The sequence below is a fragment of the Juglans regia genome, chromosome 4 (assembly GCF_001411555.2).
Source record: "Juglans regia cultivar Chandler chromosome 4, Walnut 2.0, whole genome shotgun sequence".
NCBI lineage: Eukaryota > Viridiplantae > Streptophyta > Magnoliopsida > Fagales > Juglandaceae > Juglans > Juglans regia.
In genome coordinates, this window is record NC_049904.1 from 27,916,668 (window position 1) to 28,060,846 (window position 144,179).

The 144,179-nt window shown below is 34.2% G+C and overlaps 13 protein-coding genes, 1 long non-coding RNA gene and 2 pseudogenes across 26 annotated transcripts; 8 read left to right on the forward strand and 8 right to left on the reverse strand.

Moving 5' to 3' along the window:
• Positions 1 to 12,051: 12,051 nt before the first annotated feature.
• Positions 12,052 to 12,627, reverse strand: LOC108985113. The gene has a single exon (XM_018957277.1). The coding sequence runs from the start codon at positions 12,625 to 12,627 to the stop codon at positions 12,052 to 12,054; it is 576 nt and encodes a 191-aa protein (XP_018812822.1).
• A 6,999-nt stretch (positions 12,628 to 19,626) lies between these two features.
• On the reverse strand, positions 19,627 to 22,536 carry LOC108983232 (CRIB domain-containing protein RIC10-like). The gene is made up of 5 exons (XM_018954802.2): positions 22,111 to 22,536; positions 21,813 to 21,934; positions 21,454 to 21,551; positions 21,217 to 21,322; positions 19,627 to 20,099 (listed from the first exon to the last, which is right to left on the reverse strand). The coding sequence occupies exons 2-5, from the start codon at positions 21,868 to 21,870 to the stop codon at positions 19,900 to 19,902; spliced, it is 462 nt and encodes a 153-aa protein (XP_018810347.1). The 5' UTR covers positions 21,871 to 21,934; positions 22,111 to 22,536; the 3' UTR covers positions 19,627 to 19,899.
• Positions 22,537 to 26,613: 4,077 nt separating this feature from the next.
• On the reverse strand, positions 26,614 to 27,680 carry LOC108983238 (nuclear transport factor 2B-like). Its single transcript, XM_035689628.1, has 2 exons — positions 27,042 to 27,680; positions 26,614 to 26,820 (listed from the first exon to the last, which is right to left on the reverse strand). The coding sequence occupies exons 1-2, from the start codon at positions 27,438 to 27,440 to the stop codon at positions 26,746 to 26,748; spliced, it is 474 nt and encodes a 157-aa protein (XP_035545521.1). The 5' UTR covers positions 27,441 to 27,680; the 3' UTR covers positions 26,614 to 26,745.
• A 7,284-nt stretch (positions 27,681 to 34,964) lies between these two features.
• LOC108983237 (gibberellin 2-beta-dioxygenase 8-like) lies at positions 34,965 to 40,749 on the reverse strand. Of its 4 annotated transcripts, none has more exons than XM_035689629.1 (5): positions 40,496 to 40,749; positions 40,171 to 40,253; positions 38,734 to 39,235; positions 36,391 to 36,718; positions 34,965 to 36,284 (listed from the first exon to the last, which is right to left on the reverse strand). In XM_035689629.1, exons 3-5 carry the CDS (start codon positions 39,201 to 39,203, stop codon positions 36,054 to 36,056), a joined length of 1,029 nt encoding a protein of 342 aa, XP_035545522.1. In that variant the 5' UTR covers positions 39,204 to 39,235; positions 40,171 to 40,253; positions 40,496 to 40,749; the 3' UTR covers positions 34,965 to 36,053. The 4 variants fall into 4 exon arrangements, with proteins under 4 accessions (XP_035545522.1, XP_018810357.1, XP_018810359.1 ...); XM_018954812.2 differs by having other exon boundaries at positions 34,966 to 36,284; positions 38,734 to 39,232; XM_018954814.2 differs by having other exon boundaries at positions 34,966 to 36,284; positions 38,734 to 39,232; positions 40,171 to 40,237; positions 40,343 to 40,749.
• Positions 40,750 to 49,814: 9,065 nt separating this feature from the next.
• Positions 49,815 to 52,981, forward strand: LOC108983234 (probable pyruvate, phosphate dikinase regulatory protein, chloroplastic). Its single transcript, XM_018954805.2, has 3 exons — positions 49,815 to 50,269; positions 51,756 to 52,395; positions 52,621 to 52,981. The coding sequence occupies exons 1-3, from the start codon at positions 49,844 to 49,846 to the stop codon at positions 52,722 to 52,724; spliced, it is 1,170 nt and encodes a 389-aa protein (XP_018810350.1). The 5' UTR covers positions 49,815 to 49,843; the 3' UTR covers positions 52,725 to 52,981.
• Positions 52,982 to 53,762: 781 nt separating this feature from the next.
• On the reverse strand, positions 53,763 to 57,136 carry LOC108983235. Of its 7 annotated transcripts, none has more exons than XM_035689632.1 (7): positions 56,882 to 57,136; positions 56,648 to 56,792; positions 56,373 to 56,518; positions 55,985 to 56,149; positions 55,359 to 55,491; positions 54,465 to 54,675; positions 53,763 to 54,366 (listed from the first exon to the last, which is right to left on the reverse strand). In XM_035689632.1, the coding sequence occupies exons 3-7, from the start codon at positions 56,391 to 56,393 to the stop codon at positions 54,282 to 54,284; spliced, it is 615 nt and encodes a 204-aa protein (XP_035545525.1). In that variant the 5' UTR covers positions 56,394 to 56,518; positions 56,648 to 56,792; positions 56,882 to 57,136; the 3' UTR covers positions 53,763 to 54,281. The 7 variants fall into 7 exon arrangements, with proteins under 7 accessions (XP_035545525.1, XP_035545524.1, XP_035545527.1 ...); XM_035689631.1 differs by having other exon boundaries at positions 55,359 to 55,497; positions 56,882 to 57,135; XM_035689634.1 differs by having other exon boundaries at positions 55,359 to 55,497; positions 55,985 to 56,136; positions 56,878 to 57,134.
• Positions 57,137 to 81,208: 24,072 nt separating this feature from the next.
• On the forward strand, positions 81,209 to 82,819 carry LOC108979327 (peroxidase 27-like). Its single transcript, XM_035689635.1, has 4 exons — positions 81,209 to 81,510; positions 81,668 to 81,853; positions 81,936 to 82,101; positions 82,209 to 82,819. The coding sequence occupies exons 1-4, from the start codon at positions 81,277 to 81,279 to the stop codon at positions 82,616 to 82,618; spliced, it is 996 nt and encodes a 331-aa protein (XP_035545528.1). The 5' UTR covers positions 81,209 to 81,276; the 3' UTR covers positions 82,619 to 82,819.
• Positions 82,820 to 84,587: 1,768 nt separating this feature from the next.
• On the forward strand, positions 84,588 to 85,632 carry LOC108979329 (NDR1/HIN1-like protein 2). The gene has a single exon (XM_018949986.2). It carries the CDS (start codon positions 84,833 to 84,835, stop codon positions 85,487 to 85,489), a length of 657 nt encoding a protein of 218 aa, XP_018805531.1. The 5' UTR covers positions 84,588 to 84,832; the 3' UTR covers positions 85,490 to 85,632.
• Positions 85,633 to 86,980: 1,348 nt separating this feature from the next.
• LOC109007231 (protein NDR1-like) lies at positions 86,981 to 87,634 on the forward strand. Its single transcript, XM_018986820.2, has one exon. The coding sequence runs from the start codon at positions 86,981 to 86,983 to the stop codon at positions 87,632 to 87,634; it is 654 nt and encodes a 217-aa protein (XP_018842365.1).
• Positions 87,635 to 89,786: 2,152 nt separating this feature from the next.
• LOC109015087 lies at positions 89,787 to 92,999 on the reverse strand. 2 transcript variants are annotated; one of them, XR_001999833.2, is made up of 3 exons: positions 92,718 to 92,999; positions 91,821 to 91,925; positions 89,787 to 89,998 (listed from the first exon to the last, which is right to left on the reverse strand). It is a non-coding gene; the product is annotated as an uncharacterized LOC109015087 (long non-coding RNA). The 2 variants fall into 2 exon arrangements; XR_001999834.2 differs by lacking the exon at positions 89,787 to 89,998 and adding an exon at positions 91,167 to 91,494.
• Positions 93,000 to 95,841: 2,842 nt separating this feature from the next.
• LOC109007228 lies at positions 95,842 to 105,697 on the reverse strand (annotated as a pseudogene).
• Positions 105,151 to 108,993, forward strand: LOC109014683 (cysteine-rich receptor-like protein kinase 25). Of its 2 annotated transcripts, XM_035689637.1 has the most exons (8): positions 105,151 to 106,509; positions 106,864 to 106,998; positions 107,097 to 107,218; positions 107,413 to 107,623; positions 107,757 to 107,994; positions 108,259 to 108,409; positions 108,508 to 108,848; positions 108,889 to 108,993. In XM_035689637.1, the coding sequence occupies exons 1-7, from the start codon at positions 105,702 to 105,704 to the stop codon at positions 108,829 to 108,831; spliced, it is 1,989 nt and encodes a 662-aa protein (XP_035545530.1). In that variant the 5' UTR covers positions 105,151 to 105,701; the 3' UTR covers positions 108,832 to 108,848; positions 108,889 to 108,993. The 2 variants fall into 2 exon arrangements, with proteins under 2 accessions (XP_035545530.1, XP_035545529.1); XM_035689636.1 differs by having other exon boundaries at positions 108,508 to 108,993.
• Positions 108,994 to 110,565: 1,572 nt separating this feature from the next.
• LOC109007232 (cysteine-rich receptor-like protein kinase 10) lies at positions 110,566 to 114,745 on the forward strand. Its single transcript, XM_019003087.2, has 7 exons — positions 110,566 to 111,765; positions 112,413 to 112,550; positions 112,675 to 112,796; positions 112,876 to 113,086; positions 113,331 to 113,568; positions 113,844 to 113,994; positions 114,110 to 114,745. The coding sequence occupies exons 1-7, from the start codon at positions 110,955 to 110,957 to the stop codon at positions 114,440 to 114,442; spliced, it is 2,004 nt and encodes a 667-aa protein (XP_018858632.2). The 5' UTR covers positions 110,566 to 110,954; the 3' UTR covers positions 114,443 to 114,745.
• A 4,445-nt stretch (positions 114,746 to 119,190) lies between these two features.
• On the forward strand, positions 119,191 to 123,903 carry LOC108979252 (annotated as a pseudogene).
• An 823-nt stretch (positions 123,904 to 124,726) lies between these two features.
• On the reverse strand, positions 124,727 to 125,849 carry LOC118348227. Its single transcript, XM_035689276.1, has 3 exons — positions 125,390 to 125,849; positions 125,054 to 125,253; positions 124,727 to 125,005 (listed from the first exon to the last, which is right to left on the reverse strand). The coding sequence occupies exons 1-3, from the start codon at positions 125,847 to 125,849 to the stop codon at positions 124,727 to 124,729; spliced, it is 939 nt and encodes a 312-aa protein (XP_035545169.1).
• A 6,753-nt stretch (positions 125,850 to 132,602) lies between these two features.
• On the forward strand, positions 132,603 to 136,659 carry LOC109013197 (putative receptor-like protein kinase At4g00960). Of its 2 annotated transcripts, XM_018995192.2 has the most exons (7): positions 132,603 to 133,469; positions 134,358 to 134,483; positions 134,747 to 134,868; positions 134,983 to 135,193; positions 135,308 to 135,545; positions 135,665 to 135,815; positions 135,919 to 136,645. In XM_018995192.2, the coding sequence occupies exons 1-7, from the start codon at positions 132,614 to 132,616 to the stop codon at positions 136,219 to 136,221; spliced, it is 2,007 nt and encodes a 668-aa protein (XP_018850737.2). In that variant the 5' UTR covers positions 132,603 to 132,613; the 3' UTR covers positions 136,222 to 136,645. The 2 variants fall into 2 exon arrangements, with proteins under 2 accessions (XP_018850737.2, XP_018850736.2); XM_018995191.2 differs by having other exon boundaries at positions 134,983 to 135,545; positions 135,919 to 136,659.
• The last annotated feature ends 7,520 nt before the right edge of the window (positions 136,660 to 144,179 follow it).

Consider the following 144,179-nt stretch of genomic DNA (forward strand, 5'->3'; position numbering starts at 1 on the left):
AAAACATAAACATACATAAGTTGCTTCTATTTCACGACTGATCCAAACACCATCACGATTTTTATGTGTTTTAACATACAATTGTGTTAGACTATAGTCTATAAGACTTTCTTCTTACTGCAAAAGAGAAATCTATATTAGAACTTAAATTAGAAAAATATATATGTTAATATTTAAACAGGACTTGTATATTGTTACAATTTTTTAGATAAACGATGAAAAGGTTAAGAACCCGCATGATGGTGTATCGTTAAATTTGATCTATTTGCTTTGTTCGCAATACTCATTTGCTAAAAACAAATTATGTATATATGTTTAATACATCTATCATATACTATAAAAAAAAAATAGCAACGAAATTACCTGATAAGCAAAATTTTCAAATATATCACAAATATTCTTCAACTCGTTTAGTGGTATTGGTTGAAATGGATTTTGGATGCATACTGAACTTCTGATAGTTTTCATGGAATCGACCTTTGTATCTTCGGAATGCATTGGACATTAGCTCCTCAACCATTAGTCGATCCTTTCGCTGACTAAAATTAAGTTCAAACTCGTCCTTCAAAAAATTATAAACAATTAATATTAAAGTAATATTAAATTAACATGTTATACTAATTTTTTTACTAACTTATTATCGCGCAACGATTTTTAATGTGGTTTTTCACATCTTGAAAATATTTAGCCAAAGAGGATGTAGTCATCGGTGCATACGTGCGAGCAATGGTACCAACATAATAAGAAAGCCAAGCTATCGAATCCCCAGAGCCACCGGTGTGATCATCAAGAATATCAACTTTAATTTTTTCCTATTTCCTTACTTTCTCTATGCAGACACCCTTTATAGTGTCTCGACCTTAGCGCTGAAGTACAACAGCTATATATACGTACAGTAATTAAAGCACATTTTAATTAAATACTAATATCTTGAAAATGTATGTTACTTAAATTGAATGATAAATGTAGTGTTTAATTTGGTAAAATATATTCTTCTGGGTCAAGTGATATTGGCCCGCCATTAACGACAGGTGAACCAATTGGGGTGTGTCGATAATAGATAGAGCTGGCACATGAGTTGTTTTGCGTTTGAGAGGTATATCTGTTTGAAACTGTAATAAATTATTATTAAAAAAAATGTTACAGATATTTATAACAATCATACTTACACAAATATTAATTTCATTTATTATCAATTTTACTGGAGCAGTCGCCCTTATCCTCACTAGACACTTCAATTGATTTATGTTCTTTTGACATCCCACCCTCAATAACTTTTTGTTGAATATATTCTCAACGCAGTGAGACCATGTCATATTGGCTTAGAAAAGCAAATAGATTGATGCCTGATTCATTTTCTTGATATGCTTCTTTATTTGTTGGACTATCAAATTCTTCATATTATTCGTCTGTCTCTAGAATGTAATCATATACATTTCTTGGTGCAAACTTTTCCACTACTCGCCATGGGTTCTCATACTCCGGATCATCTAAATAAAAAACTTGATTTGTTTGGCATGCGAGTACGAAATGATAGTACTCATACTATGTGCGAGATGTATTGACACTTATAAAATATTCATCGTTACGCACTCCCAACTTAGGATTTGATACATCCCACTAATTACATTTAAATAATCATACCATATATCCCTCATGGCTTCTTTTGACTACGACCTACAATTTCAAGTTTTTTATATTGTTCTTTGTCAGCCGTGTGAAATCTATATCCACGCACCAAACATCCTGAGTATTGGATGGCCCGCCGGGACAGACCACATGCCAAAGCATACAGTTCTGGTGATATTTCTTCCGAATTTTTACTATATTTCGATGCAACCTACATCAATATATATTATTCTAGTTATATCAATGTTAGAGAGAAAAAAATGGAGTTTAGTGGTATGAAATTTGTAAACAGTAAGATATTTTTATAGTAATACTGTATGTTCAAACCACGAGGCGAATTCCACTTCGTACTTCCTTTTTACGTCAGTTACACCATTCAGGCGAAGTAGCTGTATTTGTTCGATGCGCATGTTCAAGTTAATTATTAATTTGTATAAAGTTATATTATATTATATTACATAAACTTAAATTTATATTGATACGAAGATTCATCACTAACCTCAAGTAGTGGTCAATCGTTGCGTAGTTATTCATGACATACCATCGAGTTCTATTAAACTCTTGTCCACATAGGTCATAGCCCATTTTGTGCCTATGAGACGTACTGTTCGAAAAAATATGAAAAATGATGATGAGACTCTCATTTGTCCACCTTCATAATTTCGGTCTGGTCTATTAAATCTAGTATCAATCCCAAAGAAATATATTGAACAAAATATATGATATTCATTATCAATGTATGATTCTTCAATCAAATATTTCGGACGAGCTTTATTCCCCACAGGTCGCTAGTTTTCAAAAAATTGTTCGATAGGAGACATCCATCTATACTGAACTGGTCCAGCGACTAAAGCCTCACGAGGTAAGTATACAGCCAAATGAACCATTACATCAAAGAATGTAGGCGGGTATAAACTCTCCAAGTTGCACAATATCACTGCGATATCAGCTTTCATTTTTACTAATACATCGATTTTCAACGTTCTACTATAAATGTCCCATTACAGAAATACATGACAGTCGTGACTTTTAAGACTAGTTATCTTTCAATCATGAGTTCGTACACATCTTGACACGTTCGAAGCATAACCATCGGGTAATTTGATTGACATGAACCAGTCACAAAATTTTTTTCTCTAATCATTTGAAAGTGTATACCATCCAAGGGGCACATAAGCTGATGACCCATTATCTTGCAAATGCAACTCCGGTCTTATTCCCAACTCCATTAAATTTTTACAAGAGTTAGCTGTATCTTTTGTCTTCCCTTTTATTGACATTAGAGTGCTCAATATATTCTCGCATATATTTTTTTCAATGTACATAACATCTAAATTATTGCGTAGTGTCAAGGTATACTAGTATGGCAACTCAAAGAAAATGTTTTTTTTTTGTCCAATTCAACTCCACTACTTATCGTTTCTTCTTTCGAGCTCCTGCATCGTACCCAAATCTGTTTTCTAAGACATCCCCCAATTGTGTGATAATATCAATCTCAGACAACTCTGGCGGTGATGACCTGCACTCAACCCTTCCATCAAACATCACTCTATTTGAATGCCATCTACGATTATGTGGCAAATATCGACAGTGTCCAATGAAATATTATTTCCTACTATTTGTCAACCATTGAGACTGTGTATCTTTATTAAAAATAGGACAAGTCATTTTACCTTTTGTGCTCCACCCAGACAAGTTTTTGTATGCTGAAAAATCATTTATTATCCACAACACTGCAACATGCATTTTGAACTCCTGCGACAATGCTGCATTATATGTACTGACATCCTGATCCCACAACTCTTTCAACTCTGCAATCAGTGGCTGCAGATATACATATATTTCATTTCCTAGTGAACTTGGCCCTAATAACAATAGAGTCATTATAAAATACGGATATTTCATGCACTTCCAAGGTGGCAGATTATATGACATTAAGATGACAGGCCAAGTACTATGAGAAGTGCTCATATTGCCAAGTGGATTAAAATCATCCCTTACTAAACCAAGACGTACATTGCAAGATTTTTTGGCAAACCATGGGTACTCGACATCAAATTTCTTTCATTGCAAAGAATCTGCAGGATGCGAGAAGAAGTTTTCATTTTAGACTATTTATATGTGATGCCAAGACATATCTTTCGCAGTCAACCGGGACGTAAACAATTTTTGAAGTGGAGGAATTAACGGAAAACGTCTTAACACTTTTTGGGATACATTACCCTTATCGGATGTCTATCTTAACTCATGACACACAGGACGTGAATCAAATTTTGTATATTGCTGCAAGAAGAGAACATAGTCATTCATACATGTGTGAATGATATTATAATTAAACCCTAGCCCTTACTTCAATTGCTTCGCTTATAAAAATTATGAGGTATCACGTTATCTTATGAGAGTGCCTCCTTAAATAATTCGAGCAACATGTCGATGACCTTTGTAGAAATATGACATATAGACTTAATATGGAGCAACCTCACCGAGAAAGACAACTTGATATGACAGGTGTACCCCTCATACAGTTCTCATTTTGCATCCTCCCACTGTCTTCCAAAGTTTCCATTTCCCTCAAATGATTGTGTAGATATTCATTCTCCATCCCTCACCCCAAACACTCTTGCACCAAGATCGCCTAATATCTCTGTCATATCCTATCCATTATCATCACTATCATCAGAAACATTCACATTTACGTCATCTATGTTGACGTCGTTACCTTCCTCTATTTGATTGGATTGATTGTTAAATCTAACTCTTTTAGGAAATAGTTCGTCATGTAAGACTTAAGGTAAACATTTAAGATCAATAACATTTACATATAAATGCTCATCCATTACCACCAAGTTATAAGAAAGAAGGTTTTTGCACTTCTTGCACGGACATCTTATAAATCCTCGACTGTCAACACTTCTGCAAGCAAATTCTATAAAAAACTTCACCCCTGTGCATACTCTTGATAGTCTCGACCAAGTCTATCTCTCAACAACATCTATATACGTTTAAAAAAAAAATGCACAAAAAACAATCCTTATCTCAACTACAAAACAATTCCTCTCTCTTTTGAACCTCTCCTCTCTCTCTAGAATCTCTCCTCTCAAGGTGGTCACTGCCCTCTCTATGTGTGCAGTATCTCAACGGCCAAATGAAGGAAATAAAATGCAATCCGCGTGAAATATGACTGACTGTATAGGTTTTCAAGTTTGTAATGTAACGTTCGAACGGGTAATTACCTGTTCGAACACAAAAATTTGACACTGGCACCTATATTAGAAGGGTTCTAATTTAGCTTGTAACCGTTCGAACAAATAAACCAGAATATTCCTCGATATATTCCTTTAATGAAGACAAATAAGAAATTCACTATCGATTCCGTATGTCACATATCCATTCGAATGGATGTATATTCCATGGATTTGGCCCCAAGTTTCCCTATAAACACATTCTACGAGAAAATTTCGTTCGAACAAAGTCTAACGCAATGCACTAACTGTTCGAACAACATATTGCTCCGTTCAAACAAGTACCCTATCTCTTCGAACAAATATATTATACTATACTTATATACTATATATATGTTTATATACTATATTTCTACTATATATATACTATATATATATAAATACTATATAATATTCATACTATACCATACTTAGTGTATATACTAACACTATACTACATAGTCCATTAAACAAGTCTTCACCTTGGAACAATTAATATATTCCACAATATATATATATATATATACTAATATATACTATATTATATATAGTATAACATATATATATATATTATTAACATCGTGTTTCGCATATTGTTGGGCTAAGTTTCGACAACTCAGGCCCATTATCAAAAACTTGAGTTGTCGGAGCTTAGCCCAATGGTGTGCAAAACATGACGTTAATAGTGGCGCTGTCTGTGGGATCATAATAAATCTTGCGTGTCTTTCGTGCACCCGAGACAACCTGTTCTAGGCAACTCAGAGATTTGCTGAAGCTATACGAGACATGAAAATAGACCAAGTAGAGAACCAAGCATGCAGCAGGAATGGAAAGGTCGCGATGGGAGAAGACCATGCATATGTAGATGAAGCACGGCACACAGCAGGGGGTACCAGCGCTCAGCCTCCAGCCCTCGATCGCGTGAAGGTTATAAGTGAAGTTTGAGACAAGCTGCAACTCAGAGATTTGCTGAAGCTATACGAGACATGGAAATAGACCAGGCAGAGAACCAAGCAAGCAAGAATGGAAAGGTCTTAATGGGAGAAGACCATGCATACGCAGATAAAGCACGACACATAGCAAGGGATACCAGTGCTCTACCTCCAGCCCCCGATAGCACGGAGGTTATAAGCGAAGTTCAACACGAGCAGAAGCTCTGGAAGGCCAAGCCAATTCGGCCAGTGGAGCTTGTTACCCTCCACTTAAATCGACCAGAAGCTACGGTGACAATTAGCAGCAAATTGATGTCCAAAGCTTGAGACACCAAGCAGCGACTCCTCACTAAACATCTGGATGTGTTCGCATGGAACCATGGGGACATACCTGGGATAGTGCCTGAAATCATATATCACAACTTGAGTGTCGATCCAAAAGTCAAAGGGGTACGATAGAATTTCCGCAGCGGCAGTGCGGAAAAGAATGCCGCCATAGTCGAGGAGGTAGACCAACTGCTAAGAGCGGGGTTCATCCAAGAAGCTTACTACCCGGAGTGGTTGTCTAATGTAGAGCTAGTGAAGAAGCTGAGCGGCAAATGGAGAATGTACGTCGACTTCACTGACGTCAACAGAGCTTGTTTGAAGGACAGCTTCCCGCTTCCTTGTATCAACCTCATTGTCGACTAGACGAAAAATCATCGCATGCTCCACTTCTTGTCTATTTGAACATAGGTAATGCATACGACATCTGTTTGAACTCTCCATTTTCAGTTCCAACAAAACTGCTCCATACAAATACCAAGTTCGAATATCGAACATCTGAAACTCATCACTTTAACCCAATTCGAACCCAAAAACTCCTCACTTCCAATCCGTTGCTCACCTTCAACTCCACCGTTTAAAGCCCTATCTTCTAAAAGGTATGCCCTTAATCCCTTACTGCTAAGTAAATTTTTAGAACAAACATGTTTGAGATTTGTGAAGGGGGTCAGATTTTGAATCAATCTGACCCCATTTTGGTGTTTTTCGGCTGTCGCATGTGGCAAATAATCGGTAGAAATGATGGAGCTCACTTCTTAATCATTTCTATGATTTAAGTGAAGGATTCTCAAAATTTTTGTAGTTTTCACGTTCGGCGCTGAGTTGACTTAGCCATGGTTATTTGTCAAGTTTTCATTCAAACGGCGTCAAGGTCGTTGGAACGCTTAATTGCCAAACAACCATTGTAGTGTTCGAATATGATAGTATCCATTCAAACGCTTATGATTTACATTAAGAATAGTTCAAACGGATATAATTTTTGTTCAAACTTAGATGTCCTTTTGCCCAAACAGTCAAGATATAGTGCTGTTAGGCCAAAATAGAACATATAATTTTTCTGTTCGAATGAGACTCTATACCGTTTGAACATATGTGTGTTTAGTTTGAACTTAGTGGTTAGCTTTCAGATTGTAATTATGTTCCACAGGTTGTTTATTTAATATAATATAATTACAATTTTATTAGTATTTTATTTATATTCGTTGTGGTTTTATGACCAACAATGAACTAATGGCAACTACTGGAAGAAAACGTGGGAGAGCAGCCATCCAACCTAGCAGAGAAGATAGTGCTCAGCCGCGGAGACCGATATCGGTCGAGTGGGAGATCATTTTAGATGACTTTCGCGATATTGTGTGGGATGGACAGAGCATATACTCCATCATCATCGATCGGGGATGGGCACCGATTTGTCAGTAGACGGGTTTTGCCTATTCGGACATGGTTGGTGAGTTCTAACATACCATGGGTGAGATGGAGGCTGATGTGGATACCTTCACCTTTACCGTTCGGGAAATGAGTATTACTATCTCACCCTCCGTTATTTCTGATTTTAGTGGTATCTCACGCGTGATTGGAGCATACCCTGCACAGCTTGTGCCGGATGCTGGGACATATGGTAAGGGTGATAGTAAGGACGATGCTCCAGTAGATGACAGTCTCACAGAAGATGAGGTTTGTCAGATGATGTTGGACGCTTTGGCTCCTCCATATGATGACAACAAGGTCATTAGGCAGGTAGATTGTACAACATTTTTTTTAGAATGCTAAATTTAATTGTTTCCATTAACATCGATCCAAGGAAACACAAGACAAATTTTGACATCGAGCGAGCAAGATTTGTGTTACGAATAGCTCTAGGAGAACTGTTGATCTGCCATTATATTTCTTCCTTCAAACTCGATCTGAGTCACGCTATTCTAGTGGAGGTAATTTACTATTTACACTAATGATCTCTAACCTTCTAGTTCGATTGGGGTTAATGTGCAAATGACTGAGAGGAGGCAGCCACATATCGGGCCTCTAAACAAGATGACATTCAGTAGGAGCGAGGGTCAGTTGCAGAAACTCGAGCTAATATTCCACTAGCACAAGATAGTGGCACGGCGAGTGATCCAACTTCTACTCTTGTTGGTGTTTAAAGACAGCCTGTTGGAGCTACTTTGGATGAGGTACGATCTCTGCTCAAGGAGCATCGCCGAATTTTGATAAAAGAGATCGTTGAGCCCATCATGGAGAAGCTTCAAGAGATGAAGGGACGCATATCTTCCTTACAGGAGGATTTTGAGCTACTTACCAGATAGATAGTTTTAGTTTTTATTTTATTTTTTTATGATGTATCGAACATTATATTTTTGGGTTGTAATTAGTATATGATTTTTATTTTTGTTGCTTTATAGCTTGTTTATTGTCAAAAATGTTTTTTTTCTTATTTTACTAGTGTAATATTTATTTAACTAAAAATATTATTTAACATAAAAGAACTCATTAAAATATTTTTAAATTAATTACATAAAATTAATTTATGAATATTAAATATTTTAATTCACTATAAATAATACTATATAATATATCCATATTTTTTATATTTTGAAAATGATAACTAATAAATTAAAAAAAATATTTATTTTAAGGTATTTTGGATTCCTTTCAATAAATTATTATAATTAAACAATCTCGCTTGAACGTTTATTTTGGGTTCGAACTAAGTTCATACCGTTTGGAAAGAACACTTCCGTTTGAATAGTATTGAATCAAGTCCCCTCCAATTTGTTTATAATTTCCCATCAAACAAGTCGTTTGAATGATTTGGTGTTCGAATTAGTTCAAACCAAAATTCTTTGAGTTCGAATGTCTTGCAACCATCCTGCCAGATTTCCCCACCAAAAAAGCCTGTTCGAACATAAAATTCCAGTTCAAACGGTTTTTAATTTCCCCTGGCAAAATTATATGTACTTTCCCGCCAAGATTATTATTCGAATAGAGACTAAACCGGTCGAATAGACGTTAACTCTCTGTTTGAACAAAGTTTTATCCATTTGAATGTATTTCTATTTTTGGGACGATATATTTTGTCATAGAAGATCTATTTCGAATGAATATCTATTCGTTCGAACACCTTGAGAATCGCATCCATGTTTTGAGATGAAATTTCATCCCAAATATGTACTTTTAAGGACGAAATTAAATTCGTCCCTAATAAATTTCATCTCTAAAAATGAAATTTGTTGTAGTGTATATATATAAAGTTATATTGGGAAAAGTTAATTTAGTGGATATTATTCAACTTAAATATATATAAAAAAAGAAAAAAAAGAAAAAGGAAGAATGGTAGGAACCTCACATACAATCATTCAAAATATGAGAAATGATATTTATAATTTTAGAGTTTACAAGTCTGATTCATGCGCTTTCTTTAAAAAAAAAAATATTTAATATATAGGCCTGTAGCAGTGAGAGTCAAATAATTGAAGGGTAGTTGGTATAAGAGATTCTATATTATTTAAGAAGGAGAAGTTCTTATTCTAATTTATAATGTTCTAATGAGACTCCAAATGTGTCGACATTAACTAGTGCTTTTTGTGTATACGCTATGTGATTTGGATATTCTATTCTATTGGGGCGTTACAAATAGTATCAGAGCTTATTTCAACCATAAATGTAGAACTTGAGTTGTGCTACTTATGTAAAACCGACTGGCCCGACGAGGACGTTAGGAATATAAGGGGGCGATTGTGATACCCCATTTTAATAATTGTAGGTGGTGTATGAAATCCTACATTACTTGAGAATGAGAAGTTTTTCTCTTTATAATATTCTAATGGATTCTAATTGTATCATTAACTAATCATTTTGAAATATAGGCCATGTGGCTAATTAGACAAAGTCACACCCCCTACCCTTTTCAATATGGGTTTCAAACACTACTACTATATAACTTTATTAAAATGGCCGGGGGTACTAGCTATCACATTATATGCGAAGGATAATTAAACTAAGTTTTAGGTTTTCTAGTGAATAATATTTAACAACAAACTATATTAAACGGTTTTAAGTACCTTATGAATTACATATTGTGTAGCTAGTTACAGGCCAATTAACGTCGGTTTTTTTATTAAATATATTTTATTCAGTTAATTATAAATTCTAAAGGAGAAATAATATAATATTAAATTTATAATTTTTTCAAATTAAACACAATAGGAAAAACATTTACTCGACACCAAGAGCTAATGTAATGATGACAACAAGAGCGTACTGAAAAAATTATTAACAATTATATATACTCCTAAATTTTTTACAAGAGACTTGTGTACTGTATTAATTATAAATTTATTCGAACAAAATTATCAAAAGTATATAAGAAGACATGCATGCAACTTAAGCACACAAGTAAAACTTTTCCTTCGGAACCTTGGAGGCCAAGGCCACCCTCGTCAACTCTGCATGTGTGACATTATTAGAGCATTTTCATCCGGTTTTCGAATTTTTTTTTTTCTAAATTTTAGCTAAAAATGACAATTGATCCCTATAATTTTATCATACATTTTACTTATTTTTTAAAAACCTTCTACATCTCATTCCTTATCATTTCTCTTTTCTACTAAAATAATATTTTTCTATTATTTCTTTATTAATTTTTTGTGTGATCTTCATTTACAAACTTAACTACTTAATATTTTTTCTTATGTTTTGAACTATTACTGTAGTTTATATTTTAAACAAAATTTTAAATTATTTTTTATGGGTATGATAATATTTTTAAAATTAATTTTTTTATATTTTTGTAATTATTTAAATTATTTTTAAAATTATTATTTAAAACTATGATACATATGAGTACGAGAGAAAGTGTAGATGATTGGAAGAATGATTTATTTTATTTATTATAATAAAATATTGATAAATGATGATTTAGGGGATGAATAGTAATTTTTTATATTTAGAAAACTATTGTTTATCTCCTAAATTAAAATCTTAAAATAGGGAATGGAATGAGAGACGGTTTTTCAGCTTTTTCCTAAATAATTCTCTATAATTTAGGAATAACTGTGAAATAGGAGATGTGGTGAGAACGCTCTTAGATTGCCAAACCACCCCGTCACAGCGAACAGGAAAACACTTTGCAATTCTATAAATAAAGCTATCTGCATCACTGTGCACTGGTCATCATGTGCAGGGATGACCGTTGATATGATGCCCCGAATATTGTTACAGCTTCTATAATAATTAATATGGTAGTTGATGATCAACAATATTTTTATCTCGCGCCACGGTCTTCATAAATAAATGACAGACTTTGATCAGCCCTAGCAGCTTGTACGTGTTGTTTGGACTGGGGAAAGAATTTGCAGATATTTCAGTATAACAGCTAGCGATCGATCCGTCTTATACATTCATGCACCCTTTGCTTCCCCAGCTAGAATCCCTGTGCATGGCCCGTACGTGCTTTCACGTAGGATTTAATTGCCATATATCATGGGCCTAGTTACAAGGGCATCGGTTGAGGCCGTACTAGCTTTCTCTAATTTGTATCGCAATTTTGTGCATGGGTTTCTTGCTTGCTCTTAAAGATGTTACAAGATAAGAAAGGAGTCTCGGAGTCTTGTCATCGCAGATGCACGATAAACCAATATCCACCAGGAAAATACATGCAGATCATGCATGCATGGCAGCATTAAAAGAAAAAGGCATGCAAGATAGATAAACATGATTGAATCTTTTTCTGAACTACGAGTACGATTGAATATATATTAATAGGCCAATTAATATTTATCTGCAGGGATGTAACTTTTCTGCAGATTAATGAATCTTATTTTAATAATTTGTAGTAATTAAACAAATAACGTTCAAAATTCAACAAATCATGAGAAATTGGATTACAGATTTCATGCATATTTTTATTAGAATACTACTCAAACAAGCCGGGTCCAATATACGAAACTTTATAGCTTGACCCTCGATTTGCAAACAGAATCAGCTCTCTTGGTTTGAATGAAGATAGAGATGTCACAGGTGGTATAACTGGTAACTTTCGTCTTGAACAGCTTCAATAGGCTGGCCTTCCCATGCAGGGTAGTTGCCGAAGTAAAATTCAGGATCCCAATAGCAAAGTCAGACCAAAAATCAAGATTTGTTAATAACTTATCTGCTGTGATTTCCACGGATGTGCTTATATTGTGTTTCCGACGAGCAGGAATTGTGTCCTCTTCTATCGGAGTTTCAGCCACGACATTCCCACGATAACTCACATAAGCAGTGCTTGCCTCGTGCTTGAAGCTTCCATAGTTACGATTATCAACCGTGACCAATATCCCTAATGTGAGGTTTAGCCCGAAAACTGGCAGTACTTGTAGTTTAAAGTTTTCCAGGCCAACAGGCTGAGCTATTATTTTGGGGTTTTTAGGCTTTAAAACGGTGAAGAACAAGACAACTGCCACCACTAAGACAGTGATGAGGAAAATGGTGGTGACACCACAGCAAATTTTCAGGGTTCTGTAAGAATTTCTTCCACTCCCCATGATTTCTTCTTCAATTAATGGGTTGTAGAAAATATATATAGAGAGAGATTTAGAGATCAGTTGTTTAAGATAGAATGATTAAGACGGAGCAGTCCGACGACGACTGATCAAAGGGTTGTTACGAGGCGATAATTTTACAAGGTGAACATTACAATTTTACATGCAAGGGGATTGTTACGAGGCGTTAATTTTTTGTTTTGAGAATGTGGCCGGCCGGTTGTGAATATAGTAAACGAGGATCAAGATCTGACGTTTGTTGTCGTTTTTCGTGTGCATTGGAGGTGAAAGCAAGGGAGATCACGTAAAGATTATATTATATTAATTTAGCAGAGAATTAGACAGTTGGTCATTTCATGTCATTGTTGTCATCCTTGTTTTCGCAGATATGTGTTTGTGAAAATTGGCATTAGGTTAGCCTTGTCACCTTTGTGTCTGGATGGCTATTCGATCGCCTGCTTTAAGCAAGCATGCAGTCATGATCATCCATCACGGCAATTAGCTAGCTAGATAAATGCCACATGGCCTGCCGACTTGATGCATTGGCCTTTCCATATCATAATGATTGTTGAAGCTGGATCAATGGTCGATATATATATAGATCATATCACTACATGAGTTAACCCATCCGAATGATCTACGTGGCCCGTTGACACTGGGCATTGGACTATCTAGGGTTTAAATTATGAGAAATTTTATTTGTAATTTTGAGTGAGAGATTTCGCTTACATATTCATTGATAAATGAAGGTAAAATGAAAAAAAATTAAAAATGATATTATTGTAATTTTAAAATTTTTTAAAATATAACTGTATGGACTTATATGAACAGTCCTCAAATGGAGACTGTAAAGAGACTAGCTATTAAATTTTGCTCCAAAAAATCCAAAAATGTGCCACTTTTAACTAAGGTTCAAGAAAGTACGTAAATCTAGAATAAAAACATAAAATCAATGCTTATATAATTAAGCAAAGAAAACAACTAGCATTCCTTTTTACACACCAAACACATCTCTGTATGAAAGCCATCCACGATTCCACATCAGTTATGCTAAAAAGTATTCATATTTTAATTTTTTTTAAAATTATTTTATGTAACAAAACTCTTAAAGGGTACGGACTGAGGCTCTGAGCCAGTTGCTTTGTAAACATAGCACGTGTACTGGGCTCTCGACCTTGAGGCTGCCACCAAATCCAACACAGCGAAGTCCATTAACGGCCCATTTTACTAAACGCCGAGCTCTCTCATTTGAAGTATCATGGGCTATTTTAATTGGGCCCAAGGATCGGGTTCAACTTGTGAATTGCACATTCTATTTCATCTGAGCAAGAGCATGCAAATAATAATAATAATTCTCAACTTGTGAATTGCACATTCTATCTTCCGAAAGAATCAGTTACAAAAGAATTTCCTAGTTAACACCAAGCATCCTAAATCAAGGTCTGTTCCAGAACTAGAAAAACAGCATCCCCTAGAATTCTCTGCATTTCCTTGAATTCTGTTTCAAGATCTATATCTAAATTAGCCAAACTTGCAGCAGCAGCAGCAGCAGAACTGAAGGAATTCAACTCTCTGTGATGCTTATTCCTTACAAGGGCAAAAGCTTTCATCTTCAACTGTAACCCTTTGAACATTGATCATCGTTCTTTCTTGCCACCACCTATTTAATTTCCACATTTCGGGAAAAACATGATTTATTTTTTTCCAATTTACATGAGATTTTTCAACCTCCTATGCTGTCCTTCTTGATGACGTTGTCAAAAACCCGAGCTAGAAGAGAAGGGAATTCCACAAAGTCTGATGAGGACATGGACATATTTTTTTTTATAATATTACACCATTGCTAGAGTTGTAGGTTTAATGATGTATTTGTTGGTTTTGGTAACTTTAGTGCAGCAACAGAGTAATGGAATGCAGAGAATAAAAACAATATTGTTGCAGAAAACAATATGCGCTGCTTGTACTGTTGCATTGCTTTTTGTAGAGTGCATGGCACTGCCTATTTATAGTAAGTACAAAAGAATAAAGGGAATAACAATCCTAACCAATTTGTACAGTCTGTGCATAACAGAATTACATCATATTTATTCTAGAAGCTGCTGGAATGCGCTGGAGCATGACTAAGAGGGCTTGCTGTGTGGACTGTGAGTTGGAGCTGCAGTGGCTTGCTGTGTTAATTCTAACAGCCCCCCACAAGATGGAGAGTGTATGTCAATAACTCCCATCTTGCGCAATAATGAATAGAATGTTGGAGAATAGAGTGCTTTTGTGAGGATGTCGGCTAACTGGCAAGAAGAGGGTGTGTATGCAGTTGAGATGAGGCCCTCATGAATTTTATCCCGAATTAGATGACAGTCTAATTCTATATGCTTGGTTCTTTCGTGAAAAACTGGGTTGGAGGCAATGTGGAGAGCAGATCTGCTGTCACAGTGAAGCACGGCTGGTTGAGGGTGTGACACCATGAGATCAACAAGTAAATATTTTAACCAAACAAGTTCACAAGAAGTGGCAGCCATGGAGCGGTACTCTGCCTCTGCTGAACTCCGAGAAATGGTGGTTTGCTTTTTGCATTTCCATGAAATAAGGGACTGCCCAAGGAAGACACAATAACCAGTGGTGGATCTTCTTGTATCTGGACATGATGCCCAATCGGAGTCACAATAAGAGATTAATTGACAAGAAGATGAAGCAGGGAACAACAACCCTTGTCCAGGAGATTTTTTGAGATAGTGCAGCACCTTGTATGCTGCTTGAAGGTGTGGAATCCGAGGGGTACTCATGTATTGACTGAGTAAGTTAACAGAGAAGGATAAATCAGGCCGTGTGATTGTTAAATAGAGAAGTCTCCCAATGAGTCTTCTAAATTCTGAGGGGTCATGTAGCAATTGGCCTTCATCCTTGGTGAGTTTGAGTTTCGGGTCCATGGGAATTGAGCTAGGTTTGCAAGCTGTTAAACCAGCATCAGCAAGTATGTCAAGGCAATACTTCCTTTGGCATAATTGAATGCCAGTTGAGTTGCGAGCCACCTCCATACCAAGAAAGTATTTGAGTGTACCAAGGTCTTTAATTTTGAATTTTGACTCTAAAAAGGCCTTGAGAGCTGAAATACCGTGAGGATCATTGGAAGCTACAACAATGTCATCAACATAAACAAGTAGAGCTAGGAAAGATGAACCACTTCTTTTAGTAAACAGACTGTAATCAGCTCTTGATTGAGTAAATCCAAATTGTAATAAAGAGGAAGAGAATTTTGCATACCATTGCCGAGAGGCTTGTTTGAGTCCATACAAGCTTTTGTTTAATTTGCAAACCTTATTTTTTTCTTGAACTGAATATCCAGGGGGTATTTTCATGTAGACTTCTTCCTCCAATTCTCCATGTAAAAATGCATTATGAACATCGAATTGATGGAGTTTCCAACCTTTAATGGCAGCCACGGCAAGTAAAGTTTTGATTGTAACAAGTTTTGCTACGGGTGAAAAAGTTTCATGGTAATCGAGACCCTCCTCTTGAGTGTAACCCTTGGCAACTAAGCGGGCTTTGTGCCTTTCAATCTTGCCATCCGAATTGTATTTGATTTTGTAAACCCATTTTGAACCAATGGTCTTTTTTCCAATAGGCAAATCAATGACATCCCAAGTTTTGTTTAATTCTAAGGCAGAAATTTCATTATCCATTGCAATACGCCAATCTAAGCTTTTGACAGCTTGTACATAAGTAGAAGGTTCAATGTGATGGAGTATGGAAATGGCAAAAACAGCATGTTTAGGAGATAACTTAGCATGAGATAGGACAGAATGTAATGGATATAGAAGAGGTGTTAGTGAGTTACCTTTGATCCTTGAGCTTGAGAGGGAAGTAGTGGGTGCAATGACTTGTTGACAAGAATAGTCTTGGAGGTAAGCAGGAGGTTTTTTTTGTCTTTTGGATTTACGGGAAGGAGTATTGGTTTTGGGTAGGTGAGAAGAGTGAGAAGGTGTATTTTGGTTAATGAGGTCAGAATGGTTTATGGGAGAGGTGAGATTTGGTAAATCAGGTTCTGTGAGGATATGAGCAAGAAATGAAGCAGTGGCTTGCTGTGGTGGAATATTTGCTGTTGAAGAATCGAGGGGTGATGGTAATTGTGGTGGAGTTGGTTCTGGTGTAGGGTCGAGATGTGATGATAGGGGAGGTGAAGTTGGTTCTGGAGTATGGTCGATATGTGCTAGTGGTTGAGCTGCAGTGAATGCTGGTGTAGGATCTAAGGATTGTGTTGAGGAATGTGCTGAGGGAAGATCTGAGTATGGAAAATGTGTGGTGGTATCTGAATTGGGAGGTAAAAACTGAGATGTGGGAAAGGATTGTGAAGTGTGAGATGTAGTTTTATAGGGAAAGATGTTTTCATAAAAAATGACATCTCTGGAATACAAAATGGATTGATTGAGTAAATCGAATAACTTGTATCCTTTGATGCCAAAAGGATATCCAAGCATGATGCATTTTCTTGCTCGAGAATCAAATTTATGTCTGTTGTGTTTTAGAGTGGATGCATAGCAAAGACAACCGAAAGTTCTCAAGTGTTGGTAGGCTGGTTTGGTTTTGAAAAGCAGTTGGTATGGACTGTTGTTTTGTAAATTAGGTGATGGTGTTCTATTAATGAGATAAGTGGCAGTTAAAATACAATCATTCCAAAAAGATAAAGGAACACCAGATTGGAATTTCAAGGCACGAGCAACATTCAAAATGTGTTGGTGCTTACGTTCTACAACTCCATTTTGTTGGGGACTTTCAACACAAATTGTTTGGTGAACAATTCCTTTTTGCATAAAAAAATCAGTCATTGAAAATTCACTTCCATTATCAGAACGAAGGGCCTTAAGTTTAGTTTGAAATTGTGTTTCAATTAATGAACAAAAGGATTGAAGTAGAGGTCGAGTTTGTGATTTGTTTTTCATTAAATAGACCCAAGTGGATCTAGTAAAGTCATCAATGATTGTTAAAAAATATTTTGAGCCATCATTTGCTAGTTGGGAACAAGGTCCCCAAATGTCACAATGGATGAGATCAAATGGCTTGGAGGCACGGTTGTTACTTAAAGAAAAAGGTAATCTGTGATGTTTTGATAAATGACATGTAGAGCATGGAACAATGGAATTCTTAGAAGAAAGAAGATGTAAATCTTTGTTTAATAAAGATAGACGAGAATCAGATAAGTGTCCCATTCTACAATGCCATAAATTGTGAAGATGTTGTTGAGATGTAATAGCAGCAGAAACAGGTTGATTTTTGAAAGGTAAATTGGATAGGATGGATGATAGGGCTGTGGGAGACACTCCTGCCATCCGAAGGTGATAAAGACCATTGATAACCTCACCCTTCCCAATCGTGCTCCAAGAAGAAAGGTCCTGCACATAACACTCATTAGCAAAGAAAACAAGGCAAGAATTGATGTCCTGAGCTAATTTTTTTGCTGAGATGAGATTGTATTTAAAGGATGGAATGCATAAAACATCCTTGAGAGTGAAAACAGAATTAATGTTAACAATGCCTTTGTGAGTAACCTTGGTATAATTACCATTTGGAAAACTGACTTGAAAATCAACTATTGTGGGTGAGGAAGTATAAAAGGAGGTGCAGCAGATCATGTGATCTGTTGCACCGGTATCAATTATCCAAGGAATGTAAGATGAAGATTTTGTATTAGAAGCTAAGAAGCAGGAAGATATACCAGACATGCTTGAAGGAGAAGGGCAGGCTGGAGATGGATCGACAGATTGAACCTGATTTGCTGCTGGTTGTGTAGCTTGTGACTGGAGCAAGGCAATAAGATGCTGATATTGTTCCTTAGTTAAACTTGTTTGAGACTTCTCATTGATCTGTTCTTGGGATGAGAGACTAGTTTGGTTGATAGAGAGATCAGACCCTTTGGATCGAGGGGCAAGTTTATGGCCAGGGGGGTAGCCATTCAATTTGTAACATCTCTCTGCAGTGTGACCAACGAGATGACAGTGTGTACAGGTTGGTTTCTCAAGGTTTGGATTGGCTTTAAAACACTTTTCCAGAGAATGACCTGAAACTTTGCAAAAAATGCAATATAATTTCTCCCGACGTTGAGAGTTAAAAGGTTTGGGAGTATATCGGTTGGATGAATACTGAGTTTTGGTAGCTAAGGCCAAAGTGTCATGGAGATTGGGAGGGTTAGAGATCTGCTTACGTTTCTCTTCCTGTTGAACAAGAGCATAAACTTCAGCTAATGATGGGGTGGGTTTGAGTAGGATAATTTGAGCTTTGATGTTCCCAAATGAGTCATGGAGTCCCATGAGAAATTTCATCATCCAATCACGCTGTTGATTCTCAAGGATAGGTTTCAAGGCACCACATGAGCATGATGTAATAGACTCAAAATTAAGAAGTTCATCAAACAAACCTTTCAATTTGGAGAAGTAAAGACTGACCGAATCATCACTTTGAGTGAGATTGTGAATGGATTGTTTTAATTCATAAATGCGTGGCCCATTATGTTGGGCAAAACGTTGCTCAAGTTCAAGCCATAAATCATAGGCAGTATCAACATAAACAACACTGTTTTTGATTTCAAGGGACATTGCATTTTGGAGCCAAGTGATAACCATGTCATTGCATTCAAGCCATGGTTCTGACAAGGCATCCGTGGAGGAAGGTTTAAGAAAAGTACCATCAATGAACCCTAGTTTCTTCTTGATTCTTAGGGAACGACGCACAGTGCATGCCCAAGAATGATAGTTTTCAACAGTGAGGGGATGATTAGTGAGTAATGTTGCTGGACCATCATTGTGGTTAAGAAAATAGGGACTAGAGGGATCTTTTGGATTGCAGTTGATTTTGGTGGTATTTTCAGTAGTCATCGAAAAACAGAGAAAGGGAGTAAGGAGAGAAAAAAAAATGGGGAAGATGACGAGATTTCAGTAGGCTCTTGATACCATGTTGGTTTTGGTAACTTTAGTGCAGCAACAGAGTAATGGAATGCAGAGAATAAAAACAATATTGTTGCAGAAAACAATATGCGCTGCTTGTACTGTTGCATTGCTTTTTGTAGAGTGCATGGCACTGCCTATTTATAGTAAGTACAAAAGAATAAAGGGAATAACAATCCTAACCAATTTGTACAGTCTGTGCATAACAGAATTACATCATATTTATTCTAGAAGCTGCTGGAATGCGCTGGAGCATGACTAAGAGGGCTTGCTGTGTGGACTGTGAGTTGGAGCTGCAGTGGCTTGCTGTGTTAATTCTAACACCATTGGTCATGCTCCATTGCTAGAGTTGTAGGTTTAATGATGTATCCATATCAGACTTCGACTTTGTTGGTCGTGAGGATCTAGACAAAGAAGACTTGGAAGAAGAAGTTGATCTGGACTTTTTTCGCTTCTGCTTCTTTTGAACATTATGAAGTTCAGTGGGTGGAACGTCTTTGAACGTGTCGCATGCTGGTCGGTGTCTCATGGAATGCTCAAAATCTGTTATACATGGTCAAAACATAATTTAAATCACCACATAAACTAGAATGAATGGGCAACACCACCAGAATACAGAAAATCACATTGTTCATTCAAATATATATTTTTTAAATAACGCATGATATAGACATGGATTTATTTCATCACCTTAACATCCCTGATTTTCTACCATGGTTAAAACCTTTTGTTCCCCTTCCTCTGTTTTAGCTTGACAGTATATTCCTAATAATTGACACTCACCTAGAAGCATCCAAAAAAGTATTTTCCTTGCACTATATTTCATGTATTGAGACATTGAATATAAGCATCCAACACTTTGATCAATTCTCGTTCCGAGCTTTTTAGCCATTTTACAGAGAAAGATGAACTACCATTTAAGTATTTCACACCTGTAAGCTTTTTCCTTGAAATGCCTTTCACACCAAAAAGCTTGTTTTTCACAAAACTCTCCCCTGATTAAACTGAAATATGCTACTGCAAAACTACATCTTTAAATCCAATTGATAATTATTCCAAACATCTCATTTATTAGTGTCGGTAAATTCTTCAAACTATCTCAATCACATCCTTAATTTGCACACCCTCTGGAAAAGCTCACCACCTTCTTAGCAGATAACAGCAGCACATAAAGAAAATTCTAATCAGCTCTATCAATTTATGAGAAACTTAGTCTCTAGGGTGGACCACCAAAAACTGGTATTATTTTGGGCCTTGAGCTATTAGATTCTCCTGCATAATGAAGTGTTCGCTGAATCGCTCGTGACAGCACAGCCAAATTGTTTCCTGAAGGCAAGAATCTCAAAAAATGTTTTGCACATCTTGGAACATAAGCTCCAATAAACTGGAATAAACGTTGATCTATAGTCCCTCTTCAACTAGTTAACCCGTGGAAAGACCTTGCTTGGACTTGTCTATTTAGTACAAGTGCACATGATATGAGGAGAGTGAACATCTGAAAGTGAAAACCTTAAAATACACTAAGAAATACTCGAAATGACATAAAAGCTCCCAGCAATCTCTTCACTCTCTCTGCAGCATGTGCTATATTATAAATACTTACACAAACATAAATGAGCTATATATTGAAGTGTAAGGTACGAAAAGAGCTCAAACACACCATGAGAAGACCGTGTGGAAAGAGGCATAGAGTTGGAACCTCTAAATTCACCAAGGCTTCCAAGCGATGTCGTTGAAAACTCGGATGCTGTTTTATATTCATTCATCTGCATAGTCCCACCGAACAAAACAAATTAGTGGAGAAAGCATACAAACGCACTTTTCGGCATTTACCATGTAAGCGATAAAGCTATAACTGGAAGACAAAAATAAGGAATAAAAGATGTGGACTACGTACCCAACTAGGTGCACTGCCAGATTGGTCATCCAATCCTATGTGTGCCACATGCTTAACATCTGTTGGGTACCCAATTTCAATCTCACGCTCCTTCACAACTACATCGAGACCATTTCCAATTTTTAGCCCAAAACACTCAAAACCATCAAAATATTCACAGGTAAAAACAGAGAAACATACATAAACATTCATACACACATACCCAATTTCCATCTCAAGCTCCTTCACAACTACATCGAGACCATTTCCAGTTCTTAACCAAGAACAATAAAAACCCACCAAAATATTCACAGGTAAAAACAGAGAAACACACATGCATGCATACACAATACATATGTATGTGTGAAAAAAGGCATTACCAAATATTTGGGAAATGAATTTGAAACTTTTGTAGATTCCTTTCATCTTGGGCGACATGGTGGAAGCAAGAAAAATGCAACAGCCAGACGCTTTAAGGAATGTCTAGAGATGGTTCTTTTGCCTGCCAGAAAGTAGACGTAGTTAGATTGCTATCAATCAGCTACGATGCATTGATCGCAAATCAATGATTTTGAGTTCATGTGAACTCTAACCCATTTTTCATTATAAGATGACTTACAAATTTAACCAAACCAGAAAAAAAAAAAAAAAAAAGAACCAAGAAAATATGCATGGTACCTCAATAAGACTATTCCGCTTACACGAACGAAAGAGTGACAGGTTCAAAAACCCAAGAAAGTTCTCCACTTCCTGCAGCCAATTACAGCGTTCCGGCCAACTACTGTGGATGAATGAACAGCACGTATAAAAACTCCCCCTGGGTACAAGAAGGGTTGGTGCATTCATAGGCCCGTAAGAGCCAGACGGTGAAGACCGAAACACACGAACAAAAAATAGAAAGAAAGAAAAGAAAAAAATAAAAAAGAAGAAGAAGAAGAAGAAAAGACAAAAACAAGAAAGGATGCTAATAGATAACGAGAACTGACACGAAACGAAGGGCCTAAAAGGAAGAGAAGAGAAGATGGATAACCATGAAAGCCTCCGAAACCAAGGGGAAGAGAAAGTAAGGCTTTGAAAGATTGGACAAGAAACAGAGTGGGGCGTAATAAATTGAGTGGTTACCGATCTCCACCCACAGAATATTATAATTTTATATTCTTTTTGGAAAGAATTAAGACATTTAACAACAACAACAACAAAAAAAAACCAATAGATAGAATGGTTTTTTTATTGTTGAACAGGTGAGATCGGCGGGCTTGAGCTTTCAATATTTAATTTCGGAGATTAAAGTTAAAAATTAAAAATTAATTTTTTAAAATATTATTTTTTAAAATTTAAAAAATTTATTTTATTTTATATAAAATTTTAAAAAAATTATAATAATTAAATAAAATGAATTGAGAGAATTATAAAAAACAAAGGGAGCCTTACTTCTCTAATTTAGTTCGTCTCGTCTGTAAATTATGCAGTAGAAAAATTATGTTCTGACAATTGGGCCATCTATGGATTATTCAGCTTAAAACTTGTACTTTAATAATATTTGGAATTATTAAATCTACTTAATTTCCTACTTTCTAAGCATCAGCTCTTGAAGGTGAAAAAGCTATTCCATTTTATATCAAGTTTGAGGGCTGAATTGTCCTGTGACTCTTTTAAATTTAATAGTGAGATCTATGATATTTGTAAGATAGATAATATTAAATGTAAATCATATTAATTATTATGAAATTTATCTATTGAATAAATCTGTTGGTTAAGTCTATTTATTGACTTACTAAACACATCGTTGATCCATCTAATTATTGAAAAGTACTAACTTTTTAAACTACTTTTTAAATTTTAGGCTGATTTGGATAGTAAGATGAAATGAAATAGTTTTAGATGAGTTAAATAAAATATTATTTTTTAATATTATTATTATTTTAGAATTTGAAAAAGTTAAATTATTTATTATATTTTGTGTAAAAATTTAAAAATTTTATAATAAAGAGATGAGATGAGATGAAACTATCTTTATATCCAAATATAGCAGGCTGAATTATTCTAATAACTTAAATTTATTTAAAAAATGGATAGCATCGGGATTTCTTATGCTGATGGTCTGCAACTACTATTGATTTCATTAGGATTTCTATATTCCAAGCCAGAATTCCTGAAATCTGTTTTCCAGTGCCACAAATTATTTTTTTCCTCGACAGAAAAAAAAGGTGAATGACCAACTAGGTTTTCATGTCCTATTATATATTTATTCAAATTATCTCTCATTTCAAATGAAGCTGAATTTAGTTCATTTCGTTGGTTTTAGTAGAAGAATAATTCTATTTAAAGACTTTTACATCAGAAATTATTTATATCTTATAATTTGATTTGAAATATAAATTTTATAAATTAAATTATGGCGTGTAGTATAAAAACATTCAAATAGCATTACTCATACTTTTTTTAAAAAATCCCACAAAATAGTTAGGCGCATGGATGGTTGTGGGCACGTTTGGTTTCAGTTTGTTATTCGGTGAGAAACAGCACCCAAGTTTCTTGGTTACTTAATTAGCATTTTTTTTTAACAGTCCCGTCTCAAATTTATTAATAAACCCTCATTTATAGTAGAAAAATACCGTAATAACATTCAGGACAACAAAACATTTCAAATAAAACAACTCAAGTGACCAACTAACAAAAACCAGTAAAGTATAAACATGCCAAGAAACAAACTAAATATGCCTAATGACGACAACATAAAGAAGCTAAACAGACCTAAGAAAACCAATAAAAACTATATATGTATGTCTGGAACTTCTACCTTATCTAACCGAATCATATTTTTTACGTGTCGAGGTAGAGAAGTAAAAGAATTAAATCTCATGTTAAAGTCTTGTTCTTCTAAACGGGCCAAGGCGTCAGCCGGAGAATTTCGTTCTCTAAATTGATGCTGTTACTTAATTAGCATGGAAATGTACTAGCTAGGGGTTTTATCATTAACGAGGATGATGATCTTGACATGCATGTCTTGGGACATGCCCTAAATGGAGTTAATTAATGGTACAATTGGGGAATCATTTGTTGGCAGATATTGCAGGAATAAGATGATCAAGATCACGAGACAGCTAGCATATTTGGAAAAAAGGGAATAGAAATAAATTAATGGAAAGCTGAAGAGAAATTTGAATAACAAAAGTCAAAGTGTTCTGATTCGAGAATGGGATATTTTAATCACAAAATGGGGATTCAATTTTCAAAACTCTTAAAAATTATCTTTAAGAAGAAAATTATGTCCTTTTCAATTATTTTTTAGAGTTTGTTGAGATAAAAATTATAAATTAAATAAAATATTGTTAGAATATTATTTTTTAATATTATTATTATTTTGAGATTTAAAAAAATTAAATTGTTTATCATATTTTATATAAAGATTTGAAAAAATTATAATAATAATACAAAATAAAATAAAATACTATCACTGTCCAAATGTAACCTCAGGGAACTTGTACAAAAACAAAAAGAGAGAATTAAGAAACATAATAGTAATGACATGGTAAAGCGGGCAATTCACCCTCTTGTCTGTCGGGTTTATTGATGGATACAATGTTAAGTTTTGTGCACTTAAAAGAGTGGATAAATTTAAAGCTCATATAAAAATTAAAAAAAAAAAATCAATTTTTAAAAGTAAGTCTCACTTTTAAAAAAATGCTAATAGATTATATACTTTAAGATTATATCTAGTATTATCTTACTCATATATTCTATTCAGTCTCATCGATTTGCCTCCTCAAAGTTACTATTAGTATAAATTGTATTTTTTTTTTCTTTTAAACATTTTTAATCAATAAAAAAAAATTATAATTTTACTAATATTCACTTTTTTAATTATTAAAAAAATTAAAATATTCAAACAGTAATTTTGAAAAGGTAAATTCATGGAGCTAAGTATATTTTCCTTCCCATGAAAAGGTACTCCACGCACAGCTGACAGCACCCAGTTGACCAGGCTTCTCGAGTTCTCCTTCCAAGGACGGCCCCAACCAATTATGATCGGAACTGGCCCCTTTTGGGCTCAAGATCAGAGCTTGCTATTATGTCACAGTTAAGCCGCGGTTTGAAAAGTGAAAGTGTTCTTATTTTATTTTATTATTATAATTTTTTTTATATTTTTATATAAAATATAATAAATAATTTTTAAAATTTTAAATCTTAAAATAATAATAATATTAAAAAATAATATTTTATTTAATTTTTAATTTTTAATTTTTATCTTAATTTACTATCCAAACCACACCTAATTTCTGAAGAATGGTTTGGGTCAGGTCGACCTTGGGCTGTTGCCATGTTTGCCTGTCCACTCGTGGGCTTTCATGGTATGATAATTCGTGTGATTGTGAATTCTATTGAAGTGTCTATTTACTCATGGACGTCTTTTCTCTTCCATTTTCTGTGTACTTATGAATTGAATTTAACCTTTTAAATTAATCTTTTATATTTATAATCGATTATATATTATATTTTTCACTACATAAAGAATGCTTTTATTTAGCAACTCAAAGATTTAGAAACTATCTTCGAGTTTCTAAGAATGCTTTTAGTGTTGTTTGGATTCAGAAACTACCTCACCTCATCTCATTATTATAATTTTTCTAAATTTTCATACAAAATATAATAAACAATTCAACTTTTTTAAATTTCAAAATAATAATAATTTTACAAAATAATATTTTAATAATATTTTATTTAACTCATCTAAAACCATCTTATCTCATCTCTTCTCATCTCACTATCCAAACGAACGCTTAGAAAATATATTGTGTTTATATTTAATTTTAAGGTTGTTTTTAGTAGTTGATATGGAAGATATACTTTCCAAACCACTAATTCGCTATATTTATTTACAAGAAAAATTTATTAGTTTAAATTTTAAATGGTTTTAATAAACATATCAGCAGTGTAGAAGATGCGACTTTCTTTCTGACTTACAAATATACATTTTCTATAGAAATATCGATGTCTGGTTGCTGTCCACAGGTGCTGTTTTAAGCCCTTTTATGGAGTCAATTGGAAAGGTGGCATGCAATATGTAGGCTGTCATATGGTGCAAAGGAATCTAAACTCTGTCGAAATACATGTAGGCGTTGATACCACTTGTGCGAGAGAACTTGTTAATAGATTTATCAGTGTAAGGAAGAGTCCAGATAACAATGAAACAGAGACCTCTGAAGATTAAACAAAACATAGAATGATGAACTGTATTTGTTCCCTCGATCAATACAATTAACAGTGATGAGGCAGATTTGCCACATACATCAATGGTTGAATGACAACAGATTAGCCATAATTGAGGCGGAATATGTCATTCTGCACATAGAAGCTTCCCTGTGGGGTGGGAATCAAGTGGAACATCTGCAGCAACATAGGATTTCAAAGTTTGTGTCAGTTTCTAATTAATGCCTGCAGCAGGCATGGATTAAGATTCTTGAATGTCTTATCCGAATTTGGAGTCTCAAATACAAAACATCTAAATTGAGTTGCGCAAGTTTTTATCCTCCAAAGTGTGTGTGTGTGTGTGTGTGTGTGTGTGTGTGTGTGTGTTTCTGATATTGATTGGGGGAAAAAAGAGGGACCTGGCTAAATCTGAGATGGTGCTCCTCTCCAGGCAACTGGAGGCTGCCGCTGACGAAGACCATGATGCCGCCAGTGCATGACGAGGGCTGTGAATCGATGGTACTGACCTCATGTTGGCAATGATCAAATGGCAACTGATTAAGCTTAGAAGATATCTCCTCAACCCCTACAATCTTCTGTCCCTCAAAGGTCAGCATGGAAGTTTGCTGGTATAGAGAAGACAGAGCAGCTCTATCTTTGTCAAAGAGGTGATAATAATGATCCACGAATGCCCTACCAACCATCTCCACATGTTCTTCCATCTTCTCCCTCCCTCTCTCTAATCTTATTCCCTCCCAATCTAATCCCAGAGCATGAAAATATAAAGGGTCGTGAAAATGGAATAAGGTACTTAACATGTGGGCTAAGGCACAAAAAAGGGAAAAGATGTTGATGTTGCAGGGTTTGACTCCTTGATCAGCACTGGATTGACTACTCTGCCCTCTCTCGAATCTCTGTTCTCTTTCTAAATTATCAAACTCCAAGAGCTTAGTTCGTGTTAGTATTTGGTGCTCGATCTGGTGTAGGATGGAGCTATATACGCGATTGACATGTTGGGAAATCTGCTGAACTATAGTAGATAGTTGTTTGCACAGATCTTAATGAGTTTAAAATCAATCACTGATCATTAAGAAAAACAAACAGGAAAAGCATAACCTACAACGAAAGAGGGTACTTGGGTAATTGGCAATGTCAAGATGGGGAATCCACATCGCTGTGTTTATACGCAAGGTAGCACAAGCTTTGAAACAGAAAAATGCTTACAAGCATCAACCTGAAGTAGGTTGAGGCAACCTCACTTCATCTTTAGAACCCTTTCCAGCCGTCCAAATGAACCTTTTTTGCACCCCCACTATCTTCTGTGATTACTCCAACTTTATCATTAACCGCCTTCTATAGTTGTAAAAGACCGATAAAAGAAGGTTAGTACGACTCTCAAATTGAGATTGAGAGTGTGACGAAAATGCTACTGTTTTATTATAGACTACTGCTAGTTTTTGCCGAAAGCTTCAAGTATCGAATATATGCTTTCCTGGCCTTTTCACCAAGGAAAGCTGCCATGATCACCTTCAAAAGGGCATGGGTGAGGGCGTCGATCGATGCCTGCCTGCCTGCCATTAACCCCACCTGTCCATACGCTGCGGCCAATTCTTATTTGTAGGCTCTCGAATCCAACTTTTCGAAAGAGATTTGCAACCATGGAGCACCTTGCTAGCAAATATATTATTTATATGAAGAATGATGCTTTAGACTAAGCAAATGTTACAAGCAAGTCTTATACCACACTCATCCTCTTAACCAACATGGAATTTATTATTTTTACTATTTTATTTAAACACACGTATTTAAGCATTAAGATAGAAGGATAAAAATAACAAATAATTACATATTAATTAGGTGCATGTGTGTTGTAAGGTTTCCATGTAGAATTTCTCGAACAGTAAAATCATTATATTATTATAGAGAAATGATAATTGCAATCTTAAGGTGTTCAAGTCTCATATACTCTCTTTAAAAAATAGATAAATCTGGAACTCATTTAAAAAAATTATTTTTTTTAATGATAAACTCTATTTTTTTTCAAATAGAATATATAAAACATGCATATCTTAAAATTGTCTCTAGTATTATTCTTATGTAATTATCCATGCTTATGAATGTCGATCGACCTAATAGTACTCTTGAAAAAAGAAGCCCATCACACGTATGATTCAAGGTATCAAATGCGGCTCTGGCAACTTTTACCATAAATGTCTATTTGGTGTTGCGTTAGGAGTCTCCAAAAAGTGTTTACATAGTTTTGAGAACTTTTTAATAAAATAATAATAATAATAATAATTTGTTTGAAAGTTACGAATTAAAATCCATTTCATCTCAAATAAATTAAAACGTACGTGTGGAACTTTTACTCAAACATATTTTTATGGATAATGAAAAGACTATGAATGGACAAATATATATACAATTTTCAGACTTTTATACTACTTTCAAATAATTATAATTTTTATACTTTTAAAGATATGATCATAATTTTTAAAAAATTAAATAATCTTTTATGTCATTTCTACCTCTTAAGTAGTCTTTTAATTTGTTTTCAAATAAATGTAACATGTTTGAAAGTGCTTTAAATTATTGTTATCAAACAGTAAATAAATTTTTAATGATAGAATTTATTACTTAAGCTATAAGTCATAAAGTCAAAGCTATATTGCCCACTTCAATTCTAAACATGCAGTGTCAACAATAAGACTATAATTAAAACATTTTAAATACCCAAATCTAACTCGTTTGTTTTCATAAATGAAATGAGATGAGTTGAGATTAAAGTTAAAAATTTAGATAAAATATTGTTATAAAATATTTTTTTAATATTATTTTTTATTTTATGATTTAAAAAAGTTGAATTGTTTATTTTATTTTGTATAAAAATTTAAAAAAATTATAATGATTATATGAAATGAGTTGAGAAGTTTCCTGACAACAAACAAGCTCCATTTTAGGCAAAAATTGAGCAACCAATGATACTTCCTTTTGTCATCGTCAGACTCACTTTAGTGATACATTGGGCATGGAAAAAATAATTAATGTTATATATGGACATGCAAGTCTTTTCCTTAAAAATAATAGGGTTTGTCATAAAAAAATGTGAATTTTTAGCTAAAGTTCAGTGTTTTTAAAGATTTACATAATTGCACAAATCGTATTTTTCACATATTTGCTGATAGATTTATTTTATTAACGATCTCTGTTACAGATCTAGGGTTTCTCCAAACCCTTTGGCGTGTGTACTGGAGACGAAGGAGATCTCAGAGTCTGAAGACTTCGGTTTAGTTCTTTAGTTGTTTCAGTTCAGTTTAGTTTTGTCTTGTAGGCCATGGGCCATGGGCCATGGGCTGGGCTAGTGATTTAGCCGTGGGTTAGCTGTTATGGGTTATTTCTACCTTTAGTTATCTGTTGGGTCTCAACCCATTATGGGGGCATTATCATCTTTCTGTAATTCAGTCATACCTAAACTACTAGACAGAGGAATGTTGTACGTTCTGATGTATCAATGAATACAAAGGCTTTAGCCATTTCTCGGAGGTACTGGTTCCCTGAAAATCAGTGATTGTTCTACTGTTCGATTTTTTTCTTATATTGCATATTGGGTCCTTATCAACTGGCATTAGAGCAGAAAGATCTTGTGGATTGGAATTTAACCATGGCAGATGGCACTCGATACAAGGAGCTAGAGAAGTTGGTAATGGGTATGAAGCAACCCCAAAACCTGCAGGAACAGAGTAGAAAACCATAAAAAATCATTGGATGATATAGCCAAAAATTTGGATTTATTGTTGGAATCCTTAAATGGGGGTCATCAACATTCACGAAATCACCACAGTAGGGGGAATGATCAGGAATCACAAACTGATGGGGAGGAGCTTAATTAGGAGGGGATGCAATTTAGGGCTATTAAACTGAACTTTCCCAGATTTGATATGGAAAACCCCACAGGGTGGGTGTACAAAGTGAACCACTATTTTGCCCTAAATCCTATGCAAGATTATCAAAAAAATTTTAATGACTTCATTTTATATGGAGGGAGATGCATTAGTTTGGTTTAGGATGCATATGAGACAAGTAGTTTCCATACTTAGGATGCATTTGTTTAGGCCTTGCAAATTAGATTTGGGAGGTCATCGTATGATGACCCTATGGAGGCTATTACCAAGTTGAGACAGTCCACCATGATGGCAGCCTATATGACCTAGTTTGAGGTACTTTCTAATATATTAAGGGAACTGTTTGAGAATTACAAACACAGTCATTTCCTTAGTAGACTTTAAGACGAGATTAGACTTCCTCTAAGAATGTTGAAACCCCACAATTTAAATTCAGCCTTTGGCCTTGCTAAATTCTAAGAGGAGTATGTTAACAGTTCCAAGAGAGTTAGTAAGACTGCTAGTCAGTACAATTTCCCTTCTGTAGAGCATTTTAGTGGGGGAGGAGGCACGGGTCCATCTCATTTGGGATTCAGGAAGGAAATCCCACCATTTAAAGGGTTTCCCTCTAAAAATAAATTTCCTATCCAAAAGGTGAGTGCAAATGAAATGAAGGAAATGAGAGAAAAAAAGGCTTTGTTATTATTGCGATGAGAAGTGGAATCTCACTCACAGATGTAGAAAGGCCAAGCTATATGTTATGGAGGGGATGCAGTTTGAGCTAGAAGGGGAAATTGAAGAGGAAGGAAGTAAGGACCAACCCTTATAGAAGGAAGGGATAGTTGTACATGATATGGGGGTCGAGGCACCCGAGATTTCCCTGCATGCGATTGCTGGGTCCCTTAGTCCGAGGACTATGAGAGTTTTGGGCAATATAAAAGGGCATTATGTGGTGATTCTTATAGATATTGGCAGCACCCATAATTTTTTTGACCCAACCGTCATTTCTAAGGTCCAATTGGTTTCCAATTCTAAGGAGCACATTGAAGTTAGGGTGGCCAATGTCGAGTTAATTAAAGGAGTTGGTAAGTTGAAAGGGGCTGAAAGTCTGCTGCAGGGACACTTGTTTACCATTGAATTTTTTCTTCTACTCTTAGGGGATGTGATGTGGTTCTTGGCATGCAATGGTTGAGGACACTTGGGCCTGTTTTATGAGATTTTTCCTCCCTTACTATGACTTTTACTTGTGCTACAGGCTCAGTAACACTAATGGGGCAGAACTCAAGCCACTCACCTGTGCTTGAGGAAATAGAACTAGCACAGTTGACCAAGGTAGAGAGGAGACACTTGTTCCTCCAGATTTCAGAAATAAAGGAAGACAAATTATAGGCAGCAACACCTCTAGAATTATGATTTTTTCTAAAGAAGTATAGTGGGGTTTTTGAGGAACCCAAAGGGCTACCCCTTAAGAGAAGTTGCGACCACGCTATTATCCTTAAGGAAGGAACAACTCCAATTTCTGTCTGACCTTATAGGTACCCATATTATCAGAAATTTGAAATTGAGAGAATTGTCTGGGAGTTACTAGCTGCTGGGGTCATTAGAGTCAGCCAGCCACAATTTACTTTCCCGGTATTACTAGTGAGGAAGGTCGATGGTAGTTGGAGGATGTGTATTGATTACCGGGCCTTAAACAAGGAGACCATCAAGGACAGATCTTCAATTCCTGTCATCGATTAACTCCTTGATGAACTACATGGAGCTACCATCTTTTCTAAGATAGATATGAGATTTGGGTACCACCAGATACAGGTGAAGGAAGAGGATGTCTTTAAAACGGCTTTTAGGACTCATCACGATCATTATGAGTTCCTAGTAATGCCTTTCGGGCTAACGAATGCACCAGCCACATTCTAAGGACTGATGAACGAGATATTCCAGCTCTACTTAAGGAGGTTAGTAATTGTATTTTTTTTATGACATATTGATCTATAGTAAGACTAAAGTAGAACATATAGATCACTTGACTATTGTGCTTAAAACTTTGGTTGCACACACACTTTTTGCCAAAAGAAGTAAGTGTAAATTTGGGTGCAAAGAAATTAATTATTTGGGTCACCTAGTCTCGGCTGAGGGGGTAAGGGCAGATCCCTTAAAAATAGAATCTATGATCAACTAGCCCATACCACACACTCTCAAATCTTTGAGAGGAATTTTGGGTCTTACGGGATATTACATGAAGTCCCATGATTTTCTATCATTTTTACCATCTAGGTCATTTCCCTTTTCTCTAAATTAAGCGTTTCAACAAACGTATTTCTCATTTCTTGCAAAATCCATTTTCTTTTTAATGGTTAGAAAAATTGCAGCTCTGTTTTACTACTCTCTTCAAGACCATATGCCCTAGGTTAGGATTTGTAGAAAATAAGGATCTTTCTGATATTCGTGGTTGTTCACTCTTTGAGTAACTAAATCCCTATGTACAAGCTTTGGTTCAAATAAGATTTCAATATGTTTTAAACACATTCACTTGAAGGCTCTGAGAAATTTGGAATGGAGTTGTCAGATTTTTGCTAGAAAATTGAATTTTTGTGTAACGCCCTAATGGAAAGCCTGAACCACATGGCTTATATTCCAAAATGACTAGTCAATGATACAATTGAAGTCCTATTGAAATCTTATAAAGAGTAATAACTTCTCATTTTCAAGCAATGTGAGATCTCATACACCACCTACCTTTATCCTTATCATATGGGGTATCACATTTTATGATTCTCTTGATGTGGGTTTTTGCTTCTTTTGTATTTTATTGTGAAAAAAATAGGTCTCAGATAGTTGGAGTGCCAGTAATATATAAGTGAATAGTTTATCTGACCAAACATTTGTGTTCTGATTTGGAGGAACATGACAGTAATAACATGTATTGCTGTCACATTAGCAGTACTTAGGAGGAAAAAAGGCTTAAAAAATAACCATAAATTATGCTCAAACAATACTATTAATGCAGCTCAATGAAGATATCTTTTAGATTTGTCGCCAGCTCCTTTATCGCATAGAAAACAATCGTTATCAAGATCACAATCTTTGGGAAATTGGAGGGGCCAAACTAGATTTCATAAAGATAAACTCTTTCAGCTCTGCCACCTTGGTTAAATCTGTTGGGGTGTATGTTGAGACTGGTTTTTGAGCTGAAAAAGGTGTTTGTTGAAAGTGTGCTTGAGCGAAGTTTGCTCGACACTAGGCTCAAGAGAGACACAAACTCTAGTGTTAGGTCAACATCCGCTCGAGCCAATGTTGATTTGGCCATTCGCTCGAGGCGCGCTCAAGCGAAGTACGCAGATTTTGCTAGATTAGGGTTTCCAGTGCCGTTTGCTATAAATATATCATATTAAACTTGTTTTGTACGGCCTTAAGCATATTTTGAGAGGGAACAATTATTTTATGAGTGTATATTGTGTGAGAGAGTGAGTTGAGATTGAGTGATTGTAATCTCCTCTGTGAATAAGATTTATGCAGTTCTGTAGATGTAGACAATTTGCAGAACTACATATATTGTATGTCGTATGCTTGATTGTGATTGCTTTTATTTTGTTTGTCATCGTTGATGTGTGTTTTGCATAACATTACACAACAAAATGATTAACCATAATGTAAAACCTACGTACGGTCGGACTCTATCTTGACCCAAACATGGAATTTCACAGATAGAATTAGTGTCCCTTTGAATGGAATTTGATAATCCAGCAAAGTCAGCTCATCTCAGCTTCTCAGCTTCTCAGCCATAGTTTATTGTACGATCCAGGTCTATCCTGTCTGATGCAGTACCAAACTCTGTCTCCAACATCAATTTTACTTCGATAATTCTTGCAGCCCTCGGGATCTTCAGAATATGGGATATACCTAGATGCAGAACACGAATCACCATTGTCTGCCAAAAAATAACCCGTTTCATATTTGGGAGTGTCTAAATTTATTTTTAAATAAGAAGATAATTATATTGGTAGATTTATGGAGTGCGAAATTATATTGGTAGATAATTAAATGATAGTCCATAGTATATGTGCTAAGAGACAAAAACAAAAAGAAAAAAAGAAAGAGAAAAAGAAAATTTGTGTCACCTCAAATTTAGCTTGAGAAATCTCAGATATTAGTGATATACAAAGTCTCAATATTATTATTGACATGAGCATGCCACAAGGGTGTGATAATTACATTAATGTTATTAGCATGATATCTCTATGCATATTCCAAACTGGATTCTGCACCAAAGTTTGGATGACCCTTGCTCTATATATTTCCTTATGGATGATATATAGAAATAAAAAATAAAAAATAAAAAATGTTATTATTCACCTTAAATTTTATTATATATATCTTTAAATAAGTGGTTGATATATGAAAATCCCTTTAAATATATTTATATAAACATATGTGATTGAAAACTATAAAATCTATATATGGTCATGAAGAGTGACATAACTCTGACAGAAAATTAAAGATTCAGAAACTGCTTCTAAGGGTAGAAAATTTGATAGATACCATGTTATAAATGAATTAAGTTGGGAGAGAGAGAATTCGTTGGAAGAGAACAAATGAAAGACAAAATTCTGAGATTTCAATTTTATTGCTGTCATTTTATTAGTAAAACCAACAAATTTACTACAAATTATTATATTACAAGCGAATTAACTAATTAATTAAGCAAGCTAATTAACACCAAAGATAATTTCTAACCATGCTAATTAAACTAATTAAAGGCTACCCAATAGCATCAGCATGTAATATAGATATGATCTACGTGTAATCTACCCAATAGATCATATCTATCATGTGTAGTCTACCCAATAGCATGTAAGGACTCTGATCCACGAAGTTGCATGCACGTACCTGATCAACGTCTTGTGATCTCATTGCAATGTGTCCGCGATGTATCTAATAGCATGCATGGCCTTCTCGTGTGGGGCTAGCTACTACGTACCCGTGTGTATTCCAGTTTTACACTGACTCTCACATACATGGTATTTTTACTTGTTACGTAAACAGTGAATTAATTTGATACTGACAGAAAATTAAAGAATGCAACGTGATTTAATTTCTTCTATAATCCATTATTGGCTGAATATATCCTAATTTGGAGCTCTTCAAGCAACAATTTTTGGTAGAGATCAACTGGGTCTAAGAAGGATTATCTTGGAAGGTGGCTATCTTCAACTTGTTGTGTGATCGATGCATTAATTAAGCTTCTATATAATGTAGAGAGATATAAGAATATTGATCATACATATATACAGAACCCTGATATTGTAGGCATGATATGTTAAGGCCCTCAACAAAAACATCCAAAATTTTTTTTTTCACATTGCAGTCAATCATGCAAACTGAGATCAACTTCCTGCATGCATATATGCTTTTCTTATTTTGCAGTTCGACGCAGTACTAGATTTAATATTTCTCTCTACTATATATATCTATATATATATATATATATATATTTCAACATTATAACTTAGTAGATGCATGCATGTATGCAACATTCTTGGGGTATTGCCTTTAAACAAGAAATCTAGCAAGTCCTATTTTGGAACCCAATTTTTGAACATCCGCTTGGACCTGCTGCCTATATTCCCTAAAGCTGAACTCTTTGTAGATTGCAGGCTCACAGCAACTCTGTATTACAGTGTCATATGCTGGACAAAAGAAATACGCAGTGGAAAATCTTTCTACTACTGGGTTTGTCACCACCCGGTGTTTTACGCTCACATACGTACCGTTGCTCCATGCCTACATGCATGAGATAATCAATTACTAGCAGCCAAAAAGTATTACATGAAATATTTATATTATCTCAAATTAGGTGACATGATATTGTAAAAGATGCGAGATCTACCTGAAATAAGTCTCCAATGTTGATAATAAGAGCCTCTGGGTTAGGTTTAACCGCAATCCATTTCCCATCTTTCACCAATTGCAGTCCACCAACTTGGTCTTGATGCAATATTGTGAGGAAGTCACTATCTGTGTGTGGCGTTAGACCAAATACCTGATCATCTAGATCAATTGGGCAAGGTGGGTAGTGATTCATTCGAAGATAGCAAGTGCTTGGCAAACAATTTTCTTGAAAGAAAGTTGACTCGTGACCCATTTTTTCAGCCAAGATCTCAGCTAGTTTTTGTGCCAAATTCGATACCGTCATAGCAAAATGTTGCACTATTGTACTGGATGATTACAAGGCAAGTAATTACGTTAGACTAAACAAATAAATTAGCAGGGCGCCAAGAGACGTAAATAGGGTTGTCTAATCTAGAATATTGTATGGCACAACACTCACAAACTTTCGATATTATTGGCTTAATTGTCAAAACACAAAACACTTAGGATTAACCTTTAAATCTCAAGGATGTATGAAAATGCAAGATTTTCTTGAAAACGCACTTGGATTAGGGATAGTTCAACACATCAAGAATCGATACATAACGATGAAGGCTACTAATTTATACGTATGCACCACATGATGACTTAGGCCTCGTTTAGATGTTGAGCTGAGTTAAGATGAATTGAATTCTTTATGAATAGTAGTACTGAGTTTAGATATGTTTGGATGTTAAAATGAGTTTAGATGTATTTATAAAAAATTGAAAAATGTAGTGGGTCCAATGTGTAAATAGGTGTTGAGTTGAAAAAAGCTGTGGGTTCCATATATAAAGAGATTTTGAGTTGAGATAAGTTTAGTGATTTGAGAATTAGGTGTTAAGATGTTAGACTCAACTTAAAATTAGGATTAATTTGGTTACACAAAATTAAATTATCTCATCTCATATAATTATTAAATTTTTCCAAACTCTCACGTAAAATATATTAAACAATTAACTATTTCAAATTTTAAAATAAAAATAATATTAAAAAATAATATTATAATAATATTTTATTCAATTTTTAACAAAACATTTCATTTTATTTCATCTAAATTGCATAACTAAAAGAGAAGTAAATTGAGTTGATTTCAGTTCACTAAATACGTTGCTCCTTTCTAGTTATACGTGATAAAGTTCTAGCATGCCTCAGACCACCTCAGCCGAGTGCTGTTTACTCTGTCAAGCCTAACTCCTAAGCTCACTCGTGAAATTCACGTGTGGAGATGTTTGATTCTACGGTAATCACACGTGAGGAGGCGGAAAAGTGAGAAGAGACAGAGAGAGAGTGAAAGGCCGGGCCATGCAGAAGCCCGATCATATATGTTAGATCGTGTCTAAGATTTAAGGACCTACAGGCTACGTACATACATTGAGTTCCACGAATTGCAGCGTACTGCATGCAGCTTGATCATTTGCCAAGCGTACGTGTCTCTCGCGGTACACGGATGCAACTGTGAAATATTGTGCAGTACTGCACTGCAACTGTGCCTAGCTAAAAAGATGTGGTTCGAAAGTATCTACATGTGATGCTGTGAAAGCAGAAGGTGATCACTCGTCGATGATGCGGTGAGCTGTCGTTTCATATACTTTCTATGAAAGTGATGTGAGGCCAGGAGTGAAAGTACTGAACCCCAATTAAGCATGCAATACGCGGGTAGATCAGTTCAAAGAGATGAATCCAAAATCTATAAATTAAAACTAAAAACATATAAAAATAAGATAAAAAATATTAATTTTCTTTTAAAAGATAATATGAAAGGATAATGGTTAAAAGATAATAAACGATAACTTCAAATTAGAAGTTTGAGGCCGGCCAGTTAATTCGATCAAACCGGGACTGTGAAACCAGACCACCAAGGCAGTTGTGCTCTATTATTGTGGTATACATTAAAAGAAAAATAAATATTTGTGACGGATTATTTGAGACGATAATAACTATTTGTAACGAAAATAAACGATTTTTGACAAGAAATAGTCATTTTTATAAATAAACAATTTTCTTATAACGTATATGCATGTCTCTCTTGTGTGTAAGTAGCATTTTTCCATGATTATAAATAAATATCATAAAAAAAATTAATGAATGAATTAAGAGGCACGAAGTTTGGCCATCGCACTCTAAATTACATGAAACGTACAATATGGAGTCTAATCAGTTGTAGCTAGCATGACCAACAGATGAAACCTCTCCCTATTCCTCGATGGGCTGTAGTCTAAACAACTTTTTAAATCTAGCTACCTATTTGGCAAAAAAGGAAATAGAATATATTATAATGTGCAAGAAAAAAAAAACCAAAATTACTTGTTAGCAATATTACCCGAGAGTACTGTCGAAGCCACCCGATGAGCGATAAATATCCACCAAAGGAATGTGAAAAGCTTCTGACCATGATAACTGGCTAAGGTTTGTTGCTGAAGGTGTGCCCCAACGGTAGCTTCCAGCTGAAAGTTTTAAGTATTTATCCTCTTTGATCTTCTTATCAAATGGTTGTTTGAACATCCTTTGCTGCTCAAATCTTATCTTCTCCCAAATTTCATTAGAAATTTCATGATTCACAACTTGAAAAAAACCCCATTCTTTTGAAGCCCTCACTATCTCTGCCTTGCACTTCTCTTTCTCCAGTTCACTGAGGTTCAAGCGGCTGAGATCGATAATAGGAAGCTCGCATTCCTCGACGATGAAAAGCTTGTTATCATTTTTGTTGAGGAGGTCCTGCGGAATGTTTTTGGTAGTTTTAATGTCGAAGAGGTTCTCGTAGGCCTTGTGAAATGGTGGGTCCGCATCCATATATGTAATTGATGATTAGCGGCTGAAAGCTGGTGTGACATGAGAATGTTAGAGCTTTATATACAAGGGTATCATCTAGTACTAGTTTTCTTAAAAAAGAAATCGTAGAGCTTAATTTGCTATATATAAATATATATATATATATATATATATATATATTTATATATTATATGCATGATTCGAGGTTTCTTTTTCATCTAATAATTTGCCTAAATTTTTGTAAAAGAATTTAGTAAAACTAAAGAAAAAAACTTTTCCCAAAAAATCTATTCCATATATATACAATATATATTTTAATTCTACTTAATTTTATACTTTCATAATTAACTCCTATATAAAATACATTTCAAAAAGTTTTTATCCAACAATTTTTCTTTTCTACTTAACTTAATATAAAATACATCTCGGAGTTTTTAAAGAATTGTGGAACTTTTCACAAATTAAAAAGACAAAATCATGTTAATATTTAAGTAACTACAAATGATAAAATATTGATTAAATAAAGGACTAATTACACCCTATGACTCTTGAAGACGATCAAACACCATATGTAAGGAAAATAATAGGGTTACTACTCTTCTACTATCTATTTACTATTCTTTTTGTATTTAATTTTTAAATTTTTTTTTTTTACTTAATGGTTAAGGAATTAGTGACTATAATTAATAAAATTATATATTTTTTTAATTTTTTCTTAATGATTAAGAATGTTAAAAAAACACTTAAAAGAAAATGGTAAAAAAAAAACTTCAAATACACTATAAAAATACTTAAGAGATCAGTATTAACCCTATCATTACCATTTTAATTTGCAATGAATGGTTGTAATTAATTTACATGATAAAATTAATTTTTTAATAATAATTTTTTTTTTTAATAATTATGCGACACTTATATACTTTATAACTATACGTGACATTACTCCAATTAATATATATATATATATATATATATATATATAATATACCTGGTTTAATTAGATCAGGCTCCAACAGGTTGTGTAGTACTCCAGGACCATTAATGCTTCTTCCGATCTGCAATGCACGGAAACTGTGGGGGCTTTAGTTTGTTGGTAGTATATGTAGTACCCAATTAATAGTTCTTTCAAGAAAATTAAAATTAAAATTAAAAAAAGCTACTTTGGCAAGTGATCGGAATGAGGCTGAATTATTGATCAGCATCATCACTTTCACTGAGGAGAAAAATTCAAAGATAAGGGCATGATTGAAGATGAAAGATCACTTCCACGGCATTAATAATATTAACGGATCGAGGAAGACGCGCGTACGTACGTCTTTGTTATGGAAAGGCGCTCATGATCAGTACTAGACTCGGACGTCGACTCGACCGCAATGATAAAGGGATCAAACAAATTAAAGCACGAAGTAAATAAAGAAAGAAAATATGATAGGTGCTGGATTTTTAAGTGATTTTAGCATGTGCTAGTTATGCAGCTAGCTAGGAAGGATAAAGAGAAGCTGCAGTCTGGCTGGGTTTATAAGATAGCGAGAGATATTCAAAGGGATAGAGACTAGTACCTAGTGCGTGTATGAGTGTAGTCCAGAAAGATTGGAGATCAGGCAGATATTTATAGGCCAAAAAGCAATATCATCAATGATTGGTATAGTTGATGTACGTACGAAGAAGAGAGCTTTGATCTATGAAGATTGAAAGCCTATGATTTGTAGAGGAACACGCGTCTCATGGTTTTGTCAGAGAAAAAATTAGGGTGGATCTTTTTTCACCATTTTTGCTAAAAACATTTCTTTCTCTCTTTCTCTCTTTTTCTTTTTTCCGGGCCCTTTCTAATTTTTGTGTCAAACGATAGATCACTTGGAAGAACGAGAACCAAATGTTGTTGATGCAATATTATTGAAGGAGACTTGGTTCAATATACACCATTTGAAACTTTGCTTTCAAACCTACCTAAAATCTCTCTCTCTCTCTCTCTCTCCCCGATAGATCTATCTGTGCGTGGGTGCGTGGGTGCGTGCGACACCTGAAATCTGTGAATAAAATGGCACATTATTGGTACATGGGCCGACCGTACAACCGGAACCTCTAAGTATATGTCGCCTCATCCGTGCTAGAATCTGGGCGAGTCACATGCATGCATGTTGGCATATCTTCCAATTGGCCCCTTGGATGAGAATTGAGGCATGCAGCAGGTGCATGTGCTGTGCTTAACTCAATTTGATAGAAAGGACACAGTAACACTACTCTCATAGCTAGATCTAAGTTAGCTGGATTCATGGCTCAAACTCCTCCGAACAGATCGAAGTGCATATATGCTCGCAAACTATCGATTGATAATGCTGCTTAAATATCTTGTTCCTCATCATGCATGTCATGTTCACGAGGAAATAAGCCCCCCCCAAAATAAAAGGGCATCTACCGTTAATCTTTTTATAATTACATGGGTGTTTAGCAGCTATATAGCTATAAATATTACACCTAGCTAGCTAGGTGTGCACGTACGTATGATCTTAATTATTAAGTTACTGCATGCTAGCTTACTCATTAATTGCAGGAGTACAAATATAAATGTCGTTAGGAAATAGGGTCAAATCAATAAGTTTTGGTGGCCATCCAATTGTTTTAAAGTGCTTATCCGAACAGCTTGCACACTCAAAATTTTTACAAACTATTACACCATACTTATCCGAACAGTTTTGTGTGCATGGTTGGCCATTAATGTCATGCTTTTGTGGTTCTAACTCAAGATCAGTTGAAATAGGGGTGGGAAAGCTATGGATCGGAGCTAGCTAGCTAAACAAGATCTGATCTTTCTTTTCTTTTCTTTTTTTCGGAAAACAAAATAAATTAAACATGGTTTTTTTTTTCTGAATTTTTCCTGATTATTTTTAGTCACTAAAATGTCTAGAAGTGCCTTCCTAAAACAGAGGAAATGACGGGTAATCTATGGATATGATATCAAGATCATATAGTTAGGCGTGTGATATTAATGGAGCACTACATGAATTATAAAGGTATATATATATATATAAATATATATATATATATATATGTTCAAATCCTTCTTTGGATCAGCTCTGGCTGGTCATGTATGAAAGCGAGGTGTATATAGTACGTATACATGCAACGTCACATGGTTGTCGACAAAGCTAGCTAGAAAGCTCTATGATCAAACGATATTCATGATTATTAATCATATATAATGAGTGTCGTTATGAAAATTTATTTCTTTTTCCCATCATTAATTAGGACAATATGATTATGAGTTGTAATGGTGATATTGAGACTGAAGGAAAATACCTGATCTGGAACATAATGGTCCACTACTTAAATAATGAAATTAGTACTGTTGGCAAGATGCATGCATGGAGCAAAATTAAAAGTAAAGAGGTGTGATGCATGTACTGGGACGTACGATCGAGGGCATGCGCGCAGGACTTCGTTAATTAGTTGTAAATGGGCTAATTAATTAATGTTGGGTCGTTGAACGCTCAAAATTAAAACTTGAATACCATGCATGCATGCATATATGCATGCTCGATCCCTAACATCTGATTCGGAGAGCTCCACGTTCGTCCTTGTTAATCATTCAAAAACTGAGCTAACATGCAACGTTTTGCATCTTTCAAAGCCAATAATATATATATATATATATATATATATGTATACATATACACACAGAATTAGTTCACAACCCGATCGCATAACTAGCATGATTTCCCGGGTTTCGAGTCTTTCTACAATAAAGGTGCTTTGAATTATCGTAGTCTGCGACGTCGACTGCTAAGATCATGAAATAATGTTGAATTTGAAGCACATGAGCACCGGTGGGGATGATATACATGTACTGTGCAGGGGCAAATGTTGTTGTCAATTTCAAGACGTCTGTTTCGTGCATGGGGTCGGAGGTGCATGTCGAGTGTCGACGACTCGATGGCAGGACGTCATGTCGTTCTTGGAGGCCCAGCTTGCTGGCCCTAGTCTTGCTTTTTCAGTTACATTTACTCAATGATTATGAGGCCCAGAAGATTCAGGCTTTCCAATTTTATTAAAATCTCTGCATGTTGACATGCAGAAAGCATAGGAAACATTAATGTCGACATCCCTTCCACCTGCCTGAATATGATCATCAAGTGAATTGCTCCATTCTTGCTGATTCTCCAGCCATTAACACAACATGCATAATGCTGAAAAATCCTTATTCTACTTACTAAGTTATACCCTTATGCAGCTTGTTTTACTGTTTTATTAACAATCAATTCTCATCTCACATCTTAATAACTAGCTTCCCTATAAAGTTATTCGAATAGACAATATAATTTGCCAGAAACACAAAGAAATTATGCATCCTATACGGATTAAAAGGCCAGGAGGCAAAAGGCGATAAGGAGTGTTTGGAGTGCAAACCTTGGCTAGTCATGGTGACCTGTAGCTAGGTTGGTGCGTACTTAATTGACTTCATTAATATATATTGGAACTCATATTTTCAGAGTCTTCTATAGGCCGTATGATTTTGGATTTAGTTTTGTTAGAATTGATTCTATTTGAACAACACTCACACATCAAATGAATCTAATTTTAATAAAAATTAAATTTAAGGGCATGTTTGTTCCTTGCAAAGTTATGCAAATAGACAACATATATAGAAATAGCGTTGGAGGGATGTTTTGGAGTGTAGGTCTTAGCTTCAATGGAATGTTTATTTCTTGACATGAGATGAAAATTTTGTGAATAATAGTAAGATAGTTTGTGAATTGTAGTGTGATAGTTTGAGTTAAGTATTTATTGAGTTTTGGGAAATAAGAGAGAAAAAGTTGAATAAAAAATATTATAAAGTTAAAATATTGCTAGAATATAACATTTTAATATTTTTTTTTTTTTGTTTTGAGATTTGAAAATGTTGAATTATTCTTTTCAAAAAAAAAAATTGAATTATTTAGTTTGAAAATGTTTGTATTTGACTGATATTTTAGAAGGAAATGAGATGAGATGAGATGAGATAAAATGGGATGGGATGAAAATTGTTTCTAAACATCTCCTTAGTTCTTGGTAGAATTGAATATATCCGAATGAGTCATAATCTAATTAATGATCTAATTTCAACAAAATTTCTTCTTTTGTATTCTCTCAATATTACTTAATTTTCTTGGCAATTTTTACACCTAGCTATAAAGATAAAACTCTTATAATAATAAGAACAAGAAGAGAGCATGCAGCATACAATTTCACGCTATCTTGAGTAATATAGCAGTGGAGTCGCTGACTCGCAATACTTGTAAATTGGGAGAAAAGAGACCGAAGTCGACTATAAGAGACAGAGAAAGCAAGTGGGAGAAAAAGTGTGGGGTTTGGGAGGATTTTTTGTTTTTTCCAAAAATAATTTAGCATTTCATTAATTATGTTGGCTGGTTTTGAGACTTGGTGGCCACATGATCACATCACGAATCACTTCATGTGTTTTGTGATTCTTTTTTGTCAAAAATCTTAGGGGCTAATTAGCTATTCGTGGGACATTTGCCAAACTCCATTAACATGGGTTAACATTCCCTTATAATTTATCTAAATTAAATATATTACTTAAATTTGAAGAGGAATAGCATTCATGTGTACAATTTTATTTAACTCTTCCGAGGAGCAACAATAAATATTATAGGACTCACAAATTGTGTCTTACGTATCCTTTTTAAACTTAAGCTCTGCGATTAACTTACAAGTTATAAGAAATTTTGATCTGTTTACAATTAGGAGGGGTATTTTCCACCTGGCCAATTCTAATTGGGTCTGGACCCAACCTGGGGTCCTATTCCAACCCAAGTCATACTTCTCAGAGGCCCTAGAGTCACCAAAGGGGTCTAGCCCTCAAGGTCGCATCAGAGGAAGAAGGATGCATAGCTCGGAAAACCAGACACAGGGAACAAATGGGACCCGCTGACTATGACATCTCCTGTTACACCTACGATTAAGGGACTCACATCAGTAGATAAACGGAAGACGCGAATGACCCTCCATTCTTTGATGGAGGGGACTAGAAGTGACTATGTTGTTCACCCACCACTGGAACTTGCCCTGGAAGCCACGCTGCACTAAAAGTGTTGTCCCAGGAGCCACACTGCATTGAAAGCCCTGCCTCAAAAAATCATGTCGCATTAAATACCCAGACTAAGATAAATGCGGGCGAGATGACTCAATCCTGACACGGGGAACAAAATGTCCCTTCAGAACTTTGTATAAAAGTCACATCTCAGGTACAAAGAACTCTCTTTGGACTGAATCATTCGAAGGCCAATACCAAAAACACATGAGACTAACTTAGGTATCAGAGGTCTCCTAGACCACCCCGAGCCCACCTTCTTCTTTGTGTTCACAGGTGAAGATTCTGATTCAAGTTGCTAGAACCTTATCCAAGCATACAAAACACGACGTTAATAACAATAATGACTTGTTATTAGATTTTTGTTAGAATCTATAGGGCCTTATGAGATAATAGCAACACAAAAGAAATAAAAATCGAAAGAAATTAAAAAGAAAGATAAGGTTTAAACTGTTGATGTTGGACAAGATCCATGCATCTGATAAAATCCAACATGTTCGAATTTCACCCAAATAATCATATATATGATTAATTCGGCACCACAAGAACGTGATCCATAAACCTAAGTGGCTTTCCCTAACTACTAATCATTGAAGTTTTTTGTCAAAGCCCGATGGATTTGTCAATTCTCGACACTCGGACAAAAGTTTCAAATCAATTTATATCAGGTTTTAAAATCTGGAGGATTTGGGCCCAATACAAATCAAATACTTTTTTTTTTTCCCATGCCTTTAAAAATAAAAATCCCATCAAAGGTTTTGGACCACATCCATTGGACACCATTTAGTACAATGGGCCATTATTGACTTTTTCTACCTTTATGAGCCCCAAAAGTAGTCCTTGACCTTGCTCTATACATTGCACTTTGTCTATACCTAATTTTCTTCAATTTTGAAAAGTTTTTGTGCATTAAAATTGTCACTTAAATATGCTACACAAGTAGATGACACGAATACAAATGTCATTTCATCATATCTTGTCACCAAAATCCTTAGTTGGCAGCATCACTTGCATTGTTAATAATATGGAAAACACATGATTTTTTGTTTCTTATATTTATTGTGGGTTTGTTTTGTAAGAGTGAAAATCGAAGGTGTCGGTACGGTTTTGGTCCAAAATCGAAACTGCACCAACAAGCTAAAAATGTATTTATCTCGATCGAAACCGGCCGTGAAGGAGAAGAAAATTGTTGACGTTGGTCTCAATTTTCTTCCGATCGGTTCACCGACGTCATCGGTGGTGTAAACAAACTTATAAATACTCGAATACCATCATCACAGATTCACAACAAATATGAAATATGACAACAAATACGAAATATCACAACAAATATGAAAGATTCAAGCACTTAAAACTACGCCAATGGATGAATCATGAAACGATGCAAATGGAATCAATATAGTGGATTTCCTGGCATTTGATGCGTATGAGTTTAGCTGGTTGAGTTGTACCTAACCTACCTGAGTTTGTGTGATGCGCTTGGGATCGTGAAGTTAAATATATTCAAATATTTCTTTTTAGAGGTACTGAAATGGGTGAAGTAGAGACTGGTTCGGCATTGAAGAAAACGCTTAAGTTTCTGTGTTGCAATGATGGATGGTCTTATGGGATTTTCTGGCGCTTGGCTCATCGTGATTCTTTGTAAGCTTTAATGGATGGAGATGAGAAAAACCCAATGAAACTGAAGAGAGAGAGAGAGAGAACAGCACAACAGAGATTCGATAATGAGAGGGAGAATGAGGGATCTTAACCTAATCCTGAAACGACGCCAATTGCTTTATTTTTTTTCAACTAAGGGGTCCAAAACGATGCAGTTTCACTTATTTAAGTGAAACAACGTCGTTTTTTATATAGGTATAAAATGAATAAAAAAAAAGAAAAAAAAAGAAGTAGAATCGGTCAGCCGGTTCAGTGGTTTTTCATTGGGTCAAACCGAGACCGAATCGGCTAAGATCAGTTCTTCTTATTTTCCATCGCTGGCCAACCGGTTCCTGTACACCCTTAGTGTTTTGTATTTCTCACAAAGTCATTTGCAACATGCAATCAGAGAATGGAAAGTAGCTTGATGTGGTAAGAGACACATCTGATACAAGTTAGTGATAACAAAAATGTGTGTTGCATTTGTTATGTAACCAGAAGTCATCATTTGATACGTACCTCAATAGCCATTTATATGGGTCAGTTGCTTTCCTATGGTAAGGCTTGCCTCTCAGTATGACTTCCTCTGAACCTTGATGGAATGGGGCTGTTAGAGCCCTAATTTAGCTTGTGTAGCAAGTATCGTGCTAGAGGGCCATTAATTTTCCACGTTGTCCGTTCCACTATTAAGTACTTATTAATAATAGATGGATTCGAATTTCACATTTATGTGTTTTGGCAGTTGCGATTTCAGTAGTTGCTAAATTAGTTTATGGCCTTTAAGTCCATGAGCTTTAATAAAGCGAGATTCTGCCAAATTCCCTTAGGGCGATATTTGACCAGTGTGACAAGAATTTCATACTCTGTGTGTGTGTGTGTGTGTGTTTCAACAACTTTTGTGAGTCTCAACTTCATTTGCAATTAATCACCCTGAGTGGCATGAGTGCGTTCGTTTCTCTCATTGTGGCTTGGTGCAGCATTTTTTGCACTTCTTCGCTTAAGAGCTTCATTTTCACATTGGAGATTCTTCATCTCTAAAGTCATCGTCCTCAGTCTTCCTTCCATCCTGATATTTGTTTGTTTGCTTGTTGCACTTGTTTCTTGATCGCTGGTTGCTTAAGAATGCATAGTTGCATGCATACAAAAAGCATACTAAACCTTCTAAGATCCCACAGATGCTGCCAGCTGTTGTGGGCGTGTTTCATATGTAACACAAAAATTTATTTGCAACCTGCAACCAAAGAATGGAAACTAGCTTGGTGTGGTAAAGACACCCCTGATGCCTAAGTTAATGATAGCAAAAATGTGTGTTGTATTTGTTATGTAATCAAAAGTCATCATTTGATATGTACCTCAATCCCTATTTATAAGGGTTAATTGTTTTCATATGGTTAAACTTATCCTCGATATGACTCCATTTAACCTTGATGGAATGCGGGCTGTTAGGGTCCTGATTTTGCTTGTGTGTGCGAGTATCGTGCTAGATGGCTAGTATCTCATGTGAGTATCGTGCTGAAAGACAATTAATTACTTATGTCGTCCGTTTTGCCATTAAATCTTTATTAATGACGGCTGGATTCGAATTTTGCATTTATGTGTTTTGGTGGTTGCGATCTCAACAGTTGCTAAATTGGTTTATAGCCATTTGAGCGCATGAGTCTTAATAAAGCAAGATTTGGCTTAATTCCGTTAGGAGGTATTTGAATTTTGACCTAACAATATTATCTGCTTAATTGCTTAAATCATTAGTCTTTAGTCCATTACATACTATGTGTAGTAAAATGTAAACCTAAGGTTTTGATATTTGATTTTTCATGATTATCTAAACTTCTTGCTTGCTCATATCTACGTGTGTAGAATGTAGGATAAATTGATTTCAATTTTCAAATTTGGCCGGTTTGGTTGAAAATCAAGTTATATATTATAAATTTTTTTTTTTTTTTGCAATGTCATTGCCATTCTTATTGATAAAATGATTTTTTTTTTTTTTTTAGAAATTTCTCAATATAAGAGTAAAAGAATACTAATATTAATAACCATTATTATTATTAGAAAAGTGTTACGGTCAAGTCACAAAATTATTTTATAAAAGTAAACTCTCAAATTGACATAATTTGATATGATACATTAGATCTACTTTTTAATAAATGTAGTTTTATAATTTAACGTATCATATAAAACTATGTCAATTTATGAGTTTAAATTTATGGAATTTCTTGGTAAATAAAGCATTTCTCTTCAAATTATCGCTATTATGGTTGAAAGACTATCGGTCCGAACTGAAAAAATCGATTAGACTGGATCGATAGTCTTATAAGTCAGTCTCAACCCCGACATGTAGAAAAATTCAGTAATCAATTTGGTCTAAGGATTGATCATTGACTATATAAAATGTTAAATAATATAAGTTATCAATTAACTAATATATCATATGATAAATCATGTTATTATATGTAAATACATATTCTACTATTTATACCTAATTAAAGTAATTAGGTATTTTTTTTTAAATATCTAAGTTGCAAGCATGAAGAATATAATATATATATATAAAGAAATTATTAGTTACATAATCCACATCAAAGAGTTCACTTAATTTTAATTTTATTAATTTTATTAATTTTTTATATAAATTTTTTTATCAAAAAATATATATATATATTCATGGACCGAATCAAAACGATTGGATCGATAGCTAAAAATCTGATCTGATCTATAGGAACAATCGGTTCAGTCTGATTGGATCGAGATTTTGGATCCATAAACCCCCGGACCGGACCACTACGATGACGAAGAAACTGGAAGGCCTGGGCCGAGGCCTACCAATAAAGTTAGTCCAAATCTTAAAAAATCCAATGATACCTTGATTGGTGGGTCCACATAGCAAGAAAATCACAAAAGAAATTGGAAAAAAAAAAACAAAACAAGGAGAAACATGATAGCTTCATCCACCCTGAGTCTCTCGAGCTTGCGAGCCACACCTGCCCCATCCAACCAAGTCCCTTCCGACCCCGACCCCGAGCCACGAGTTCGGAGACTCAAGGGCAGCGGTAAGCTGAACCGATGGTCCAGGGCCCGAGCAATAAGGTCCGGCCGCAAGTTGGACCGGCCGGGCAATCGTGCCCAGGTGGTGGAAGCGAAGCCTCCGGTTCGACCGAGAGATGGCCTATCTCAAGACCTTATTTCCGTTACCGGAAGTGTCGGAGACGGTGAAGTGGAGATGAGAGGGGCGAAATCAATATACATGGTTTCTGACGGAACTGGGTGGACGGTGGAGCATTCCGTGAACGCGGCGTTGGGGCAGTTTGACCACTGCTTGGTGGACCGGGGATGTCCTGTAAATACTCATTTGTTTTCTGGGGTAAGATGTCTGTCTTCTAGTTTATTTTTTAACCGAGTAATGGGCTACTAACTCGCATTGTCCTCAGTTGTTTTCTTGTTTTCTTCTATTTTATAATTTTTTGAACTGCTTATTGGTAAGTTTCCTGTAGTCCCTATGGACTAATGTGGTATAAATTTTGAGTCTTTAAATGGTTCTTCAGCATTCAGTAGGTATCTGGGGAGTCATGGTAAGTTTCAGAGATGAAATTGGGATAATCGAGTAACTTTCTCTAAAACCCAATAATATATTTTTTTTTTTCTTTTGCAAAAGCTCTGGACTCCTGTTTGTGAAGCTGATCATAAGCTGAATCGAAATAGCTTATTGGTTTTATACATAGTCCCATTGCTAAATAATGGCAAAATGGCTGGGCATGATATATTGCATCGGTTGATGGTTGGGGAAGCAGCCCAATAATTAGGAGAAGCCACCTAGGAGTGGGATTTGAGAATGAGGCTGCCAACAGATTATTAGGCTAAGTTAAGTTTCTTCATATCGTACCCCAGCATTTGTCTATCTAATCAACTAAGCTAATCTGCTCCTCGGGTTGGGTTGGGTTGTTTTGAAGCTATCCGACTATAAGCCAAGCTGCCTTGGATCATCCTGTAGGCTGTAGTGATCTTGAGGGCATTTGCAATAAGCAGATGTATGCTTAGGCCAATATTTGACTAGAAACCAGGACCTGCCGTGGAGTTCATTGGAAGTTTTCTGTTTCTGCGGAGCTTAAGTTGCTCCAAAGTTTACATTATGATTTACCAACTTTGGAACCTTACTTTCTAAAAGCTAAAAAACATCGGGAAAGCTGTCATATTCCGACTTCTTAGCTTCTTTTCCATACGAAGCATTCATAAGAATGCCAGAAGTTCTCTAGAAGCTTTTGTGGGTGAAAAAAGTTGTTCTGGGTCCCAAGTCCGATGTAGTAGAGGAGGCACGCTGTTTGTGAATTTGTAGGAGGGCAACAGTGATGAAAGCTTCATGTGGACAAGCTCTTTTGTTTTGTTTTGTTTTTGTTTTTTTTTTTTGGGGTGGGGTCGGGAATCAGATATGCTCCTATCCCAACCGGATTTTGTTTGACAAAGAGGTACAGTCCAGTCAGCTTTAAACCAAAACCCAGTATTACATCATTTACTTTATCTCTAAGTTGGTCTAGTATAGCACACATTCTCTCATATGCTAACTTTGTTATCCGTTCAGCATTGTCATCTTGAGTTCCTTCAACAATAACTGTTCCTTTTTTTTTGTTAATAAGTAAAAGTAGCAATAGCTGTTCCTTTGAAAGTCATATAATGGAAATAATTTTCGAAAATTTTTCCATAGTTAGGAGCCCCTCCCAATTAGAACTTAAAATCTGGATTGGCCAAGTATTGTGGTAGATCTTGTGTTAATGTTAGGTGACAATTGAATTGTATTGTCTGAAATTTCCTGACTTGTACTGACTTTTGTGCCCTGTCGTCCACACACTTGCCAGATTGATGATGTTGAACGGTTAATGGAGATTGTAAAGCAAGCAGCCAAAGAAGGTGCAATGCTCGTGTACACTTTAGCTGATCCATCAATGGCTGAATCTGCCAAGCAAGCCTGCAACATGTGGGGTATACCCTCCACAGACATACTTGGCCCAATCACAGAGGCAATTGCTTCTCATCTAGGTGTCTCACCATCTGGTCTCCCCCGCGGGGCTCCTGGCAGAAGTTTTCCTCTTTCTGAGGAATATTTTCGTCGGATTGAAGCAATTGAATTTACCATAAAGCAAGATGATGGGGCGCTACCCCAAAATCTGTACAAAGCTGACATTGTTCTTACTGGTGTGTCTCGCACTGGGAAGACACCATTATCAATTTATTTGGCACAGAAAGGATACAAAGTGGCCAATGTGCCTATTGTAATGGGTGTAGAATTACCGAAAGGTCTGTTTGAGGTAGACCCAGAGAAAGTTTTTGGTTTGACAATAAATCCTTTAGTGTTGCAAACAATCAGGAAAGCAAGAGCTAGGAGTCTGGGCTTCAGTGAAGAAACAAGGAGTAACTATTCGGAGATGGAGTATGTTAGGGAGGAACTGGAAGTGGCTGGTAGGATTTTTGCACAAAACCCTGTCTGGCCAGTAATTGGTAAGAGTTCAAATTTTCATTAATCTCCTTCTCTGGATTCGCTCTAATCTTTGATTTGGATTTAGTAACATTCATGTCTCAGTTTTGAATAATGAAGTTGATATGGCAAAACATTACAATAAAGGCTTGAAAGAAACTGCAAGAGTTGTTACTTCCTGCAATTTAACAAATGACACTCACTGCTAATCGAATCTTGCATATTGTTACTACTTCCTGCAATTTCAGAAGTGACAGGAAAAGCAATAGAAGAAACGGCAGCGGTTGTTTTGAGGCTTTACCATGACAGAAAGCACAGGTGTACAATGCCAAGAATCTCAAAACGCTACTAAAGATTTTAAGTTGTTCCCAAGTAGGTAGGGATGAGATGCTGATATTGCAGAGTATAGAATTCGGCTTATATCGAACCTCAGGACAATGGTTGAAATGTCTGGAAAAATAAGTTGCAGATAGCTATCTGACAATTTGTCACCACACCTAGCGGTGAAGTCTCCCTGAAGGGATTGGTTATTTGGTTGTCATATCCGTATCTATAAACTTTTATAAATTTGTATATAATATTCTAATTTATTTTTCCTTTCTCTGCTTATCAGCCGTGCAATAATGTCTAATACAGCTGTAAAGGTTCTTCAGCTGAAATCTATATCTTTCAAGATACTTACAAGGTTTGTAAACAATTTTCTGTTACTTGATGTCCTAATAAATTATCAGGGGGAAATAATCGTTGCTGCCTGTATCGTCCCACACGATTACCTTTTCAAAGTTACAGTAAATAGATTTTGCTAACTAATCTTCGGGGCTTAGGCACAACTTTTGTGGATTTTGAGGCAATGTTCATGTTGTCGTCTGACTGGTTAATCCTTACCACACTGCATGACCATTGACAAGTAATTAGATCTTGTTACTGGTACAATTGAATTGTATATTCCGAGCCTGCATATATGCCTACTTTTAGCTAATAATTTGCTGTTTTGTTTATTGCTTTACACTGTATGTTAAAATTCTGCCTAACTTTACATAGATGGAGATATCTCTAGTGTTGTCAGCTCTTACAGAGCAGCTCTTAAAGTTGTACTTTCATGTAGCTAATTAAGCATGACTTCATTCTTCTTCCCAATGCTTTAAAATTAATCATAAAACACATAATGGGTTGGGGATGTCGTGAACTTTCCAGGTCTACCAAATGTGAGTTTATTCAATGCAAGAAAAGAGCCAACCTCTCCCTTCCCATGTTTCTTAAAATAATGAAAGACTCACTTGCCCATATGCCTGCCTGCGCACGTGCATACAGCATTACTTAATTTCTGGCAAATATTATTGTTTTCTTCCCTTTGCTGGTTTTCCTACTCACATCACATGGAAGCCATATACAACAAAAAGAGACTCTTCAAGTTTGGGTGCCAAAAAAAGCAAACGCAAAACATATAGAAAGTACTGTGAAAGAAAAAGGATCAACACAGAGCAAAAAGTAACTTTCTGATCCTCCATTAAGCTATGCAGAGACAGCAAATACAAGCAAGTTTAAAAAAGAAAAAGCTCGTCTGATTGATCTCTGTCATTCATGTTAGAAGATTCTTTTTCTTTGTCACGATGCAATCTGTTATTGTCTTCATCAGTAAATTCCTCTATCACCCGGAGCAAAACTTGAATTATCATCTGTGATGGGGCCGTATAAGTTTCTGGTTGATAACTTTTGGAGTTTGTTTTGTTCTTTACACATGTCCTGCATTTTGTCTCAGAAGGCCATCGAAAAGAACCCCATACCTCCAAATTTTCAAAATGGATCCCCACCACTAACTGCCTAATTTCATTCTTCTAGATCTGTTTCTGTCCTGATTTGGCTGATCAGATTCTCGTCTCTCTCTCGAGGAAAATGCCAACCAACAGTGCTACCAATCCAGACCATTTTCTTTTGCATGGAGTTTGCCAATTGAAAGGGTAAAGTATATCAATAAGATTGTTCCCATGCTCGACCTGCCACCAAAGAATGAAATTTAGAGAACAAAAGAAAACCCTTAAGTTGGTGGAAATAAAATACTTTCCGAGGAGAACTGCAGAAATTGCAGACTTACAAGGTAGCAAAGAAAAAAACAATCTTCTTAGGATCAAGGACCCATGGAGGACGCCTGAAACTATTTCTCCTAGAAATGCATCTGCTTTCGGTGGGAGTGCCGATCATGTTGCTGGTGGTGATGGTAATCTGATGATGAACTTGTGGGCTGCTAGAATTATCCATGGTCCCGGCTGCCACCGTTGCCGCCAACTTTTCAGGAGTGCTAGACCCTATCATATAATTCATAAAACATGCTAGTCAAGAAAATCATCTACGCCACCTAAACTTCCAACACCAGAATTGCACATGCCTGCTTCACTGATATGTATGCCAACAATTAAAATGGAAAGATAATGTGTTACCTATTTCTACCAAACAAAAAGAAACAAAATAGACATTAATATTTGTCCCACATTTCTTTGCTGTACACTGCAAAAGCTACCCGGCAGTCTGGTAATGCATCAGCTTTAGTCAAATATAATATGTTAACAACAACGACGATGATGATAACAATCATAACATAATGGAGTCGGGAGACATGAACCACTTGTGAGTCACCCACCTCGTTGTGAGGCTAGTAGAGGTAGGTAGTAATGTATATTATATTTTACTCCACATACCACATAGAGAAAATCTTTTTTTTTTTTATATATATATATGAGAGAGAAAGATTCGATCTTTGATTCTCTTAATGAGAAATTAAGGTGTTGTCAATTGATCTAATGGATATTCACAAAAAATCTTAAATATTCTTATTCGTCCCCATTTGGACAAAAACGTTGAACTTTCCTAATAAATGTTAAGTTGGAACCGGAAAACTCCAATTCATCGTATCACTTTTTGATACTTAAAAGACAACAAAAACAATATTAGAGGATCATTATACAGTGTGGGAATTTCGAAATGTTAGTACCTCTGGGTGAGGATGTAGCAGTAACAACAGTATGTTCCCTTTCGTTAGCAGCAGCTGTATTTGTATTTGTATTTGTAGTTTGAGTGATCTTTTTCTCGCCACCACGCTGAGACCCTTTTCGGGAAAGGCTTCTCTGCAACTTAATTCATCCATGAGAATGCGTCAAAGCCAAGAATATTTAAACAGGGCAAAGACAGACCCTCCTTTTAAGAAAGAAGAATAATTCAGTTGTCTTAATTGTTTGCTTTTTTCAAGGTATATTATTAAAGACGAGGGAAGGGAAAGTTCATTGGAAATGGTGGCAGATAGGAACGCTTGAGATAGACATTATCCTCGTTTGTATACTTTTGCATCAAATGCTAACGTGTTATCTCAGAGACATGCTTGTTTCCTCGATCCATTTCAAGGATGTCAACCAATAATTGAGAAATTCACGCCACCTTAAAAGATAACAAACGAATGGTTTTGATTCAAATACTACGAGATTCGAAAATATCTCTTGAAGGAAAATCTGCAACGTCGTTGAACACGTGTGCTTTCGATTCAATCAAAGTGAAAATCAAAAAAAGAAAAGAAAAAGAAAGATACCAACCATTAAAAAATATAAAAGAGATAGAAAAACTTACCGTAATTCTTGAATTTGAAGTAATATCTTTATTGGTGCCCCGAGAGAAGCGATCCATGTCAATAACAAAGCTATCGGATTCCTCGGTCGTGTATTGAAATCCGTTTATATGATCGGAAATCGAGATTTTCTGGCTGCCGGCCATGTTCTCTTCTAAGCCACAAACCTATCAAGAATCAACCAACAACCCCAAAAAACATTCCCACAGAGAGAGAGAGAGAGAGAGAGAGAGAGAGAAGTGAATCAAAGCATTAATGAATATGAATGACGAAAAGATGCAAAGCCCAATGGAACAGTTAGGAAGAAATAAAAGGAGATAATTACAAGAATTTATCTGTTTTGTTTAGGATTAAATAGACAAAAGAAAATCCCAGAAAACTGAAGCTCACCAACTTTGTATTGTCCGCCATTTCCGTCACTTTCTAGGAAGACAAAGTCGTACGTAGAAAATAATGCAAACAGAGAAGGACTGGACGCGCGAGAGTCTACGGCGTCACCGTGGCGGACCGAATGGGGCAATTGCTATCTACTAGACCTGATTGGAAGAAAAAATAATAAAGAGAAGAAATCCCATTGGCCACAAGTCAACACTGAGATTATAAACAAACACGCAGTGGAACAAGTCTCCGGTACGATAACAAAGAAACTTTTAACCAACCACCACCTCTTTTTTTTATTTTTTATTTCTTCTTGTTCTTGTTTTCTTCTTCAACTGCTTCGGTTACTTGGTTGAAAATCACAAACCCTTTATAATCCGAGAAAGGACCAACTGTTCGATCGGGGGCAATCTTAATTTTTTCTTCCTCGACCTATCCCAAAGGAGAAACAAACAACGTTAATCAAACAAATTAAAACATTTAATGTTATTTTTCATGAGAAACGTTGTTGATCAACCTGCCTATAAACACTGCCTTTCTTTTTTGTCTGATCGTGAAGAGAATTCTCGTGACTTGGGAGGTAGAGAGACGGAGAAAGGGATGGAAAAAGAGTCGATCGGGGACTCTTTCCCGGAAGAAGAAAACCGAGGTGGGATTGAAAAAGGGCAGAGAGAATGATCTTGTGGATCTCTATAGAGTAAGAAACACTGGGAATTTTCGTATTTTCTGGGGCTTGGGCTTTCTCTGGTTTTTTTATACGGCAATGAGTGCTTTTTTAATGCCATTTTCGCAACGTTTTATTAGATGGAGTAGTACTTCTGTGATTATTGCACGCAGGGTTGCCACGTGTAAGTACTTCCTCGACTCTAGTTTTTAAATTTTAGTTTTTTAAAATTATTGAGAGAAGATGCTCTCAAGTCAATTTTTGATATTACATTCTAAAAAGTTTATTCACAAACCGATCTTATAGAACAACAAGTATTATAGGTTATAGCATTCAACGTGTAACAAGAGCAAATTCTACCTTCAAAATAAAATGTTACTTTAATTCACATTTAGATTATGAGTAGTACACATGTAATCTACCTGAAGATTAAGGCCCCGTTTAAAACTTAGATTGAATTAAAATCAATTTAGTTCAATCTAATTTTAAACTAAGTCTAACATCTAAATATCTAACTCTCAAATCACTAAACTCAACTTAACTCAAAACTTATTTACAGGTGAGATTCACAATCTTTTTCAACTCAATACCTCTTTAAACGTGAGAATCACAACTTTTTTCAACTTTCTATAAATATATCTAAACTCATTTTAATATTCAAATACATCTATTCACATTAGGCGGGCGCTGCAAAACATACTTCACTATTTCAATTCATTATTATTATAAAAAATTCAACTCAACTTAATATCTAAGACCTAATTTTATTGTTCATCTCTATCTCTATATGCCCACATGAAAGTAGTCTACTCATCATTTTTGTTAGATTATTTGATGGTATGAGGTGGATACTCCCTTTCTAAAATAGTGAGCCACCAAATAAGTTTTTTAAAATGGATCTCAGATTTATCTATTTCTTTTTAGATAGGATGTTTCAAATTTAAAAAATTTTACATATAAACTTTATATCACACATCTCTATTTAATTAATATATAATTTATCATTTTTATAATTCTATTTTAATGCTTAAATATATGTGCACTTAAATAGAATGACAAAATCTAATTTTTCTACATATAAGTTAGTGTCTTAACACATCACTTATAGTAAATCCATTTTAACTTTAAAAAATTAAAACACCGATAATTTTTTAGCATAACTAACGTGGAAAACTTCCCATCTTCCATATCAGCGGTGTGTTGGGTATGTTAAATAAATAGTGTTAAATAGACTTTCTCTAACACTAAAAAAGATTAGTGCAAAATATAGTCATATAGTATGCATGTTCTACATATTCTATTTAAAAAAATAAGATTTTTTATTAAAAAAATAATTTTTTGTATGATTCTAAATTAATTATCTATATCTTTTAGAAGAAGTGTGCGGCACTACACATCTTACTGTTGTAAATATTATTTCCTTTACCCATAGAAATCATTTTCAACAAGAGATAAGGACGAATCTTAATCAAGATTACAGTCGATGATGATAACAAATTCTAATAATAATGATGATAACATTGAGTAGTCCCAAAAGAGAGAGAGAGCGCAAAATGTGGGAGAGGATTAGGCGTGTGATTGTGTGGGGGAAGCTGAATGGTGTTGAAAGGAGTCGATAACGTGTGCGTGTGTAGCTTTATTGAGGATGATTTGGACGCCTTGGTCTTTTGAATCTTTCGATTTTTTTTTTTTTTTTTTTAATTTTTAAAACACTGGGGAAGGGGGGTCGAGCCGCCATCAGGCCATGGGCCATAGGCTGTTCCTTTGGATGTTGAAGAGCAGAGGATTCATCATATTTTTTTAATTTTTGAAAAATGTTATTCATTATCTTAATTTTTATTATTTTATGATATATTATTAGATGATTAGAAATTATTTATTATATTTTACTTATAAATTTATCATTTAATATCACATTATGAGATGATAAGAGGATGATAGAAATTAAAATGATGAATATAATTTTTCTGAATCTAAACACCATTATTTGGCGGCGATTAGGACCAAGTTCCAACCGATTTATACTCTTTTTACGCATAAAAATAAAAAAAGTATACTCTTTTTTTTTTATTATTATTGAAAGGAGTAATATTTTTTTCTCCTGTTTAATATTAAAAATATTTCAGATAGTATATAAATAATAATAAAATAGTTGATAAATAATAATAAAATAATATAAATCATTTATGAATAATAATAAATAATTTATAAATAATAATATAAAAATATCTCAAAATAATTGTATTTTCAAACGTATTCTATAAGTTATCTCAGAATTCTCAACAACTAAGAGCACTCTCATTGGAATAGCTAAATTAAAATACATTTTTTATGAATATAAGATGAATTTAACTTTTAGCTATTCCATTTATATAAATCTCTACATTGGAATAGCCATTTTTTCATTATATGACAATAAATTAATATAAGATGAATTTAATTTTGACTATTCACATCAAATCTCCAAATTGAATTATCTATTTATTCATTATATAGTAATGAGTAATTAATAATTTTGAAATTTTTTTAATTTTTTTAATTATGAATTTATTTTATTTTTTCATATTTTACTATTTATAATATTTTATATTAATTTGTAATTGTATTCTAATTATATTTTTTCAATTGTCATTTAAAATGGAGAGAGAAATAATTAATATTAAAAGGAAAGAGAAAGAAATAATATAAAAATGATTTGATGAATGAATAGTGTCTTCCAAATTTAGAAATTAGTTTGGATATTACTGTAGCTATATTCTAAATATTTGGAATATAACTAATTCAATGTGAGTAATTTATCCACCTAATAGCTAAATTCTCATTGGATTTAGCTTTTAGCTAATCCAATGAGAATGCTCTAACAAGTTATTGAAATTGGAGGACAATCTAGCTCCAACTGTATTTGTATTTTATAAAAAAAAAAATTATTATTATTTCAAATGCATGCCAGCCTACTACCTACGCATATCAATTCTTTATGATTACAAGAAATTGAGTTTAATAGGATTAAAAATATTGCACTCTTTTGAGAAAATTGGGTTACAAAATATATTTTAACCCTCGACTTTGTTTTACTAAGATAGTTTTAAAATATAAGTTGTAAAATAATTATAGGCAAATTATTATCTTCTCCCCATTTTGAAGGCTTTCGCTCAATTTGACCACCAACATTATACTTAATATGCTCTAATATTATTAAGGCTCGATTTGGATATCAAGAACTTTCCATTTTATCTCATTACATTCCATATAAATATAAACATTTTTTAATTTTTAATTTTAACTTTTTTATCTAATAATTATTAAATCATTACAAATTTAACAAATTTTTAAATAAAACACAAAAAATAATTAAACTTTTTTAAATATGAAAATAAAAATTATATTAAAAAATTATATTCTAATAATATTTTAACTTTATAATATTTTTATTTTAATTTTTTTCTCTCATTTCTCAAAACTCCATAAATCATCTCAACTCTAAACAATTTTTCTAGTATTCGCAATCATTTTACTACTATTCACATATCATCTTCTCTCATCTCACTATCTAAACGAGACCCAAGTCTTTTAGTTGTACTTTTATTATTGTTTTTAATATGAGTTGAGAAATAAATAATGGATCATTTCTAAGTGTATGTTTGGAATTACGATGCAAAATATAATTTATAGTGCATGTTCGGGATTGTGGTGAAAAATATAGTTTATAGTTTAAGTAATATGTTTTACCATTAAAAAATCATTTATTGTTTAGTAACCTTATGTTTAAATCACTTTCAAACACGTTACATTTATTTGAAAATAAATTAAAAAAGTTTTGATCTATTTCATATGTTTATCACTTTCTCATTTATCGAATAAAATCCTTTCACTCTCTGATGGAATCTCTCTCTCTCTCTTGTAAAAATCCTCCAGATCTAATTTTCGCTTGAGGAGGAGCAGACTTCGAGTCTCCTCCTCCTTCTCCCTCTCATTCTCTCATTTCTCTATCTACCAATTTTGTCCATTAAGGTAGTTCTCTTAATTTCTTTTGTTTCTTTCAAGGTCAAAAAAGATAGATCTACAGTTTTCCGACAACTCTTGAGAGACATACACAGCACAAGAAGACTCTCAGGGCACAAATCGTTCGAAGAATAGTGACGGTTTTGCGAAAATCACCGCGTGTAGTCCTCATGCGCTGCTCACAACTGCTCATGATCCTCACGTGCCATCCCTTTTGGCATCTCTACATATCATCGGAATCGCCACCATTAGATCTTTTAAATTCGACTTTTGTGGCTGAAAATAGACAAGGGTGTTGCCTTCACGCGCCCATTTTACAGTTTTTTAAAATTTGAATTATCTTTCATATTATTCAGAAAAGCACGTTTGAGGAAAAATATCAAAATTATTCCTCAAATGTAGTTTCTAACTTATTTGAAATTAAAAAATACTTTAAAATGTAACATCCAAACAACCTAATTTCTTCATTAAACAACTTTTAAGGCTATTTAAACATTTTTTAAGACTCATAATGCAACCCCAAACATGTCCATAATTTTAGAGCTTATAGATTAAGTAATAAGTCATACTATTAAAAAATTATTTACTGCTTGGTGTTTAAAGTACTTTAAACTATGTTACATTTGTTTAGAAACAAATTAAAAAGGTGGTTTTTGACTTAGAAAAGATGATCATTTGATTTTTTAAAGATTATGACCATATCTTTAAAAATTTAAAGTTATAATTATCTTAAAGTTGTATGAATATTTTCGCTCATTAACAGTCTTTTTAAAATTTGAATTACCTTCTGTATTATTAAAAAAAAAATACACTTGTGAAAAACTACCAAAATGATTATTTTCTTTAAACATCCTTTTTAACTTATTTAAGATTAAAAGTATTTTAATATGTAACATTTAAATAATCTAATTTTTCTATTACAATTTTTTTAAGATTATTTAAATAATTTTTAAGACTTTAACGTAACTTCAAAGATATCGTAATCAAATAATAAAACAGTATAACATTTATAGTTTTCATTTTTTTTTACAGATGAGATAAGTTGAGATTAAAATTAATTGTTAAATAAAATATTATTAGAATATATTTTTTTAATGATATTTTTATTTTGAGATTTAAAAATTTTGAATTATTTATTTTATTTAATGTGAAAATATAAAAAAATTATAATAATTAAATAAAATAATATGAAAAGAATTTTGAGAAATTATAAAAATAAACTAGACGGTATAAGAAGAACACAACTATTTAAAGTTTAAACAGCCGAAAGCAAATACAAAAATTAAGATATTAGGAGGAAAAAAATCGTGAAGAGCTTTATAGAACCGTTAATTTATTTATATTATAAGTGGATGACATTAAAGAAAGAAAAAAGCAGGTGCGGCGCCGCCTGTGATGGCATTGTTGGTAGTGCCTTATGAGTTTCTTCCTGGTTTTCCTATGTAGAAAGCCTTTTCACTATAATAATATTATTATTAATATTCAAATAAATCGGTTTGCATTCTCTATTTCTTTTTCTCTCTTAATTATTTTTGTATTTACTAAATTTATTTTCTTCTAATTTATTTATATATTTACTTAAATAAGTATTTAATTCCATGTATTTTTCTCTAACAAATTAATCAGAAAGGAAAAAACAAAAAGGGCGTTCTTTCAATAAATCAAGCGTTTAATTTGAGTAAAATATAGTCGTCTATGATCCTTAGCATCACTGATTCTCAAGAAACCATTCAAACTACTTTTATTTATAATTGATTTATGAAAGCATGTTCCAAATTCAGAAAGCTTTGTCCCAACTCCAAGCAGCTTTAATATTATTTTCATGGGTTAAAGTTTGGACCAATAGAGAGAACAGAATGACACTTTCAATCCCAAAGAACAGAACCAAAGGCTAAAATAAAATAAAATATATTTATGTTGTTTTTCTATCTCATCTTTTGGAACTTGGGCAATTGAAAGTTGATACCTTGGAAACATAATCTAAACAAAAGGATAATATAAAAAATAGTGTTATATGTAGTCGTGGAGCGTATAAGTGACGTGCAATAATTTTGAAAAGTAAAATTCATTTTTAAAAAATAAAAATTAAAAATCAGAAGTGAAAGTTGAATTGCATTTTCTCCACCTTTTGAAAGCAAGCCCATTGTATGATTTCTGAAGGAAAAGCTTCAGCTTCGTCAGCCCACTTTGTTTAATTTGCACTTGATCCAGAAAGAAAACATCGAATAAACAAGAATACAATGAATATCTACACCGGCCACTGACATGTATGTACCGACTGTGAAATTAAGCACGTGTAAATAGTACATCCCACCAAGAAAAAGTATATGTTACTGAGAAAATTCAATTTTATATAAATATCTTCTGTTTTAATATGAAATTATAAAAAAAATTATAAGTTTGATATTCCCTTATAATTTACAATATATATCACACTTAAGTTCTACGAAAAGGGGATTCTTTTTTTTATATAGTGTTTTTGAAACTGAAAGAGCAAAAGAAGGGATATTTTTATTTAATTGAATTTATTTTTAATTAAATTATATTATTGCATTGGTTAATTCAATTTATTTTTTTCTAGATTACGCAAGAAAGTCATATTTTAAAATTTTTAATCCAAATTCAAAGAGTAAAAAGAAAAAAAATAGTTAGGCTTGTAAAGCAGTAATAAATAAGGTGTAACAGTATCATTACTCTTTTTATAAATAGTTTGAACGAAACTTGTGCATTTAGGACATTTTCTCTGTAACATATACTTGCTACGCGTATTTTTCTTCATAAAGCAATTTTTTTTTTATTTTTTTTTTGAGTCGTGGTGGAGGGTCTTGGATATTTGGATGTTATGCTTTCACGCCATATGCCTTTGGCATAAAGCAATTTATTTTGGTTGGGGAAGCACTAGGCCGACTATCTGATCAAATAATCAGATTTCTTATTTGGTCGGTGCAAATCCTAACACAGTTTCTATTTGGGGTGACTGGCGTAACCAATTATCAGCATTTGACATGTCCTGATTTATTATTTTGCATTAATATCTTCCATGGTACCTCCCGCACTTAACCAAACTGTTGTTGTGACATGGTGTGAATATAATTTATCAGCACCCAAAAGGAATAACGTGATTGTTGGAGAGAGAGAGAGAGAGAGAGAGAGGGGTTGTTCTATCCACATGCTGTTGTTTTTGGTTGCTTGATGGGGAAGCTGTATAAGTTGCATAATCAAGAAGCAATTATTAATATGTGGGGATACAATGTGAACAATGATAGTTGTTCTATCACGACCATCCCCCAATATTGATATGTCTCTTTAATCAGCTTTTGCTTGACAGGTTGAGATCTGTGAATTCCAATTCAAAATGACAGCTTTGCCTTTCTTGGTTGGGTGTATGTGAGTGAGTACGTCAATGATGGGGAAGGTTCAATGAATATTTTGCTTAATTTGCTGTGTTCAGTTTTTCTCACTACTTTGCGCGTGCAGTACTTCCAATTGGCATGGAACTTAATTGGCAAAAATCATTGCCAGATTTGCATGTAAAGTAGCTTGAAATAAAATATCTGTCATTAGTGTATGTTAGAATAGTTAGTGTGTTAGTGTTAAAATCCCACATTGCTGGAGAGACATAATACAAGTGTGAGTTGAGAAGAGATAGCGCCATGATGACGATTTTGGAACCTGCTTGATCTGAAAAGCGCATAATGCACTCTCTGTTTTCAAAGTTTAGGCAGAATGACATATAGCACTCGGCACGGCTTTTAGTTGAAGAGGAAACCAGAAAGAGACTTTGAAAGCGCGATCCACCTAAAAGAGAATATATAGATCTAAGAGGCCGTAGGATGTGGCCTTGTCTTACCCTCTTCACCAAGGAATTGCAGCGTCAACTCTATATATAGGGGCTGAATTACCAAGAGTAGTACTTTGGTTTACGAGCTTTCACTTGATCTGTACTGAGCATAGCTAGGATCGTTTTCATGGTGGAACATGACATAACTTATGACTTTGAGAGAGCTACATATATCTATCTATCCCCTATATATCCACTATCTCAGTTGAAAGATTCTCGATCTGAAGTTTACTATGATTTTATAAAGCATCGATCATGTGTTAGATAGCTGCAGGAAGGTATCCCATATTACAGGTAACTCTTTGTCGCATGGCGTCTGTTCTATATATGGCCAAGATCAGGCGGGTGTCAAAGGGAATAATAATACTTGAGCGTGAAAACATTACGTCAACGCCATTAGAAAAGCCCAAAAACTACCACATCTTCATCGGCAGGGGCGGAACTTAAAATTAGTCTTATATATTATATAATTATAATTTTAAGCGTAAATATTCTTAAAATATTTAAGATTGCCCTCTCAACACTCAAACACATAGTATATCACTCAAATATCTTTAAGTTCATTAACATAATAGTCTTGATTTGACATCTCTATCTCTCTTTATTTATCTTTGGTGTGCATTGTACGGTTTGTTTAGTTTCATATCAATGATATCATATAAATTTTTCTTGTCTTTCTGAACTTACATATATAGTTACACGATTTTTTTATTTTTTATTTTTCATTTGGGTCATTCTCTACTTCATTAAATTTCTTGCGTATAACTTGTATATAATCTTCCTTTACAACCTTTGAGATATTTTTAACCACATATTAATCAGTTAACTAGCTAGAAGTTTCAAGAGAGTTTATCTAATAGTTAAAACAAATCTGGAAGATTCTTACATATGAGAGGTAGCAAATTTATTTAGCTAGATGATTGATGAGACGTTTCTAGAGAGTTAGAGAGTATGTGAAAAATTTATTAGTTATTCACATGCTTTTTTTTATTCACTTATTAATAGTAATACAATTATACAATAAAAAATCTAATGAATTTTATATTATTAGATACTTTTTCAGATTTATTTTTAATCTATAAATTTTTCAGACTTAGAAAAATATGAGTAAATTTAGAATAATTGTATAATTTTATGATGTATGATTATTTTTTTATATAATCACGTGTAAAAAGTACATATTACTTATGCTGATACATGCCTCACACTTTGTCAATCGCCTCCCAGACACCAGATTCTAGTTCTGCCCCTGTTCATCGGCATGCTAATTAATACAGGAACATATATAGCGTGTGGTTTACAAAGCAGTTAGCAAGTAGTGTTTGTACAAGTTGAATGGATATATGAACACGACCACGTGCACCCACGGATCAAAGAACTTGGGGGGTTGCATTGGCCAGCTACGTACAGGGGATATCAAGTCTCTCTAGCTTGTGGAGGAACCTGCAGAGGATTGGACGAGAGTCTACGGCGTCGCTCTGGCTGACTGAATGGGGCAATCGCAATCTACTACCTGATTGGAAGAAAAAATAATAAAGAGAAGGGACCCCGTTGCCACAAGTCAAACACTGAGATAAACAAACACGCAGTGGAACGATAAGAACTAAACTTCTAACCAACAACAACTTCTTTTTTATATTTATTTTTTCTTCTTGTTCTTGTTCTTCTTCAACTGCTTCGGTTACTTGGTTGAAAGTCGCAAATCCTTTATGATTCGAGAAAGAGTTAACCGTTCGTTCTTGTAACAAATCCCAAAGCTGGGTTGAAAGAAGAATCTCACTTGAGGTGAGAACCTAGAAAAGAAAAACATAGAGAGATGAGGAATAAGAAAGAAGATGAAAATGCTTTCTATTACTTTTTGGTTGATTCTCGTAGAGCCCCCATTGGCTCAGTCCATATAGTACTGGTTATTGTTGGAGAAAATGGTTGTCGCTGCTTTGACGTTGGGATTGTCTCACATCTATTATGAAACGGACAAGTGGTCAGTTTATAAGTATTTCAAAAAATCTCACATCTTGAATTCGTTTTTTTGGGTTGAGAGAAAGCTCATGACCATACAACTGTTATCCCTCACATGGCCCTTGGGCTGAAAACAAAACATTAAAATGACAAAATGTAATGGGAAAGGTACTAAAAGGGCCTAAGCCCTATAGACAGCTACAACTAAAGTCCAGTTAAAATAACAAGAACCCAGAATGTAATGAAAATAACTCAATAAACATAGTGGCCCATGGCCACAAGGTCAGATCTCCTTTCACACGATCGAACTGTGACAAACCCTCTCCCTTAAAAGCACGTTGCCCACAAAGTGCGGGTATGCTTCTTGGATGCGAGCAATTTGAAGCAGAATATTGAGTTGTACTAGCTAGATTTCTAACCTTCCTCTGTTGTTCAAGAGTTTTGCATTATCCGAATATATAATACACATGGCCTCGATAATGACGCATGTTGCCTCTCAGGTGGAGCAATAGTGTAACATCTTTTCCATAATGCTCTTCAAGATAAGCAAATTGCTTCTTAAAATGGTCAACAACACTTGGATACATAAAACCTTGTTGGCTCTGCTCCCTCCAAGTACTCTTTCAGTAGCTTTGGATGATACTCCAAAATCTCTCAATATATAAGCTCTCGTACATCTTCCTTGGTTATCCTTCATCTCTAGAATTCAAATTCCATCTTGGTAACTGGTTGTGCTGAAGGCTCCCTCTCAAGCTTGGCCAAACCCTTAAAGCACGGATCAGCAAGAGCCTCTTCAGCAATAGGTCGATCCTTGGGATCAAATTCCAGCACTCCTTCTAATAAAGGAAGTGCAAGTGGATCTGCATTTCGGAACTTCTAGGAAAAATGAATGGGCTTTGATAAGTGTTATTTTTATGTAATTTTTATCACTCTTTTATTTATAAAAAGTGTCATTTTCCCTTCAATACTATTGATTTCATTTTATTTCTATATATTTTTATTTATTTTCTTGGATTTGAAGGAAATGAAAGATTTAATGCAAAAAAAGAGTATTTTGGCACAAAAGAAGAGACTACAGATCCAGACCAATGAGAGACAGTGAGATCTAAAGAAAGCCGATGAGATTTGGGCAATGAGGCTTGTCCCGTGGGCAGAAAAGAGATTTCTCTCGCCCAAAGGTGAGAAGACTTACCTCTCAGTAGGCTAGGATGCTCGCGACCAGAAGACGCGAAAACTTGGTGACAAAGCTCTAGGCAGTTAGATTGGGTGACTAATCTAAACGATCAACTTACAAGACCAACCTAAACGACATCTTGGGCAACAACGAGACAAAAGGCTAGCAGCTTTACTGCTCGGTAGGTTGGCGAGAGAGTTCTATCATCCCGATCGGTAATCTTTCCACTCGGTAGACGAGGAGACCAGTTATATTTAGCACGCGACATCTACCCGGTGGGATAATTCCTCTTGACCAGGATCAATTTGCTGCTGATGACTAAATCCTCTCGAACTCCGCAATTCAAACCACATATCACTGAATCTTCCATTTTATATAATCTCGTTATTCTTGGAATAATTCCTTTTATGTTAACATTTATCTTTAGAAACTATTTTCCAAATTTTCAAGCTAGATTGTAGCCGGATTTTCTTGTTTTCGGATGTAAGTTTTGGCATCTATTTAATCCCGTCTTGTGGGATGAATATGAGAGTTTTTGAGTTTTAGAGAGTCTGAGTTTAGGTTTTGATAGTTCAGAGTTTATTATTTGAGTTTCTTTCAAGGAGACAGATCTGGGGGAGCAAAGGCGAGAGTCATATGCTTCATCAACTGATTCCAATGAAGAACACCAGTTTTATTGTTTTTCTTTTTAATTTCATTATGAACTAATTTTATTTTCTAGAACTTTGATGTAGCCTAGCATTGAACATACAATTTATATTCTAAATTATTTTATTTTCAATTTTTTCATAATTGAGTGTTTATTTCTTATTCTTAATGCTTGCAATTTTCTAGCTAGCTATTGTTTAACCTATTGAATCACAATGAGGCCGAAATGTGATTTGTGATTAAAAATCTAGGATTAAGCACTATTAATTGAGCGAAAGTAGAGATATTTTACCGCAACTAGTTTGATTTTCAAGAAAAATCTAAATAACTTAATAAGTCTTCAGTTAATTAAATTCACATAGAGATATGAAGTTATTAGTTGGAGATATTTTTGGTATTATTCAAGAAAAAATATTGAATAGTTAAGAAATTTTTATCATCAACTTAGAATAATTGGAATTCTATAATAATGAAGAATAAATTATGTGGAATTTTTTAGGTGAAATCAAACGTTCTAGATCTATTCTTATTATCTTTAAAAATCTTAATTTTAATACTTTTGTTTTCAGTTTAATTTAGATAATGTTAGACCAAGTATTCCTCAACCTTCCAAAAGTGCTTCTGCAACCAATCCTCTCCAGAATCAGTGTGAATCACAACCTTCCAAAACTGCTCCTGCAATTAATCTCCTCCAGAATCAGCATGCATCAGAACCTTAATTCCTTGATTTCCTCTTTTACGTGTATCTTGCTATTTTGTCTTACTTTCCATCTTGTATATTGCCATATTTAATTTCTGCCTTGTACGTTACTATGTTACCATGTTTAACTCTTGTAAAGATGTACTATTTAAATGAATATAGCAAAAGGAATAAGGTAAGTTGGCCTCCTTTGTTTTTATCCATACAGACCTTCGATTTCTTACATGGTATTAGGCCTCTAAGGCTCACGCCCAACAAGTAAGATCCTACGACCACACTTCCGCACCACAATGGCCTCTTCCCTATCGAATACACCTCAATTTCAGAAACTAGATGGCTCCAATTACCTCACCTAGAGAATCCAATTTCTGGTTTTTTTTTTAAGAGTCACGGCATGGTTGGTTTAGTCGATGGCACCAATCCTGCCCCAGCCAAGACTCTACCGGATAACTCCATAAATCCTGAGTACAATAACTGGTCTAAACAAGATAATAGTGTACTCAGTTGGCTTTATGCCTCTATCATTGAAAAACTTGTCTCCACTGTCCTCAATCTGGAGACTTCCAAGCAGGTATGGGATGCTCTTCAAGCTCGTTTTTCCTCTACCTCACGGTCTCGCATTGCCTTTCTCAAAAGGCAACTTCAAACCATTTCACAAGGCAACCGATCCTGTCTCTCGTACATTGAAGAGGCTAAGCTCTTCTCCGATCAATTGTCTGCTGCCGGGAAACCAGTGGATGAGCAAGACCTCATCACATATCTCTTGAGTAGACTCAAGCCACAATTTATGCCCTTTGTCACTGCTTTCACTTTTGCAACGAGGGACAAAGAATTCACCCTGGACGATTTTCAGACAGAACTGTTGAGCTTTGAGACGTTGATGGAGGCTCCAAATCCCTCAGTCCCTTCGGAGACCAGTTTTGCATTTGCAGCAACCCAGTCCAAAAATACGTTCCTAAAGAAAACGAAAGGGCTTGGTTTTTCATCTCAATCTCGTTCCCCGATACACTCTAATCGTCCACTTACCCATTCGGCCTCTTCAAACAATAAGACTGATGCGTCTCCATCCCTTGATAATCGTCCCATTTGTCAAATTTGTGGTAAAAAGGGTCACACGTCACTTGACTGTTACCATCGGTTTGAATTTTCCTATCAAGGTCGCCACCCACCATCAGATCTAGCTGCTATGCCTGCTGAAGGTAATACCTCTTATGCTCAACAGGTGTGGTATGCAAACAATGGGGCTAATGCTTATATTACTAGTAATACGGCAAATCTCACCGACTCGCAACCCTATGAAGGAGAAGAAACAATCACGGTTGGAAATGGCTCAGGTTTGGTGATAAAAAATATGGGTACCACATCTCTCACCACAAATCATTCAAATTTCACTCTTTCTAATGTTCTTCATTGTCCAAATGCATCCTCAAATTTAATCTCTATTAACCGTTTTTGTTTGGATAATGATTGTTATTTTATATTAACTGGAAATGATTTTTCTGTGAAGGAGAACAACACGGGGCGACTTCTACTCTAAGGGCAAGTTAAGAACGGACTCTATCCAATTGCAAACAATAAATCTTGTTCAAATAAAATTTCCTGTTTTGCGGCAAGACTCGGCATGTCCACAACTCTTGCCACATGGCATGATCGTCTAGGCCATCCATCTCAAGTTGGTTTAAATAAATTGATTCATTCCAAATATTTAAATGTGTCTACATCCAATAAAGAAGAGTTTTGTTCATCATGCCTTTTAGGGAAATCTAAACAATTACCCTTTAGTAGCTCAACTCGTCAAACCAATCACCCTTTAGAACTTATTCATTCAGATGTATGGACATCTCCTGTGTATTCGGTTGGTGGATCAAAATATTATATTTTTTTTATTGATGATTTTTTCCGTTTTACTTGGTTATATCCCATTAAGTTTAAAAATGAGGTTTTTCCAATTTTTAAACAATTTAAGGCCCTAGTTGAAAATGTTTTCTCTCGTAAAATCCAACAATTACAAACTGATAATGGTGGATAATTTCTCTCCAACATTTTCAAATCTTTTTTACAAGAGCATGGCATTTTTTACAGATTAACGTGCCCCCATACCTCTCAACAAAATGGGATCGCTGAGCGAAAACATCGTCATATTGTTGAAACCGGGTTAACTCTTCTAACCCGGTCCCACCTACCGAATACATATTGGCCCGATGCTTTCCTAACATCCATTTATCTCATAAATCGACTCCCAACCAAAGTGCTACAAAATTTAACGCCTTTTCACATTCTTCATCAAAAAGTTCCCAAATATTCACATCTAAAAATTTTTGGATCAGCATGTTTTCCTTTACTCAGACCATATCAATCTCACAAATTATCTTTTCGGAGCAAGGAATGCATCTTTATCGGCTATGCTAGTCAACAACGAGGCTATCGATGTCTTGACTATTGCACTGGCAGTGTATATGTGTCGCGTAGTGTCATTTTCAATGAACAACATTTCCCTGCAACACGTGGAGTCCTGTCTTCGCTTGCCTCGCCGAGTACACTTTCCCCAGGTATATCTCCTTCTACTTCATTTCTTCCCCTCTCTACCTTTTCTAATTCTTCTCCAACATCTACAAACGAATCCCTCCCTCTTCCCCAACCATCAACCATCCCTGAAACCGAATCGGTCCCATTTCCGCACTCTCCAACAATTGACAACCCAAATATTGCCACTTCCCAAGAAATTAGTTGTCCGCCCACTCTACCGAACCCTCAATCTGCCATTGAAATTTCCACACCATCGATTCCCTCTGCAACCGAAATCCCCACACTACCGACTTCAATCCACCCACCAACTCAAACCACCAACTCCAACAACCAAGCAAATGACCCATGCCGAATAACCACCCGATTGATGACTGGCAACTCCAAACCCAGAATCTTCCCTGATTTCAACGTCTTCTACTCGACCCGACATCCCCTGCAGGTACTCTCCACAGTCATCACCACTAATGAGCCTTCCACCAACACACAAGCCGTTTCTTCTCCAGCATGGCGTGTTGCGATGGGGAATGAATTTGACGCATTGATGGTAAATGGGACTTGGTCCCTCTGTCCTCACCCACCAGGTAAGCATATTGTTCGAAATAAATGGGTGTTTAAGATAAAAAGGTTATCTGACGGCAGTGTCGAGCACTATAAAGCGCGTTTAGTTGCAAAAGGGTTTGATAAAAAATATGGAGTTGATTATGCTGAGACTTTTTCACCGGTAGTGAAACACACAACCGTGCGTATGATCCTTGCTTTAGCAGTTTCTCTCAATTGGAATATACGACAATTAGACATTTCAAATGCATTTTTACATGGGTCTTTAGATGAAGAGGTTTTCATGGAACAACCTCAAGGGTTTGTTGATGAAAATCATCCTGACTATGTTTGCCGATTGCATAAATCTTTGTACGGCCTCGAACAAGCACCGCGTGCTTGGTTTCGACGGCTTTCACAATCGCTCTTGGAGTATGGATTCATTGAATCCACTGCTGATTACTCCCTTTTTGTCTATGCTACTGGTTCTGTAAAATTGTATGTCTTGGTGTACGTTGATGACATATTGGTCACTGGTTCTAGTAAGTTTGCGATTGACTCATTTGTCTCATCTCTTAAGGATTCCTTTCTTGTTAAAGACCTGGGTGAGCTAAGTTTTTTTCTAGGTGTACAAGCTTGTCGTGACCAACATGGACTTCACCTTCGTCAAGCTCGATACATAACTGATTTATTGGGAAGCACCAAAATGGTGGGTGCTAAGCCACTTAGTTGTCCAACAACCTCAGGTCCGAAACTCTCAACTGAAGATGGTGAATTATTATCTGACCCTACTGAATAGCGTCGTGTAGTTGGGGCTCTTCAGTACTGTACCATCTCGCGCCCTGACATTGCATATGCTGTCAACCAATTATGCCAATTCATGCACAATCCCCGTGAGCCCCATTGGATTGCTGTTAAGCGTGTGCTTCGCTACCTTAAGGGTAGTATTGATTATGGTCTTTATTTTACTCTTGGTGATATAAAGTTATAAGCTTATTGTGACTCCGATTGGGCGGGCAATCCCGATGACCGTAGAAGCACAATAGGCTATGGCATTTTTTTAGGACAAAATCTCATCACATGGACAGCAAAGAAACAACCAATAGTCTCCAAGAGTAGCACAGAAGCAGAGTATCGAAGCTTGGCCATCGCTACTGCTGACATATATTGGATCCGAATGCTCATGAAAGAACTGAGACTGCTTCTACCTTCAACTCCAACAATCTGGTGTGACAACATTGGAGCCATTGCCTTGGCATCTAATCCGGTATTTCATGCTCGGACCAAACATATTGAGGTAGACTACCACTTCATCAGAGAAAAAGTCCTAAACAAAGACATTCAAGTGAAACACATCTCTACACAAGATCAGGTTGCAGATCTATTCACCAAGGGTCAAACAGCTCCGAGATTCACTTTCTTAAGGTCCAAACTAATGGTGATTTTGCTCCCCATCACTTTGAGGGGGGGTGTTAGACCAAATATTCCTCAACCTTCCAAAAGTGCTTCTGCAACCAATCCTCTCCAGAATCAGTGTGAATCACAACCTTCCAAAACTGCTCCTGCAATTAATCTCCTCCAGAATCAGCATGCATCAGAACCTTAATTCCTTGATTTCCTCTTTTACGTGTATCTTGCTATTTTGTCTTGCTTTCCATCTTGTGTATTGCCATATTTAATTTCTGCCTTGTACGTTACTATGTTACCATGTTTAACTCTTGTAAAGATGTACTATTTAGATGAATATAGCAAAAGGAATAAGGCAAGTTGGCCTCCTCTGTTTTTATCCATACAGACCTTCGGTTTCTTACAGATAATTCATTCTTCAAATTTCAATTTTCTAAATAGTAACTAATTTAGTCAATTTCAATATTTAAAAACATAATTATTTTCTGTGGGTTCGACATCCGTTTTTTTTTAAAATACTTTACTATTTGTTACGATTATGTGCACTTGCAAATATATTTTTATGCGAACAAGCTTCTTCTTCCTCATGCTACAAAACCATTGCCAACATAATTAACAAGTCATTCATTGCCACCAACTTCATTTGTGACAACTCTTTTAGGACTTATATCTCAACTTCCCTCAAAAGTCAGGAACTTTGCTCAACTCCAGCAGTTTGACATCTCTTCAAATAAATTTCTAGAACCAATTACATCTTTTCTGTTCTCTCTACCTTCGATTCATAATGTTATTTTCGCCAAAACTCAACTAAGGGGGACTCTTCCTTTGAATATATCATGCAATGATAAGCTTAAGCTTGTAGACATTTCACACAACCACTTGACAGGAAAACTGTTATCTTGCTTGGCATCAAAGTCTTCAAACCTAACTGTATTCTACTCATGGAACTGTTTGTCTAGCTTCGGCTTAAGAGCTTTGACATGAGGATAGGGGAAGAGAGAGAGAGAGCGACCTGGGAAGGGGGAGGTACACGAGATTACCTACAAGCAAGTCTATTTTACACTTTCTAGAAAATTAGGTGTCAGACTTCTATTGGAGGGTGTAAATATGATGTTTAATTACATCGACTGGCCCCTAGCATCTCTCTTGTTGGAATATCTTGTGGCTTTGGTGTGATTGATGCCAAAATTTCTTGTGTCTTTATAATTTTTTTTTATAGTATAGAGATCGGTATCTCTTTAATATCAATTATAACAAATCTCAAAAGATTGAAAAAACAATCTCACTTCGAGAGTGAGAACCTCCAAAAAAAATAGAGAGAGAGATGAAAAACCTCAAATTATCACGTTATTTACCATCACTTCTCAAACTAAACTATCAAATTTAGTAATCACTTCCAAAATATCAAAAAATTAAAATGTGCCATTTTTCCTTAAAAAATCAAAATTATTCCTACAACTTTTCAAAAACACGACATACTCTTTCATATTAAAAAGTTTAAAGAAGCGAAATACGAAAAAAAAAAAAGTTACCAGACTAATGTTATTGTGGTGTGTTTTTTATTGTTTGATTTTTTATAAAGGGTATTTTATTTCTTATTAATAAGTTATGTGGCATTTTTTTTCCCCTGAAAACACTTTAATTTAAAAATATTGATCAATCATTTAAACTATTCCTCTTCTGATAATTTGACTCTTTTGATTAGGTACGTACTGTCTGATGGCAAGAGTACTTTTCTTGGATAGTATGAAGAGCGGTTGTATTCATCATCTCTACATTATATAAATATATATATATATATATATATTTATATATACACCACATTTGATCTGTTATTTTTATTTTTATTTTTATTTTTTATCTATTCTTACTAAACTAAAAGAAGTATGCATACTATTATCCATACACTACATATTTGATAAAGAAAAAAAATTAAAAAAATTATGTATGATGTATGGTATAGGGACGTGTGATTTGAGGGAGATTTTATTGAATTTTGTGAAGGTAGTCATGACCTGGATCCATTCAATATATAGTTGGATGTTCAAAATTATCTTTAGCAAAGTTTTTAAGATGGTATTATAAGAGAGAGACATAATGTCACTATCGAAAATAATTAAGGATGCAATACTCATGTTATCCGGGTAACCAATCTATGAGAACACTATATCATATATTTCTTAGAATTAATATAAGGTAGTTTTGACTTATAATTATTATTTTTTAAGGTTGTTACTCCCCCATTTTTCCTGGTTTATGTTTAATGAAAATTTTTATTTTTAAGTCAATGTATAAAGCATATCTAATAAAGTATTTATACGACAAATTTGATTTAAAAAATAATTTTAAAATTTTGAAACTTATAAATTAAATTATACGGCTATTTAAGTGATATGGATTATATATTTTACACATCGATTTAAAAATAGAATAACACTCGTTTAATTTCCCTTCATATATAGCTCGATATAATCACTTTATAACTTGAACATTCGGGTGGTTCTGTTAGAATCAAAACGGATAAGATCGAGGAGAGAGTCTCGTTCATCAAAATCCTCACCTGCTCGGCCAATAGTTTACTCCCTCATCTTTGGCCTAATTTGCCGATGCATGCAATCGTTTTGTACAGTAAAAATTCGACCACAACAGCTTTCTAGCTTGGAATTGTAATAAAACAAAAGTGTGTGTCATGTGTGTGTCTATTATAAATATATATATACATATATATAATAGGAAACGGCTGGCGGAGTGCGTTAGTTCCAGAGTGCACTTGATATAATGATTTAAATAAAAATAAATAAAAAAAGTCAGTAACTTATTTATTTAGGAAAATAAAATATAAAATTAAAAAAAGTCAAAAAATCAATATTAAAAAAAAAATCTAAACTTCAACAAAATATGAACATTGATTTGCATCCATATTAAATTATCTATTTACTCTCTATATAATAATAAAATATTATTAATCTTTTATTTAAAAAAATAAAACAAAAAGAAAGGAAAATGAGTACAATGTCAGAACAAAAATGACATAAAAAAGAGATGTCAATTTATGTGCGCCGCGGGGCTATTAAGGGCCTTTTGGTAAAACATGATCTTTCATTAAATTCTACAAGAGAGTTACACGTCAAATAGTCAAGAGTCTTAAGGACCTGTTAGTAAAACATGATCCTTCATTAAATTCTATAAGAGAGTTACACGTCAAATGATCAAGAATTTTAAAGGCCTTTTGATAAAACAAGACTTAATGGACTAAATGAAAAAATAACAAAAGTTAATAAAAAAATAACAAAAATTATTATTTATAGTTACTTAGCCACTTATTATAATAGAATAAATATAAATTTTCATTTTATTTATCTGAAAAATGAAAAGAGAAGTGAAAGTTCAATTTCGTATCCTCCATAACCTTTTGAAAGCCCATAATTATTATATGATTTGTGAAGGAAAGCTTCAGCTTCGTCGTCAGCCCAATTAATTAACTGTTTTTTGTACTTGATCTGCAAAGAAAACATTTAAGAAACAAGAACACAATGGCTGCCCACACACAGTAACATACATCATGTATATATGTACCGATCGAATTGGTCGTGTTGGTCAATTCCTGAATCCAGATCGTCCAAATTCTCTGTTTCATCATTTCCTGACCTACATGTGAAATTAATTACATATAATATCTTTATTTTTTTTTATTTTTTTATTTTTGAAGAAAAAGGGATGTGGGGGCACTAGGCCGACTATCTGATCAAAAAATATTGTCCTACCACAAAGTTTCTAATTTTTGGGGTGACTATCGTAACCAATCAGCATTTGACATGTCCTGATTTATTCATTCATGATTTTAATTCCAGATTGGTGATCTATATCCAGATGCTGTTGTTTTTGGTTGCATGATGGGAAGCTGTCTAATCAAGGCGCAATTATATATAAACAACAATAATAAAAGCTAATATTTGAAACGACAGGCGAAGACTACGTACGTACCAAGACTTGTAAACGTAAAATCTCCGGTACCGGTCGTGTGGTCCAATTTCTATAGTGGCCAAAATGCCAAAATGAGAAGACTACGTACCAAGACTTTGGTTTACGAGCTTTCACTTGATCTGTACTGATAATATATAATTGCAAGCTAGTCGTTTTCATGATGGAAACAAGACATGATAACTTGTACGTGACTTATATACATTACATTTGAAAGGTATTTACCGTCTCTAATAAAATAACCGTTCAAACCAATGTTGTGAATTTCGTATAGTACCAGCTGGTACGGTCGAAATTTTTTATACTAGTTATCCGGCCGGTACAGGTACTATATCTATTTTGTACCGGTTAAAATACCGGCCGTACAGGCCTCAATTTCAGCCGGTGTTTTTTTTTTTCAAACTACAAGTTTATTTTTTAATCCCTAATTCAGACTAGACTATTTATAATTTATATATATGTATTTATATATAATTTATTTATATATAGATTATTATTTTGAAATATAATTTTTATGTATAATTTATTTATATATCGACTATTCCGAAATGTTATCCCGAAACACTATCCCGAAATGGTACCGATACCGAAATATTTCGTTCCAGTGCCTTGATCGGTACGACGTCCGGTACGGTATTCAAAACATTGGTTCAAACATAAAAAAATATGTTTTAACAAAATAAAATAAATATTTGAACGGATATTATATATGTCTAACCAAAATCTGGCGCGTTAAGTGAGAAAACTTAGTGGATATTGACTTACCATTAGAACAACATACAATTAATAACATTCGAACATCAACATTAATCAATGTTTAAACAGATATTATATATATGATTGAAAGAGAAATTGGCGGATTAAGTATCTAAATTTAGAGGGAAATTGAGTTATCGTTCAAACATATTAATGTACCATTCGAACTAATAGGTTAGTCAATGTTCAAACTTAAAATATAAAGTTCGAACGGTAATTTATTACAGAAATATATCTGGCGGGAATAGATAAACGTTCGAATAATATATATTCCGTTTGAACGGTGACATTAATTAATTTAAAAAAAAATCAACTAAAGAATATATATATAATAGAAATCAACCATTAATTTAGAGAAAAAAAATCATTCATAATTAAATTAATTTTTCAAAACACAAAATATTGTCTATACAAAAAAAAAAAAAAAAAAAATACAAATAAAAGATATAGAGATGATCTTGTCTCTACTGACCCAACTCTTTGACGACATCCTTAACTGCAGCTAGGCATATCTCTAGATGTGTTAGCTGAGTATTAATCGTGACATGAGTTACATATATGGCATTAATCTTTGTACATAAGTAAGAGATGTTAGCATTATCTCTGTACGTAATTCAGAGATGACACTACATATGGATATCCGTACTCATTGCATCAATCACCTTTGATGTCTGTGCACAAATCTTTGCACGCACTATATTTGCAATCTCGTCATGAGTAGCAGTGCATAATGCCTTGGCCTGCGTGGATGTCTCATCGACCGATACTCCACAATCTGTCGGGTGTGCATCTCCTTGAGTATCGACCGGCTCTGGAATAGGAGCACGAAGACGAAGTCTCAAGTATCTCGTGCTTCATGATAAGGTGGATGAGTTGATCGATCTAATCAGCTCCTGGACACGCTCAGCAATATTTGGCAAGACCCTAGCATGTAACAGAAATCGTGTGATCAGATCCCAAAGGGCAATATATCCATCGTAATGTAGGAAGCCTTTGATCGAATTCTATTGAACATATTTTGCCTTTGAACGTCAAGTTTTTACCGTTCGAGCGTGATTCTGGGACGAAACTCAATTATCCCAAAAAAAATATTCCATTTGAATGCGATCGAACGGTTTTGTTCAAGTTCATCCCAAAAGATCATATTTTTTTGGATGAAATTGATAATTTCGTCCTAAAATATCTTCACTGTTATTGGAACGACCTTATGACGATTTTTTTCATCCCAATAAATATTTTAGGATGAAATCACAATTTTTGAGACGAAAATTTTCGTCTCAAAAAACCACTTCTGTTGTAGTTTTAATACTATGACTATCAAATATATCCACAAAATGTGTTAACTCATATATTTTTATTTTTTTTAATAGTAAAGGATGTTTAAAAACATCTTAAAGAAAAATAATAGAAAAATAAAAAAACTCATATTTATCCTCAATTGAAATATGAGTTTTTTTTTAGGATAAATATGAGTTTTTTTTATAGCCACATTTAATAGTCAGCCTAACATTGTCTTATATATAATATCTATTATATCCCCTACGTACCAATGCAGATAGCTATATATATCTCAGTTGAAAGATACTCGATCTGAAGTTTGACTATGATTTTACAAAGCACGTGTGCTAGATAGCTGCAGGAAGGTATATATCAGGCCCATATTACACGTAACTATGTCACATGACCTAGTCTGCACGTTCTGTATATGGCCTCGATCGACATGGCCAAGAAGTGAGCCTCAAAGGGAATAATAATACTTGCGCGTGGAAACATTACGTCAACACCATAATTAGAAAAGCCCAAAACCTACATCTTGGTCGACATACTGCATGGATAGATCACCAGGAACTTAGTAGTGTGTGGTTTACAAAGCATACAATTAATTAGCAAGTGTTGGTACGAGTTGAATGGTTCAACACGGTCAGTACCAGCCACTGAAGATTAACCTTAGGTTGCATTGGCCGGCTACAGCGTACATGCAGGGGACATCAAGTCTGTCTTGTGGAGCTACCTGCAGGCAGGGTTTGATTATAGAATGATCAAAAAGGTTCGATTTGAACGGTGGCGGCCGGCCTAGTGATCATGATCAACTAGTGCGATATATCATGAGATCAAGAAGTTTCAATTATTATTATAAGAAAAGAAAAAAAGTCATCGTACTTACGTACTTGTAGGATTATATATAATAATTAGTTGTTTAGATCGATGCATGTGATATTAAATCATTCTTACGATATATATATGGGAATTATTGTTTTTGACATATATAAGAATGATTTATCAACTCCAAGGACGGAACTCATCATGTACAAAACCAGATGTTCTATAATTCAAAACCTCGTATTAATTTACGCTCTTTAAGGCTATGATCGGACTAATTAGGAGATTTCCTTGAATAACTCAACGCGTATTTGCGACAAACTCATTTTCAGAAGTTTAAGCACGTTAATTAGTCGGGACTTTTGTGCATGCAAGACATTTGAATAGTCAGACAATTACTTAATCCATTAATGACGCAGTTACAACTTGTACCAAAAAAAAAAACAAAGCAAACAGCTAGCAAGACGCCATCATCATGTGATCAGGACACTAGCCTTTCTTTCTACAAAATCTCAGTGGCTTTGGGTTTAGTATAAAAGCGCACATATGTTATATGTTGAACAACATCCGATACTAATTATATTATCAAATTAAGTTTTCTACCTTTTCGATCTTTACGCGATGGCCACCCGAAAGCTTTTCTCAGTTTTATTCCTCCAGTTGATCATGTTTGTAGTTCTTCTTCTTGTTCTTAACCCCGCTTATGCGCATGAAAGTCTGAAAGTAGGGTTTTATGAAAAATCATGCCCAGAAGCCGAGGCCATTGTTAAGAAGGTTATGGTCGAAACCTTATCAAAAGCACCTACACTTGCTGCGCCTTTGATAAGAATGCATTTCCACGATTGTTTCGTTAGGGTACGTGCATGCATGATTAATACTACTGAAGGATGCTTGATGAGTTATTTCAGATTGCTTAATTTGAAGAATTATCTTTCCTTTCTAGATCGTTTTCATGATGCCTAGCTTTTAGATTGTTTTAACACATAAATTGGCTTGTTGTACGTACGTACAGGGTTGTGATGGGTCAGTATTGTTGAGGTCTTCAACAAATCAAGCAGAAAAAGATTTTGTTTCTAATCTAAACCTTCGGGGATTTCAAATTATCGATAGAGTCAAGTCTGCACTGGAAAAGGCATGTCCTGGTGTGGTTTCATGTGCTGACATCTTGGCTTTAGTAGCTAGAGATGCGACTGCTACGGTAATGATTAAACTTGATCTGCCTGCAATTAGTGTTGCTTTTGATTTAAGATCAATTACATGAAATTTTTGCATCATCTCAGATCAAGGGACCATCTTGGGAAGTCGAAACTGGACGAAAAGATGGAAGGGTTTCAAGCGAAATAGAGGCCCATGAGAATCTATTACCACCAACTGCCAACATTACCCGATTGATAAGAAGTTTTCAAGAAAGGGGGCTAAGCATAAAAGACCTTGCAGTTCTTTCAGGTACCATAACACCATGGATATGCATGCAACACTAAATTAAAATGATTTTTTTAGACAGAAAACAAAAAGTAATAGTGATCTAATGAATTCTTTTGATATTAATTCAGGTGCACACACTGTTGGGACGTCTCACTGTTACTCCTTCAACGACCGTCTCTACAACTTCACGGGAAAGGGTGATACTGACCCCAACATGGATCCTAATTATATAAAAAGATTGAAGAAAAAATGCAAGCCAGGTGATAATACCACACTCGTGGAAATGAACCCAGGAAACTTCAAAACATTTGATGAAGATTACTATACTCTTGTAGCTAAGAGAAGGGGTTTGTTCCAATCAGATGCAGCTCTCCTTGATAATGCCGAGACTAAATCGTATGTAAAACTTCAAGCTGCTACCGGTGGTTCTACTTTCTTTGATGACTTTGGAGTTTCAATGGTGAAAATGGGTAGGATTGGAGTTCTCACTGGCAAGGCTGGGGAAATCAGGAAACAATGCAGCAAAGTAAACAAGTAAATTATGTATTAAGAGACAAGGATCGATACCTACGAGCAGAGATCATTCTTCTTCATGGTTGTGATTCTGTACCTAATTTGCAGAATAAATTCTGGTTTGATGTGTTTTGCAGTCTTAAAATTGTGGGGTAGTATCAGTCAAAAGTTTGCTTTTTATTCATATAATGAATGCCTGGGAAGAAAATAATTAATTTCTGTGCCAGTTTCAGTTTTGCCTAGTCTATCCTAACTTGAACATCGTTTAGACAGAAGGATCGATCGGTGAACTATTTAACAATTTTATATGGTTCTGGACTAAGATTCATCAACGAGACATTGAAAACCAACTGATGTTTGGATTGTACACAATAGGAACTCTTTGAAGCAAGCAGAGAGCTCTTCGAATCAAACTGCACAAGTGTTTGAGCAAATTTGCACGATTAAGCAAGGGGAAATTCCCACTCACAAGATAGATAAACATACATTTCTTGCAGGTTCATGCCAACTACTCACAAGATAAACATACATTTTTAGTATTTTGGCGAACAAAGATACAAGAAGTAGAAAGCAGAACACAAGAAAAACACAACCGAATAAACAGAGGCACACCAAACATTAACATGGTGTGTCCCAAAAAAGCAAAGAAGACAATGTATATGTAAGAAAGGTGCACGATTCTCTGTCGAAGCAAGCTCAGGTTGAAATTGATGCATGGATGATGCAGCTTGATGGGCAATAGCCTCGAAGATCAAGATCCCTGCTCCATTTGCCAGGAAAAGAAAAATAGATCATGTACGTGCTCTGTGTTTTTATAATCTAAATAATTAAGTTTATCCATTTCTACCGGTTTACCTTTTAAAACAAGCTCTGATTAACCGTATATCAAAGCATATATGCAAGAGTCCTACAATATTCAGCATCTTGCCCCTTTATTTTCAGACAAATGGTGATGGAGATATAACAAATAACTAATGGTCTATTGGTGATGATCAACAGCCGCAAAAATTATCTCGTATCCCGAAAGTTTAAGAATAATTTTATATATAATTGTGAAGTGAGTAAACGTCGCATAATCGTTTTAAAAAATAGTAGAGTCCACTATTTAAAAAGAGAAAAGATATTTGCGATCGTGAATTGTGCAATCACCGCGTAATCGATTTGAAAAAAATGAATAAAACGTGAGATCCATATAAAAATAATTAATTTTTTAATAGTAGATCCCCATCTTTTTCAAAATAATTACTCTTTTTCAAAGTGATTATGCACTTCAAAGTTGTATGTAGAATTACTCATTAAAAAATTAATATTTTTCAATAGATCTCATGTTTTATTCATTTTTTTCAAAGTGATTATACGGTGTTTACACATTTCACGGTTGCAAATATATTTTCTCTTAATTATATAATGAACATAATTAGTTCCTACATGAAAAATAAAATTAATTCTACCATGACTTTACCCAAACCTATGACTAATATTGATATATTATACTTTAATCCAACTTCAAACAATAAGTAATTTAATGTAGAGTTATTTTATTTACAAATTGGTGTATAGAGTACACCGTCTACTTGATTACATATATGATACTATTTGATTTGTAAAATTTAGATTTTAAAACTTCTTTTTTAAATCAAATTATTTAGGATAATTGACGCGTTGTTAAGTGTGTTATAATTTACACCGACTTGTAAATAGAATTTTTGTATAATAAAAATTTAAAAAAAAAATGTATATTAATGCAAAGCCAAACATGATGGTACGTTGGAAATGTATAATATAGTATAATGAGAAGTGCTAAAGTCATAAAGGAATTACACAAAAATAATTACATAAATTGATATGATTTTATGTATGTTTTATAATAAAAATAACTTTACAATCTGATAAACTACATCAAATCATATTAATTTATGGGATTATTTTTATATAATCACTTTGTGACTAGATTATTTATATAATATAATTCTCTTACGTGCTAATGATATTAAATGTAGGGGGGATCGAGCAAGTTGCATACATACGTTACCCATTGGTAGAACATGGACCACCCTATTATTCCTTCCTTTCACCGTGCAAAAGAACCTGAGCTCTCCCACGTAAACCCTTTCTTTCTCTTTTCCGTCACTTCAATTTCCTACATAAACATGAACCCCGCCCGGCCTTTCGAGACCACCTCTGTTCATCGACATTTCCATAAGAATAAGTCTTCGATTTCTCTCCCCTGCAAAAGAGAATGCATAGTTCTGGCCAGCTACCCGTCCAATCCAACCGAGACTCCCGACCCATAAAGCGCCACCAAACCGCCCGTAAAATCGTCCACCGGGTCCGGGATAGCCTCACCACTCGTGTCTCCAAGTTGGTCTGCGCCATTTTCTTGGCATTTCTACTGGTTGTAGGCCTGATCACATTCGTACTCTGGCTAAGCCTGCGCCCGCACCGACCGAGGTTCCATATCCACGAGTTTTCGGTTCCCGAAGCAACTAATGCCCGGGTATCTTTCAACGTGACGATCCGGAACCCGAACCTGAGCATCGGGATCTACTATGATTCCATGAACGGGACAGTCTACTACAAGGATCAAAAATTCGCGTGGAAGCAGTTGCTGTTTCCATTTTACCAGAAGCCGAAGAACACGACGGTGGTGGTAGACGAGCTGAGTGGGTCGGCATTGACTGTGAACGATCAGCGTTGGACGGAGTTGAAGAAGGAATTTCGTGCGGCTGGGATGGTGCCGTTGCGTCTAGAAATAACGTCGAACATCCGATTTAAGATCTCCACGTGGCAAAGCAAACGCCATCAGGCCCACGCCAACTGTGATGTTTCGTTGGGCACTGACGGCGTTCTCTTGCCAACTTATATAGGCAAGAGATGCCCCGTCTACTTCACTTGATCAGAGGCATCGATCTTGCATTTTTTATCTCTCTCTCTTTTTTTTCCCTGCTTACGAATTATCATATTTAATTCATGTCAAAAGTTTGTATGATCACTTTATTCATCTAATGTCTCCCTTCTATTTAAAGAACAATACATTGATGTACATTGTCTTAGAATATTTATAATCCTAAGTAAAACAAAACTACCTGATTAATTAATTATAGATTATTTTTTTTTTAAGAAGAGGACGATACTTAATTTTATAGATAGTTCTCACTTTTGACGGAAAAAAAGCGTAGTTATAACTAGACACTTAAAAATTACGTAAAAATATACATAGAAACCAAAATCTAGGCTACAAGACCAAAACCAAATAGCTCACTCATGTATTTAATTAATACATGAGGGAGCTATTGTACGTTGCCTTGATTAATTAAAATTAGATGGAGAAAACATTTCTATGGAAAACGCTTACAACCTGGAAAAAATCTACACAACCTACCATCTTCCACACACTATATATTTTTTAAATTTTATTATTGTTTTCTTTCATCAAATTTTTAATATATGAATAATAAATAAAAAAATAAAATTATTTTAAAAAGAATAAACTCAAAAAAAATATTAAAAAAATATTAAAAAATATAAAGATTTAAAAAAAATGTGGTGTGTGGAGGTTGAGGAGGTTGTGTAGCATTGCTCTACAACCTGAGAGTCTATGAGAGAACACATGATCATGACTATGGTACTAAAGTTGTTACTATTCTCTTCAAAGTTCAAACTATCACCCCTTTTATAATTGATCCCCTTCTTTAGATCATCCAATCACTTAAACTTGTGTCACATGAATATTTACGTCAATTTTAAATGACTGGATCTTAACGATGGAGTAAATTATAATTAATTAGGTAATTTCAGGTTTGAAATATGATAATTTTGATATTTTGGTGGCCATAATAGAAAATGGAAAATAATTACAAGGGCGGGTAAAGTAAGATCATTTTCCTAAAGTGAAGGTGGGAGAAACCAAGTGCTAGTGATCTTTTGAATCCTTCTTTAATTTCATATGCTTTTTGAGGTCTACAACCGTGTTCTTTGTGGCATATAAGATCCATGAAAAAGGTATTCTTAAAGGACGTCTTCGGGGCTAAGAAATCTTGATGATCTACATACATATTGTTCTTTACGTACGTTCTTAATGGTGAAGTACTGACACACGTACAGCTAGATCATGTGAACACGATGGACTGTGCATGGTGACTTAAAAGGTTTAGCTTTCCACAAAAAGACCCCATTTTTTATTTCAAAAATGATGGAAAAGTGTAAGAAATGAGGTTTTGTGACTTGTCTTATGGAAAGAAGGTCTTTGATTAGTGAACAAGAAAACAGTAGTACAAATCGTTTTGCTCTTCATATATATAATGTTAGTTATGTGGAGTAAAATTACATCCCAAATGTTCAATGATCAGTTTTCTTCAGAGTAGCGTATTTCTATTTTTTCCCCAGTATGGCTGGTCTCGAAGAACACGACTCTAATGAATCTCGAGTACCCCTTCTGCTCGATGATTACTCGGAATCTGAATCTTCTCTATGCTGCTTTTTTCTTCAAGTTTTAATCGTTCTGGGATTTTTCTCAGTGGTAATATGGGTAAGCGTAACTCCAAAGAGTCCCATTTACCTCATCACCAACGCCTACATTCCAGCCTTGGATGCTAGGAATAATTCTACATCAAATCACAGCCATAATACCTCATTTTTCTTGAATCTCGAGTTCTTCAACCCCAACAAAAAGATGAGCATCTTCTACAGTGACATCTGCATAACCTTGTACTACAGTACTAGTAGTACTGATGCTGATCATCTCATAGGCTCCAGCTCTCTGCCTGGTTTCTATCAAGGATACAAAGAGACCACACCGTATGAAGTGGTTGTGAATGCTGACCAACAATTATGGAAAGGGAATAATATTACCAACGGGACAAAAGAGTTTAAGGTTTGCATGGAGAATGATGTCAAGTATAAGATAGTCGGATTAATCAAGGTAAAGCATCAGTACCGGATATACAAGGAAGCTTATGTGGCAGTCGATTCAAATGGGAAGATGATAGGAGAGAAGAATATAAAGCTTCACCACACGTCCAAGATGACCAAACGTCATTGAAATTAAGGTTTTTTTTTTTTTTTTTTTTTTGGTATTGTAAATTTGTAGGACTCAAGCTTGCTTCTTCTTCTTTTTTTTTTGAAAATTGTTACAGATATAAAAAGATTACACAAAATAAACTTACAAACTAATGTGGTTTTATAGATTCGTGAGATCTACTTTATAATAAAAGTAATTTTACAATTTGACGTACTACGTGAAGACACATTAGTTTGTAAGTTTATTTTTGTGTAATTCTTTTATGACTAAGATATTTTTCTTATATTTTTCTTGATCTACGTGTTGTCGTCTATTTTGTTCAACTGATTTGACATTTGTGTAAGCAGAAAGTCAGAGAGCAGCCATTCTTGCATGCATGTTTAAATTTTCCACCAGAGTTACGATCTCACTTCAAATAACAGCTAATTGTTTCAAAATTTTAATTATTATATATCTTAGTACCTTGTTACATAAATAGCATCTTATGCCCATAACAATCCAGTTATTAGGTCCAAACTATATTTGAAGAATTACATGAGATTCATTCAGCCTATACTCAATCCGTCAATATGAAGTATTACAAATCCATTATTATATATAAGATCGATGTTTCATAGGGGTCCCCACTGATCTCTACTACTCTGATTCTCCCATTCCTTCAGTGCCATATATATGATGTATGCATGACAGAAAAGGTAGACGTTCCACATCATGCATATATATAGTTTCTTTCATGCCAAGCATATATATATATATATATATATATATATCATATATATATATATATATATATATGTGAGTGAAGGCTGATTACGCGCAAGAGAAAGCAGGAATTTAAAGCAAGCATGCAACCCAGAAGAAAAGAATAATTCCTTCACTAATGTTCTTTCTTAATTAATTTCTTCTCTTACGAACAAACGTCAGTGCCTGCAGCACCATTTTATATTGAATTCTGAAATGAGATCAAGTACTGATTTCACTGTGCGATCTAAGATATATGCAAAATCAATCATTTTTATAAAATCCCGAATTATTCCAAAAATTTAAACCGATAGAAAAAAAAGTAGATTTAATAATTTATATTATAATCTTAACAATTTTCTTTGGGCGAGATTCTTAACTCTTAAATGTCTAAACCTGTAATCCAGCCCAAGCTCCACTAAAGCCCTATCATCAGGGAGCTAAAGGGGAGAAGAGAAAAGAGATAAAGGTCAGGAAAAAGGAGCAGAAAGAGAGAGGAAAGTTAGACACGTAAACTTGTGTATCTTTATTTCTATTTATATTTTTTGTACTTATTTTTTATTTATTGCTATGAATGTATATACGGACACTTACCAACGCTCGAGACAGCATCGTGGACTTCAAATCACCTCATCTAATTTTGGGCTATCTCAATGGGCCGTTCCGGCCTGTTCCATTTTTTGATATTAATAAAACCGGTTATCCAATCAATAAAACTTTTTTTTGACTAGCCATTGAAGGATGCATGTTGGTGTCAACAACCCAGAAGGAATTACATAAACATAGACATATGGGTTCGGAGGTAGAATAATGTTAATTTGTATTTCTGTCGGTGACATCTACCACCCAGAAGTTGCGTAACGGGGAAGACAATTGAAAAATTCTATTCAACAGTTCTACATTACAATTTATTAAAATTAAATTAAAAGATAAAAAAATAAAGATTCACAATCAAATCTATGTACATGACTTGTTGCCTCAACATTATTGCAGTTGAATATATATATATATATATATATATATATATATATCTATCTCTATTATATAAGAGCCTATCTCAAATGAACAGTAATAAACAGTACTTTTCTTGTTTTTCCGTGTAACACATATACTGCTTTTTATATTTTGTGTCCGTAAATATCTTTTTATTATTTTAATATCTTTTTATATATAGATGTATCAGTATATATTATTTTAATTATGAAAAAGGATGAATTGCGTCAGTAAATGCTTCTATCAGTATAAAATGTCAGTAATTTTATATTCTCGGTATAAATTTTTTTATTATCTTCTTTTGTCAGTATATCATTTTAATTATGAAGAAAATTACTTGTGTCAGAATATATTTTAATTATGAGAAAAAAATTAATTTTATTAGAAATCTCTACACGCTTGTGTCAGTAGAAAGAACAGTAGAAAGAAATTGCTTGTGTCAGTAGGAAAAAATTGCTTGTGTCAGTAGGTTGAATCAATACATGAATATAGATAATTATACCGATTTACATATTTAAATAATTAAAAATGATAATAAAAAAGAAAAAATCGCCACAAAAGAAGGAAAGATTAAAAAAATATTGTAAAACAATCGGTCAAAATCTTCTGCCAAGACAAATATATTTGTCTCATACTCCAAATTGAGCTTTCCTACAAAATAAAATAAAATAAAATAAAATATATGTCAAATTTTTAATTTAAAAAAATACAACTGAGTGAATAAAAAAAACTGTAAAAAAAAACATGTGCCGAACAAAAAATCCATATGCATACTTCATTTCAAGTCTTTTTCTCCCTATCTGATTTGGAAGATTTTCTTTTTATCTCTGATTTGATGTTTGATTTGATTGGTTTTACGGCTTTTACTTACTTTACAGCAGTCTGATGGGTGATATGGGTGATAGATAAGAGGTCTGGAAAGAGGACGCCTAGAAAGAGAGGGAACATACTTTAAAAGATGATGTTGTGTTCTTCTTTAGGAGAGTTCCTATTTTCATAGTGTTTTTTGTTTGGTTCCAGATATTGTTCCTCACTACAAGTAATTTTCTAAAAAATCCTGTATTTTTTACTTCTTCTCTAATACTCCATTTTTTTCTTTTACGTACTGATCATCTTTTCAGCTTCTTTACCGTCTCTTCTCTTATCCTCTATTTTTTTCCTTTTGCTGATTTTTTGATCAGCTTCTTTACCGTCTCTTCTCTTATCCTCTATTTTTTTCCTTTTGCTGATTTTTACTGATGATTTCTTCTACTGATGATTTATTTTCAGCTTCTTTCCCAATTCTTCTAAGGTGTTCTTACCAGCAGATTTCAAAAACTAAAATTTTCTGATGTTTGATCATTATAAGTGCATGATTGTTTAGTGTAATATTTTCTGTTAGTTATTTAGAGTAAATATTTTTTTACTTCCATGTTTTTTGTTCATTGGTTACTGCCATGCTTAGTATTTTCTTTGGGTTACTGATTTGTTTTCAGGTCTTGTTGATTGAAAACTTTAGTGCTGGACATTTCTGATTCTTATCTTTGTAAGTGTATAATATTTTTATTTTGTATTTATTTTCCCCCTTTTTCATTTATTGTTTTTCTCTTTCTCGCTTTGTTGATATTTTGTTGGAGAAAACTATTGTATTCAAACAGAATATACAATAATAGAGATAAAGAAAAGCCTTCAAAAAATCATATGTTGTATTTTTTATTCTATTTTTAATTTATTATTTTTCTGTTTGATACTGTGTTTCTAGCTTTGTTAGTCTTGTGTTTAAAGACACTATACCATGTTCAAAAAACCAAACACAATATTAAATATACATAACCGAAAAGAAACTGTGAATGCACTTCAAAAAAAATTGGCAGACAAGTAAAAATAAAAGAAATGCATCTGAAAGCCCTATCTACAAAAGAGGTTATGTAATAATCTTATTTACAAGAGGTAACCTTATTTACAATATATAGTGAGAAATCAAACAAAAATTATTACAAAAATACAAACAAAAAAAAAATACTTTAGAGCAAACTGGTTTGGTTCAAACCCAACACTTAACAGAAGAAAAAAATCCACACAGTAACCAATCTACAGAAACCAACACCATAAATAGCTAGGCATGAGAGAAGAAAAAAAACATCCATTCAGCATCCAATAAACGTGATCTGGAAAGAACAGCTTAAACAAGTTATTTCCTTGTTTAATACAGAATGCAGAATTGTCAAGCTATCTACATTTAGGGGAATTAAAACTACAAAATTGTCAAGCTATTTACATTTAGGAGAATTAAGATTTCAACAGGTTTGTATAAACGTACTTTCAAATAGTTTTTCAGTAATTTAACCTAAATGAAGTGACGGCTAAACAAGTATAAAAAAAGTGAAGATTCCCAAAAGGCAATCTTGTTCCAAAGTGTATATTCAAGAAATAAGATAGCAAATTGTATAAAATGGAAAAAATTAAATATAAAACTAATAATGCTGTACTTTACCTCATCTCTGGGGGAACAAACTGCAAGCAAAGGCTTGATGAATACTCTGCTTGGCCCCGTTGCTAACCAAAACCTGATCAGGCGTGTAAGAGATCACACTCTCCTCTGCACAAACCCAATTGTCCGTTAGACTACCCCAACTCAGAAAATGAACCCAATCCCATCAACGTGACCAATTACAAAAAAAAAAAAAAAGTTAAAAAATTCTTTCAGATCTACTCAAATATATAAGGAATGAAAAGGGTTTCTTCATTCTCTAACACCGAAAAAAAAATAATCTCCACATATGAAAAACAAAATAACCCTATAGGAAAGCACAACAAAATTAGTGAAAGAAAAAAAATAAAGATCAAGCGAAAAAAAAAATAACACTAAGATCAGAACAAGATCTCTTCAAATATATGAAGATCTGTTTAGATTACAACAAAAAAAGTTGGAAAAAAAATTCTTTTAGATCTACTGAAGAAAAAAAATCTTTCAAGTAGATCTGTAAGTAAAGGGTTTCTTCATTTGCCTACACCGAAAAAAAAATAATCTCCACATATATGAAAAACAAAATAACCCGATAGTAAAGCACAAAAAAATAAGTGAAAGAGAAAAAAAAATAAAGATCAAGAGAAAAAAAATAATAAGAACACTAAGATCTGAAAATAGATCTATAGAAAATAAGAACAGCTTGAACAGCTTTAAAGATGTTCGGATCTATAGAAAATATATCAATAAAACGAGTTAAAAAAATCTACTTGATCTTTAGAACATTTATGATCTGAAAATAATAAGAACACTTGATGTTTCACATCTTTAAAGCTGTTAAGATCTATAGAAAAAAAATATAAATAAAACGTGTTAAAAAAATCCAGATCAACTTAGATCTGTAGGAAATATCTCTTTATTTACCTGCAGATCCACGATGGAAACAAAAATATAGACAGCTGCAAAGAGCAAATGTGGCCAAAAATATGAGAAGTGAGAGTGGGCTTACGGGAGGTAGATAGAGAGATAGAGACGGGAATATGAAGAAAAGTAAGAAAAAGAAAGAAAGAAGAAAGAGTGAGCGAGAGTGAGGGAGATGAGAAGATTATTTAATAGAAATCGAGAGAGATATCAGATAGCAAGAAATATATGAGAGAAGGAGAAGAATAAAAGTGAAAAAAAGAAATAAAAGAATGCGAGTGAGAGTGAGAGAGAGAGAGAGAGAGGGAAAAGGATGTAGAAGATATGCTTAATGCCTGAATATGTTATAAATATTTTTTATGAATTGTACTTGTTAAAGTCATGGAAAATACTACTATGCCCACTCAATTTGACACCTCTATTTGACCACTTATCTTTTTTTATTTTTTTATTATTATTTTTTTTTACTTAATGATTAAAGAAGTGATTTTAAATGTATTGATGTATTTTTTTTATTTTTTAAATGTAGTCAAGAAGGGGCGGCAGAGTAGCCGCACCCTAAAGTCATTTCCCACCTAAACATTAGATTGTGTTTGGATGTTGAAGTGAGTTGAGTTGAGATGATAAAATATTGTTAGAATATTATTTTTAATATTATTATTATTTTGAAATTTGAAAAAGTTGAATTGTTTATTATATTTTATGTTAAAATTTAAAAAAGTTGTAATGATGAGTTGAGATGAGTTGAGATGAGTTTAAGTTCCAAACGCACCCATGTCAGCCATTACTTCTTGTTTGTCACGTGATATGTACTTAAAGTCATTTCCCGCCTAAATAATATGTCGGTCATTACTTCTTGTGAATATATACTTGTTTGATTTCTCTTTCACTAATAATACATGTCATTTTATGTCGGTCATTGCTTGTCACGTGATTTTATTTATTTAACTGGTATAATTATCGTCCAACTTGTTAATTGTAATTCTCATGATAATAATATTATATTATTATTAATTAATTTAAAAATTAAAGTGTGTCTTCAGTCAATCTCATCTAACTGATACCATTAATAAAAACAGCAATAGTGATAACTCCAAATCATTATAATTGAATGGTGGGAAGTAATTTGTGTTAGAATCAAATCAACGAAAAATAAATATTATAGTGTTTAAATAACGCCTCATTAGAATTTAAAACTCACCTTAACTCATCTCAATTAATTTCATTTTATTGATATAAATTTATATATAAAATATAATAAACAATTCAATTTTTTTAAATCTTAAAATAATTTTTTATAAAATATATTAAAAAATAGATAAATATAAAATTTACATAAAAAAAATTATTTTTTAATTATAAACTCATTCTTTTTTTAAAAAGGTACGTTGAGGTTCATATCACATAGTCCAGTGAGTTAAGAAGCATCATGATTATGCTTGTCACGTGATTTTATTTATTTAACCGGTATAGTTAATCTTAAATCTATTATGGTTTTAAAAAAAATATATATAGTTACAATGTATTTTAAATTATTTAGTTTGAATAATATTATATATATATTAGATTGACACAAAAACCCAAGTCCAACGGTGAAGATTTAAAATTCTTAATTTATTTAGTTTGCTAGATTTCACATTTTTTCCTATATGTCTTAATTTATTGATTGAAATAAACTTTTTTATTGAATATATATTATTTTTTTAAAATAATTATTTCACCCAACTAGGCAAACGTGCTTTGCACGTTATTTTGACCTAGTATATATATATACTAGTAAGTGCAGAACGTGCAATGCACGCGAACCCAATTGTAAAAATATGAGAATTATTATTAATAAATATAATTATGATATGTAATAAGTGTTAATATTGGATAAATTTATAGATATGATAGCAAATTAGATCTTACTTGACTACCTATCATTTCACAATGAATAATAAAATGAGAATTTAAATTTATACAAAGTTCAAACAAGTAGTAGATTTATACAAGTTAAAGTAACCCTAATAAAAAGTTAAGAGAAGTGACAGATCCATACAAGTTTGGTGGATAAGCAAACTATAGGAATTTAAGTAACAGCTTTGTCAACCAATGGTATAAGTTATGTTAGTGTTTTATCTCGTTATATAATTACAATACTGGAAAATTTGATGAGAATAGAAAAAATAAATAAAAAATAGGCCACATAGGAATTGTATTTTTGAACTCTCTAAATCATGCTATATTGAAAATAATAGAATAAGTAGGATTATGTGGGCACTAAAACCCTTTGGTACATAAATAGCTATCGTTTCTCTTTTTCTTTCTTGCATACACACATAAAAGTACTTGTCACATCTATGAACATGCAAACAAATTTCATTTATGTGTGGTGTATTATTTGAGAATGATGGATGGAATTTTTCATTTACATGTATTCATGTATCTACATATATTTAAATCGAAAAAATTATAAAAGATGTTTATCAATTGTTGACGCTTTATATTAATGTTGATGATAACGTTTACACCTTGTCTCGAGATGGCCTCTGAGTTAAGCTTTTGTTGGAGGCCGCTCCTTGGTGGCACGCGGGTTGATCATCATAGGGGAAAAGTGAGAGAGGGAGGGAGCTACTGGCGAAATGTATTGTTAAAAACAATAAACAAAATGGGAAAAATCTATGAGGGACATTTTTTTTTTTAAGAGTCTAGGCCATCTGTCCAATAGTGACCCTTCCTCATTTTTATTAAAAAGCCTCACTTATGGCAGAGGAATACCTTGAAACAAACTCCATACCTGAAGAAACCACAGTCACAAAACCATTACCCTAAAATTACAGACAACTCATAACCACCAATCTCCCAAAAAAAAAAAATAAAGAATAAAGAAAAAATCAAACCTTATTGTCGAGTAATTCTAATATAAGGAAGGCCTTCCTTTTCTAATCTTATTATACCTTTGATAAACAAAGGAAGATCCGAAAAATAACGCCACAAACTATTACCCCCCTTGGCACCAATACGAGCGAAGCCATCTGCCACTGTATTTGTCTCTCTAAAAGAATGATTAACGGACAAATCCATGATGGATAAAATCGTCAAAAAAAGTTAAACTATATATATATATATATATATATCATAAATTCTATGTACAACCGCCCCTAAGTCCTCGCCGCAAAACCAGTTCCCACGTGGCAGGTAAAAAGTTTATTTTCTTCTTCGTGGCTCTCTGCAACAATGCCATTTTGTTTATTTTTCGTTCCCCTTTCTCATTCAATTTCCCTCCCTGCCTTCGATTTCTTTCCCCCTTTCCAAACTCCTTTCGTTTCCTCCTCCGATTCCTTCTTCCCTCCAAATCCCCTTCAACGCAATCATTGTTGTTCATCATTGTGAAATCCATCACTCTCTCTTCAGCACAACACAAGTTTAATATCTCATCCATGAAGTTCAGTACCCTGACAAGCTCACACCCGTCGACTTGCTCGTTGTCTATAACAAAAGCAAATTCAGATCCGAATCATTCAAAACCTTGGAGAGATCAATAACGTAAACATCGTAGGATATGAAATTCGACATGGCAACCACGAAGCTTGATTTCCCAGTTCCGGATGGACCGTATAAGAGAAAGCTTTGCATCCAAACGTAGCCAAGACAGTGATAATACTGTTTGGATTTGAAGAAGGATTTGAGATCGGACTTCACCTTGTTTTTGAGGTCGTCTTCCATGGCGATGGTATCAAAGGTGGAAGGGTGCGTAAAGGGAGCGAATCTCCACCTTCCGTCACCACCCTCACTGCGATGATGATGATAGTGATGACCGTCGTCGTCGTCGTCCTCGTCGTGCTTGATATTCATGTACAACTTTAGATCTCGCTGTTTTCTCAGATCAATTTCATCAACTACAGAGTGGATGTGCTGGAGGTACAGCCGGAGGATTTTGCGCTTGTCCGCCTTTCGAACCTTCAGGACGAAGCTTCAGCAGTCGTTTCGTAGCATGTTGTCAGCGTTGGTCCATGTTAATACGGCGTCAAGAAATTTGTCCTCGATGGTCTGGTTGAGGTTGAGGTAGAGAACGATGTTGTTAGGCTTCTTGCCAGTGACAAGGTTGGTGAAATCAGAGTCTTCAAGACTAGACAGAAGTTAAGGTAGAGGAAAGCTCTTCGACAAAGCTGATTCTCTTGCATATTTTCATTGAATTCGGGGAATTTGAGGAACTGGTGAACATGAAAGCAATCTTCAATCCATCTCCACCATTTCTTCATGACATTAATCAATCCTAGTTTGACTAGAAGCACCTTAATCAACATGAGAAAACAAAAAAGTACCACACCAAGAAATTAGGGTTCGAGTACCTATAAAATAATAATAATAATAATAATAAATCTCTTTATGGGTGTTTCGAATTTTCTTTTTGGGTTTGGGTTGAGCGATCAGAGACAAAAATATGTGACGGAGAGAGAGAGGTGGAAGGGGGAGTGTTTGTTTCGCTCCCACCCATTCCCACATAGGATAGAACTGAACCCACGGCAGAAAGACAAACTCTGGAACTCGATGAAACTCGGGAAAAGGGCTAAGACACGAAGAAGACGAAGCTCGGGATTCTGCAACTTGAAGACGAAGCTAGCGGCGTTTATTTTTATTTCCCGCTTTTAATTTTGTTTCCCTTTTTTTTTTTTTTAATAAGACAGTAAACATGGCGGTATGCCAAATCAGTCGCGGGGACGCATGCGGTTGTCCATGTAAAAACTTGTGATGCTTTGTAAAAGTTGTCCGGGCGGTGGGGTTTAATACATGAATTTTATTATTTATCATCCTCACATACCATATATTTAATTTAATTTAATTTAATTTTTATTTTATTTTTTTAAAACTAATTAAATTTTTTTATTCATGGTTTATACTCCTGATTAATTGAATTATTAAGGACAATAATAAAGTTACGTGGGAAGATGAGGTGCGGGGTAGAGTGTCCGACATGACGACCTGAAAAATTGCTCTGGCTGCTTAGAATTTAAATATGATAGTTAGGTGCACGTGTTGTTCGATCTGGTTGGTTGATTGTCGAGGTCGGAGAATAAAATGCTTGTTTTAGACATGCTTACAAGCTGCAGATAGGCTGCTGCTTTTCCAGTCCCCACAGGACTCGATCGTTAGGCCAACCCGAAAGATAGCACTGAATAGGAAGAGACAAATATGCATTCATTTTGAGTTTTGAGACGTCCGGATTGAACTCCTTGTATCATATGCATTGTATTGGGTCGTACATTCAATTTCATTGGTTTCTTTAATTATCATGTGCCCTTTCGATGTCCGAGAAAATGCTAGTCAGTCATGTTCCTTCATTTAATTGGCCGATTATGATTTAATTTTTAGCAATTATATATATGTGGTTACTATATATTTATAATCAATTTTAACATATATAATTAGTATTAAAAAAATTAATATTTTTGCCAAAGGCATGCCATAACACCTAAACTTCTAAAATGGAAGTCTTGAGTTCGACCCCCTTCTCAAATTAAATAATAATAATAATAATAATATTTTTAATTCAATTCATGCACACTATGATCTAGCAATCAATAATTCAAAAGTACTTAAAAAATATTATTTTAGTAATATTGTGTTAAAATTGTGTATAAATTGTAATTATGTTATTTTTCTTTCCTTTACATGCAAATTATGCTTAATTAATTAAGCTAATTATACAAATAAAAGCATTACAAAGTACACGTAGATGATATATTCACCCATATACAATTAGGGATCATAAAATATGTATCGTATTGCCTAAATTGTCCTTAGTTAAGAGTTTTCAGTATAAAGTTAAAAGCCCAAGGCAATTGATTCTGGAGGGACGAGTGTGATACGTTAAGAAGACAACGACGATGTTGGTGCGGAGAGCAGGAAGGAACTAGGGGTGTCAAATCGTGTTAATGGGTTGTGTTCATGTCGTGTCAAGATATATATATTATACTATATAGGTAAACCCTAACCCGACCCGTTAAGCTTATCGTGTCAAAATCTCAAACCTTAACACGACCCAATAACATAACGGGTCGTGTCGTGTCAATCCGTTTTGACCTATTTATGTAAATGGATTGAAACAAACCCAAAATTAACCTATTTAATCTAGTTAAGTTTAGCATAATTTTATATAAATGTTAAAATTATAATATCTATAAAAAAATATAAAACTAACTACAAGTCCAAAATTACAATCTAAACAATAAAAATATCGAAATTAAAATCCCAACAATTTTATTTTTTAGGTAAAAGGGTATAATTGTAATTTTAACTTTCTTAACGGGTCATAACGAGTTATAACGGGTCATAAAGGGTTGACCCGTTATCAATCCGTTAAGCTATCGTGTCTTAACGGGTCAACCCGTTTTGACCTAAACCCGTTAAGGGTAAACCCTAACCCGTTTTTATCGTGTCGTGTTTGTGTTAGGTTAATGGGTCGTATCATATATTGATATTCCTAGAAGGAACCACACAAAGCAATTCCAATTTTAAAACTGCAATAAAAAATAGTGAGGATCTTGGTCATTGGCTGACAATGTGAGTGTAGACTTACACCATCTAATGATATTGTGACACGTGTGTTTTCTATTAAAAAAAAAATAGAACTGATTGCAGGTAAGGATCTCCTATACACCTCTTCTCTCTCCTTCTTCTCAAGTCAACTGCGTGATTTTCATCCCCCTCTCTTAGGGGTGTAAATTCAAACCGGAAAACTGGAAAACCGGACCGGATCGGACCGGTTTTACCGGTTTTGAACCGGTCCGGTCCGGAACTGATTTTTAAAACGTAAAAACCGGCCAGTTCCGGGATTTTTTGGACCGGACCGGACCGGTTGATTAAAAAAATAAAAAATAATATTTTTATATATAAGTTTTATACAAAATATTTTTTATATATTAAATATTAATATATATAAGTTTTATATATAATGTATAATTATAAATTTTTATGTGAAATTTTATATATAACATATATATTCATATATGAAATAATTTCTTATTATAATTTATAACTTATTACATGAAATGTTAATACTAAATCACTAAAAGTTTATAACTAATACTAATATATAAGTTATAACTATACCAATAGTTTAATATTAATACTATAATATAGTCTAATATATTAATAAAAGTATAAAACAGTTTTTTTTTTTTTATAAACAAATTTTTAATGACAAATTGTGAAATTTACATTTTAAAAAAACTGGAAAACCGGACCGGACCGGACCGGAAACCGGTAAAACCGGAAGTACCGGTTTAGAAGGGTAACTGGTGCGTAATCGGTTTTGAAAAATACAAAACCGGTACATACCGGTTCGGTCCTAAATTTTATCCAAAACTGGACCGGACCGGACCGGTTACACCCCTACCCTCTCTTGGTGTTTTTCTATAGAATTTGAAAAATTATTCATTTTTTTTAATTTTTACGGATGAGATTAAATGAGATGAATTGAAATTAAAGTTAAAAATTAATTAAAATATTATTAAAATATATATTTTTAATATTATTTTTGTTTTAAGAATTGAAAAAATTGAATTGTTTATTTTATTTTATATAAAAATTTAAAAAAATTGTAATGATTAAATAAAATAAGATAAGTTGAGAAGAGTTGTGAAAATAAACGAGACATTAATATTGTAAAATCTAACAGAACTACGAAATAACATTGAGAATTATTTGAACTGCAAAACAATAAATATAGGAATTCTTGGTGCATTTTTCAGCAGAAATTACAAAACTACAGGGAGAGGGATGATTTGGGTGGAGATAAGTAGCAAAGAACAAAGCAGGGGAATGGGTATATAGGAAGCAACCTCATTAAATATGGAAAGAAGTTAAACATGTACAATATGAAAATCAAAAGTACACATATTTCTAGAGGCATCGTTGCCATCGTAGAAAGTAGCATGGACAGTCTCCCATGAACTACCAGTGAAAAGGCCTAGGATTCTAGCATTAGCCACCCCAAGAAGTAAGAGAAGACACTCATGCAATCGGCTTTTGTTATAAATCCAGAACTCATTCTTAAAAATTAACTTATAAGAAAAGGATGTTTAGAGACTTATAAATCATCAACTAATCACATATTTAATCGACGTGGGATCATAACAATTTGAGGGGAGAGAGAGAGAGTGAGAAAGTGAGAGATAGAGGAGGCGTATGGGAAAGCCTTATCAACCGTTGATTCTAATTTGTTCTTGGTAAAAAGTGTACGTGTCACAATATCAATCTTCACTTAACATTACCTCCGGTATGAAGTTTTTTCCATATCCAAGACAGTGAGGATGGTAGCTAGATAGAGAAATCTACAGCAAAAGAGCTAGCCATCAAGTGGTGGCATGAGTACGTTTGGATAATGAGAAGTGATGAGAATTGTTGAGAATATTTATAAATAATAATAAAATAATAATAAAAAAGTAATAATAAAATATTAAATAGTAGTAAAAATTAGATAAAAAAATAATAAATAGTAAAAAGATAGATAAAAATTAATAATAAAATAAAGAATAATAACGAGAGTCTCACTTGCCAAACATATCCTAGTCTTGTGTTCGCGGTGATGTGTATATAGGCCCCACATGTATAGCAGTTTGGTCGAGGTTTCTTTTGAGAAAGATAAGAGGATTTTGCTTTGTTGATACATTCTATTTACAATTAGAAATAATATCAGGGGTATTAGCTTTAGAAGAAAAAAATGCAACACATATATATTTCTGAAATGTTTAAAAGAGAATGTGATAATTGGCAACGAAAAGGTATGTCGTAATTGGGTGTTGTCATGACTATGTAGATACCTTTTACGGTTTATTTGGTTGTTAAAGTGATTTTAATCCATCTTATAATAATAATTAATAGGACTTACTACTTTTTAAATTTAGTTCTTACAGTTAAATATATATATTAACTTATTTATATTTAAAAATATTTTAATAAGATTCACAAAATACTACTATTTATAGATCAACTTAATTAGATCATCTGAGATTACTTCAGCATCTAAATACAGCGTAAGAATTTTTTGAAGGATTAATTACACTTTACCCTTCGAACTTTCACTTAATTCATAATATGTCTTCGAAACTAATAATTGCATCAAAATGGACCCTCAAACTTTCAAAACTTACCAATCCTCCATTCCGTCTACCAGCAGTATTAAATCTAACAGAAATTTATTGTAAATATGTCATTTTTATCTAATTTATTATAATTGGCTATATAAAATATAAAATAATATATGCTATCAATTAATAATAAATCATAAATCATAAACTATATATAAAATTATTTGATACTTAAGTTGCAAGCAAGTATGAATCATTTATGTACATAATGAAATTATTTGATATTCATTAACCATATATAAATTAATAAAAAAATTATTTAATGATTAATAATTTATAGTATATATTATTTTATATTTTATATAGTCAATGATAATAAATTAAATGAAATTACATATTTGTAGTGAATGTTATGCACATAAACAGTACGTGCAGTAAATTTCAATTAGATTTGACGTTGGTAGTAGACGGAAGGGGGAAATTGATACATTTTGAAAGTTCGAAGATCTACTTTAAGGTAATTATTAATTTCAGAGGTATATTATATTTTGAGTAAAAATTCGAGAGAATAAAATGTAATTACCATATTTTTTGAATTACTTCTAGGGAAGAAAACTTGGAAAGGGCTTGTATTACAGTTGTAAACTAAAAGGTTGTAAACAATCATCTTGATTGACTTCTTGCAATAGGGATGGAATCCAATAAGAACAAAGGAGAAAGGTGGAGTTGAGATGGATTGAGAGGTTGTATGCAAGTCTAGGAGCTTAGCTAAAAGATTCTAGGACTAAAAGGTCATTAAATTGAAAGAGAAATTGCAGAGACTTGTTGGGTAGAACGCGTAACCCTTGATGGACTGTCCAATTTAAGCCTAACACGTAACATGAGTTGTGATTAAGTTGTTTCAAGAGATAAGTACTAGCTAGTGTTTTGAATGAACCCATTTGCTTCAATGCACCTACGTCATCGAGGAGGATGAGATTATTAGATCAATCATGAACCGTCTGACAATACGGATTATTTGGAGATTAGAAGTGTGATAAATGCTAGGTAATAGTTTTAAATAAACATGTTATACGTAAATATTTTTGTAAAAAAAATGAGTCTCATTAAAAGAAAAATAATTTATTTTTACACTTTTTCAAAATAATCTATATTTTTACAAAAACTTGTACAAAACTTATATCTTTAGAGTTGGTACATGTCATGATTCGGATTCGTTTATTTTTGTAAAAGAGATGGGATGAATTAAGATAAAAATTAAAAATTAAATAAAACATTATTAAAAAATATTTTTTTAATATTATTTTTATTTAGATATTTAAAAATATTGAATTGTTTATTTTATTTTGTGTGAGAATTTGAGAAAGTTATAATGATTAAATTAGATAAGATGAGAATGATTGTGAAAATAAATTATTACTTAAGGGATGTTTGGAAGTAGCTTTTATCTCATCCCATCAAATCTCATTTCATTTCATTGGATCTCATTTTATTCTCAAATATCACTCGAACACAAACATTTTCAAACTAATCATTATATTTTTTTCAAAATTTCAAACAAAAAATAAAAAATAATTCAATTTTTTTCGAATAAAAAATATTAAAAAATTATATTCTAACAATATTTTAACTTTATAATATTTTTTATCCAATTTTTTTTCTCATTTCCTAAAACTCTATAGAACATTAAGGTTACATTTGGTTGTTGAGTCAAACTCATTTTATCTCAACTCATCTCAAACCAATCATAAATAGAACTCGTTATTTTTTTAACTTTCCATAAAAAATTAAACTCATCTTAACCTACTTCATACATTTTAACATAAAAAGTTAAATTCATCTTAACTTAAAAAAATTAAACTCATCTCAATAGGACTTACAATATACTACTATTTACAACTTAACTCATATCAATATCCAAACATAGTCTAACTCAAATTATTTTATAATTATTCATTAACTATCTTATTATTATTTATAAAACTCTCATCTTATCTCACTCTCTAAGCATCTCAAAATCTAATGTTGGCTTATTTAGACTTTTCAGGGTTTGTTGAGTCTGACACGTAGCATAGATTATTATTAAGTGTTCAGCTTGTTTAGGTGCGGTTTAAATAGTGAGATAAGATAGTTTAGATGAAAGATAATAATTGAATAAAATATTATTTTTTAAATATTATTATTAGTTTAAGATTTAAAAAAATTAAATTATTTATAATATTCTATATAAAATTTTAAAAAAATTATAATGATAAAATTAGATAAAATTAAATATTTATAAGCAAAATGATAGCCTTACTACACCGGTCTACTACCCGTTTATTTTTTTTTTAATTTCTTTCGGCTCTGCACACGCTCGCTTCACTTCAAAATTTGTTGTCAATTTTATCATTTCTTCTGTCTACACATTTTCGGTAGATTAATACTCCTCTTACCCATGATTTCTACTGAAGGTTTCTACAGCTATATTATTTTTAGTTTTTTATTAGTTTTTTTACTTGATGATTAAGTAAGTATTTTTTAATAATATTATGAATTTTTTTATTTTTTTAAAAATATTTAATGTGTTAAAAAAAATACAAAAAAATATAAAAAAAAATAAAAAAATCCAAACCATTAACGATAGCTCTTAGCGTAGCTGGGAGCGGTAGTTCTAGTATTATTCTTTTTGATAAGAGTTGACAGAAATAAATCCGCTTAAACTCTTTTTTTTTATCTAATTTTATTTTTATAATTAATTATTCAAATATTGCAGTCGCAATATTTATCTTTTGTCCCAATATTTGATTAGAGAGAAATGATATTTGTATAGTAAAGTCTGTAAATATTACATAATTTTTTTGAAAAAATTAAATAAATAATAAATTTATATAAAAAAATTAATTTTTTAATAATAAATTTTACTCTTTTTTAAAATAATTATGTTATATTTATACACTTTATAACTACCTGTAACATTACTGAATTGTCAATTTTTTTGTTAGCTTTCTTTTCCAACAAGAGAGAGGGAGCAAAAAAGAGAGTTCGGATTACTAGCTGGCCATCGGTGGTGATGCAAAGAGGACAAAACTGCACGGTGTTTTGAGCAAAAGTGAAAATGAGATTAATTTGAATATGAGTAGTATTAGTATGTCGTCAATTTTGACGGTTGGGTGTGCCTATACTATAAATTTTATATTTTAATATTTTTATATTTTTAAAAAATAAAAATTAATTAATACATTAAAAATTAATTCTTTAATTATTAAATAAAAAATAAATAAATTAAAAATTAAAATCAAATAAAGGAACGGTGAAAATGAGAAAGTAAACTCGTGGGCTATCATTTTCTTTTGAATATGATGACCTGCAAAGGAAAATGATACAGTAGTAGTAGACCGGTAGTATAGCGTGGCGAGGGTATCACACCCCTACTTACAAACCTTAAAAATTTAATTATCATCAATTGCAGAATTTCCGTCACCAAAGACGACTCTTACGGCCACGGCTGATGTAATGCAATGGCGCTCCTCCGATCCTATTCCCGTGAGAAAACCTGATCTGCTTGTTTTTTCCGAAGTTTTTTTTTCCTGCAGCGGTCGGACTGCGACAGAGAAACATCAAGAAGTTGTTTGATGACTTTGATCTGCTTGTTTGACTTGCATCTAGCAGACCCTTTCCCTATATTTGTCATGGATATGGGTTCACATGGCACGGAAATCTACAATGACAGAAGCAGGCGAAGAACCTAGCTAGCCTGTCTCCCACTCCCCATCACCTTCTTTCTTTGTCGATCAGCTACCATAATAAAACATTGCTAAGGTTGGAATTACCTCGTCCTGACTGCTCAAGCTCCTCGTATCTCGCCGAAACAGCATAAATTACTTTACTGAATAATCTTGCATGGTCGTAGAGACGAAGAGAGTTCATCAAAATGAATTCTCCCTCTCTTCCCATCTTGGTCCTTTCCATGATCAGCTTCCTCTGCCTGACCACTCATGCAGCCGACCCAGTTTACCTCACCCACTTCTGTAAAAACACAACTTTCCCTCAAAACAGCTTCTATAATTCCAGTCTCAATTCCCTCTTCTCTTCCCTCTCATCCAACGCTACCCGCTACCTCGAGTTCTACAACGCCACCTCTGGGCAAAACACCTCCGACCCCGTCTACGGCATCTTCCTCTGCCGTGGTGATGTCATCGCCGATATGTGCCGGACATGCGTGGCCACCTCGACCAAAGACCTCGCCAGTAAGTGTTCCCGGGAAAGGGTGGCCGTTATTTGGTACGACGAGTGCATGATTCGCTACTCCAATGAGTCTATCATCTCCACCGTGGCCGTCAGGCCCAGAGTTTTGATGTATAACGAACAGAACATCTCGGATCCGGACGGGTTTAACAGGCTGTTGAATACGACGTTGATCGAATTGGCAAGGCAGGCCTCGAACTTTCCAATCGGTGTAAAAAAATATGGAACCAAGGAAGTGAAAATGTCCGGGTTTCAAAACCTGTACAGCCTTGTACAGTGCACACCGGACTTGTCGAGCACCGACTGCAATAGGTGTCTTCAGGCAGCGATCAATCTTCTACCCAGATGTTGTGACGGAAAGCAAGGGGGAAGAGTAATTTTTCCAAGTTGTAATTTTAGGTACGAATTGTATCCTTTTTATAGAGGTACAGCTACGGCCCCCACGCCTGCTCCATCTCTACCTCCACCTCCAGGCTCCACAACTGGATCAAAAGGTGAAGTGGACAACCAATTTGGCTGCTTTTAATTCTTTATTGTTCTGTCTTTTTTGTTTCTTCCAAAGAGCACGTACCCCAATTTTCATTAGTAATACCTGGTGAAGTGGGATGCCATTGGGAGTGGTAGAATTAAGTCCATAAACAATAAACCATAAAAATAAACAAATATACGGTACAGTAGAAGATCATAGGTTCTTTCTGGATTCCGGACACCGGTCTATATATGAATTTTAGTTGATTGAGTATTTTTCATGAATTGAAGTTCCTTGTACTAGTACAATATTTACATGATCCTAGTTCATAAATAGATTTATAGCATGTCCTGAAATAAGAACCATGATGTTTATGCAGGAAAAAGCAAAATCTCAACAACAACTATAGTCGCCATTGTTGTTCCAATTTCTGTCACTGCGGTGCTGTTCATTTTGGGCTGCTGTTGCCTGATTAGGAGAAGAAAGAAATACAATGGTGCAAAAGGAGAAAATGGTAAAGAATAAAAAGGAGCTCTTATGTTCTTATGTCTGCACCATATATATGCTGCTCTGTGTAGTGGAATTTCTTACATTTCTCGTTTGCATTTGTAGCTGTAAATGATATTACAACTGTAGAGTCCTTGCAATTTGATTTTAGTACAATCGAAGCTGCCACAAAAAAGTTCTCAGATGATAGCAAGCTTGGTGCAGGTGGATTTGGTGAGGTTTACAAGGTATGAAATTGCTGATGCAGGGGCTTCCTCTCTTTCGTTTTATTATCATTATTATAAGGTCTCGATTTGATATGGAAATATTTCCTGAGCTATATTTGAATCTGTAATTCGAAGTGCAAAAGCATTTTTTTATTGGAATTCTGCATATTTTGCTGAGGAAATTGTTCTAAGGATTGGTTGAAGTACATCTTCAGGGTACACTTCCTAATGGTCAAGAAATAGCCGTGAAGAGACTATCAAAGAGCTCTAGACAAGGTGCAGAACAATTCAAGAATGAGGTTGTATTGGTAGCTAAGCTTCAACACAGAAATTTAACAAGGCTATTGGGATTTTGCTTGGAAGGACAAGAAAAGATACTCGTCTATGAATTTGTGCCCAACAAAAGCCTCGACAATTTTCTATATGGTCTGTCCAACTGAATATATGTCCAATAATCCTTTCCCATCGTGCTTAAATAGTAGTAATTTCTAATCTATATTCATTTTTTATCTAGTCTTTGTTTCCTAACATGAGTAATTATTCTGATTAACTTTTGTAGACCCTACAAAACATGAACAACTGAATTGGTCAACACGTTACAAGATAATAGCCGGGATTGCTCGAGGAACTCAATATCTTCACCAAGATTCTCGACTTAGAATTATACATCGTGATCTCAAAGCTAGCAATATATTGCTAGATGCCGATATGAATCCAAAAATTTCAGATTTTGGCATGGCAAGGATCTTTGGTGTTGATCAAACTCAGGGAAACACAAGTAGAATTGTGGGAACTTAGTAAGTACTGAATGTTTTTCTTTTGTTTCCCATGATTAGAACTAACAAGTGAATTCATTGTTTTTCTTACCATATAAATTTCTGAAATCAAACAAACACAGGTAACAAAAGGTGTGCTTTGATTATCATGATCATAAATGCCGTTTAGATCATATCATCTTTGAAAACAGTAGGCTATGGACTGAACTGTTGCAGTTACAATTATTTGAATAAACTTAAAAGATTCCCCCCCATTGTCTTTAACATTGTGGTTTCGGCTTGCAGTGGCTACATGTCTCCGGAGTACGCAATGCGTGGAGAATTTTCTGTGAAATCGGATGTCTATAGTTTTGGTGTCTTAATTCTAGAGATTATTAGTGGCAAGAAGAACAGTACTTTCTATGAATCAGATGGTGCTGAGGACCTCTTGAGCTATGTGAGTATGAACTATCCATCTATATATATATATATATATATAGGATTGAACTAGTCTTTTTAAAGTGCAGAGAAGAACTAATCGAGATATTAATACAGGCTTGGATGCATTGGAGGGATGGTACAGCGTTGGATTTGTTGGATCCAGTTTTGGGAGATTCTTATTCGAGAGATGAAGTCATGAGATGCATCCATATTGGGTTATTATGTGTTCAGGAAGATCCAGCAGAGAGACCAACCATGGGATCCATAGTTCTCACACTAAACAGCTACTCTGTTACACTGGCAGCACCTCAACAGCCTGCATTTTTCATTCGCAAAACAGACATGTCAACAAAGGATCTGAAGCCTGATCAATCAACAAGCAATTTAATGCCATGGTCTGTTAACGAAGCATCCATTACTGAACTACACCCTCGCTAATACCACAACCTCAACCTCAACCTCAACCTATAGTTGCATATGACTTTTGTTTAAGGAATAGAAACTCAAAGACAATTTGTTATTTGTTTCAGATTCCAACAAGTCTTCCATCTCAAGCAGTATTCAAACCCTTCGAATGCTTGGTGACTAATGATATATGTTCTCGAGCATAAATAAAGAAAAATTATTTACATTGTTATGCACACGCATGAGCATTTAATAATGTTCTCTTTTAAAAATAAATAAGAAGAATTTTCGAATATGTTTGGACAGCAAATGAGAAGATTATAAATGAATATAATTGTGAGAGATGTTAACAAAGTCAAACAATTACAATTACAAGATAGGCTTGTATGGAATTCATCCTCAATTTGCATCTTGGATTTTTCGTTTCACCATCATTTCTAGATTCATTTTGTACCTTGGACTTGACACGGGTAGATTCAACTTCCTCAACATTTACAGCATTTCTCTTTTTTTTACGTTCCGTTCAGATATAGAAACGGTTTCATTTCATCGTTATAATTTTTTTAAATTCTTACATAAAATATAATAAATAATTTTTTTTTAAATATCAAAATAATAATAATATTAAAAATTAATATTCTAACAATATTTTATTCAATTTTTAACTTTTAAAACCATCTCATTATCCAAACGGAGCCTTAGATTGCGTTCAGTCTAATAATAGTAAAACATTAATGAAAAATTAATAATAGAATATTAAATAATAGTGAAAAGTAAATAAATAATAATAATAAATAATAATAAGATATGTTGAATATTCAAACTAGCACTCAGTTGAGTTCAATTGAGTTCAGTCTAATTTTAAGCTAAGTTTAACATCCAAACATCAAACTCTCAAATTACTAAACTCATCCTAACTCAAAATTTTCTTATACGTAAGATCTATAATATTTTTCAACTTAAAACATCTTTATAAGTGAGACTCCACAATTTTTTTTAATTTTTCATAAAAAGTATTAAATTCATCTTAATATTTAAATACATTTTAAACTTAATTTAGATAGATCTTACATAACTTTCTCTACTATTCAACTCATTACTATTGATAAACAACTAAATTCAAGGAAGTTAAGTTCAACGTCTAAGAGCATTCTCGTTGGCTTGGCCAAATTCATTTTTAAAATTTAGCCAATATCACATTTTTTTGTATTTACCTAGTCCATTTAAATTCAATCTCTAAATTGGATTAGCCATTTAAAAATATTATTAATTTAATAATTTTTTTTATTTAATTTATTTGTATCACATTTTATAATTCTACCAATTTAATATTAATAATAATTATATTCTAATTAAATTAATATTAATATTTATCACATTTATTAAATATTAAATTAATATTAAATATTAATATTAATAATAATTATATTATAATTAACTTAATAATTAATATTAACTAATTTATTTATTTTTATCACATTTTATATTTAATAATAATAAATGAAACTAAATTTCTTAATTACAAAAAATATCTACATATTTTGTGAGAAGAGTGAGAATTAAATATTTTAATGTTTAACTAACTTATTATTCATCTATAAATTTAAAGAATCATTATATTAAAAGTTTAAAATTATATAGAGATATCTAATTTAATGTGATGATTTTTTAACACATATTGATTAAAATTTAGACATAATTAAATTTTGATCAAGCGAATGAGCATTTTCTAAACAGAGCGTAGTCTTCTGGCTGCTAAGAAAAAAGAAAGTTCCTAACGCAGCGAATTCCTCACGGTCCCACCTGAATCGCCGTCGTGTCTTTTCCGAATTCGTGATTTTCCATAACCATAAATTTCTAAGAGGAAAAACAGTGGATTAGGTTGGGAACTTCCTTGAAAAAATATATTTTCTCCACCTTGGGGCAAGCAGAAAAATCAAAGTTGCATTTGTTGACCTGCGTAAAGAGGCGCCAGATGCAGCACCTTCTTCCAGTGTCCTCATCGTGGTATCTGCATCATGAAGAACTTATCCAGTTACCTCGTCTCAGATCAAAATAACAAAGACAAGCACGCTCACAGAAAATGGAAACAGGCATGCAACTGAAGTGAAGAACGTTTGACACAAACAAAGTTTAGTGATTACCGCTCTCCAGCGATGCCTTGCTTTCAATTTTCCAAATTCCTTTTGTCTCTCTTCGTAATTCCCTTGCTAAGCCTTACCGGTGAAGCAGCACCCACTTACCGCGGTCACTACTGCTCGGTGACGACCATCGCCACCGCCAACAGGACCCTTTTCGCCGCCAACGGCACCTACGAATCCAACCTCAAGATCGTCCTCTCTTCTCTTTCCTCTAACGCCACCCGTGCCACTACTGGGTTCTACAACGCCTCCGCCGGTGAAAATCCTGCCGAGGTGGTCTCTGGGCTCTATCTCTGCCGTGGCGACGTCAACACCACAGTCTGTCAGGACTGCGTTGCCACTGCAACCAAAGAGGTACGACAACTCTGCCCGTTGGATAAAGTGGCTTTATTATGGTACGACGAGTGCTTCTTACGGTACTCCAATCTATCCATCTTCGCCACCATTAACGAAGTGCCCGGGGTAGAGATAAACAGCACGCAGAATATCGGAGAGACAGAGGGGGATCTGTTCAATGACTTGTTGGCCCGCACGCTGAATTTGTTGGCGAGGCGAGCCGCGGACTCTCAATCGGGCAAGAAATTTGCGACGGGGGAAGTGGAATTCACCGATTCACAGACGCTATATAGCCTGCTGCAGTGTACGCCCGACCTGACCGACTCCGATTGCTTTAGATGTTTCCAAAGTGCCATCGGTACTCTTCCTATGTGCTGCGATAGAAAACAACGCGGAGGTATGCTGCTCCCCAGTTGTGTTGTTAGATATGACATGAGCCCATTTTACAACATCACTGCTGCTTCGCCTACACGTCCTCCTCTTGCTCCAGGTACCTTAAAAAAGACAATTCTCAATAACCCCATTGATAATATGGTTTGTTGTTTTTTTCCTAAACATTGGTTTTTTTTTTTCCCCGATCTTTGATTTGCCAATTTTTCTTCTCTGTTTTTTTTCCCCCAAGTACTTATGCGGTGTGGCTATTACTTCTTTTAGTTGAAAGAGAGTCATGTCCAACTCCTTGGCTTTTGCGCAGTTGTAGTTAAAATGCACAAAGTAGAAGAATCTTTGTCCTTCGCCAATTTTTTTTTTTTTTTTTAGAGCTGGCATGGAGACATTACTGAAATAAAAGATCTGCTATCCTTCAAAAGAATCCCGAATCACGCAGGCACTGTGCCACTTGCATCGGTGTTGTAGTTTTATACTCGACCCCTTTTCACTAAGTTCTCAGATATCCATGTAAATATTGTTCCTTGTGGCTAATCGCTAACTTTGAGCATGAACTGAGAAAACTACATGACCTGGAAAAGCTATAATGTGATCTATTATGGTTCTTGCACGTATCTTTTAAAGCTGGGTGGCCACTGATTCATACTTTATGTCTAGTGTATCATTACATTTTATCTAATGTATGTAGGAAAGAAGTAGTTCTGATAATGAATGTAGCATTTCAATGATGCATACTTCTGCTGTTTCCAGGAGGAGGCAAAACTTCATCGCTCAAAATTCTTGCCATTGCCATTCCAATTGCTGTTTCTATGGTTCTTTTCTTTGTGGGATATCGCTTCATTCAGAGAAGAGCAAGGAAGAAATACAATACCTTCCCAGAAGAAAAAGGTGAAGAAAACAAGATTATTTGATGCAGACATCTAATTATTAATTTTGTCTTTGTGGTCCAAGCAATTTGTGATAGGGAATTTTTCAATTTAAGAATTATTGTGTTCACTGTTTTTTTGTTTAGCTGAAGTTGAAATTGCAACAGTCGAGTCCTTGCAATTTGACTTGGATACATTAGAAACTGCCACAAACAAGTTCTCTGAGGATAACAAGATAGGTGAAGGAGGATTTGGTCCAGTTTACAAGGTACAAAATTATGTTTAGGCAAAACTTCGGTAAGGCTCATATGCACTAAAACTACTATTTTAACCCTTATATTTTTCAGGGTATCCTTACTAATGGACAACAAATTGCTGTGAAGAGGCTATCTGGAGGATCTGGACAGGGTGCAGAAGAGTTTAAGAATGAGATTGTGTTGGTGGCCAAGCTTCAACATAGGAATCTTGTGAGACTATTGGGATTTTGCTTGGAAGGAGACGAGAAGTTACTTGTCTACGAATATGTGCCCAAGAAAAGCCTTGATTACTTTCTATTTGGTCTGGCCCATCTGAACTCACGTCTAATTATATTTTGTGCCCCATTTCATGTCTAAGGGAATGCCTGATTAGCCTCCCTTTAAGAGTAGCTGATATTGATCGCTTGCAAATCCTTCAATATTCCATTTGTCTTGAGCTTATCATAAATTGAACCACCGATAAGGACTGAGATTCTTAGAAATAACAACATTTCCCTATTCATTTGAATGTCATGCATTTATAACTTGAGTATTTAATTGTACAGACACTACAAAGCAACAACAATTGGATTGGTCGATGCGTTACAAGATTATAGGAGGAATTGCTCGAGGGATCCTTTATCTTCATGAAGATTCTCGCCTTAGAATTATTCATCGTGATCTCAAAGCTAGCAATGTTTTGTTAGACGATAGTATGAACCCAAAGATTTCGGATTTTGGAATGGCAAGGATATTTGTCGTGGATCAAACTCAAGGAAATACAAGTAAAATTGTTGGAACTTAGTAAGTATTTGGTCACTATATTTACCCTTGCATATCATTTACAACAAATATATTTATTTTATTGCATCTCAGAACTGCTCAAAAACAAAATACGCCATGGTTACTGTAAGATTGCCAATTCATTCTCTGACTAGTGTAACTGGAGATGCTATGTGCATAACATATCTCGTCTTATCGATTACTAGGTTCTACATATATGATACCATAATGGACTATCAAAATTTATGCTATTCTACCTACTTAGATTGCTATCTTGATGGTACTGCCCTTTGTAGTGGTTACATGTCTCCAGAGTATGCTATGCATGGACGATATTCTGTGAAGTCTGACATTTTTAGCTTCGGAGTCTTGGTTCTAGAGATCATAAGTGGCAAGAAGAACAGTGGTTTCTATCAATCCGAACATGCTGAGGACCTCTTGAGTTTTGTGAGTATTGGATTAATATCTTAATTTTGAATTGCCACAGACAAATAATCATATCGAGGTGGAGGCCTTGGAAACAAGGAAAAGGGAATCAACTGTTTTGAATGAATTAATGCAGGCTTGGAAGCAATGGACAAACAGAACACCCTTGGAATTGCTGGATCCCACAGTGAGACATTCTTATTCAAGAAATGAAGTGATTAGGTGCATCCATATGGGCTTATTATGCGTTCAGGAAGATCCCGCAAACCGACCTACAATGGCAACAATAGCTCTCATGCTTGACAGTTACTCTGTTACGCTTCCATTACCTCAGCAGCCAGCATTTTTACATCGAAGCAGAGCAAAGCCAAACAGGCTAACACAGGAGCTGGAGTCTGATCAATCTCCAGGTCAATCAATTGCATGGTCAATAAATGAAGCATCATTCACTGAAATACACCCTCGATAAGGTGTTCTCCAAAATCAGTACGCGATAGTGAGTGGCGGAACTTGTGCTCTAATTTGAACATAGCTCTTGTCAATAATCAATCTCACCGATCAAGTTCCATGTGCTCTTGTTTGCATATAGCTCTTGTTTGTTGATGGGATAGTCAATAATCAATCTCACTGATAAGTTCCCTGCCCCTGCTATTTAGTTCTAATATCAGTACAAACTACAAACTTGGGATGTATGAATTGCAATTCTTACCCTTCAGAAAAATTTAATTTTTGGGTGTAAGATCACTCCTATCATCTTTTCTCTTTCTTATTACTTTCTCTTCTCCTCTCTATGCTCTTTTTTGTTTCTATATATATATATATATATAAATATATATATATATATATATATAATAACATTATTATTACGTAATACAACCCCCTTGTGATAATGGCCTGATCTTTATAAAGGTTATGACCCCTATTCTAGCCTTGTATGTGGCTAACGGGCTAGTAGTCAGGACATGGACACTGGTTCTGTTATGGGCTCACAGCCTGAATCTTTAGGGAGTTTGGTATAATTTTTAGCCCTTGTGTTATATTAAAAGAAAATTACCCATGATCTCATCTCAATCAAGAAAATTTCCCTCTTATGAGGCCTAATATCCTCAAAATTAGTTCCACGACTTACTGCCGTCTGGCCCCTCCACGTGACTGCATGGACATAGTACTCTTTCTTCTACGGAAGAAGCTCAAGGCTGATGGGTGCATTCCCAACTATTACACCCGCCAATGACGCATTGCCATGTAGGAGGTGTAGGAAACTCCATTCTACAGTCGCATGCATTACAAAACAAATTTTCATTTCTCTCGCCACTCCCTCGTGTAGTATCCCCTCTTCTTTCCCCTTACCCATTTCCTCTCCCCCTCTCCATTTATCTCTCCCCAGCGCCCCTGCAATAAGACGTGAAATATTTTGATAGAAATTGTTCTAATGCTTCTTGTTTGCAGAAAACTATGAGAAAAGATTTAAACAACCTGCACCAAAGAGTTGAATCCATGAATCTGATCACCCAATTGCCTGATCACATGATCCATTACATCCTCTCTCTCCTTCGTTATACAAAAGATGCAGCTCTAACTAGTATCTACTATCTTGTCCAAAAGGTGGAGAGAGCTATGGACTTCATTCTCAAATTTGAAATTTGACCAACACAAAATTCAAGAAAAGAGAATCTGGATTTGAGGGATGAGAACTTTTACGGACTTCGTTGAAAACTTTCTGAAGAGACATCTCAAGCAAAAACTGGATTTAAGCATACATAAACTGGTTCTACGTATTACCTCTTATGATTTAGAACTGGCCCTTCATATTGATTAGTGGATTAATTTGGCAGTCGAAAACCACCTGAAAGAGCTAGAACTCCACTTTGTCGTCGAGAAAAACATACATTACACTTTGTCCCGATCTGTTTTTGCTACAAAGACATTAACTGGATTAAGGTTATATGGGTGTAAGTTGAAATCTTGCAGTTATATAAAGCTTCCACATCTGCGAAAACTTTATGTGCGACAAATTGTCATTGATCAACGGACAACCAGAAATTTGATTTCTGGGTGCCGTTTGGTTGAGGATTTGAGATTGATGATAGACAAAGTTTTTCAATATCTATTCGCTAGTTTTCCTGTACTTGAAAAATTGGAGCTAAGCAAATGCAATCTATTGAAGAATATAACGATTTCTAGGACACGACTTGAACAATTTGTCTTAAACAACTTGTCTTGTCCTTTACAAGTCCTTTGTGCCTAAAGCAAGCCAAACTATCTTTTGAACGGGTAGGAGTGCAGAATTCTAGCCTTGAATTCCAGCTTGGAATTAACGATGCTCTATGGTTTGATAGATTGCGACAATTTCTTAGAAAGCTCAAGCGTTCCAATGGATTAAAATTGGCTGTCCGCTGCCAAAAAAAAAAAAAATCATTATTCATGAAAAATTGAGAAAAATCTTGCTTAAGCCAGTTTGTGATCTCACTTCTTCTAATATATTTGTAAAAGGAGAAATTATATATATAAATAATAATTATAGAGTGCGCAAGCGTCATATATTTTTTTAAAAATAAAATAAATATAAAATTAATTAAAAAAATTAATTTTTTAATAATAAATATATTTTCTTTAAAAAGAATAGCAAAAACCCAAGAGGTACTTGGCTTTATCATATCTTGGCGTGAAGAAAAAAAGAGAAGAAAACTCATATAATGGCTTCGCAAATACGAATTATGATGTCCCTTTTTTCACGCCTTTGGTTTTCTAGAAGCACGTATATAAGCAAAATCAGGGTCGAAACTACGTACACATTCACCAAAGCTTGAAGGGTCAGAATTTTATTTTTTATTTTCCATGGTGCATGTGTAAATGCATGAATTCTTGTAAAATCTTCTAAGATTAAAATTTGTCTAAGTTATTAAACAATGTATTTTTTCTAAGATTAAAATTTGTCTTAAGTTATTAAACAATGTATTTGATCAGTTTTATAAAGGTGTTTTCGTCGGGTCATTATCTATGAAAGGCTTCCAAACTCTCCAATTAATATTGTTCACACATGACATTTATCCATCCACCACTCAGTAAGTCTGATTAATCCAAAAGTATTCCGAGTATGGAAATTGGAAAAAGTGAAATTCGTCAATCATTCAAAGATGGAACTATAATAAAATAATTTTATTTTAAATTTGAAAGTTTGAATATAATAAAAATATTATTATATTTGAAATTGTATATAAATGATGAACAGGTTGTAAGTCAATTAGGTCTTGTTTATTTTTAGAGATAAGATGAAATAGATTAAAATTAAAAAGTTAAATAAAATATTATTAGAATATATTTTTTAATACTATTTTTATTTTAAAATTTAAAAATATTGAATTATTTATTTTATTTTATATGAAAATTTAAAAAAATTATAATAATAAAATTTTGAAATTTAATGTTCAAAGTTGTGGATGAGATGATCAGTTTGCATTTACACGTTTCGTTAATGCCCTTTGCATTAATGGACCTCCACGTTTCGTTTCGTTTTGTTTTTTGTTTTTTTGTTTTCTAATTTTTGAGTCTTTTGTTCATCTTTCCATCAACAGCCGCCACTCCAGTTGCCACGCATTCTTTCGCACATGCCATCAGCCGATCGCATCTTCTTAAGAGTGTATGCATGCAATGTACGTACGTATACCCATCTTCCGATCGTTAAGAAACAGCAGGTGCCGGCTCTTCCATTAGACCACTTAGGCTCCTAATAAAAGAAGGCTACTAAAAAAATATATAAAATAAATTTTTTTTATATATAAATATATATATATATATCTATATATCTAATAAAAAATTTAATTAATTCAATAAGAAAAAAAAATATAAATAAAATAAAATAGATATTATATTATTATTATTTTTTAAAATTATCACATATAATAATTATTTTACTTATTCTCCTTCTAAGAATACATTTCTCTTTTTTTATTATTAGTTTAATATATAATTAATGTGAAAATTATAAATAGCGAATTTTAATTTTTCATTATTCATAAAAAGTTTTGGTATAATCCTTTGAAGAGGTAAGAGTCTACTTTTTTTCAAATATGTAAGTTGTTTATAGAATTTTATTGACAATAAAGATTATAATTGTGTCTAAGAGTCTAAAGTATTTGTAAAACTAGATTTAATAAAATTATCTCTAAATCAAAAATTTCCTAATAAAGATTAACTCAAGTATTAATTAAAAATGTGGTATAAAATCTTAATCAATAATTTTACTTTATAAAATGATAGGAATTATTTTTAAATAAAAATATAATATAAAAATAAAAATAAATTTATTTAATTTTACCTTTAAAAAAATAATATAACTTAAAATTTTAACCATAAACCTCGAAACATATTGAGCCGGCCCTTTAACAGCTAGGAGACATGAGAAAGCTCGTTCCTCCATTTCTCCTCTGATTTTCTTTCCTTTTTAGTTTACACCGTTCATGTATTGGCTGATCTTCTATCTTTGATCTGAGTACTGTTCTTGAACACTTGCGATAAAATAACTTTTTGGGAAGCAGTTCATGTACGTGTTGTGTACGTATGGGTGTTTTTTTGTTTTTTTAAGAGTTATACGTTAAAAGATTGACCGGAAACGGGAAATGTGTCGGCAGGCCGCAGCAGCCATTAGAGGCTCCTGTTTTGTCGTTTTCCGAGCTCATCATGATCACCTAGCTCAGATATTCATTCTATCCCAACTTTTTTTTCTTCGTAAATAATCTATATAAAAGTTAGTTCTTTACTAAAACATACATCGATCTCTCTTTTCTGAGCGAACCATAAATCTCGGATGAATGTTCCTAAATTTACGAGGTTATTGAGAATTTCTGACATATCACCTAAAATGATTTAGGCGGGTTTGTATATACAAAATTATTTTATCTCATAGTTATTATAATTTTTTTAAATTTTTATATAAAATATAATAAATAATTTAATTTTTTTAAATTTTAAAATAAAAATTATATTAAAAAATTATATTCTAATAATATTTTATTTAATTTTTAATAAAATATTTTATTTCATCTCAACAAAGTAATCAAACGAGACCAGAAAAACAGTAATATGAATACAATGTGGTTACCCAACCTACCGCACAAACCTATCAACATGCCCACCTAAAAAAAAATGCCAAAAAACAAAAAGGCTGATCAACTTGCATTTATTTTTTACAGCAAAATGCATAAAGAAAGAGAAAAGTAGTCGGATGGTCAGCATGATTGGATTCCTTGTTTATCATGTGGCAATACCATGGACTTGCAAGTGGCAACACAAGCGGTTTCGTCCTCACTTCCTCCTAAGGAATGCAGAATGCTACATAATTACAAAGAGTAGTGCACAGATTACAGAGGGAAAAATAAGAATGCGCGCTTCAGGACTACTGCTTTTCCTTTTCTGTGCCATATGCACACACCTTGTAAAGCTCGCCTTCGCACAGCGGGATCCCTACGTGCTCTATGAATGTTCCAATACTGGTAACGTTAGCAGTAACAGTGCCTATAGAAAAAACGTCAATACCCTCCTTTCCTCCCTCTCTTCTAACACCCAAATCGATTATGGGTTCTACAATTTCTCCGTCGGAGAAAACTCCGACCGAGTTAACGCAGTTGCACTTTGTAGAGCAGACCTTACGCCGACCAACTGCCGGAGTTGTGTCAATATGTCTGCTTACGAGCTTTTACTTCTATGTCCAAACCAAAAGGAGGGTATCATGTGGTACATGAATTGTACAGTACGATACTCGAACAACTCTATATTTGGTGTCATGCAATTTCAACCTGTGCGACATCTTTACGCCTCTGTAAATGTCACGGATCCGACTGGGACGTTCGACCAAGTGCGAGAGACGTTGCTGGATAGACTGAGAAGTGAGGCTGCAGCTAGCGCTTCGACTCTTCGCAAGTTTGCAACTGGAAAAGCGAGCTCCCCATACTTCGATATATATGCTCTTTTGCAGTGCACTCCCGATTTGAATCAGCAGGAATGCAGCGATTGCCTAAATCAAAGCATCGCAGAAGTTCCAACTTGTTGCGGTCCAGCGCTAGGAGTGAGAGTTCTTACACCCAGCTGCAACTTAAGGTATGAGGACAACCATTTCTATGGTTCCACTCTCGAGGCCCCGCCACCATCGTCAAGTACTCTTCCTCCGCCTGCAAAAGGTACGACTCTTCCCATATATCTCTGTATGTCGTCCTCTATCTATGTTCTTCTAGGAAAGATTATATGCAAGCTTGAATGAAGGGATTGAAGAAAGTTTGATCTTTTTAACCGGCCAGTACCATTTAATTAGGAGGGCGAAGATAGGGATCCAGTTTCATCAACGTATTTTGAATTATAATATTTTGAATTTATTTTATATTAAAATTAACTTTATAATTTAACATATTATATTAAATTAGATAAATTTATAAGTATATTTTTATAAAAATTAGTCTGCCATGCAATGATTTATTTAAGATAACTTTTCGAAATTCCAGCTGTCTCCCACTTTGATCATACATTGTCCAAATGTATTTCCGACACCGTTTCTAGTTAATTTTTATCATACAAGGTAAGAATATCCTAATTTCAATTAATTATCTAATTCTCTGCTCCAACTCCGGTGTTGGGTATAGGCGGATAAATACTATGACTATAAATATATTTAATAAAAATAAATTTATAAAATAACATAATTTTATTTTAATATAATTGATAAATAATAAGAAAAATGAACGAGACTTATAATATATTATAACCCCCGATAGGAGGGGCAAGCAACGTAAGTACTCATATTCTAAAAAGACATTAATAATTAAGAAAAATAATAAATACACGTCATTTTTTATAATATTTTACACGATAATATTTTAAAAAAAGATACATTTTTATAAAGTATTTTTAAAAAATTAAAATTATTTTATAAAATATATTATAAAATGTGCGCGGTGTATCATGTATGATATTCTAAATTAATTTAAAGTCTCGTCTAAACATTATAAAGATTAATTTTTGTCTCTTTCCCGGGACTTTTAACCCAAGTAGTACTCCACTTGGAACGGGGAAAAATTGATAAAGTCGCTCAGTTTGAATTGTTGACTAGATTTGTTATTTTTAAACGAGACATTGACTGGACTAATTACCGACTTGCCCAGAACAGACTTGACCCTGTCATCAATCATGTGCATCATTTTTCGATGATTTTTATTACTTATATCAACAAAAGAATTTGGCCAGTCCTTTTTTTTTCTTTACTCAATTTATTCTATATAACTTATAATATTTATATTATTATTTCTCGATGAATTCTCTAATTCAATATTTTTCAAAAATTCATCAAATTTCGATTTGTACTTGTTCATTTTTTTCAAATCCCAATATACAACATACTTTAATTAAACAAAATAATAAAAATTTCAACTCAAATAATTCATTTTAACAAAAATCAATATCAATTATATTTCCATTTAAAAAAAATCTAAAAACTTACATAATTTTTAATTACAAAGCATGCCTTTTCTCTCTTCATTTCATCTGCATCTATCATGATATCCTTCATCACCCTGCATGCACCTAGTCCAGACGCCCCCCGAGGAGGAGCATAGCTTCTTACATTCCAAAACTATATTCTTTGTAATTAATGTTTGTTTTCACAATTCAGCCTCGGAATCATTGATTCAGAACTGATCGAATTCTGGTTTCTGCAGGAAAGGGGAGTAACTCTTCTCGAACTATCATTATAGTCATGGCGGCTGTTGTTTCCGCTGTGTTAATCTTCTGCATCTGCACCTGCATCTATCTAAGGATGAGGAAGCAAAGGAAGAAAGTAGAAAGTAAGTTGAAAGTTGGTTCGTTGTTTCCTAACTGTTAAGGATTTGGTTTGTCTTAAATATGGAAATCATAAGAAAACTGAGACACTGAGGAAACTCAGACATGTTTCACTTTTTGGCATATATATGCTGGTTTAGTTCTAGGCATGCAGTACTGCTGGCAAGAACAATAATGACATCAAATTCTCTGTTGTAACGATGAATGACGCTGATGTTTTATGCACATAAATTGCTCACTGATATTTAAGCTATGGACTTATCTTTGCACAGTCGATGAAATTAACAGCGGCGCTGAATCCTTGCAATTCGACTTCAGCACGATTAGAGTTGCTACAAACAACTTTTCCGATGTAAACAAACTTGGGCAAGGTGGATTCGGTACTGTTTACAAGGTAATTCATGAACAATATGATAATATGATACACTTGCTATGTCATGAATTATCTGTAACTTGAATTACTGGAGGCCAGACAAGAGTCATTTGACATGAATACATCTCTATTCAGGGCAAGTTTCCAAATGGACAAGAAATAGCTGTGAAAAGGCTTTCTAGGAGTTCGGAACAAGGTGATCAAGAATTTAAGAACGAGATCTTATTAGTTGCCAGGCTCAGCACAGGAATTTAGTAAGGCTCCTAGGTTTCTGCTTTGAAGGAAATGAAAGGCTTCTTGTCTACGAGCTTATGCCGAATGCAAGCCTTGACCACTTCATATTTGGTACGATTACGTACATTTTTTCAAGTTGCATGTATGTTCCATTAACACACTTGTATATATATATTTAAATGTATATATATATTTGTCCTATTAACCCCATATATATGCTTAATCGAATGTGTAGATCCAAGCAAGCGTTTACATTTGGATTGGACAATTCGATACAAAATTATAGTTGGCATTGCTCGAGGGCTTCAATATCTTCATGAAGATTCTCAATTTCGCATTATTCATCGTGATCTCAAAACTAGTAATGTTTTGTTAGATGAAGAGATGAACCCGAAAATTTCAGATTTCGGTATGGCAAGATTGTTTACACTAGATCAAACTCAGGCTAATACAAGGAGAATTGTCGGGACCTAGTAAGTATATATGCTAATATCTTGTAAATATTTCTATCCCTTATAAATTAATTAATAAAAAGGATTAATTACAAAGATTTTCAATCAATATCAGCATTACTGATCATGTATAGATGTCCTCATGCAGTGGATATATGGCTCCAGAGTATGCAATGCACGGACACTTTTCAATGAAGTCCGATGTCTTTAGCTACGGCGTGTTAGTTTTGGAGATGGTGTGTGGGCGAAAGAATAATTATTTCCAAGATGGGGAGAATACGGAGAATCTTCTTAGCCATGTAAGCGTTACAATGTATTTTTTTTAAAGTATATTTCCCTTTTGCAATAAACCGATTTTCTCTGTAATATATATTGTCTCTGCCTCTGTAATATTATATATCTTACAGGCATGGAAAAATTGGAGAGAAGGAACAGCTTCAAATCTTATAGATTCAACATTGAGGGTTGGTTCAACGATCGAAATAATGCGATGCATCCACATAGGATTGCTATGTGTTCAAGAGAACATAGCTGAGAGACCAACAATGGCTTCAGTCCTCCTAATGCTTAACAGTTACTCTATGGCTCTGTCCGTACCCTCACGACCTGCATTCTTAATGCACAGCATCATTGAATCAGACATGTCGTCAGACCGATCATTCCAAACTTCACAAAATGAGGCTTCAATGACTGACCCATATCCTCGCTAATTCTTGATGATGATCATGCCTTCGGAAAATAAGATCGTTCAATATTAATTTGTTATTTAGCTTGTAGTTATTTGCTAGCTACGTACGTACAGGCTTAATTGAGACTTTCGTACGTCAAATGGGAGATCATGTAGAGGCAGTGACAGGCACCTCTGTCGAAGCTTGATCATTCAGCTGATGCATGAGGAGTCAATTATTGTTTTCTAGCTATATATCCTCGTTAATTAGTATTTTATAGGAGTTGTAATTTAGAGCACAACTGAACAGATATTTGATACTTCTATGATCTGGATGTTTGATATTTCAAAATTAAAAGGCACCTGCACGACGATCCACAGTGGTTGTGACCTTTAATTGCATGGTTACAATTAAGTGCGTAAACATAGTTCGATCGATGCATGTTAACATAGTCGGACAGGCGCAATATTCTCTTTGGAGCAGTACTAGTGGAACAAACGTTTGTGGATGACAATATTTACTGGCCGGTCGTAAGAAACTACAAGGAGAGGAAACATGACTCATCTCTAGAGAGAGAGAGGGGTTTGGAATGAGATCACATATATCAAATCAATATAGGATCGATACAACTTAGTCTACTTTCCTAATTTAATTAATTATATATGTAATCTACTAATAAATTAGTAGAAATGTTTTAGACACAATGAGATTATATAAAAATAAATCACAAATTGATATCATACATCATATTATAAAATTATTTTTATTATAAAGTAAATCTATCTTATTATATAAAATCATATCAATTTATTAATTTAATTTTATATAATTTTTTTTGTAACTATAACAGACAGTCTTGCACATGAACGGGCAATGTACATGAAAACTACTTTTCTAAAAAAAGATAAAAGTAATTACGCTTACCACAAACAAAAATAATAATATTGTACTCGAGATTTATTATGTATCAGTCACTATTCATTCTCACATTCCATACCTATAGTTTTTTCATAGAATATGTGAATATTTTTTATAGGGTATGAGAATATTTTTTATAGGGTGTGAGATGGTAAATAATAACTGATGAGAATAATTTTTCATTAAACTCAAATTTTTTTTTTTTGGTTTCCCTTCAATTCTGTAGCTGTGGATTATCTTAAGCTATTTTCGGACATTTTTTTTTTGAATAACTTCTGTAATCTTTACTGATATAAACAAGATCCCTCTTTACAAGTTCTCTCTCTCTCAGTAATATTTCTAATACAATTTGGTGTCTCCTCTATCCAAACAATTTCTGTGTCTAAATGTAATGCTTCCTTTGCTAAAGTATGTGCTGCCTCGTTTGCATTTCTGTACACGAATTCAACACTCCAGTCTTTCCATGAACTGATTAACTTCTTGCTAGCTTCCACAATACTCCCATAAACAGACCTATCTTCTTCCTGATTATTAACTGCCTTGACAATCAGTTGGGCATCACCCTAAAAAATCATTCTTTCCAAATTCAAGTCCCTACATACTTCCATTGCCTTCCACAAGGCATAGCTTTTAGCTACTGCTGGTTGATCTACATTTCTCTGGTGGCCCTCAACTACAACCAAAACTTCCCCTTCTTCATCTCTGATCATAACCCCAATTCTCATCTTCTTTTCTTTTTGATCCACTGTAGCATCCCAGTTGGCCTTGATAAAACTCTCTCTTGGTTTCTTCCATACTTGGTTCCTTATTTCTATATTGTTACCAGTTTTATCAAATATTTTCTGCTGTGCCAAAAGAAACTCATTAAGTCCTTCATTTGCAGTCCTTAAAACTTGGCTTGGGCTTTTGAAGATTCATTCAAAGATGAATTCATTTTTGCCATTTACCTCTCATGACAGAAGCTATCTCTCCCATCTCAGCCTTTCCCACCTTGTCCACCAACTTTTTCCATAAAGAAAGCAGATCATCTTCATTCAAACTCCATTTCTGTAAAATTTTGTTGAATTCTGCCCAAACATCACTAGCTGCTGGGCACTGCCATATAACATGCATGACAGTCTCCTCTATCTCCTTACATATTGGACATATTGAATCCTCAACAATTTTTCTAAGCTGCAGATTCCTTCTTGTAGGTAATATTTCATTTCCTGCTTTCCACATGAATAGCTTTACCTTCTCTGGAACCTTTAGTTTCCACATGTCTTTCCACCTTCTATCCACTTCTCTAACCCTTGAAGTTTCACCTCTTTTTGCTCTTTTACTGTCAAACTCCAAAATATAAGCACTCTTCACAGAAAACTGCCCTTTCTCATCATAGCTCCAAACAAGTTTATCTTCAACTTCCATTCTAGATAGAGGGATGCTACTAATTACCTCAGCTTCTCCTTTGTTAAAAATTCTTTTGATTAACTGGTCATCCCACTCTCCATAACCTTTCATTAGTTCACAAACCTTAGCCTCTTTATCCAATAAGGAAACAGGTGATTGAATACAAAAAGATGAAGGCGAACGTACCCATTTTTGTCCCCAAATCTTGATGTTCTTTCCATTGCCCACCCTCCATCTCAATCCCTTTCTCAGTAGATCTGCTGCATTCCAAACACTCCTTCATATCAATGAAGGACAATGACCCAGTTTAGCTTCTAAGAATGATGATGATCTGAAATATTTCTCTCGAAAAATCTTGACTACCAAACTACTAGGATTTTGGATAAATCTCCACCCCTGTTTAGCTAGTAAAGCCAAATTAAAACAATCAAAATCTCTAAAGCCAAGCCCTCCATGCGATTGCATGGATAGAGTACTCTTTCTTCTACAGAAAGAGCTCCTCAAGGTTGGAAGGGTGCCTATCCAACTTTTACACTCACCAATGACGCGCTGCCACGGAGGAGTGTAGAAAACTCCATTCTAGCATGCATGATAAAAAAGAAAATTCCATTTCTCTCCCCTCTCCCTCTCGCAGTATCCCCTCTCCTTTCTCCTCTCCCCTTCTCCATTTCTTTCTCTCCCCAGCGTCCTTGCAATAAGACGTGAAACATTTTGATAGAAATTGTTCTGATGCTTCTTGTTAACAGAAAACTATAAGAAAAGATTTAAACAACTTGCCCCAAAGAGTTGAATCCATGAATCTGATCACTCAGTTGCCTTATCACATCATCCATTACATCCTTTCTCTCCTTCGTAATACAAAAGTTGAGCTTGAACCAGTATCTTGTCCAAAAGGTAGAGAGAGATATGGACTTCATTCTCCATTTTGAAATTTGACCAACACAAAATTCAAGAAAAGAGAATCTGGATTTGAGGGATGAGAACTTTTACGGACTTCGTTGACAATTTTCTGAAGAGACATCTGGAGCAAAAACTGGATTTAAGCATATGTAAACTGGTTCTACGTATTATCTCTTATGATTTAGAACTGGCCCTTCATATTGATCAGTGGATTAATTTGGCAGTCAAAAATCACCTGAAAGAGCTAGAACTCCACTTTGTCGTCAAGAAAAACATACATTACACTTTGTCCCTGTCTGTTTTTGCTACAAAGACATTAACTGGATTATGGTTATATGGGTGTAAGTTGAAATCTTGCAGTTATATAAAGCTTCCACATCTGAGAAAACTTTATGTGCAACAAATCGTCATTGATCAACGGACAACCAGAAATTTGATCTCTAGGTGCCATTTGGTTGAGGATTTGAGATTCATGATAGACAAAGTTTTTCAATATCTATTCGCTAGTTTTCCTGTACTTGAAAAATTGGAGCTAAGCAAATGCAATCTATTGAAGAATATAACGATTTCTAGGACACGGCTTGAACAATTTGTCTTAAACAACTTGTCTTCTCCTTTACAAGTCCTTTGTGCCTAAAGCAAGCCAAACTATCTTTTGAACGGGTAGGAGAACAAAATGCTAGCCTTGAATTCTAGCTTAGAATTAACGATGCTCTATGGTTTGATAGATTGCGACAATTTCTTAGAAAGCTCAAGCGTTCCAATGGATTAAAATTGGCTGTCCGCTGCCAAAAAAAAAGAAATCATTATTCATGAAAAATTGAGAAAAATCTTGCTTAAGCCATTTTGCGATCTTACTTCTTCTAATATATTTGTAAAAGGAGAAATTATATTTATAAATAATAATTATAGAGTGCGCAAGCGTCACATATTTTTTAAAAAATAAAATAAATATAAAATTTATATAAAAAAATTAATTTTTTAATAATAAATATATTTTCTTTAAAAAGAATCGCGAAAACCCAAGAGGTACTAGGCTTTATCATATCTTGGCGTGAAGAAAAAAAGAGAAGAAAACTCATATAATGGCTTCGTAAATACGAATTATGATGCCCTTTTTTTCTAGAAGCACGTATATAAGCAAAATCAGGGGTGAAACTTCGTACACATTCACCAAAGCTTGAAGGGTCAGAATGTGTAAATGCATAAATTCTTGTAAAATATTCTAAGATTAAAATTTGTCTAAGTTATTAAACAATGTATTTTTTCTAAGATTAAAATTTGTCTTAAGTTATTAAACAATGTATTTGATCAGTTTTATAAAGGTGTTTGTGTCGGGTCATTATCTATGAAAGTCTTCCAAACTCTCCAATTAATATTGTTCACACATGACATTTATCCATCCACCACTCAGTACGTCTGATTAATCCAAAAGTATTCCGAGTATGGAAATTGGAAAAAGTGAAATTCGGCAATCATTCAAAGAAGGAAGTATAAAAAAGTAGCCAATTTCCAAAGAGAAAATGCTAAAACAACAACAACTACTTTACTATTTTTCTACTATCTTAAAATAAAATATATTTTCATTTTCATTTTAATTTCATGTTTTTAAATTATATAAAAATATTATTTTATTGGTAAGTTGTAAATAAATGGTAGAGGAGTTGATCGGTCATGATCATGATGCCTTTAAAAACTAGTAATTGCCGAGGAGAAATTAAGGATAGAAATATTATTCTATGACAATTTGTTTACATTATATATAATAAAATAATATTATTTTAAATATTATTTTAAATTTGAAAGTTTGAATATAATAAAAATATTATTATATTTGAAATTGTATATAAATTATAAACAAGTTCTAAGTCAAGTAGCTCCCGTTTGTTTTCAAATATGAGATTAAAGTTAAAAAATTAAATAAAATAGTGTTAGAATATATTTTTTAAAATTATTTTTATTTGAAAAATTTGAAAAAGTTAAATTATTTATTTTATTTTATGTAAAAATTTTAAAAAAATTATAATGATGAGATAAGAGATTTTTAAAGTTTTCAAAATTTTAGATTTTAGGTCTTGTTTGAATTCTAAACTTACCTAAACTCATCTTAATTCATCTCATCTCGTCATTACAATTTCTTAAATTTTCATATAAAATATAATAAATAATTCAAATTTTTTAAATTTTTATATAAAATATAATAAATAATTTAATTTTTATTTTATTATTATACTTTGTACACTCTTAACTCATTTTTGAATTCAAGAGTGTACAAAGTTGTGGATGAGATGATCAGTTTGCATGTACACGTTTCGTTCATGCCCTTTCCATTAATGGACATCCACTTTTCGATTTTGACCCTGCTTGTTTTTTTCTGATCATTTTTGAGTCTTTTTGGTTCATCTTTCCATCAACAGCCGCCACTCCAGTTGCCACGCATTCTTTTGCAGATGCCATCAACCGATCGCATCTTCTTAAGAGTGTATGTTGGTACGTACGTATTCCCAACTTCCGATCGCCATCTATTGATGTGGTTAAGAAGCAGCTAGGAGACATGAGAAAGCAGCTCGTTCCCCATTTCTCCTCTGATTTTCTTTCCTTTTTAGTTTGCATATCGGCTGATCTTCTATCTTTGATCTGAACTGTTCTAGAACACTTGCGATAAAAGCGTAAAAAAATATATCAATATATTTAAAATTACTTTCTCAATTATTAAATAAAAAAAAAAATTGACCGGCGGTGAAACAGGACGGTCAAACGAAGTGGGTAAAATAGTTTTTTCCTGCGATAAAATAACTTTTTGGGAAGCAGTTCATGTAAGTGCCGTGTACAAGAAACAAGAAACAAGATTGACCGGAAACGGGAAATGTTTCGGCAGGCCGCAGCAGCCATTAGAGGCTCCTGTTTTGTCGTTTTCCGAGCTCATCATGATCAGCTTGCTCATATATTCATTCTATCCCCTTTTTTTCTTTGTAAATAATCTATATAAAAGTTATAAGTTCTTTACTAAAACAGACATCGATCTCTTTTTCGAACCATAAATCTCTGTCAAACGAGGATGAATGTTCCTAAATTTACGAGGTTATTGGGAATTTTCCAACATATCACAAATTTAGGTAAATGATTTAGGAGGATTTGGATATATAAAACTATCTTATCTCATTTTATTTAATAGTTATTATAATTTTTTTAAATTTTTACATAAAATATAATAAATAATATAATTTTTTAATTTTTAAAATAAAAATTATATTAAAAAATTTATTTAATTTTTAATAAAATATCTCATTTCTTTCTAAGTAAACGAGGCCAGAAAAACAATAATATGAATACAATGGGTTTATCCCAACCTACCGCACAAACCTATCAACATACCCACCTAAAAAAAAATGCCAAAAAACAAAAAGGCTGATCTATGCAGAAGGATCTGACTCGGAATGACGCAACGACCCCAATGAAAAGATGCCGCTCGGTAAACATCAAGCAAAGGAACCTGACCTCGGTCCCACTCAAACGGAAAAGAAACTAACTCGACCTTCATCAATCGAAGGATAATATGTTCAATCTCTATCAACAATGGATTGGGATGTACAGTTCAATGAAGGAAAAAGATAAAATGGTTAGATATTCGAAACGGTGGCACAAAATTCTAAGGGATGCCTTGGCTATGGGAATACGAAATGACGTTTACTTGCTGCATGCGTACGTGAAACGAACGAATCCCAGACAACGTTGGCATGCCAGAAAGCAGTTTTAATTGATGAGGACGTCGTTAATGATTATTCAAGCTCAATAACGCCAAAGATCAGTTCACATCCCAGTAAATATGGAGATCAGTTCGCATCAACAGTGAATGGGCAAGTACCTGTTCACCTTCTACATGTCTAGGTCAGAGATCTTCATTAAAAAAAAAAGGAGAATTCTTACAATTTCCAACTCATAAGTGTGCTAAAAATTCGTGAGGTATTGTGAAGGGGGAAAATCCCTTACACTGGGCTAAGAGTAAGGCCTAGGTTACAACCTAGATATGAGGTTTGGGTTGAACCAGGCCAAAGACATGGGTCGGATCAGGGCTTAGGTGCACAATATGGGCTGGGACAGACAATAACACTTGGGTCAAGGCTCGTGTATGATGTCCAGGTCAGATCCTGTTCACAACAGGAAGTAAGACAGGAAATGCAGGCGAGGCTTGAAAGGGAAGGAGTCTAGCACTCAGTACCAGACAAAAAGACTTGCAACGGTTTACGCCCAGCATTAATGAGAATGCATGCCGCATTCAAAGCGGCCCATAGTAGAAGGCATGCCGCATTCAATGTGGCTCAAGACCCGAGCAATTCACAACAATCTTGAGCACTTCATAGCTTGGCGAGGTGACGGCACAGGAGTAGCTCGATGAATCTACAACACAAGCATATTATCTCCTACTATGCAACACCCCACTACGGTGGAGAACAGGTTGATAACTAGAAATAAGACACTACTAGCAGCAAACAAGGTAATCCATCACTATCACCATACAGTCTCGTCTTGACTATTATTCATCATCTTTTTCACCAATCATTAACTTAAGTATCGGAGTATCAACGGACTCCCGAGGTCCCCTTTTAGTTACTGTGCTGGTGATCGCTCGTACACTGTCCACATGGAGTTGTCCAAACTCATGAAATACGACGTCAATAATTTTAAATTTTATTTTTAATTTAAAAGTTTGAATAAAATAAAAATATTATTATATTTGAAATTGTATATAAATTATGAACGGTTGTAAGTCAATTAAAACTGATCAGTCAATTTTACACGTTTCGTTAATGCCCTTTCCATTAATGGACCTCCACTTTTCGATTGTCCCTGCTTGTTTTTTTCTGCTTTTCGAGTCTTTTGGTTCATCTCTCCATCAACAGCAGCCACTCCAGTTGCCTCGCATTCTTTCGCACATGCCATCATCCGATCGCATCTTCTTAAGAGTGTATGTATGTAATGTACGTACGTATACCCATCTTCCCATCGCCATCTATTGATGTGGTTAAGAAACAGGAGACATGAGCCAGCTCGTTCCTCCATTTCTCCTCTGATTTTCTTTCCTTTTTAGTTTACACCGTACATGTATTGGCTGATCTTCTATCTTTGATCTGAGTACTGTTCTAGAACGCTTCCTATAAAATAACTTTTTGGGAGTTGCAGTTGTACGTATCGTGTACGTATGGGTGCTTTTTTTTTTTTTCTTAAAGAGTTATATGTCAACAAGAAACAAGATTGACCGGAAATGTTTTGGCGGGCCGCAGCAGCCATTAGAGGCTCCTGTTTTGTCGTTGCCCGAGCTCATCATGATCAGTTTGCTCAGATATTCATTCTATCCCAACTTTTTTATCTTTGTAAACAAGCAATTAACGAAATAATCAAATATAAGTTACTTCTCTACTGGTTAGTTACTACAACATACATTATCAAAAAAAAAAAAAAAAAAAGTTACTACAACATACGTCATCGATCTCTTTTTTACTTTTTTCTGAGCGAACCATAAATCTCTGTCAAACGAGGATGAATGTTCCTAAATTTACGAGGTTATTGTAAATTTTCTTTTATTTATCTTTTAACAAAATATATAATTGAACTAAACGAGACCAGAAAAACAATAATATAAATACAATGTGGGTACCCCGGCCAAACCTACCGCACAAACCTATCAACACGCCCCCCTAAAAAAAATGGCAAAAAACAAAAAGGCTGATCAACTTGCGTTTATTTTTCAAAAACAAAATGCATAAAGAGAGAGAAAAGTAGTTGGATGGTCAGCATTATTGGATTCCTTGTTTACCATGTGACAATACCATGGACTTGCAAGTGGCAACACAAGCGGTTTCGTCATCACTTCCTCCTAAGGAATGCAGAATGCTACATATATAATTGCAAAGAGTAAACAGATTACAGAGGGAAAAATGAGAATGAGCGCTTCAGGACTACTGCTTTTCCTTTTGTGTGCCATGCTCACGCACCTTGTAAAGCTCGCCTTCGCGCAGCGAGATCCCTACGTGCTCCATTATTGTTCCAATACTGGTAATGTTAGCAGTAACAGTGCCTACAGAAAAAACGTCAATACCCTCCTTTCCTCCCTCTCTTCTAACAGCCAAATCGATTTTGGGTTCTACAATTTCTCCACAGGAGAAAACTCCGACAGAGTTAACGCAATTGCACTTTGTAAAGCAGACCTAACGCCGACCAACTGCCGGAGTTGTGTCAATATGTCTGCTCTCGAGCTCTTACTTCTGTGTCCAAACCAGAAGGAGGGTATCATGTGGTACATGAATTGTACAGTACGATACTCGAACAACTCTATATTTGGTGTCATGCAGTTTAAACCTGTGCGACATCTTTACAACTCTGTAAATGTCACGGACCCGATTGGCACGTTCAACAAGGTGCGAGAGACGTTGCTGGATAGACTGAGAAGTGAGGCTGCAGCTAGCACTTCGACTCTTCGCAAGTTTGCAACTGGAAAAACGAGCTCCCCATACTACAATATATATGCTCTTTTGCAGTGCACTCCCGATTTGAATCAGCAGGAATGCAGCGATTGCCTAAATCAGAGCATCGCAGAAGTTCCAACTTGTTGCGGTCCAGCGCTAGGAGTGAGAGTTCTTACACCCAGCTGCAACTTAAGGTATGAGAGCAACCATTTCTATGGTTCCACTCTCGAGGCGTCGCCGCCATCGTCAAGTACTCTTCCTCTGCCTGCAGAAGGTACAACTCTTCCCATATATTTAATCTGTATGTCGTCCTCTATCTATTTTCTTCTAGGAAGATTATATGCAAGCTTGAATGAAGGGATCGAAGAAAGTTTGTTCTTTTTAAACGAGACAATGACTGGACTTACCGACTTGCCCAGAACAAACTTGAGTCTTGACCCTGTCAACAATCATCATGTGCATCAATTTTAGATGACTATGAGTTATTAGGAAAAATCTAATTGTGGGCACACCACATTCTCATTTTATTTTAATTATATTAAGTAACATATGGTACATTTATTATAATTAGATGATAAATAAGTATATAATAAATGATTATTCAAAAGTGATAAATATGTCACATCTAATTTAGTGATATGAAAGTAGGATGATAGTATAGTTTAATCAACAAAAGAATTTGGCCAGTCTTTTTTTTTTTTCTTTACTCGATTTATTCTATAAAACTTATAATATTTATATTATTATTTCTCTATGAATTTTCTAATTCAATATTTTTCAAAAATCCATCTAATTTCAATTTGTACTTGTTCATCTTTTTCATATCCCAAAATACAACATACTTTAATTAAACAAAATAATAAAAAAATTTCAACTCTAATTATTCATTTTAATAAAAATCAATATCAATTATATTTCCATTTAAAAAAAATCTAAAATCTAAAAACTAATTACATAATTTTTAATTACAAAACATGCCTTTTCTCTCTTCTTTTCTTCCGCTTCTATCATCCTTCATCATGACCCATGCACTTAGTCCAAACGCCCCTCGAGGAGGAGCACAGCTTCTTACATTCCAAAACTATATTACTTATAATGTTTGCTTTCACAATTCAGCCTTGGAATCATTGATTCAGAATTGATCGAATTCTGGTTTCTGTAGGAAAGGGGAGTAACTCTTCTCGAACTATCATTATAGTCGTGGCGGCTGTTGTTTCTGCGGTGTTAATCGTTTGCATCTGCACCTGTATCTATTTAAGGATGAGAAAGCAAAGGAAGAAAGTTGAAAGTAAGTTTAAAATTGGTTCGTTGTTTCCTAACTGTTAAGAATTCGGTTTATCTTAAATATGGAAATCATCATAAAACTGAACCACTGAGAAAACTCAGACATGTTTCACTTTTTGGCATATATATGCTAGTTTAGTTCTAGGCAGTACTGCTGGTGAGAACAAGAATGACATCAAGTTCTCTGTTGTAACGATGAATGAAGCTGATGTTTTATGCACATAAATTGCTCACTGATCTTTAAGCTATGGACTTATCTTTCCACAGTGGATGAAATTAACAGCAGCGCTGAATCCTTGCAATTCGACTTCAGCACCATTAGAGTTGCTACAGACAACTTTTCCGATGTAAACAAACTTGGGCAAGGTGGATTTGGTACTGTTTACAAGGTAATTCATGAACAATATGATCATATGATACACTTGCTATGTCATGAATTATATGTAACTTAAATTACTGGAGGACAGACAGGAGTCATTTGACATGAATACATCTCTATTCAGGGAAAGTTTCCAAATGGACAAGAAATAGCTGTGAAAAGGCTTTCTAGGAGTTCGGAACAAGGTGATCAAGAATTTAAGAACGAGATCTTATTAGTTGCCAAGCTTCGGCACAGGAATTTAGTAAGGCTCCTAGGTTTCTGCTTTGAAGGAAATGAAAGGCTTCTTGTCTATGAGTTTATGCCGAATGCAAGCCTTGACCACTTCATATTTGGTACGATTACATTTTTTCAAGTTGCATGTATGTTCCAACACACATGGATATATATATTTATATGTATATATATTTGTCCTATAACCCCATATATATGCTTAATTGAATGTGTAGATCCAAGCAAGCGTTTACATTTGGATTGGACAATTCGATACAAAATTATAGTTGGCATTGCTCGAGGGCTTCAATATCTTCACGAAGATTCTCAATTTCGCATTATTCATCGTGATCTCAAAACTAGTAATGTTTTGTTAGATGAAAAGATGAACCCAAAAATTTCAGATTTCGGTATGGCAAGATTGTTTACACTAGATCAAACTCAGGCTAATACAAGGAGAATTGTTGGGACCTAGTAAGTATATATGCTAATATCTTGTAAATATTTCTTAACCCTATAAATTAATAAAAGGATCATTTACGAAGATTTTCAATCAATATCAACATTACTGATGTATATACGTCCTCCTGCAGTGGATATATGGCTCCCGAGTATGCAATGCACGGACACTTTTCAGTGAAGTCCGATGTCTTTAGCTATGGCGTGTTAGTTTTGGAGATGGTGTGTGGGCGAAAGAACAATTATTTCCAAAATGGGGAGAATATGGAGAATCTTCTTAGCCATGTAAGCGTTACAATGTATTTTTTTCAAGTATATTTCCCTTTTGCAATAAACCGATTTTCTCTGTAATATATATTGTCTCTACCTCTGTAATATTATCTTACAGGCATGGAAAAACTGGAGAGAAGGAACAGCTTCAAATCTTATAGATTCAACATTGAGGGTTGGTTCAATGACCGAAATAATGCGATGCATCCACATAGGATTGCTATGTGTTCAAGAGAACGTAGCTGAGAGACCGACAATGGCTTCAGTCCTCCTAATGCTTACTAGTTACTCTATGGCTCTGTCCATTCCCTCACGACCTGCATTCTTAATGCAAAGCATCGTTGAATCAGACATGTCGTCAGACCGATCATTCCAAGCTTCAGAAAATGAGGCTTCAATGACTGATCCTTATCCTCGTTAATCCTTGATCGATCATGCCTTCGGAAAAGAAGATTGATCAATATTTGTTCATTTGTAGCTTGTAGTTATATGCTACGTACGTTCGTACAAGCTTAATTGAGATGTACGTACATACGTCAAATAAGAGATGTAGATCGAGGCACCTCTGTCGAAGCTTCAACAGATGCATGAGGACTCAATTATTGTTTTTTAGCTATATATCCTCGTTAGTATTTTATAGGAGTTGTAATTTAGAGCACAACTGATCATATATTCGACACTTCTATGATTTGGATACTTGATATTTCAAAAAAGGCACCTGCACGACGATTCTGATCAATGGTTGTGACCTTTAATTGCATGGTTACAATTAAGCGCGTAAACATTGTTAGATCGATCAATGCATTTTAATGTAGTCGGACAGGCGCAATATTCTCTTTGGAGCAGTAATGGAACAAACGTTTGTGCATGCAATGTACTCATGATATCAATCGCGCGCAGTTGATGAAGAGAGAGTGTTTTCTACTGCATGTCGAACAAGTGCACATGGATGTATTTATATATATACATATATATATATATATATATGGAATAATTCTATTTGAAATATTTACTCTACACACAATCCAAATGATGTCATAATTTAATTTGAAAGGTAATTTAAAAAAAAAAAATTTATCATCCTCTAAATCACACACGATGTGATTTTGTCATTTTTGTTCTTCTATTTATGTACACATCATTCTATATAAACACACAAATATTGATTTGTGTGTTTAAATAGAATGACAAAAATGATAAATCGCATGTTGGTGTATCGTGTAGGGAATGATAAGTAATATTTCTCATTTTAAAATTTGAATAATTTAAATCAAATTATGTTATGTGGATGGTGTGTTGTGTAAAAGCTTTCAAATAACACTACATATTGATCATATATATTTTTTGACATATATATATTTGTCGAATTACTGATCAATTTTTGTATCAGTCATCATAACCAGAGTTTTAAATACCATGCCGTCCAAGCTGTATTTATCGTGCCGGGGTAGTGACCAGTACATGGAATGTATGTGTTTCGTACTGGGTCATTGTAATTTTCATTCCAATTCTCATATCTAAAGATTATTTTTTTAGCTCTTTTTAATCCCCTTAATTTTCTCGATGACTAAGAATCAAATCCATACTCCCCCTTTTTTCCCAGATCTTTCATTTGCCAATTTTTCTTCTATGTTTTATTGCATCTCAGAAATGCTCAAAAACAAAATACGCCATGGTTACTGTAAGCATTCTCTGACTAGTGTAACTGGAGATGCTATGTGCATAACATATCTCATATTATTGATTACTAGGTTCTACATATATGATACCATAATGGACTATCGAAATTTCTACTATTCTCCCCATTTAGATTGCTATCTTGATGGTACTGCCCTTTGTAGTGGTTACATGTCTGCAGAGTAAGCTATGCATGGACGATATTCTGTGAAGTCTGACATTTTTAGCTTTGGAGTCTTGGTTGTAGAGATCATAAGTGTCAAGAAGAACAATGGTTTCTATCAATCCGAACATGTTGAGGACCTCTTGAGTTTTGTGAGTATTGGATTAATGTTTTATTTATGAATTGCCATCAGACAAATAATCATATCGAGGTGGAGGCCTTTGAAGCAAGGAAAAGGGAATAAATGGTTTTGAATGAATTATTGCAGTCTTGGAAGCAATGGATAAACAGAACACCCTTGGAATTGCTGGATCCCACATTGAGACATTCTTATTCAAGAAATGAAGTGATTCGGTGCGTCCATATGGGCTTATTATGCGTTCAGGAAGATCCCTTAAACCGACCTACAATGGCAACAATTGCTCTTATGCTCAACAGTTACTCTGTTATGCTTCCATTACCTCAGTAGCCAGCACTTTTACATTAAAGCATCGTAATGCCAAACAGGCCAACACAGGAGCTGGAGTCTGATCAATCTCCAGGTCAATCGATTGCTTGGTCAATAAATGAAGCATCATTCACTGAAATACACCCTCGATAATGTGAGACTGGACAAGGTTTTCTCCAAAATCAATACACAATAGTGAGTGGCGGAACGTGTGCTCTAATTTGAATATAGCTCTTGTTTTGGCGGTAGTCAATCTCACTGATCAAGTTCCCTGTGCTCTAGTTTGCATATAGCTCTTGTTTGTTGATGGGATTGTCAATAATCAACCGCACTAATAAGTTCCCTGTGGCAGCTATTTAGTTCTAATATTAGTACAAATTACAAACTTGGGATGTATGAATTGCAATTCTTACCCTTCAGAAAAATTTAATTGTTGGGTGTAAGATCACTCGTATCATATTTTCTCTTTCTTATTACTTCTCTTCTTCTCTCTATGATCTTTTTTGTTTCCCGAATAGGTTATGTATTGAAAAATGCTTAGTCTAGAAAGAAATTCAATAAAAATAAACTTATAAATTAATGTGCTTGATATGGCACTTCTGATTGTAAACTAGATCTGACATCTTACATTGAGCTATATTAGTTTGCAAATATGCTTTTGTAAAATCCCTTTATATATCTAGAAAAATTCTATTCATAAGTCTCACGCACAACTCTTTTTGTTATTTTTTTTAATTTTTTTCTCTTTTTAAATGTGTGGTATATGGATAATGAGTATAGTGTATGATGTGTGGCTTATGAATGACAAAGCTCATATATCTAAATAACATTATTATTAGGTAATAAAAACCTTTTGTGATAATGGGCTGATCTTTACAAAGGTTATGATCCCTATTGTAGCCTTGTATGTGGCTAATGTGCTTGTAGTCAGGACATGGACACATGTTCTGTTATGGGCTCAAAACCTAAATCTTTAGGGAGTTGGTATAACTTAAGCCTATGCATTATATTAAAAAAAAAAATTGCCAGTGGTCTCATCTTAGTCAGGAAAATGAGCATTGCTATACAACCTTCTCACTGTAGCATAACCTCCACACACCGCCTACGTGTGATTTTTTTTTTTCAAAAAGTAAATGTGCGTTTTTAATCTATATCATGTATAGTATCAAATATAACTTATACAGTAAAGTATAATGAAATATATAGTATGATATATATTAGTTAAGTATAAACTCATAACATATGGTACTATATATTATATATATATAAATATATATATTACAACCTCATATATAACATTTTGATAGTAAAGTATTATGATATATTACTATTATATTACAATAAAATATATATAAGTTATTATGTTTTCATTTAAAGTATTATACTATCATAATATATATTATAATATTACATATATATTACACTATATATAATCTACTATAATATTATATATATTATATTAATTTATAGGATTATAAATATAATATACATTTAATATAAATTTTTACTAAATTTAAAACAAATACCGTTCAAACGTTAAATAGTTCGAATAGTAGTTTAAAACCGTTCAAATCGTCAAATATAACTTTCGAATGGTTATGCATATATAAGTTATCACGGATAAAATTTTCTCTCACGCCGTCGTCTCCACCGTTCGAAAATGAGAGAAAACGTTTGAACGCCCATCAATCGCCACCGTCTGCCGTCGTAATCAGCACCTACGTCAAACACACTTCCTCCCACGTAAAGGTATGCATTTTAAAAGTTATTTTACTGTTTATTTTATGATTTTATGGTTTTTTCTAGAAAAATTATATTTTTTCATCAATAGTCACTGTAGAACACCATAAATCTATCGTAAGATGTTTAGAAATGATGAGTAGTATGTGTTTTGTCGAAGAAACCACGGAATCAATGCATTTTTGGATGTTTTCATGGCCACTGAGTTGACTCAGCCTTGGCCGAGCTCGATCTGGTTTCTGTTCGAACGATTTAACCATCACGTTCGAACAATTTTAAAACGTTCGAACGATTTTCAGTGTCCATTCGACCATATCTTTAATCGTTCGAACGCTTTATATTAAATTCGAACCATTTACTTTATATTAGCTTATTAAATTGTTTTCATCGTTTCATTGAATTGTTTTATCGATTAATTTATTAAATTGCTATTAGTATATAATTTTATAAATCTTTTCGTCGTAATTAGATTTTATCACTAATGTTGAATATATATTTTATTTTTAAAATTTCAGGTTCATAATAATGTCTTATAGAGGCCGTAAACTTGGTAGATTAGGGGAACCTTCCATCCAAACAGTTCGAGAGTAGATTGTTTTACTTCAGCGATAAGTAAAACTGATTGATTTTGTGGCTCTTATATGGGAGGGTCATTCCCTCCCCCCATCAATATTCAATGATCTTGGTTGGGCACCAATCTTAGATCAGAGAGAAGAATGAATGAAGCTCATTTCCTACATTGAGATCGTTACTGAGTTCTATAAAGAACTCGGTGGTGCCAACCCAGACGATGGAGGGGCATACAAGATTTGTGTCCGAAGAGCTCATGTTATATTTTCAGTGGATAGCCTCGCTGCATATCTGGGTATTCCTAGGCTTCTTGATGTCTATCCAAACCTGTCGCTTAGAGAGTTTGATCCTTCAGGTAATGCAGAGTTGTCTCAGGACGAGGGACCGATTTACACAATTGAGATCGATACACTTGCTGATCATGAGGTCAGAGACTTGATTGTTGGTCTAGATGCTCCAGTCTATAATGGGATGAAGAGTATTAGGCAGGCAGATGTATCTTCTTTCTTCAAGATCATGAATTTGATCATCGCCAACAATATTGACCCTCAGTAGCACAAGACTTAGGTCGGCATGGATCGAGCAAGATTTATGAAACAGGTCGCTCGTGGCATCTTGATCGACCTCGTGGGTTATATATTTGAGAGGATCCGATCAGAGGCACGGTTCATTACGACAGATATACTGTCGTTTGAGATCCTCATCACTCAATTTTTGCTACATGTCGAGCGTTCCCAGGATCCGATGGGACAAATCAATAGCACCACCTTATCACGGAGTACAGGACACTCCAGATTTCATTGTTGTGGAGTTGTTCCTGACAGGGCTGAGATTCAGAGAGATGCACAGCCAGGAGATATTAGAGTATCGGCTGGTAAGACATCTGCATAGACCATGGCATCACACACATCTACTTGCAAGGAGATGACCGACATATTGGTTGCTGAGATCGTCGCAAGCACATCAACAGTGATTAATGCAGTGCATACTGCCATGTCTGAGCTGCGTACAGAGATTATGGCTATCGTCTCTGGGTTACGTACAGAGGTTAATGAGTTACGTATAGAGATTAATGTCAATAATGCAACTCAGGTCACGCTTAGTATTCGACTGGCACAGGTAAATATACAATTAGCTGCAGTCGAGGATGTGTGTAGAGACCTCACATCACAGTAGTTTCTATTTTTTATTTATATATTTTTTTTGTTATAATTATGGACAGTATGTATGGTGTTTTGATAATTTTCTTTATTTGTAAATTAAATATTTTATCTTTTCTGGAATAATTATTGATTTATATTATGTGGTGTATGGTTAATAATATTTATTTAACTAAAAATTTTATTTAACATAAAAGAAATCATTAAAATATTTTTAAATTAATTACATAAAATTAATTAATGAATTTGTATATATGATATATATTTTTTATATTTTGAGTTTCGTACCGAGATTAATATTATACATTCGAATGTATAAATGTGGTGCTTGAATATATTATAACTAAATATATTCCGTTCGAAAGGTTTAGAAACCTTCCCACTAGGTTTTGCCAACAAATATTTTTTATTCGAACACAACAAATTATTTTTCGAATGGTTGTGAACTTTCCCTCCAAGATTTTACTGTTCGAATGTGTTTTTTATCGTTGGAAAGGGAAAAACTTTTTGAGTTGATTTAATTCATCACAGAAAAAACTGTTCTAACGGTTATTTGACCGTTCGAACGATTTTGTAAAGTCATCAATTTTTTGTGAAAAAATTTTACAATTTTTTTCGTCCCTTAATAATTTCATCCGAAAAGCTCAAATTTGTTGTAGTGTACCATCCGTCAAGTAATCCGGGTGAGTTGAGAGAAGGTCAAGATATGGGCCAAGTAATTCAATTTCACCCTTTTAATGGTTTTTTCTTGTACATACGTATTTTCCAAACATACTAACGCAAAGTGTAATTTCAACATTCGGAGATGTCGCCCTTTGTTACAACCATGCCCTACCTTCAGTCAAGTAATCCGAAGGAGTTTAGAGGGGTTCAAGATACGTTCCAAGTAGTACCCTTTCACGGTTTAACAAAGTTCTATTGTACGTTCGTACTATCGAGTCTTTCTAACATACTAGAAAATTTCAACATTCGGCTATGCACCATGCGGACCAAGTTAGCCCTACCCATTTTGCACCATGCCAATGAAGATAAAGGCATATAGGAGTCCAAAGTATGTGACAATTGGCTGCACGCAGCGGCAGGTACTAATCTAGTCACAGTAATCTATCAAAGCCACGATCAACAAGTAAAACGGATTGTAAGGTAAAGATAAATGCTCACTTGGTGAATGAGATATGGGTGGTGACCATCGTTGATCTACTTCACAATCATAATACTGTCAGTCCACAAAAGTCTAGATTTTTTAGATCTCACAAATGTTCAGATGAATATAGTCAGATTATGCTTGACTTGAATGACAGAATGAGTATTCGGAAAAATAAAAATTTTCAAGCACTAGTGACTGACACGGGGGGTTTGAGAATTTAGAATTTCAATAAAAAAAATTGTCGCAATTTTATTGACAAAACCAGACACTTAAGGTTGGGTAAAGGAGGTGGTGAAACACTAAATGACTATTTTAAGAGAATTATGGAAATGAATTATGGCTTTGTGTCTGTCGTGGATGTGGATGACGAGTGCAGAGTAAGGAATGTGTTTTGGTGCGACACACGAAGTCAAGCGATGTACGAGTATTTTGAAAATGTTATCACGTTCAATACGACATACCTAACAAATAGGTACAGGATGCCATTTGCTCCCTTTGTTGGTGTCAACCATCATGGACAGTCCATATTGTTAGGGGCAGACTTGATACAAGCGAGGACACAACTATTTTTGTGTGATTGTTGAAGGCATGGTTGTAGTGCATGAATGGACAGACACTCAAATCCATCATAACAGACCAAGACCGAGCAATGAAAAGTGTTATTGTCATTGTATTCCCAAATAATCTTCATAGATATTGTCTATGACATATAATGAGGAAATTGCCCTATAAATTAGGATCGCATTCGAAATTCAACACAGAGTTGAAGACTTCCATTCAGAGTGCACTCTATGATACACAGACTAGCGAATAATTTGAAGAGAAATTGGGACACCTATTTCATAAGTATGACCTTGCTAATAATGCATTGCTACAGTGTATCAGAGCAACAAAATTCAACTAAATTAGGGATCCTTATAGGGCTCAATGAGAGAGACAAAGAGCACGGTGAGAGATCTAGAGGGCTCAGTGAGAGAGAGAGAGAGAGAGGTGCTCAAACAGTACAATGCAGAGAAGGAAGGAGCACCACAAGTTGAAAACAGAAGGAAAGCCTCCTCTGGTTGAACACCAAAAATCAGATCCGAAGTGGGGGGCTTCGGGTTTTGTCGTTTGGGTAAGGGAGAAGGGGAGGGACCTGAGCAGAGAATGGAGAGTGAGGGTGGGGGTGCTGCGTAGAGAAGAGAAAGCAGGTGGGGGGTTTCATATGGGTGAGGGAGAAGAGGAGTGGTTGCGTAGAGAAGGAAGAGTGAGGGTGGGGGTGCTGTGTAGAGAATGGAGAGTGGGTGGGAGGTTTCATCTAGGTGAGGGAGAAGGGGAGGGGCTGAGCAGAGAAGGGAGAGTGAGGGATTCAATGGTCTTCGTTTGGGTGGTGGTGCTGCGTAGAGAAGAAAGAGTGGGCAAGTTTGGGTGGGTGAGGATTCAGGGCTTTAGTTTAGGTTTTCATTTGGGAGGGGTTGCATAGAGCAAAGGAGGG

Bases quoted from the DNA above. Each gene is read 5' to 3' on its own strand.
- LOC109014683 (XM_035689636.1), top strand. From the start codon at position 105,702: ATGAATTCTCCCTCTCTTCCCATCTTGGTCCTTTCCATGATCAGCTTC. The intron at 107,219-107,412 runs GTATGAAATTGC...GTACATCTTCAG, and splicing joins GATTTGGTGAGGTTTACAAG to GGTACACTTCCTAATGGTCA. The intron at 107,624-107,756 runs GTCTGTCCAACT...TAACTTTTGTAG, and splicing joins CCTCGACAATTTTCTATATG to ACCCTACAAAACATGAACAA.
- LOC109007231 (XM_018986820.2), top strand. From the start codon at position 86,981: ATGGCTGGTCTCGAAGAACACGACTCTAATGAATCTCGAGTACCCCTT.
- LOC108983234 (XM_018954805.2), top strand. From the start codon at position 49,844: ATGATAGCTTCATCCACCCTGAGTCTCTCGAGCTTGCGAGCCACACCT. The intron at 50,270-51,755 runs GTAAGATGTCTG...CACACTTGCCAG, and splicing joins ATACTCATTTGTTTTCTGGG to ATTGATGATGTTGAACGGTT. The intron at 52,396-52,620 runs GTAAGAGTTCAA...CTGCAATTTCAG, and splicing joins CCCTGTCTGGCCAGTAATTG to AAGTGACAGGAAAAGCAATA.
- LOC118348227 (XM_035689276.1), bottom strand. From the start codon at position 125,849: ATGGAAGTTGAAGATAAACTTGTTTGGAGCTATGATGAGAAAGGGCAG. The intron at 125,254-125,389 runs GTAAATGGCAAA...GTAACAATATAG, and splicing joins GATAGCTTCTGTCATGAGAG to AAATAAGGAACCAAGTATGG. The intron at 125,006-125,053 runs GCAATGGAAGTA...ATGATTTTTTAG, and splicing joins AAAGCTATGCCTTGTGGAAG to GGTGATGCCCAACTGATTGT.
- LOC108979327 (XM_035689635.1), top strand. From the start codon at position 81,277: ATGGCCACCCGAAAGCTTTTCTCAGTTTTATTCCTCCAGTTGATCATG. The intron at 81,854-81,935 runs GTAATGATTAAA...GCATCATCTCAG, and splicing joins CTAGAGATGCGACTGCTACG to ATCAAGGGACCATCTTGGGA. The intron at 82,102-82,208 runs GTACCATAACAC...ATATTAATTCAG, and splicing joins AGACCTTGCAGTTCTTTCAG to GTGCACACACTGTTGGGACG.
- LOC108979329 (XM_018949986.2), top strand. From the start codon at position 84,833: ATGCATAGTTCTGGCCAGCTACCCGTCCAATCCAACCGAGACTCCCGA.
- LOC108983235 (XM_035689631.1), bottom strand. From the start codon at position 56,393: ATGGCGGACAATACAAAGTTG. The intron at 56,150-56,372 runs GTGAGCTTCAGT...GATTCTTGATAG, and splicing joins TGGCGGACAATACAAAGTTG to GTTTGTGGCTTAGAAGAGAA. The intron at 54,367-54,464 runs GTAAGTCTGCAA...CTTTGGTGGCAG, and splicing joins GTTTTTTTCTTTGCTACCTT to GTCGAGCATGGGAACAATCT.
- LOC109007232 (XM_019003087.2), top strand. From the start codon at position 110,955: ATGCCTTGCTTTCAATTTTCCAAATTCCTTTTGTCTCTCTTCGTAATT. The intron at 111,766-112,412 runs GTACCTTAAAAA...TGCTGTTTCCAG, and splicing joins ACGTCCTCCTCTTGCTCCAG to GAGGAGGCAAAACTTCATCG. The intron at 113,087-113,330 runs GTCTGGCCCATC...TTAATTGTACAG, and splicing joins CCTTGATTACTTTCTATTTG to ACACTACAAAGCAACAACAA.
- LOC108983238 (XM_035689628.1), bottom strand. From the start codon at position 27,440: ATGTTAAGTACCTTATTCCATTTTCACGACCCTTTATATTTTCATGCT. The intron at 26,821-27,041 runs GTCCCTCTTTTT...ATGTTGCTGCAG, and splicing joins ACCATCTCAGATTTAGCCAG to ATGTTCCACTTGATTCCCAC.
- LOC108983232 (XM_018954802.2), bottom strand. From the start codon at position 21,870: ATGTCGCCCAAGATGAAAGGAATCTACAAAAGTTTCAAATTCATTTCC. The intron at 21,552-21,812 runs GTAATGCCTTTT...GTCTCGATGTAG, and splicing joins ATTCATTTCCCAAATATTTG to TTGTGAAGGAGCGTGAGATT. The intron at 20,100-21,216 runs GTGTGTTTGAGC...CATGTATAACAG, and splicing joins TTCCACACGGTCTTCTCATG to ATTTTGAGCATTCCATGAGA.
- LOC108983237 (XM_035689629.1), bottom strand. From the start codon at position 39,203: ATGGATGCGGACCCACCATTTCACAAGGCCTACGAGAACCTCTTCGAC. The intron at 36,719-38,733 runs GTAATATTGCTA...GTAATCATCCAG, and splicing joins GGCTTCGACAGTACTCTCGG to TACAATAGTGCAACATTTTG. The intron at 36,285-36,390 runs GTAGATCTCGCA...TCATGCATGTAG, and splicing joins ACATTGGAGACTTATTTCAG to GCATGGAGCAACGGTACGTA.
- LOC108985113 (XM_018957277.1), bottom strand. From the start codon at position 12,627: ATGGGGAGTGGAAGAAATTCTTACAGAACCCTGAAAATTTGCTGTGGT.
- LOC109013197 (XM_018995191.2), top strand. From the start codon at position 132,614: ATGCAGAATGCTACATATATAATTGCAAAGAGTAAACAGATTACAGAG. The intron at 135,546-135,664 runs GTAAGTATATAT...GTCCTCCTGCAG, and splicing joins AGGAGAATTGTTGGGACCTA to TGGATATATGGCTCCCGAGT. The intron at 135,816-135,918 runs GTAAGCGTTACA...ATTATCTTACAG, and splicing joins TGGAGAATCTTCTTAGCCAT to GCATGGAAAAACTGGAGAGA.